General features: G+C 33.4%; 5 protein-coding genes and 2 non-coding genes across 33 annotated transcripts in view; 6 read left to right on the top strand and 1 right to left on the bottom strand.

The window, feature by feature from the left end:
- The window catches only part of LOC106663970 (ankyrin-3-like), a 137,592-nt gene extending 117,505 nt beyond the window's left edge, over positions 1-20,087 (top strand). For 13 of the 25 annotated variants that reach the window (XM_024227413.1, XM_014389234.2, XM_024227417.1 and 10 more), the window contains 8 exons: positions 3,215-3,271; positions 4,859-6,112; positions 6,370-7,224; positions 7,928-14,761; positions 14,885-14,938; positions 16,096-16,194; positions 16,753-16,807; positions 18,872-20,087. In XM_024227413.1, coding sequence (XP_024083181.1) covers positions 3,215-3,271; positions 4,859-6,112; positions 6,370-7,224; positions 7,928-14,761; positions 14,885-14,938; positions 16,096-16,194; positions 16,753-16,807; positions 18,872-18,908 — 9,245 coding nt within the window. In that variant the 3' untranslated portion in view covers positions 18,909-20,087. Of the gene's footprint in view, positions 1-3,214; positions 3,272-4,858; positions 6,113-6,369; positions 7,225-7,441; positions 7,634-7,927; positions 14,762-14,884; positions 14,939-16,095; positions 16,195-16,752; positions 16,808-18,871 lie in introns of all 25 variants that reach the window. The other 12 variants (XM_024227424.1, XM_024227420.1, XM_024227426.1 and 9 more) reach the window with 12 other exon arrangements.
- Positions 20,088-25,563: 5,476 nt separating this feature from the next.
- Positions 25,564-30,329, top strand: LOC106664046 (transcriptional activator hap3). Of its 3 annotated transcripts, XM_014389417.2 has the most exons (7): positions 25,564-25,769; positions 28,759-28,851; positions 28,920-29,062; positions 29,121-29,318; positions 29,382-29,445; positions 29,662-29,718; positions 29,913-30,004. In XM_014389417.2, the coding sequence occupies exons 2-6, from the start codon at positions 28,764-28,766 to the stop codon at positions 29,670-29,672; spliced, it is 504 nt and encodes a 167-aa protein (XP_014244903.1). In that variant the 5' UTR covers positions 25,564-25,769; positions 28,759-28,763; the 3' UTR covers positions 29,673-29,718; positions 29,913-30,004. The 3 variants fall into 3 exon arrangements, with proteins under 3 accessions (XP_014244903.1, XP_014244902.1, XP_024083212.1); XM_014389416.2 differs by lacking the exon at positions 29,662-29,718 and having other exon boundaries at positions 29,913-30,329; XM_024227444.1 differs by lacking the exons at positions 25,564-25,769; positions 29,662-29,718 and adding an exon at positions 25,799-25,817 and having other exon boundaries at positions 29,913-30,309.
- A 2,514-nt stretch (positions 30,330-32,843) lies between these two features.
- Positions 32,844-48,949, top strand: LOC106664017 (ubiquitin-conjugating enzyme E2-17 kDa). Its single transcript, XM_014389363.2, has 6 exons — positions 32,844-33,326; positions 45,875-45,938; positions 46,011-46,042; positions 46,113-46,190; positions 46,249-46,354; positions 47,374-48,949. Exons 1-6 carry the CDS (start codon positions 33,303-33,305, stop codon positions 47,511-47,513), a joined length of 444 nt encoding a protein of 147 aa, XP_014244849.1. The 5' UTR covers positions 32,844-33,302; the 3' UTR covers positions 47,514-48,949.
- Positions 48,950-51,602: 2,653 nt separating this feature from the next.
- Positions 51,603-51,744, top strand: LOC112127084. The gene has a single exon (XR_002910383.1). It is a non-coding gene; the product is annotated as a U4 spliceosomal RNA (small nuclear RNA).
- Positions 51,745-56,729: 4,985 nt separating this feature from the next.
- LOC106664019 (progestin and adipoQ receptor family member 3) lies at positions 56,730-105,601 on the top strand. The gene is made up of 7 exons (XM_014389365.2): positions 56,730-57,105; positions 98,739-98,908; positions 104,058-104,214; positions 104,282-104,434; positions 104,500-104,688; positions 104,761-104,851; positions 104,946-105,601. The coding sequence occupies exons 1-7, from the start codon at positions 57,022-57,024 to the stop codon at positions 105,083-105,085; spliced, it is 984 nt and encodes a 327-aa protein (XP_014244851.1). The 5' UTR covers positions 56,730-57,021; the 3' UTR covers positions 105,086-105,601.
- Trnae-cuc lies at positions 64,866-64,938 on the top strand. The gene has a single exon. It is a non-coding gene; the product is annotated as a tRNA-Glu (tRNA).
- LOC106664018 (dynein intermediate chain 2, ciliary-like) lies at positions 100,538-102,742 on the bottom strand. Its single transcript, XM_014389364.2, has one exon. It carries the CDS (start codon positions 102,641-102,643, stop codon positions 100,568-100,570), a length of 2,076 nt encoding a protein of 691 aa, XP_014244850.1. The 5' UTR covers positions 102,644-102,742; the 3' UTR covers positions 100,538-100,567.
- Positions 105,602-144,179: the final 38,578 nt, after the last annotated feature.

Genomic DNA, 144,179 nt, shown 5'->3' with positions numbered 1-144,179 from the left:
CTTGATGTGATGTCTATCAGGCCTTCTTCAAGGCAGAGGATGCCTTCAGAAGGAACCGAAGAAGATATCTCTTTTGAAGCAGGTAATCCAACCCCTTTGGACCAGTCACCTCAGGAAGCAACTGTTAACAGCATGCCGCTTCTATTGGAGGTATTAAAATATCCACATCAAACTTAGAAATCAACTGCATATATTGCATTTAGAAAACACTTTTTCAGATATATCAATTTCCTGTAGATGCATGTGGTAGCGAACTTAAAATCAATATTTTACATGCAAATATGCAATTTGTGTCAATTGTTTCTACTGCAATTATTGTATGTAAAATTTAACTAAATACTTTTTCATATAAAACAAAACGTACTACTATTGATGAGTAGTACATTATATTTTGTATTGCATAAAAAAAATTTTTTGTTATTAAGTTTCGGTTGCAATAGACATCACAGGAACACTAGAAATAGATTTTACCACCAGATTATTTAAAAATTATAACTATTAGCTTAATTCATACATATGTGAAACCCTTAAGTTATAATAAAATCAAATAATGGTTCATCAAGGTTTTTAAAAAAATTCTAATTTTTTATAATTATGTTCAAATTTAGCAATTTGTAATAACCAAAATAACTAATTATTTTATCATTGGCCAGTAAAAAGGGATGTAAATAAATAAAACAATTTCTTTATAGATTTTTTTTTTTTTTTTTTTTTTTTTAAGGCGTATCAAACAACAAAATGTCGAAATCTATACCTGAGATAAATGTAACATCATATGACTCCAACTCAGTAAATAATGATCCTTTATCTGATGTTCCGTCAGAAGGTGCCACTGACTGTGAATTTATTGACAGCTTTTTACAGAAAAAGAAAGATCAAGTTTATATGACAGATCTAGATTTGTCGAGTGATGAAGAAAACTCGACACAAGATTATCCAAAAGATGTTATAAATTCAATATTAGACATTGGCATGAATAGTGAGGAAGTATTGAATTCCGAAATGCCGAATAAGTCTCAAAGATCTGTGACATGTTCATTAGAAAGATTCAAGCCTCATGTTAAATATGATTTTAAGTATAGTAATGATGGAACAGACATCGAAGGCCATCTGATGTCAGAAGATGATGTTGAAGATGCACAACTCTTGAACGAATCAAATGAATACTATTGCTCTGATGACAACGCTTATGACATTTCAGTGTCAGAAAGAACTATTTCCCCGACAAAATATTCCCCTGTTGTGACTCCTGAGCCAAAGAACTATCAAACTGATAAAAATAAACACTCTGTCAATAAGCTGAAAGTCAATGGATTTGATGTAGACTACAAAACAGATACTGAAATATTATCTGATATTGAAAAAAATACAAATCGGTTCAAAAAATTTGGACATAATAAATTCTTAAATAGATCTTCTACTGACAGTGATGATTCAGATTCAATTTATAATCAAGCCAGATACAAATGGTCTTATAAAAAATTAAAAGACTTAGAACCATCACATAAAAACATTAAATCGCCGACGAATGTAAAAACAAAACAAGTCTTGGCTATCAAACCTCAGTCACAGCAAGAAGCCCCGACTGATACTGAATTTCTTGAAAGTGACTGTTCAAATTTTCCAAGCAGAAATGACAATCCGAGACAAATTGTAACTCAAAGAAACAAAAATTCCGGTAATTGTAAAAACCTAAGTTATTCTAAACCAAAGCTAAGAGGGCAAGGTGTACAAAACACAGATATTCATAAAAGAACTTGCAACTTTGGTAATAAATTTAAACGAGATGTTTTAAACATCCAAGCTGACACTCATGGCTATGCGACTGACATTGAGGCATTTGAAAGTGACGAAGATAATTTGGAGCAGGAACAGGAGTCCAAAGCAGTCGACTTCTTACCTGTCAGTAAATGCGAACTAGTTCTTAGCAATGAAAACAATAAATGTGGTGTATCTATGATTATGCCGATCAAAGAATCAGATAAATATAAAACACTAATGGTAGAGGAGTATGACTGTGGATACTCTGATGTCGAAGATCTTCCTGGATTTGAATTGGAAGATTATGTGCGATATCCGACTCCAGAGTTACCAAGAACAGAAAGTTCAGTAATAAAAAATCAAGAAAATCTTATTGACAACTCCAAACTTCAGATAAAAAATGAGGCAAAGGATCCACTTACAGACACTGAAGAAATTGATCTATCCAATCCTAAGCGTATGTTTAATATAAAACAAGGAGATAATCAAAATTTAAGTACCAAAATAAGTGACTGTGCAACTGATATTGAAGATTTGAATGAAAATGACATAGAATGTTTAAATAATGCACCTCAAACAATGACAAATCTACCTCCTACCACTGATATAGATGATTTTTCTGGTGACGAAACTGAAGATGATTGTTGGGGCAAACCCAGGTCACCAGAAATTTTGAACAGTAATACTTACGTTATGTCAAAAGAAGGTTTAAACCCGTTTTCAAAAATTGTAGAACAAAGTGTAAACAAAAAAATCCCAAGAGTTGTAGGAATATCGCCAAGTCCAATTCCCCATACCACAGATACTGAAGACATTATCTGCTCCCAAGACGATAATGTTGAGTCATACAATTCATCAGAGGATGAAAAACTAGAGGATCATAATTCAGTTATACACATAAAGCATACCAGAAAATTTGAAATGGAAGGTGAAGAATTGGCTTACATTAAAGGAAACACCTATCCGGAACCTTTAACCGATGTGGAGGAAATTTTAATAGCCGAAATGAAAGGAAATTCAAAATCCAGAACTCACTGCAAAAGATCTAATTTTGACGGATCATCCATTAAAATTTGCTTTACCGGTCCGAAAAGTTGTTCTTCGTATAAATGGAAGCCGAGATGTATGAAGAACCAAGGAAGAGGCGGTAAATTAAACTTTTACTGTGTACATTTGAACCCGTACAGTTGAAAATATTTCTTTTATATCATAATGTTCTAATTTTTTAGTTAGGTACCCAAGAAATTTTGAGTCTTCATACATTAGAATGAATGCAATTGACTTGTGCTTGTAGGTGCATTTTAAAATTACCTTTTTTTTATGCATATCCTTTATCTACCTTTACCTAGCTGCATTGAAGTACTATGAAAGCTTGTACTGTTGTTTATTATTTGTTTAGTCCTAGGAAATAATTGTTTTATTTGTTTTGGACTAATCAAAAGTATTATTTCAGGGGAGCGACACACAACAGAAACGACCAAAGAAGCAATAGATCCCAAAAAAATTCTTAGTAAGTTTTAAAAAATAAACCACAATTAAAAAGACACGCCATAAAAAATTTTATTTAATTTTCACAACTTCACTTATTGAATTACTCTGTCAACTTCATGGATTCTGTATTTTAAACTTATTTCTCACAAATTTTAATTTTCTACAAAATGATTAAAATTAGTTTTTAAGTACAGAATGTTTGAAGTAAATTAATATTTTAAATCTTATAAATGTCAGTATAATGTGGAGAAAAAAATATTTTTAAAATTAAAAGGGACCAATATTTTTTGAAATTTTAAAGCAAAGTTACAAAAGTACTTTTAAAATTACCCTACATTCTGATAAATTTACAGTTATAAATGTGATAAATCACCTATGATTCTTGTATTTTCCCACTGCTTGACAATCATAAGTAAATGTTTAATAAAAATTTAACATTTTTGTTTTAAATGGTTTAAATGATTGTGGGAATAGTAAATTTGCAACAGTAAATGGTAAAACGTTGGTTTTAAATAAGTGTAAGCCAGGAATCATGTGCATGAATATTTTTCTTGCTTCTAATCTACTTCATTAGCAGAACTTTTTTTGCTTGTTTAAATTTCCCAATTTTTTCATCAGAGATTTTAATTACTTTATTTAATTAAATGTGAACATTTTTCTATTTCTATTCATTTTCTCACTGCTTTTCATTTCATAGCTACTTCGTTTCATCGTTTGAATATTTTATACAATTGATGTCAGTTTGTATTCAATATTCTTTTCCATTTTCGTCACAATTTTCTTTTAAGTTCTGTGTTTTGTAGTTACTTTTTTTTTCATGCATTATCACTCAACTAAGTTGTTTTTTTCTATTTGTTAATCCACTCATAGTGCAAAACAAAATGCCTCAAAACAGACCACAAATAATTTAACAGATTATCTATTAAAATAAATGTGAGAAGAAAGAGGTTGTTTACTTGTGTGTATAACATGGATTTATGTATGATGTGTTGTTTCATCTTCTAGGTATTAAATTAATATTTGCTATTATATCTAACTTTTCAAGCACTGATTGCTTAAATGTGATTTATTTAAAAAAATGATTTAATGTGTAATACCTAGATTTTATATTCTTAACTGTTTTTTTCTGACTTTGAATCCCTATGTGAATGGCAAGTTAATTGTCTTTTAAAAACAAAATCTTCTATGCTCAAAATGTATACGAGATAAACTAAAAAATATATATATTAAACATGATATTTTGCATGACATTTTTTAGAGTTTCATTTTCAAAGTAGTTATAATAAAATGTGTGTAATAGTGACATCCCTTGCCTACTTCTTAGCTTTTGATAATATGCTATTTTTAACCCATTTCTTTTATTTATGTTTATTGATGTTATTCCTGGTTTATAATATATTTAAAATTAGTTTAAAATTTTAGGTAAGTTAAAATAATCAGGTTATAGAAAGTATCATTGTTGACAAAGACTTATGATAAAATCATATTCTTGTTGCTGGCAATCCTTTGAATATGAACTTTCAATAATAACTTTGTTTATTGATTAGATTAAATCTATCATTTATATCTTTTTCATAAAGATATATCATTGTTATTTCTTTTTAAGATATGGCTAGGAATCCGGATGAAATAATTAGTTGTCCCAAAGCGAGTTGTCAAAGTTCTTATGACAACCTTAATGGTATTTTATATACCGAACTTCAAGAAGAGTCAGTTTACCCACCGCAACTTGGTTATTCAGAGATCGAGAATGAATTAATCTTTCAAAACGAAGGTTCAGCAGAGTCGACGATTAGCCTGGCTTTTGACACAGGGACGGAAAGTTTCAGCGAACTTTTATTTTCGTTATCTGACTCGGAGACGGAATCTCCGGACGACTCCGTTTCTACAATTAAAGGCACCGAGACTTGTGGTATACTTTATAAAATGAGTGAGCAAATTGACAAAGTCCCGTTAATGCTTCATAAGCAGAAAAGCAATGACAGTGCCGATTCGATAGATTCTGACTTTTGTTTGAAATTGAGTTCAATCGACAGCCTTCAAAATTATCTCACAGCGAATGATCCATCTACAGACCAGGTAAAATCAGATACATCGCCAACTTACTCTTTTGAAAATTTGGAATTGAAAAAGTTAGAAGAGACAATTGATCATATGTTGAATGACATAAAAGTAGAAGAAGAATTGTTTTACACAAACTTTCCTCACTTGAGGAATCCAGAAGTCCAATCCATGGAGATTGAAGGTATAAAAGAAGTAAATGATTCAGAGGATGCAGTAGACTCTTTGAATGCGATTGAAAACCAAATTTCCAAACTTTTAAATGATGTCAATTCAGATCGGCAAAACCATCAATTGGTCAATGACTCACAGCAAGAAACAGATTTGGAAAATAAATGTTGGAATATGATAACCGCAAGGATTGGCAATGAGAGTCCAGTTACTGGTTTACATACTGTACAATTTAGAGAATCCAGTTGCACACCTTCTCCGGTCGAATCGTATAGTACAAGTGAAGATGAATATGAAGTTGAGAAACCTAAAGTTCAATTAGAAGTAGGACACAAAAGTGGAGGAGCAATAAGCATTCTGGTCAAAAGCAACCCTCTTGTGGTGAAAAAGAAGTCAAACATGTCATCTCAAAAGTTCAACCGATCGTTGCCAAGTCTACACCCATCTATACTGAGCCTGCCCTTAAGGGAACACAAATCAGTTGACAGTGTTTTTTCATGTGATAGCACGCCATTGGACTATAAGACAACCAGTATTGAATACATTGTACCATATCCTGGAATGGAGTTAGAAAGCTCTGGATATTGTTATTGGTCAATGCCAAATGAGCCAGAAGTTAGTGTGTATGGTAAGAAATATAAAAGTCACTGCATGGGTTTTTGTTTGTAAGTTTCTTTTTAGAGATAGAATTTTCTGTTAAAATACTAACTCAGTTTTAACACTAAAACTTTTAAAAAGCCACAGCAACAAGAATATGTTTGTCATATGCATTAAAAAAAATATGTGTTAAAAGGAAGTTGTACTCATTTTTAATATGATTGATATTCTTCAGCAATTAAAATTGCGATATTTGCCACAAATTTTGTATTTCCATCATTATTGCAGGGGAAGGAATCGAAGAAAAGACAATTTCAAAAGAAATCAAACAAGAAATTCTAACGAAAGATGCAGAAGATAAGAAAGAAACAAAACAGGATTCAGCTACAGATGTTTCAAAACACTTGACGGAAAAATTGCTTGCTTCTGAAAGACCAAAAGATGAAACTGTCAAAGAGGAAGTTGAAGAAAAATTTAAAAAAGATGCAAACTTTACTGATATGAGTGATCAAGATCTACTGATTGATGAGGGTGTTTCTGAAGATGTTGAAATTTCATTTAGTGTTGAGGAAGATGGTACAAGTGAAAAGTATGAATACAGTGATGACGACACTTCACCAACAAAACCGTATATTACAACTCCCACCCAAACCAGAAGGAATACAGGCATCGGTGGATCACAGCGTTTATCACAAGGAGAAAGACCTACTGTTAGAGTTGTCACTGATTTTTTGGTAGACGCGTATGAAAGTGACGAAGAAGAAAACTACATGGTGACAGAACCATACGAAAGACCACAGGAAGCAAAACGAAACATAAAAATCCGTTTCAGCCCTGATTTGTATGACGATGATGAAAAAAAACCTTCTATAGAAGAAGTTAAAGAAGCGGACAAATGTGAAGCAAGCAGAAATGTAGAAAAAGTAGAAAAGTGTTTTGAAAGGATGGCTTCTAAGACAAAAGAAGCTGATCCGAAAGAAAGCGTACACACCGAAGGAGAATTTGAGAAAATGGTTTCACAGTTGTCGTTAGAGGAAGTAGACCAAGCACTTCATCAATGGGAAGCAGGCGGACTGACACCTTCAGACATTGATTCTAAAGAAATTACTGTTAGTTCTGAAGAAATATCCCCATCTCAACAAGGTATTAAAGGTTTTATAAAAAAATAATTAGTTTATAATTTTTTTTATTGGTCAACATGAAAATATTAGTATTAATTTGATTTGCGAAATAAATAAAACAAATACTAGCCATTAAGTGAAGTGCTTGAAATTTGTTAGTGGTAATAGCAAAGTTATTTATTCATACGATGACTGTCAAATACTATTGATATTTTAAAAATTTATATTGTGTTGATTAGGCTTTTGTGACATCTTTAAACCAAATCTTTCAAGCATTCTCCCAACCACTCTTTTTATGGGGCCACCCATAACTCTAAGAAACTGCACCCTAGACCCAAATGCGAATTCAAATAATCCAATGAACTTTGCCCAAGCTAAATGTTCAAAACTCCAAATTATTCAAAGTTCAGATGAGAATAATTCACTTGAAGGTAATTCAAACGGGAAGAAAGCATTAACATTTACTGTTACTAATTAATATCAGTGTCAATCTAGAAATTAGGGGTAGGTCCTCTTGTTGAATAGATATCTACCATAGCATGTTTAATTTTGAAGTTAACTTGATAATAATAATGGTACTTTGAAAGTAAAATTTTGTTTAAAATAATTAAATTTTTCATTGGCTTTTATGCTTTTTAGTAACCTAATATAACAAGCTAATAATTTCACTAATAATTGACTAACTTATATTTGTTGTGTTTGTGTTTGCACTTGCGTATTTTTAGAAAGCAGCCATACACCGGAGAGAGAAGAGTCGGGAGAAATACCACCAATTCCTTCACCCCGAGTTCCTGTCAAACCCCAAGATTTTTCCACAACTCCAAAAAGCCCTAGCATAGAACTGAGTGAAAATGAAACGTATACAACAAAGAAAATGTTCTGGGAGCAAATATCTAGCGGCAGTACAGAAACTATGCCAGAAAAGGAAACACCACCTGTACCCAAACCTAGAAAAAGCTTAACGTCTAGCACAGTTTCATCAGATGTAATGAAAAGTGTTCAATCAAGCTATTCAGATGCTTCCGGAAAACTAGAAGCTTCAGATATAGATGAAGATAGTTTAAACGTCCAAAGTACCACAACTACTGAAAAAGTAGTTGCTGGATTTACTAAGGAACCCTCGCTAAGTCTGGAAGGTGATAATTCTGAAATAGAGTACATTAAAGCTCATGAATTAGAGGAATTAAGTTATGATAATGATGCGTTCAATTTGTGTGAAACTGATGAAGTTCAAGCTTTGCCAAAACACAGAAAACCAATTTATGAGAGATCAGTCTCTTTACCTTGTGATAGCTCAATAGAAAATAGCAACGTACGAGCAAAGAAACGGGTTTTTGAAGCACAAATCAAGAAGGAAATGGTGGTAGAACAATTAATGGCACAATTAGAAGAAGAATCATCCCCTGAACACAAATCCATTGAACAAAAAACAAAACCACCAACTCCAAATGCACAAGCTATGGTATCTCGACAGATTCATAGTGATATATTTAGCAATGAACTTGAAGAACAAATTGAATTTCACATACCAGAAAATAAAGAAATTGTAGAAAAGGTTGTTTCCAGCTCAATACAGAAAGTAGATGAAATGCATGATTCAAAAACCGAAATTAGTGCAATAGTAAAAGAACACAAAGAATCTTATGATTCTACTTTAAGTACAAATGTGCAAGAAGCCTTGCAATATAAAGCTGATGCTATTTCTAAGCCTTCAGATTCACTTGAAGTCCATGTTGATAAAAGTGAATTGGAAGACAGTGAAAAAGAAAAAGAAATAGACGAAGAGATAAAAACGATGAAAGGGCTGAAAGAGGCAGGAGTGCCGATGCCATCTGTGTCTGATAAAGAAAAATTTGGCTCACTCACTTCCAGCCAGGGAGAAAGTGAAGACACATTTTCTGAATCAGACGTGACACCAGAAGATGCGAGGTTCAAAGAAAATCAGGAAATTACTGATTGGGCATTGTCTGAAAAGAATGGAAAATTAAACTTAGATGCGGAAGACACAATAAAACAAAGGATTGTTTACACCCCTGAAGAACATATTCCGGACACAGTTTGGGAAGTTCCTGTTCAAGAAGAAGTGGAGGCAATGGAAGAAGAAACAGTTCAATTCCCAACTTCTGAAAGCAAAAGTGTGACTATTTCCAGCATTAAAGAAGTTGTGATGAGTGAATCTGAGGCTCGTAAAATAGCGGAAAATGTTGTAGATGAAATTGAATCCAAATTATTACATTGTGAAGGGGTCACAAAAACAATAAATGTTGAAGACGATTTCGAAATGGTAGAAAAACACTCAGAGATCAGGAGTTCTATAGACTTAAGTGAACCACTTTCAAGAAAAAGTGATCAGATTATGAAGTTGATGAGAACCGATACCACAACTTCCAGTATGGAGATAACTGATGAAGATTTAAGAAGTAGTGGGGTTGAAACAGACAACTCACCATTAGAGAGCCAAGCTGGGCGGTTAGAACCGCTGGATGAAGGAAATGACAGCAGTGATGATGTAGATAATCAAGAATTAGATCAAGAACCATTTGGAAAAGAAGTAGTTGAAAAGACACTTGCAGAAGTGAAACAGTCATTAGAAGCCGTCAAAGAGGAATTGATCGAGGAAAAGAAAAAGAAAAAAGACAGCATTACAAAAGAATCTCCTTCAGAATTTGAATTTAAATCTGTTTCACTGGAAAACACGTTTAATGAAACTATCCAGGAATGTCATCATGAAGAAATGTCATCCGTACAAACATACAAGCAATCATTTGAAACTCAAATAATTAATGAATCATTAATCAAAGACCTAGAATCTAGAACAGAAAAGGAATCTGAATCAACTAAAGATTTAGTGAAAGATAAAGAACAAGAATTCCTCTCCAAATCAGAGGAAGTAGCAGTTGAAAAGACAACACAGAAAACTTTACAAGAGGTTCAAAGCAATGTAGAGATGAAAGTTGAAGAAAGCGTAGTTACAGAAACTACAGAAAAATTATTACGAGATAATACAAAAATTAAGTTTACAGCAGATACTTTAGATTCGTCAGATTCTCCTGTTTCAGAAACAAAGCCAGAAGATCGAAGATCGCCTGTTCAAGATGAAGGTGGCTCTACCTCCTCATCATCAGAACAAAAATTTGGCTCTGATGGAGCTGAGATAGGTAGTTCATTTGTAACAAGAAAACACAAAAAAACACACGTTACTGTAAAACAAGATCAGAAATCTGATTGTGAACTTTATTCAAGTTCTGGTGAAAGTCATTATCAATCTTTTGAACAAACATCAGACAGCATAAAAACGCCTGGTAGTCGCCCACTGTCATCTGATATAGAGGGTTTGGTAGCAAATATGAGTGGTGCGACAGGTTCATCTGAATACGAGTCAGCAATATCCCATGAGATTTCTGGTCATTCTACAACAATAACTTCAAAAGAATATCACACTGCTGTCAGTTCTCTTAGTTCAAGAGATTCCATGAAATCACTCGACTCAGAAAGTTCAGGTAATTTAGCTAGTGTAGAAGTTTCAAGTGAAGCTTCAGAAACATTAGTACCATCGGCGATGGAACTTGAAAAAGATACAGATGGTGAAAGTGTTATGGCGAAAAGTGGTAAACAGTCTCATAAAGTCGAAGAACAAATAAAGATGCAAAGTTTTTCTGAATCAATTGAACAATCAGTTAGCTTTGATATATCAACAGAAGATTTATCTGAGGAAGAGGTGCCTGTTCTTGACCAAGAGTCATCAGCACGCATGAAAAGGTCACATGAAATGACATTCCAACCAGAACCAAGACCGATCATTGCAGAAACCGACATCAATAAAAGTCTTGAAGACAAATTTATGGCAAGTATTGAAGATGTCAGTAGCTTGGTAAGCAGTTTAGACACTACTGCATTAAACACAGTCGTGGAACTGTCAAAAACAGAATCTGCAAGAATGGATGGCTCAGGTACATCTGAACAATTAAGTTTAACTGTATCAGCTACCTCTGAGGCGTTCAGTATTTCAGATTCTAAAGAACAAGAAGAAGTGGATACTGTTGTGAGTAAAGTGGAATCAGTTTCTACCCAGTCTCCTTCCTTAAGGTCATCCGATCTGCTCGAATCTGTTACAATTACTACTTCTTCCGTTGTAGAACAAGGAGTACAAAGTGTTTGTACTCAAGTGACTTCAAAAACTACATCCCACAGCAATGGGCCTACACAAGTGGATTATGTTCCTGAATATGATGAAGGAGAACCTGAAGTGAAAAAAAGAGGTCATCGAAGGAATGGAAGCACAAGTTTTCGTCCATCAATGATACCTGTTTTTCACACCAGGCAAGTAGAAAAAAAGAAATCAGAAGATATTGCAGAAGATACTGCTGAAAGTGATAAATACAGTGAATCTTTGACTTTAAAAGAAGGCGCTCAAGAAGAAAAGAAGGATATTGATGAAGCAGAACGCCTAGAAGAAGAGTTTTACCAAACGGAAGCCGACCAAGGTTTACATCGAGATATAAGAGAAGGCAGAGTTGTTTTGGAAGACACTTACGTTCATGACGATATAAAAAGTTATGACTATGATATAAGCGCTTCTGTAAGCAAATCAAGACTTCCTTCAGCAGCTTTCTCAGACGATCATGCAGATTCAGAATTGGCAGAATTATTAAAACAATGCTCAACAGATATTATTACAGAAGATCCAATAGAAAGACCCAAAACACCTGAACCAATTGAAGAATGTGAAATCAAAGATGATACACCAGAATTCTCATCAGAAGCACAAGCCAGCGTGACAGAATTAGAAATGGAATACTCTGGTGCTTTCAGTAGAACAAGTGAATATGAAGCCCACATTAGTCCCATCCGAGAAAAAGGGATGATGCCATATGAATCTTTGGAACAAGTCGAGCATGAACAAGAATTAACAGAAGCTGAAGCTGCTTTCCACAGTGGACTACCCGATACCTCTTTGCCCAAAACTATTTTCGAAAAATCAATAGTTGAAAAACACGAACTTGAAACCCAAGAACTAAGCTTAAAAGAGGAACCAACTGATACAAAGTTGAGATCTTCTCCTGTACCTGGAATTACAATAACACAGCATGTAAGTCAAACGTTGAAAGATAGTTTTGATAATTTGGAAGGGCCTGTAACACCCTTACCTTCTAGTGCAATACCAGATAAAGAAAAGCAAGAAGTAAGTAGTGAGAAGTGTTTTACTTTTACAGAAGATAAATATCAAGAATTATTAGCAGATGAACCATTTCCATCAGAAGACACTAGTGCTGATTTGAGACAAGAATCAAAAGATGAATCTATGACTGATTCTCCAACTAGTGATTCTTTTGAAATTTTAGAAAAACCGGACATAGCAGATGAGTTTGTAATAATAGAAGAAGTTGCTAAAGAAGCCGAAGAACAAGACACAGAAGGAAAAGGGATATTAATTTCACAGGCAAGGCCAATTTCAAGGCCGTATAAACAGCCAGAAGAAGATGAAATTTTAGTTTCTCCACCGACTACCACGACAAAGCTCACTAAATTGAAGTATTACAGCGGTGGAAATGAAGAAGATATATTATTTGATTTTGATTCTGGAAGCCCTTCAAAGAAAGAAGTTTCAGAAGAGAAAGTTGAAGCATCATCAACTGAAAGTTCACCACCAGTGGCAGGAGAGCAAGATTTTAAACCCGAAGTCGAAGCTGGGAAAAAATGGATGGAAATGCAATTTCAAGGTGAGCCTGTAGCACCTATCTATGGCTATGACATAGAATTTGAAAGAGGACCTCTAGAAGATATCAAAGAGGAAGATATCAACGATTTAGAGAGCAGTAGTAAAATTGGAAGTATGGGAAGTCAAGTTAGTCATTCCATCGGAAGTTTTGGAAGTGTGAAAGCATCTTTAAGTAGCACTCCTGATTATGATGTTTTAGCAGGTCGCAAATTTTTTACACGGTCAGGTGAGCATGATGATGTCTCAATGAGTTCATTACAAGAATTTGAAAGATTAGAAAATCTTATAGCATTAGAATCGACTAAACACAGATCCCTTGGCTCACAGGATTCACTTACAAGTTCAAGCAATAGTAGAAAACACGGCAGAAGTGCAGGAGATGATATATCCCTTGCATCACTAAAAGAATTTGAAGGCCTAGAAAGCGCTTGCATCGCTGCAGAACATATTGAAAAAAAAGCAAAAGCCGAAGAAGAATCACTCCTATCGGAAATAGAAGAGGGGCATGAGAGTCAAACTTCAGAATCAGAAAGTTGCACAACTGTCTCTGCAGGTGGTATCAACAGGGCAGAATCGGATGAAGATGATTACGAAAGGCGAATGTTTGAAATTGATGAAATCATCAGGCAGGCACAAACAAATGTAGAACAGTTCATGGGCCAACAGAAAGATTTTACCGAGAGTGGGATAAAATGTGAGACATTGGGAAGAGCCGATTCAATAGAAGAAATATCTAAAGTACCAGAATTGGACCTAGATCAACCAGTTAGTTACAGTAGTGGTAAAAGCTATATACAGCACTGGGAAGACCTAGGTGAAGATCTTCTAACAAGTACAGATTCACTGGAAGTTAAAACACAAATATCAAAAACGAGTATCGCTGATCCATTTACAACTAGTACAGATTCCTTAGAATTAAAAATTTCACATGATGTAATGTCTATAAGCACTGACTCGATAGAAGCATCACAAAAAGACAAGAAAAAAGATATAATGACTGATTCTATTGAAATGGGAGATAAACGTGCTAATGTAACATCCACTGATTCGCTAGAAGGCAAAGTTACTCAAGCCAGTTCAATTGATGAAGATGAGCAACAAGGAGCAGGAGCAGATCAAAGCAGCTCCAGTGGCAAAGAAGGAGATTTAAGTTCTGGAAAAGAAGACAGTGTTGAAGGAGCAGTTGGCATGACGACTAATAGGATGCCACCTCCTAGAGCAGAATTTCTACTCGGAAGCACTGATTCTCTTGAACCAACTAGTTCTACAGCAACTCATGCCACTTATCATTATGAAACCGATTCCGTAATGTCTTCTAGCTTTACATCAGGAGATTCAACCACAATGGTTGATGACAACGAAGAAGATGCTGCACGGGCCAGCTATTGGTTCGACGAAGGAAAACCGTACGTCACAGAAGTAATTGAGCCCATTATAGGAGATGACGAATTTCCACAGATGATACATAGGACAGTCGAAATGCCTCCTGAAATCTGCAAGATAACATTTAAAGGAGAAGACGCCGAAAAGGGATTACGAGAATACATTGAAAAGTTCGATCCTGGTGAAGATGTTACAGAAACTCGAGAAGTCGATAAAGACGGTAATGTACATATAAAAAGGATTATTCAAAAAAGGGTAGTGATACGCCCTGAAGAATTAGGTGGGGATACGACCAATCTCACAGGATCAGATTTGCAAAAATATTTGCAATCATTAACTGATGCTCAAATTGGTTCTACCTCTCCTTTACTCGAAACTTTCCAAATTTCCTCCCCAATCGAGTCTCAGACTAGTATTACAACTATACAACGGACCACTACCTCTTCTCAAGTCAAAGGTAGTTTTTTCTTACTAACTACTAACTTATTCCCATAGTAGTCATACTTTTTTTTTATTTATTAACAACAATAACAAAAAATTTATTGGTAAACTGATGTTATATAAGAAATTATGTTTGTAGGAGAAACAGTAAAATGTGATCAGCAGCCTAAAGAAACGGAGATCCCTCACCGAGGTTAACATTTTTAGTTATAGTAAATGCCTTGTGCATGAAATATCCTGAATGTAGGCTAAAATAAAAAGAAATTTATCAAGACAAAAACATGACTAAGTGCATGCTTTAAAAATGACTAACTCAATTTAAAAAAAGCTTTCCTTGATTTCATTAATTAAATAACTAATTACTTGGTGCTTTGCTATAACATAGCACCAAGAAACTGTTAACAGTAATTTTCTACCCTTTCAAAACGAAAATCAACTATTTGTTTTACTTTAAAATAATTAAGAGCTGTGGCTATTTTCAATTTTGTCTCAACCCCTATCCTAAAAATCAAGTAGTCTGAACTAATCATAGGCTTTTGAAACACTGGATCTATCCATCATTTGAAAATATTAAAGAAAACACCATGTTTCATTAGTACCTGTGATAAAATTTTAAATGAAACAAGGATTATGTAGTCAAGCATGTGATGAGTATTAATTAAACACAACCGTACACGGTTGGTAAATTAGGCTTGGTGTGTATGGCTGATCGCGAACACTAAAAATCCAATTGCCCTCGCTTTACGTTTTGTTAAACGTACGAAGGGGAATTGGGTAAATAGCAAGGACTGTACTAATCTTACTACCGCTCAAGTTAGATGACTGTTAATTCAAATATATATGTGCACAGACAAATTGTTCAGTGGGTAAATTGTCCTTCTTCATGATTGTGTCCTTATTTGGCCAGCAAGTTGCTGAAAATTTGACTTTACAACAAATTAACAAATGAAAAGTACATAGTATTAGGTAAACTTAATAATGTGAATATGACCAAAGAATTTCATAAAAGTAATTTACTATTCTTTATAATGATGTTTAATATGTAGTTAGAATTTTGCAAAATAAACACAAAGAAAAATTTATTGCAGGTAACCTAAAAGTTTTTCTGTGTACCTTTATATTGTGCATTGTAAATAGTAGTTGCAAAGTAGTTAAATGTGAGGGTAGTTTTTAAATTTTAGTGCTTAATTGTCCATGTATTTAATATGTACTGTTAACAAATTATGATGTTGGCGTAATGAACTAGAGTATAAATTTGATTAGTACAGACCTTACGAGTAGCTATTGATTAACAGTAAAACAAATGCTTTTGTCTTTATATTGCAATATTTGCTTTTACGATTATGGCAGGCTCACGCCCACCTCTAAAATATGACATTAGTGTCGATGAAGATCCGGAATATGATCCGAGAGAACATGACTGGAGATTTAACCTGCATACACATTTAGGTTAGTTGGCTACTTTAATTAACATTCCCTAAAAAGTTTTCTTTATATTCTGTTTTCTATCCCTAACTCTTCTTTAACTTTTTCGCTTTCGTGTTTATTTAAAAATTTAGACATTTTTATATATATTTTTTACTTTCTAAGATTATAAAACAACACTTTTTCTCTTCCCTAGTGTTCTCCATGATGTTAAGAATATTTGTTATTTTAACTTGTTTTATATTTTTTCTCCAAATTTTAAAAGTATGACTTCTTTTTCTAAAACCGCCTGTCAAATTCAGTTTCTCTTTTTAGGAAATGGTAAAACAATTCATGTTATGATTCTCAGCAGTGGATAATAGTAAATCCTTAGCTGCTGTGAAAGCATGCTCCATTTGAAAAGATTTGGTGTTTAGTGAAAAAAGCATGAATAGATATGTGATATTAACATTAGTTTTGCTCTTGTGTGATTTTGAGGCATTCATTTGCTGAACTGAATTTTAGTTGATTTATAGATTCTGCACCAATAATATGACTAGTTTTTATAAATAAATATCCTTTTGCTATATATATTTTTTTTAGAGGGTGAAGAAGAGACTCAAGGTTTTGCTTCTGGATCTAGCGTTGGAGCTACCAGGTAAATTATTCAAACACAAAATACAGTTTTTGTACATAAGACCTGCAGACTACAGACTTTTAGTTGGTTGCTTATTCAACATTACGACTTTTGTGAGTGCCCATTCCCCGGGTGATTCTATCTGTCAAAACTAAACAGTCCTATAGGCTGCTCAGTTTCCCTTACCTTCCTTGGGCCTCCTCCCCTCACAGGGCAAGATCAAAGGAAGGTGTTAAGTACCCCAGGACCCAAAATTAGAAGCAAAACTAGATTAGAGGCCGAGGTCCGCCGGTATGGGGTCTCCGGGAGGTGGAGGGAAAAAAAAGGCTGCCCAGTTTAACCTAAAAGTTGCCCAACTATCAGCAAACTGTTTTTTCATTGTTTGTTGTTGTTCATCAAATTTTTGAGTGACATTCTACCAAAAAGTCGAAGCTCTGTACTATTATTTAAAAAATTGTATCTCGAGAAATATCGAGTTGTTCTATTGCTTGGAATTATCATCTTTGATTCTACGAGTGCTAATTGCAATACAATTAATTAAGGTTTTTAGTTGAGATAAAAAAGTCAATGGCACGAGCGGGATTCGAACCCACGATCTTCGGCTTGATACGCCGCAGATCTACCACTTGACCTATTAAGCGCAGCGGCGTATCAAGCCGAAGATCGTGGGTTCGAATCCCGCTCGTGCCATTGACTTTTTTATCTCAACTAAAAACCTTAATTAATTGTAATATATTAATTGGTCAAGTGGAACTCGAAATTAGTGAAGCTAATTATAATGCTAATAACCCATTTGTTTCCTTGTTTGGGTCTCCAGTGACCAGTCACCCTTTCTTCCACTAGAAGACTTAAAACAGAAATTGACCCTTCTTAATTTCTAAACCTAAAAAAGTAGTTTAGCACTTTCCTGGATTTCTCATTGTTTATTTCTTTCTTGCATTTCTGAATATTCTGTATCGTTCTGAAATGATGCTTTCAAGTCACAAAGGACATGTTTCTAATTTTCTGTCTCTTCATGACAACAGTCAGCTTCTGTTTCAGTTTTTTCCGTTTTTTTAGGTGAGCAGTAAAAAAATAATTCCTGGGGGATTGCAGTATCCGAATGGTCAGCGTGATAGAACTTTTAGACTCCGTGGGTTCAATTCCCACCATCGCCCCTGGTCCCTTTTTCATGCAAACCTTCTCCCCACCCAAAAAAAAAAGAAAAAAAAATATATATAGGGAACATACATATAAGATACAACGATTCTTGGCTAACATGGAAAGTTCATAAGGCCATTAAAAAAAAATCCAGTCATTCAAGAGGGCTTATGAACTTTGCACCAACCTTACAATACTTCTTTCATACTATTCTCAATTTAAAAGCCATGCACTGTGCCAGGAGTCAAACCCAGAACCCCTAACTTGGTAAATACAAGTTAAACGTCCTAACCACTCGGCCAGCTACTATTGTTTTTTTAATTCTCTACTGAGAGAGAGGTAAATTTTTTTTTTACTGGTTGGAATATTGAGGATACTTTGATTGTTTTGCACTCAGAGAATTCATACAGTATGTATTCATTTCTTTCTCCATTCAATCAGTTCCACTTTTATATTGCTTTAGAGTCTGCAATTTGTCATTCTGTTCCAAAGGAGGGCTGCTCGTGCTTTTCTTAGTTTGTTGCCTTCAATCCCCCCATGTCCTCGTACCCACATCATAATTGCTGATTATGTTAGGGATTCCCAGACCAGCTTTGAATTGAAGGTAAAGTATAAGGCCTTCAGTGCTGCTTGGCCGTCTGTACATGAAAGTAGCAGCGCTTTAGAGTCATGTAACCCCATGGCCAAATCTTACCTTGCTACTCACATCCATAGAAACTTATCGGCCCTTTAAATTGCCAGACAAAAATACTAAAAAAGCATGTTCCAGTTCAAATTTTAAAAGATTTTTTTAAATAGAAAAAATAGTTTAGTTTGCCTAGTGAGGTTGCAACCAAATCAGACTGTAGTGTGCGATGTCCCTAATCAGGACGAAGTGAACCACAATGTATTTTTGTCTGCTTTTTCTTATCTGCTTGCAGTAATTCTTTACTTTTTTTATTGCAGAGCTGGAAAACAAGGAGACAAAGCAGAAAAGAAGTAAAAAATAAAAACATTTTATTGAAGAGCTTGCCGAGAAGTGAATGCCTGACTGAATAGTTATGATCTTACGAATATTTGATTCACTCACACATATTTCTATTTTTGGGAGAAACCCAAAGTAAAAAAACACATTTAGTTTATTTAGGCATTGAACTTGAGCAAATAATGCTTCCCACAAAAAGCTGTTTAAAAAAATATATACAAATAGGGAGAGTTGATCAACTTTTAGCTTTATAGTTTGTATAACTTTCCAAGTGTAAATGTCCCAAAGATTTTTAATGGTACACACACATTTTAAAAAAATTGACAGTGTTTTTTTGGTAAGTGGAGCTCTAAACATTTTATAATAAAGTCTGAAATGTGCCGTTGCCTATAACACAGTTTATAGTGCCTATTATGGATACATAACGTGTGATTTAACATAAAAATCAAATTTTAAAAAATGCAATTCCTTCATACATTTGCATAAATATATAAATATGATTTTAACAGGCTAGAATATGAAAATTATTCATGCTCAGCAATGTACCACCATAAGTATTTTATATGTAGTGTTAAATGGAATTGTATGTGATAATACCAAAAATTGGATAACATGTCTAAGTTATGAAAAGGATAATGCAAAATGATAACAATAATTAAAACAAAAAACAACTGTTTTTATAATGTGTCTCTCTACAGCAGAACGAAAACAATAAAGCGATTGGAAATGGATATTTTTATGAATGATAAATTGCTAATTTTATATTATTATAAATATTTCATTATTGTTGTCAAGCTTCCTGAACTTATATGGAATACTAAAACTAATGTACTATAGCTTTTGCCTACAAATATTACTTATTACTTAAAAATTACAAGTTAAACGCTAAAAATATTCTAATCAGGGATTGGCAATATAAAGTTGTTGCATACAAGCTACCGTGCCACAGCAATACACTTGCTTAAAATTTGTACTTTAGATTAAAACTACAAGTCATACATAGAAAAAGAGTAATACTATTTATTTACCTCAAGCGAGTAAATACGGTAAATTCTTGATTGTGGATATTTAAATGGAATGGATGGGTTAAATTTTAACATTAAGTGTTTGAAAACTGTGTAAAATTGAGGTACAATGTCAATATTTCTACATGATTAAATGTAATATAATACCCAAATAAATACTTTGAATTTACAATATTTGTATTTTTATTTTTATTATCCAATACCCTTTTGGATAAGATGTTTGTTGGTTGGAGGAGATAAAGTGAGATATTCAAATATTGCTTTTTGGCAAAAAAATGGCCATTTTAAATTTCTTCTTTTTATTGTATTTGGATATACCGTGTTAATTAATACATTAAATTAATACACAATGTTATACTATTATCACTGTAATCTAACTTTCAAAACATATAAAGCCTTATACTATTTTCTTTTTTTCGGCACAGCCTCGATCAACATGCTATCTAGATTTCACGACCATTGTAGGAGTATGTGTTTATGGTAGAGGCAATTTAAAAATTCATGAATTGATGTAGCTTCATAATTGTTCAATTAATGCAAGTAAAAGTATGCCCGACCATATAATACACTTTCAACTTGCCTAGCTCTTATTTTGTACATGACCAAAATGCAAAAAATTACCAGAATAATTTTTACAAAAGGCTTCTGTAATTACATTAGTGGTGTAATAAAAAACAAAAAATGATCAAAAACAACGAAGAAACAAGTTCATTACAAGCAGACTTCAAGAAAGAATCACACAAAATAAATAGGAAAAAGTAATACCAATTTTTTTAATGAAAACAAATGCTATAAACTATAAGAAGAAGACGAATAGAACATTAAAAATCATTAGTAAATATTTTTCCCATATCCTTCCTAGCCCTCGGCCTTTAATGTTGAGGAATGGATTGAATGAATGAAAGCAGTATTTCCCTTTTTCTAGATCCCTTTATATATAATTTTTTTATATAGCTGGTCTGCTAATATAGGGCTGCCTAAGGAACAACAGTTGTTGTGGAGGGAAAATTTTTTTTCTAATTATAAATATTTTAAGTTTATATTTTATTCACTATTTTTCGTTGAATTGAAAGATGGCAAAAAGGAGGGAAAATTCAAAAGGTGGGGTTGAGATGGGAAGTCGGTGTCCGAGTGGATCGAGGTCATGATAGCTCAAGTGGTAGACTAGCGGCGTATCAAGCTGAAGGTCGTGGGTTCGAATTCCGCTTGTGACACTGACTTTTTTATGTCAACTTAAAAACCTTAATTAATCAAATTTATATTTAATATTTTTAAATATATTTATAAAGAAAAAGATTGCAAAGTACAAATTTTACAATACAAATATACATACAGAATTATGGGGGCTGCAGCAGTAAGGAGGCAGCTCCTTTTTCTTTTTTTCTTTGTTAAAATTTTGAGTATTAAAGAAGTTTTTAAAATTTAATTTTAAGGTTAACTCTTTTTCCAAAAAAATTGGTACGTAGAAATCATGGCGAAATATTTCTTACTCCCTCCCCTTGCCATTAATAGAGAACAAAGCTTAAAAACTTGGAGCTGTTTTCTTATTACACCTGCACTAAAAATAAAATAAAAAATTAATTTTCAATAAAATCATATATTCAGACAATTAAGCAAATTTATTTAGTCTTCCAACTCCTTTGACATGCTCAGTATCTGCTGGGAAATGAAATGTCCAATTTTATGTTAATGTAGTAGGGCATCTAAATTTTTCTGACATATTTTTTGACCAGAATCATTAAATTCTTGTATTTGGCAAATTTCAAAGCTAAAGTAAGAATGTTGGTGGAATTTCAGGGATTATTGGTGCTAGGTATCTGCAGGAGTTAATACAGACCAATAACTCGTGTAGAACTGCTTTGTATTTATTTATTTTATTTTTTAATGTGAGTATTTGAGAAAAAGAGCAAAGCATCTTTATTATAAAATAAATAAGTAAGTAAACTAGCAAGAAAAAAAACCTTATAAGAATAAGTATCCAACTCAACTCAAGCCAATATAAATGTAATATTAATAGAAAATAGAATATTTGGGTTTTCAATTAAACAAAAATTTAAAATGATAAAAAAACTAATACAAATTGATATGATTTACAATAATAATAATACATTTTACGGAATTAATCCAATTTACAAAAATGTTTAAATATACACATATAAAATAAATAAAATGTAACAATATAAAAGCAAAACTAAGAAAATAAGGGAAAAAATTATTTAAGTATTAAACAATATGTAAAGCAAGAAATAGCTTAAAAGAATGTTTCTTATAAATGTACCTAAAAAAGATCACATTTATCATTGTTATTGTAAATTTTTAAATTGTCATGTAAATTAATATATTTTAAAATATTATAAAAATAATATTAGAAAACAATTACATAAAAATATTTTGATCAAGTAAGTAAAAATAAGAATATTTTATGACTACTTAGTTAAATTATATTCTGTTATCTATGACTGTTATATTGAACGATGTTGGGTTTGTGGAATGTGCAGTCATACAGAAAACAGCATAGTGCTCAATTCTTTAATTTGCCAACGTTTCGAAAGGTTTTTTCATTCTTTTTCAAAGCAACGCTGGAAATAAAGCTACTTCGAATTTTTTTTACTTTTTTCCCGGTGTTAGCATTAAAACCGTAGTCGTAATTTGTTTCGAAGTGTTAGTTCTTCAATTTCTTTTTCATGCTGTAATGTAATTACGTGTCAAGGGCTTTAATTAGATGCACTTTTTAGTTGGAAATCCTTTTACTCCTTCCAGTCTGTCCGATTTCAACCTTGAATCAAGGTATTTGTACTCAGAAAACAAATACTTTGAGTCTAAAATTCTAGCATTTTATAAATTCATTTTTCACATCCTACGTGTAATTTAAACAATATTTATAAATCCCAGGCCCTGAAGATGATCTCAATAAAGATAGGAATGGGACAATAAAGAAAATGTTCTTTTCTAAAACTACTGCACACCATATAAAAAATATAGGTAAGTATAGGTATAAAAAATCAAGACAATCAAATTATAATATCAATGTCAAAAATTACAGCAGACATTAATAAGTAGAGTGAATTGTTTAAAGGAATTATATGATAAGAAACAATTCTATTGAGGGAATTTATTGGCCTTGTTCTTTAGTCTGTCAAGAGGAGTATTTTGTCCATATTTAACTGAAGCTTGAATAATATTCAATAAAAAAAAGTTCTATATGATCTAGATTCGACCTACAGTAATGCAATATTCACAAGTCGTGCGGGTTTAGTGTACTCTAAAAAAATAATGCTAATTATTCAGAAATCATGAGATGTGGTCTGGTGTGATGTAGGTTTCAGAAAAACATTTTCTTTATCGTGCCAACGTTTCGATCTTTATTGAGATCATCTTCAGGGCCTGGGATTTACAAACACTGTTTAAATTTAACAAATACATGTAGGATGTGGAAAAAAGTGAATTTATACATTGCAAAATATATTTTTTATATTCAATCAAAATATTTCAACTCACTCAAAGTGTTTGTTTTCTGCGAAATTGTGTCATTCTTGCGTGTCGTGTTGAGAGTGTCAGTGAGATTTTGCTGTTTTATGTTTATATACGTTGGATTTTGAAGGGGTGGGAAGTTGGTATAGAAAGACCTTTTTCTATAAGGTGTTGGCTTCTTTGAGATGAAAAATGCCGACGAAGGAAAAAAACGTTGGTAATGGTTCAGCCAGATTATCCTGTCAGGATTATATAGATGGGGATAAATAGGAAAAGGAAAGCTAAATTGTTGAAAAATTAGACTATGTAAAAATGTTTGATGTGTGGAATGTGATGAATGTTTTATATATTACATGTGTTTTGTGGGATGTGATGATATAGGTGTGTTATCTATATTGAATTTGATTAATGATATTGGCGTAGCCGCGACTGAGTTGACATGTATCTGTTCTGTAATTGATGCTGTGTTTATCTCTGTTGATGTAAACCATTTCTAAAAAGTTACGTTTATGTTTGTTTTGTTCTGTGCGTAATATTTTTAGATTGTTGAAGTCGAAATTGTGTTTGTGTTCAAAATGGTGGGTAACGAGTGCTGTAAGATTGTTTGATTGAATATAAAAAATATTTTTTGCATTGTATAAATTCACTTTTTTCCACATCCTGCATGTATTTGTTAAATTTAAACAATGTTTGTAAATCTGAATAATCATCGACTAACGGTCACTAATCACTACACAAAATAATGCTAATGTTTAAATTAAAGCAAGATTAACAAAAAATTAATATACAGGATAGATTATTATGCCTTATATAAATTACATATTATTATTATATAAGGATGCCAAATTAATAGTGTTTTCTAATTTTTTTTTTAACAAATCCCAATTTAAAATTTTAACAATCAGCTCTCTTTTAAGATATTGTGTTAATTGCAGATTTATAGATAATAAAATAAATAATGAATGTACTTATTGAACATAAATTCCTATTTATAGAATATTTCCAAAGAAAATGGTTCGCGAATTCAAGGATTTTTACAAGGCTTTTATGGCTTACAGTAACGCAATATTCACAAGTTGTGCGGGTTTAGTGTACTATAAAAAATAATTAATTATTTTTACGAGGGTTCACAACAGCAGAGGTCTCTCTCTCTCTCTCTCTCTCTCTCTCTCTCTCTCTCTCTCTCTCTCTCACATTATTCTCCTGCACCCAAGTATTCAGTCGTACTAATAGAAAACCAGTAAATATTTTATATATATTCTATCAGAAAAATTCCTCTATAATTCGGTACAACATTAGTATAACCCTCCTTATGTAAAGAGAAAATAGCGAAATTTTTAAAACCGGCTACGACATCAGCCGTTTCGTAAATATGATTATAAAATTTGAACAACCATTCTAAGAAATTACTGGAACTATTTTTAAAAAATTCATTCAAAGTCAAGCCCAGGTGCCACCCCCATATTTCACCCTATTTATTACCTCTTGCAATTCACTAAAACTAACTCTCTATCCAAAGAATGTTCCACAATTAAAGGCTCGGCATAAATAAACGGTTCACCACAAAATGGTGGATTTAACAAACAATACCCAAAAAACAAGTCTAAAATATGCATTGTTATATGATTTGCTGTAACTATCATAAACTTTCTTTTAGATTTTCCCAATTAAAAATTTATCCAGTTCTTTATCAGGTTTAGCGATTCTCATAAATCAAGGTAATCTTATTGTATTGCATAATGATAAAATTTATATACAGTAATTGCAAAAAATTTTTGACAAATAGAACTAGTTAGAACAAGCTACATTTAAACATGGACAATCTATAATATTTCAAATTAGAGTGGCAAATCTTAGTTTAAAATTTATCTTAAAAATCATTGAATATTTCAGTTTAGAAGTTTCATTATTAGAACACTTTTGTAAAGTTAAATTTGCTTTTTTAGATATATACAATTTCATTTTTTCAATTTTATAATGGGACTTTACTTTTTCTGTTGGTAATTAAGCTTTCAATTATTATATCGTTATTACTTTTAAATAAAATGATTTTCGTTTTCAAGCTGAATTGAATGTGATTATTAAAAGTTTAACTCATAAATTAATGCCAATCTTTTCAGTAAATTGATTATTATTGGTTCATTGAGATTGTGACTGTTACACCAGTAACAATAGTATAAGGTTAATAAGGTTGTAACCAATAAGGTTCGCCTGAACTACACGGCATACGGACCAGTCAGATTGGAGGAAGGGCCAAAGCGGATTTTTGTAATAATCCAAATTTTCACCAGTAATTTTAAACATATAGGCTTTTTTTAATTAAAACGAAAGGATCGAGGAAAACATTTTCGGAAAATCGAAGATTGAACTCGCTAGAAGAGCCGTAAGTGTGGCTTGCCTCTGCTTTACCTATTTCTATTGGGCTGTCGAAGTAAATACTTCATCAACAATAAATTAAGTAGAGTAAATTAATTGTTAATATAAGATTTGTTGGAATTTTACTACTGTGTAATGTAATACAGCATTCTCTTAGAACGATCGTGTAAAGTGTAATATCAGTAACCATCTCCACGGTTACTGATATTACACTTTACACGAACCCTCTCTGGGGCCTTGAAGTTTTTAATAAGCACATTATTTTCCTTTGTTTTATGAATAACTATTATATATTCATTAAAATTAAATCCACTATGCATATTTCGTTTGAAAGGAGTTCGTTTGAGAATTTATTATGTCATATCTTACTGTATAAAACTTAATTTGCTTTTGTCACGCGTAGGAATACAAAATTTTAAATATTGTTGGTTATAACCAGTTTCCTTAGGCCTCTTTCAGACGAGGTGACTAGTTGAACGGATGGGTGTCAAGGAGTGTAACGTGGTAGCAAAATGTTTGGGAGTCGCCCCTACCACTTTATACGCAGTCAACTCATCCGCCCAGGCGGGGCCAGCAGGCATAAGTGCCGCTCACGTTCAAAAGACACTGCTCAACATTCGTCTTCTCACCAGTTGCCTAGTTGAGTCAACTGAGTTCACCACGGAAAGCGTTACAATTGCTTCAATGTGGAGCAGTTCATTGAAGAAATTCGTATTAGTCCTGCGATATGGGGCATGAGGTGTGAGGAGTATAGTGACAAAATTAAAAGAAGCTTGGAGGGAGGTAGCACAACAGTTGTTGAGAGAAAGCGCCCGTTTTTCAATTTTATAACAACAGATAAACCACACTTTTCTTTACTGGGTTTCCTCCTTTTTTGTTTTTTTGCAGAAGAGCGAGTACAAGAAGTGCTCCTGCTTCCTCGAATTCTAACATGTACTGACCTCCCGTTGTGAAGAGTGATTCCACAAGTTGCCTGGTGTGAAACCGAGTCTTCACACGGCAGTAAAATAGTTGAATGTCAACTGGGCAACTTAGTTGAATCAACCTTGTATTCACTTTGATTTGAAACGGAAGGCTTAAATAATTTACTAGTGTTTTTGAGCATGAATTGACTGGGAAAAAATAAAAATGCCAACATTGTTCGATGACCATAAACTAAATATTTGCCTGTCCTTGCTGCAGTTTTTAAACAATAATTATCAAGTTTATTCTCTCTGTGAGTTCCATAATCGTAGTTTGCTTGCTATTAATTTTTAAACACGGAATTTGAGATAAAAAGGTCGATGGATTTCGGCTCAGGTGGTTAGACCGTAGGTGGTACATTTCCAAAGAAAGCGGGTTCAAATAATAAAAAAAAAGGACCATTTCATTTTAATTTCTGCATTTTTTCATGATGGAAATATTTATTAGCAGCTAGTAAACAAAATAAAGAAAGAAAAATATAATTTTCCCCCATAGGAGGAAAAAAATGGGGGAAGTGTAAAGTACACAATTAATAGCAATTTAGTAAGCTGCAGGCTTTAAACAAGTAATTTATTATTTTAGAAAGGCTTACCCATAATATGTTTTTAAATTTAGCTAAAAACTAATTACAATTAATAAATTAAAATATATTAGCAAATAATTTATTGAAACAGGTAAAAAGCTCAGCATATCAATACCAAAAAAAAGCAGACCTTAAGGAGAGTCGAAATATCCAAACTATCACACCAGAAAATAATGTGTAACAATTTTATTTTTTTTATTTGCTTCATGCGAGGCTGAAAATTGAAAATCCAGTTTGCACAGAACGTATTAAATTGACACAGCACACAGTTTAAAGGCTTCTAATATTTGCCACAGTTTGATTACTTATTATTTATTAAAACTGGGCTAATTAACTTAGTCCAAACATTAATTTTACATTGATTATGTACCACAAAATTAGATAAATTTAGGTTTATCCACTGGTCGTTGCAAGGTTCATGCGTACTTGTCCCACAACTGCAATAGAAACCGCATTCGATCTTCCACCTTATACGTTTATTTACACAAAGTAGCTTTCAACATCCAAACCCTGAGATACAAGGAAATAAAACCAAATATAAGGAGAAGCCATCATAAAATTATATAGAGAATTAAAATAAATGAGATGGCTATAACCCTTTGAACTGGTTCTTTCTTTCAAGGATCTTCAAATTTTTGGGCGGACTGGCAGCCATAAAGGCACTAAATGAGTACGCCTTTAGCCCCGAACTAGTCTGGGAATGCCTAAAGAATTCCAAAATTACCTATTGGCCATAGGAAAACACAAGGTTGTTGAAGTGGGTTCCAGGACAGAAAAGTATAGAAAAAACAAACAGGCGCCCAACTAGCAAAATAAGGAGAAGCAGCCCTCTCACCCATGGGACCAGAACTACAAATATACGCTCCAAATATTGCCAACATTTGGGCTGTGATACAGCTTGAAAAAGAAACATTTAAGCACTGAAGAAAAGCACAAGGTATGAGACAAGCTAACAGATTTATAAATCTATCAAAAAAGAAGGCAAAGGTATTCCTCCCTCGCTGCAGAGAAGATTTGAGGAAAACTATATGCATCTATGATTACTGCCATCATACCACTTAAATGGGCAAAGTAGAGAGCGAGAAGCCCTCTGTCAAAAAAACCAAACACATCTGCATTTTTTTTTTTTTTTTTTTACATCTGCATTTTTTTTTTTTTTTTTTTCAAATGTGAGGCTTTAAGACCTCACACCAACATTACAGCCACTTCAGTGAGGTAATTCTCACACCAAGAGAAGTTCGAAAAGAAGCAGAAAGTGCTTCGTTTTGTGGGAAAAAGTGCATTTGCCTCAGTATGCTTTTAATCATCAGGGTTCCCACAGTAGGCCTAAATCGTAGCAGCAGAGAAAAGTTTGAAATCCTAATTTATTTATTTTTTCAATAGTATTAACATATATTTGTACTTGTTTGAGGTGGGAATTATTAATCAAAACAAAACAAATATGTTTTAGACACAATGGAAAACACAGAAAGTGGAGACGAGTTGGGGACTGCAATTTTCCACGCAGACCCTCAAACTTTTCTAGTTCAAGAGGAGATGGACGGTCAGTATAATTAAATTTATCATGTCCTTTAATGAAAATAAGAAGAAACTCATTTTAATTATTTTTAGATGATCTGGAACTAGCAGGCGAAAATACTGATGACTCAAATCACGGTGATAAACCAAATATTGTCCTCAGGGAGCAAGATAGGTTTCTCCCCATAGCCAACGTGGCAAAAATAATGAAAAAAGCAATACCAGAGAGTGGAAAAGTATTATTATTTTTTACAAATTTTATGATGAAGAAATAATTAATTTTTTTGTTTTTAGATTGCCAAAGATGCCAGAGAATGTGTTCAAGAGTGCGTATCGGAATTTATAAGCTTCATAACGAGTGAAGCCAGCGATCGATGCCATATGGAAAAAAGAAAAACAATCAACGGTGAAGATATATTGTTCGCGATGAACACATTGGGATTTGATAATTACTTAGAGCCTCTTAAATTATACCTTCTTAAATACAGAGAGGTAATTGTGTTGTAAAAAAAAAATCCTCAGAGTTTAATAGTTACAAACCTTTTATATTTTTAGGCAATAAAGGGAGTTAAAGTGATTGTAGGAAATAATTTTGATGATGTTTGTGATGATGTATTAAGTAAGTATATTTTAATGTTTTTTTCTTTTTTCTTCTGTTACTAAAAAAAATTGATTAGGCCAAAATACCAAGTAATCAAACTTTGCTCTAATTAAAATTATTTTGCTTTAAATCATGGCTTGGTTTAAAAGTGAAGAGATCAGGTAAAAAATGAATATAAAGAAAAAGAAAATATTGATAAGTTCATAATTTTACCGAAATAAATAATATTTATAGGGCAAGGCTAGGTCCTTTGATTTGTTACTCAACCGGATTGGCTCAATTGTTTCACAGGTACTTTCAAGTAATTAGTTAACTAAAATTAAAAAGTAATCCCTGTTGAGCATAGCCTTATTGTGGAATGACTAACGTCAAAAGTCAGTATTAATAATTAACATATGAATATTACTATGTCTAATCTTTTTTTAAATAAATTTTTCATTAATCGAATGACTTTAAAAATTAAATTTTCTTGGTCGCAATTTCAGGTGGAACGGAGAAGATAATCCACGACACACAATCAGACAACCTGATCTATACCTTTCAGCCTCATTTTTCATCGTCTAAATTTTAAAACACCACTTTTGTATAATTATGTTGTAAAATATTTTCAAATATTATTTATTTTATATATTTAACGTATAAAATTGTCCTTTTGAGCACCAAAAATAATACATATTTTTTATAACAATAGTGGTACTCCGAGGATGTTATTAAACATTTTACTTTTTTTTTTTAATGAATGTACCAGTTGAAAGAAAAAAAAAAATAGAAGAAAAGTCATTATAACTACACCTAAGAATGTCAATAGTTTTAACAATATTCTAAATAAAATACTTCACTTCATGCTAATTGCACACTATGTTGATTGTGAATGGTTAAAAATAAAAATTTGTAGAGACAAATTGATCAATATGATTTGTTTTTTTAGTTGTACCATAATTCCTGAACAAAGATTTAGTATATAAGTAAAATAATTCCAAAAATGTATGTGCGTGTATGTCGTGGACGTGGGGTCGAACCACATTAAAATACTTTTTTCATATTATTATAAATTAAAATTCTATGGGATATGCTGGATTTTGAAAGAGAACCTGTAGCAAATACGAGTGTTCTGCATATTTGCATACCATATAAATTTCTTCTATATTGTAAACAAAATTATATTTACATATTCTCTTGTTTTATTATGCTTTAAAAAAAAATGTAAAACATTAAATTCACTAATTTCATGGTCCGCTTGACCAATTAATATATTACAATTAATTAAGGTTTTTAGTTGAGATAAAAAAGTCAATGGCACGAGCGGGATTCGAACCCACGATCTTTGGCTTGATACGCCGCTGCTCTACCACTTGAGCTAACGTGACCTCGATCCACTCGGACACCAACTTCCCATCTCAACCCCACCTTTTGAATTTTCCCTCCTTTTTGCCATTTTTCATTAATGCCATTAATTGGTCAAGTGGACCACGAAATTAGTGAATTTAAATGAAGTATACTTCACTAAAGCTCTCTGTGGTCATTTCATTTCTCGTCGAGAGTCCAATCCGATTACACGATAGTAGTGGAAACAAATAAAATAAAATAAAAGATGCATCAGTTTCCAAATAAGCAAATTATGATTTGTGGAACCAAATGCATCGGAAAAATGAAATAGTATACTTATTATCATAAATGACTAGGCATAGTTTTAATATGTATATTAAAACTCTAAGTTTACAAGTATTTAGAATGTTAAGCTTGCTGAAGACATTAATATCATCTGAGATTTTGAGAAGGGCTCTCTCACAATATAAAATTTAAAATTTATTGAAAATAGGAGAGCTGTTGATATGATGAGGTGATAGGCAATCTGTACTAATGGGTTTATTGGAAATTAATAAGGACTGGGATTTGTTAGGGTTTAAAATGAAGAGCACAGTTGAGCATAGAGATAGCACAGAGATGTTGCTTGTAGGACATTGAATGTAAAGCTGAATGTCATCAGCATAAAGATGAAATTGGGAGGAGTTGAGAACAAATGGAAGATCATTTAGAAACATGGAAAAGAGTAAAGATCCACGAATGGATCCTTGGAGTACACCAGTTTGAATTGAGATAGAAGAGGAGATAGAATTTAAAGCTTCAACTTTCTAAGTTCTGTCAGACAGATAGGAGGAAATGAGATTAATAAACAGTAGTAAGAAAAACCAAAAAGATCCGCCAGTTTCCAAATAAGCAAATTATGATTTACAGAACCAAATGCATTGGAAAACTGAAATAGTACACTTATCTACTGTGTACGCCAAAAAAGATGCATCACGGTTTCTAAATAAGAATATTTGCAGGGTGGATTGAGGAGGATGATGTTTTTATTTAGAGATAACTTATAAACTACTAGGTGAATATCATCTGAGATTTTGAGAAGGGCTGTCTCACAGCTGTAAAATTTATCAAAAATAGGGGAGTGGATATGAGGAGAGGATAGACAATCTGTTAATTGGAAATCAATAAGGACTGGGATTTGGAAGGGTTTAGAATTTGAGAAAACATCTACACAACATCGGCATATACAACGATGATCCCATGTGCAGATTATGTAATGAGAAGGAGGAAACAACCACCCATATCATCTTGGAATACGAAGCAATAGCTCAATGTAGATTTAACCAACCATATGAAAAACACTTAGGGAATCAAATTGTACCAGCAATGACTGCTCAATGATCTGAGGAGAGAACTAAGGAACTAGGAAGGTACAATAAGCCAGAAGGCTGCAGTGTCAGGGGAGCACAAATCCCCCTTCCTAGGATCCCTTTTTTTATCATACCATACCATACCATCCTTTTTTACCATACCATACCATCCTTTTTTACCATACCATACCATCCTGTTTTACCATACCATACCATCCTTTTTTACCATACCATACCATACCATCCTTTTTTACCATACCATACCATCCTGTTTTACCATACCATACCATCCTTTTTTACCATACCATACCATCCTTTTTTACCATACCATACCATAACGTTCAGCATAAAGAGCACGGTTGAGCAGAGAGACACCTTCAGAGATGTTGCTTGTAGGACACTGAATGTAAAGCCGAGTGCCATCAGCATAAAGATGAAATTGGGAGTAATTAAGAACTGATGGAAGATCTGAAAATATGGGAATTAGTAGTAGAATGTGGAATTAGCAGCAGTAGAAAAAAAGCCAAAAAAGATGTGTCACTGTTTCTAAGTAAGAATATTTGCAGGGTGGATTGAGGTGGAGGATGTTTTTATTTAGAGATAACTTATAAAATGAGTTTTATTGTCAAAAATTGAGTTTTTTCAGTTTGAACTGGTGACCCTCTATCGAACTGTTAGGTGTTCCCGACGCGGTCTCTAACTCGAAACGCGCGCCTGAAAACAAAAAAGTTGGCCCGAACATATGTTCGAATTCGACTTATAAATGCCATTAGTGCAAAAGTGTGATAATCCTCCCCGTTTAACCTTTCTAAATATAAATAAAAACAATAATAAAAATGGAAAATTCAAACGTTGAAAATTGCCGCCTCATTCGCAGGTGGCATTAGGCTCTCCCGTTCGGCGTTACCCCGTTCGATCACGTTCGTCTCCGCATCCGTGTATAAAGGACAGTTTCCGCGAGTGGGCCCGTCATGAAAATTATTTAAAGCTCCGAGCTTTAATTAAAATTAAATTCTCTCACCGGCCGGACCCACGACAGCCCGTGATAAGTCAATAATTATTAGGTCATCGGCTTAAATATTTAGCTGGATAAACCTCTATTCAAGACGCCATATTGAATTTCCCAATCGTCTATTTGATAGCGGTTTGGTTGCCCGTGTTAAGGTAGTGCTTTACTCTCAATATTATATATATCAGATAATGGCGTTAAAAAGAATTAATAAGGTGAGTCTTTTTTTATTTATAATTCATATTGTGTTATTTATAAAGGGTTCAAACGGCCTTAGGACCGTGTATTTCGGTTCGGTTCCGGCCAGTCGGCCTTCGCCACAACTCCAGCATAGCCTATTCGTCGTCGTTGAGGCCGTCTTCGGCCCGGTCCGAGGGCGTTCGACTCGTTTCAGGGTCGAAAAGACGTCCGAAGACGGATTCCGTCGGATCCCCGGCCCTCGTGCCACGTCCGTCGACGGCCTCGTGAAACTCGCCCTTATGCTAACGCATTGATCCGGACGTACGCGGGACACCCGGGACTCGGGGCGTCCGAGGGGCGGCTCGGAGACGTCGACCCGGGGTCCGGGGACGGCGTGTTAAAAATAGTGCCAGAAGGCGGAAAAGAATAAAAAGTAACCTTTCTTTGTTTGCTAATGATGCTTGTAAAACAGTGATTAAACACGGAACTCGAGGATTTTCCTCTGAACGTCCTTTTGGGCGGATCGCACTCGTTCACAGTGAGGTCCGCACGTCCAGACATGCTCGCCTCCCTGGACATTCTCCTCTGTAAAGCCCAAGTATCGAATTTCACGAGAGACCTTTTTTTTTCACTTTTCTACTCGAACCCTTCCGAACTTACAGTTTTTCCTCTTATCCTTAAAAAGAAATATCAAATTCGTTTCTCAAAAAATGTGCTAAATTTATCTTTCATTGATACTATAAGAGAAAAAAAACTCGAGAATTGGCCGACTTTCTTCATTTCCTTCCTGTTCCGAACAATTCCATTCAAATTATAAAAATCACAAAAGGATAAAAAAACAACTGAAGTGGATTTTATTTGCTGATGAAATAGCCCTTACATTTCCAAAGAATAAGGATTTTTTTAATATTTGGCCATTGAATATGTCAATTTATGCATGTGAAACCCAAAATAAACTCAATCAAAATTTACTTATTTTTACATATCATTAATAGTTTTTATTTTTTTTAAACAACAGGTTCAAGTCCATCTACTTTATTTTAATGAAACAAGTTCAAATCGTAAAGTTTTTTCCCATGGGTGTTCATTTTATACTAAAATCACTATTATTTCTTTAATTTTAATTTATATTTCAATGTACACTGGGAAATTCTTCTTACTCAGCACATTTTACAACTTTTGTTTTTATGATGCAACTATGTCATCCCTTACTTAAAGAAACTCAACAATGAATTTTTAATCTTAACTGACATTCTTAATTTTTTTTAAAAAAAATTTTATTTGGCCAAAATTTTACTGTTTTATACAACACTGAAGTTCGTCGACTTTACTTTAATGAAACAAATCCAAATCGTAAAATTTTTGCCCATGGGTGTCCATTTTATACCAACATCACTATTATTGCTTTAATTTTAATGTGTGGTGATTAGTGACCGTTAATCGATAATTATTCAGAAATCGTGAGATGCGATCTGGTGTAGACACAGTTCTTCTTATTCAGCATATTTTCCAATTTTTGTTTTTATGATACAACTGTCATCCCATACTTAAAGAATCACAACAAGAAATTTTAATCTTAACTGACATTCTTAATTTTTTTTTATTTGTCAAAAATTTTACTTTTATATACAACACTCTCAAGTTCGTCGACTTTATTTTAATGGATCAAGTCCAAATCGTGAAGATTTTCGCCATAAATAATAATGATTTAATTTTAATTTATATTTCCATGTAAACAGGGAGATTCTTCTTATTCAGCATATTTTATAACTTTTGTTTTTATGATACAACTATGTCATCCCATACTTAAAGAATCACAACAATGAACTTTTCATCTTAAGAGACATTCTTAATTTTTTTTTATTTGGCCAAATTTTTTCTTTTTTATACAATACTCAAGTTCGTCAACTTTATTTTAATGGATCAAGTCCAAATCGTGAAGATTTTCGCCATTGTTGCTCATTTTATTACAAAATCACTGTAATTTGTTGATTTTGAATTTAGATTTCAGTGTACACTGGGTGATTCTTCTTATTCTGCATATTTTCCAATTTTTGTTTTTATGATGCAACTATGTCATCCCATACTTAAAGAAACTCAACAATGAATTTTTAATCTTAACTGACATTCTTAATTTTTAAAATAAAATTTTTATTGGGCCAAACTTTTACTTTTACATACAACACTCTCAAGTTCGTCGACGTTATTTTAATAGAACAAGTCCAAATTGTGAAGTTTTTCCCCATGGTTGTTCATTTTATTACAAAATCACTGTAATTTGTTGATTTTGAATTTAGATTTCAGTTTACACTGGGTGATTCTTCTTATACTGCATATTTTACATTTTTTATTTTTATGATACAAATATGTCATCTCATACTTAAAGAAACTCAACATGAACTTTCCATCTTGAACATTCTTAATTTTTTTTTATTTGGCCAAAATTTTACTTTTATATACAACACTCTCAAGTTCGTCCACTTTACTTTAATGGAACAAGTCCAAATCGTAATGTTTTCCCATGGTTGTTCATTTTATTACAAAATCACTCTAATTCGTTGATTTTTAATTTAGATTTCAGTTTACACAAGGAGATTCTTCTTATTCTGCATATTTTCCAATTTTTATTTTTATGATACAACTATGTCATCCCATACTTAAAGAAACTCAACAATGAATTTTTAATCTTAACTGACATTCTTAATTTTTTTAAAATTTTTTTATTTGGCCAAAATTTTACTGTTTTATACAACACTGAAGTTCGTCGACTTTACTTTAATGGAACAAATCCAAATTGTAAAGTTTTTGCCCATGGGTGTCCATTTTATACTAACATCACTATTATTGCTTTAATTTTAATGTGTGGTGTTTAGTGACCATTAATCGATAATTATTCAGAAATCGTGAGATGCGGTTTGGTGTAGACACCAGACCGCATCTCATGATTTCTGAATAATTATTTAATTTTAATTTATATTTCGATGTACACAGGGAGATTCTTCTTATTCAGCATATTTTATAATTTTTGTTTTTATGATACAACTATGTCATCCCACACTTAAAGAATCTCAACAATGAATTTTTAATCTTAACTGACATTCTTAATTTTTTTTTTAAATTTTTTATTGTGCCAAACTTTTACTTTTACATACAACACTTTCAAGTTCGCCGACTTTATTTTAATGGCACAAGTACAAATCGTGAAGTTTTTCCCCATGGTTGTTCATTTTATTACAAAATCACTGTAATTCGTTGATTTTTATTTTAGATTTAAACATAAGCTGGGATATTCTTGTTATTCAGCATATTTTATAACTTTTGTTTTTATGCAACCACACCCATAGGTAAAGGGATGATAACAACTGTGGCATACCTTGCTAAAAAAAACAAACAAATTTTTATTATTATTTATTTATTATTTTTTATAAAATTATTTATTTGATCTGTTTTACTTTGTTTTGTACAACACTCAAGTTCGTCGACTTTATTTTAATGGAACAGGTCCAAATCGTAAAGTTTTCCCTCTGGTTGTTCTTTTTGTTTTTGAATTTTTATTTCAATGTTCATTTTGAGATTCTTATTCAGCATTTATTAATTAAAACTAAGATGCACTAGTATATACTTTAAAAATGTCCAATAGGAAATTGGAATAATTCAGACTTTTTTAAAACCAGCTCAAGAACAATGTATTAATCTTAAGGCAAGTTCTTTCTTTCTTTTTGTAAAATTTAGGCGATATTTTTTATCCCGCAGTTTCAGGTACATTTGATTATTTTGACTATTTTCAATCAAACAAGTCCAAATTTTAGTGTTTTTCTTCAATGATTGCCCATTTTATTACAAAATCACTAACTAGTCATCCTTAACTTCGCGAGACCTAAAACTTAACCGAAAACAGATCCCAAATTATTTTGTGTTTGCGGTAATCAGCCTTTTTACCCATTTAGTTTTATTGGAAATGAATTTGCGGCCACATGGTGCAATGTGGAGGTGTAATTTGATCGATTATTTTTAAAACCAGTCAAAATTAGTCAAATCACTGACTAATAATGTCATAACTTAATGTCAGACTTTACTAAAACCAGCTCAAGAACAATGCTTTAATCTTATTAAGTTTTTTTAAATTTAATTATTATTATTATTTTTTTTTTAATTTGGCCGTGTTTTTGCTCTTTTATCCAACACTCTCAAGTTCGTCTACTGCTTTAATGGAACAAGTTCAAATCGTAAAGTTTTCCCTCATGGGTATTCATTTTATTATAAAATCAATATTGTTTGTTTATTTTTAATGTAGATTTCAATGTACACTGGGAGATCTTATTATTTAGCATATTTTTATAACTATATTTTTATGGAAGCACACAGATGGGTTTGATCAAGCAATCGCTTACTAAAAAAACACATTTGATACAACTGTGGCATAACTTATTAAAAGAAGCTCAACAACAAAGTCTTAATCTATTTTTATTTAATTACTTTTTTTTTATATTTGGTCAATGTTTTTACATTTTTATCCATGTTCAAATCCATCGTTTGTTTTTAAATGAACAAGTCCAAATCTTAAAGTTTTACTCCATGGCTGTTCATTTTATTATAAAATCATTATTATTTATTTTTAATTTATATTCAATGTACACTGGGAGATTCTTCTTATTCAGCATATTTTATAACTATTCAGAAATCGTGAGATCTGAATCGCATCTCACGATTTCAGAATAATTATCGATTAACGGTCACTAATCACCACACAAATTTTATAACTTTTGTTTTTATACAAGCACACACATATGTAAAGGTACTTTTTTGTCATCCCTTACCAAAAGAAACTCAAAAACAGATTTCATCATAAGGCACATTCTTTATATTTTAAATTTTTTTATTTGGTCGACGTTTTACTTTTTTATACAATACTCTCAAGTTTGTTGACTTTTAATGGAACAAGTCCAAATTGTAAAACTTTCCCTCGTGGGTGTTTATTTTATATTTCAATGTGTGAGATTTTTATTCAGCATTTTATAATTACAACTATGATACACTAATATATATTTTTAAAAATGTCCAGTAGGAAATTTCAATAATGAAACCAGTTCAACAACAATGTATTAATCTTATCAAATGATTTGGGGTTTGCGGTAATCAGCCTTTTTTTTGTTCTCCATTTATTTTTATTGGAAATGAATTTTCAGTCACATGGTGCAATGTGGAGGTGTGATTTCATCGAATATTTTTAAACGAACCAGTCAAAATTGTAAGCCTTTTTCCTCATGGGTGTTCATTTTATTATAAAATCAGCTATCTTAACTATGTCAGCCCTTGCTAAAATTTAACCACAAACACGTCCAAAATTGATTATATTAGGGGGTTTTATTTGCGGTAAACAGTCATACTTTTTCTCCATTTATTTTATCAGAAGTTCATTTACAGCCAGATGGTCCAATGTGGAGGAGTAATTTCATCGATTATTTTTAAATGAGCAAGTCCAAATTGTAAGGGTTTTCCCCCATCGGTGTTCATTTTACTAGAAAGTCACTATTCTTTGTATAATAGATTTATAATTAGGTCGGGACTGAGAGATTCCAATTACAATTCAAATCCGAATTTTTAGGTTTCTCTCCCAATGGGTGTTCATTTTATTACAAAATCACTAGCTATCCTTAACTCTGCCTTCTTACTAAAACATAGCCAATATCAAGTTTCAAATTGATTAGATATCTATTCAGTTTTACACCACCATTTTGAAGATGTTAAATAACCCACATCCTTCCGGTTGATTTTATGAGTCAAGCACTTATGAACCATGACACCTAGGGCTCACAATTTGTACAGAATCATATTTTTAAAATTTGCATTTGGATTTTTACACTATGGTCAGACCTAACTAAAAAAAATCAATGTTTTAATTTTAAAGCATGTTATTTTCTTCATGTTTGAACGTTTAATAATTTGATTTATGTCAATTATGCATATGAAACCCAACTAAAATAAGCTCAATTACATTTCCTTATTTTTATATATCATTAATTATGCTTTTCTAATGATGAATATTCAAGTGTAAAGAAAACATGTAAAAATTCGCATTAATTATGTTTTCACTTTTTTTTAATTTAAGACTTTCAAGTTCAAGGATCATTTTTAACTAATAATAATAAACTATATAATGTTGAGTTTTACAATAATTGTAATAATCATGTATAATTTTTTTGTTTTTGTTGAGGTTTAGTTGACATTTCGGCTAACCAAGATCATCTTATTTTACTATGACTCATCAGAAATGGAGAAAAAAAAGGCTTAATTACTTCAAACAAAACCATCAATTCTAACCAGCTTAAGTTGAACAAAAGTTGAAAGCGATTTTAATCAGTTTTTGTTCATTCATACTTTAATTATTATGCAAAGTTCGGTTTAATTGAAAAATTTCTCTCGAGCGAGATTCGAACCCAGAACCTCCGGATCAGTACTCTGCTGATTCTCATTCAGAAGTGGTAGAAGCACTGGAGCGTAGGTCTTGTTGTTCGAGTCCCATTCGTGACCCTAATTTTTCAACACAACCGTACTTGATAATTAAAGTAATTACTTTGGTTAATTGGGCCAACTAAAAACATAGATTTTGTTCATACTTTTCAATAAAAATTGGTAAACTTTTCATTTGAAAACCATTAAATGTTCCTTCTTATTCATGGTTCTAAACTTATTAAATTTGTTTTTCTTATGAGCAACAGTCTGGCGATTTTCAATTTTTTGACAGAAATCAATATAATTTCTCTCACATTTTTATTTATACTCATCCATCATTAGGGCATCAGGTTCATCATGTGCACATTGACTAGTAATCGAAGGCAAAATGCAAACAAATTTTGCAATTGTGAATCCAGTAATATCCATTTTCTATCTTATCTAACAATGTGTTTTAGAAAAAAATTTAAAATGGTAACTTCATTAGTTTTTTCCCCCAAGGATCTAAAATAAATGGTCTAAACATTGTTTTAATGTCACAGTAATAAGACTTACCTATTTTCAAAAACTAGATTTTTTAAAAGATAAAATATGACACCAAGAACACGTAGATTATTTGCATATTTCAGGATATATTTCAATTCTAAGACAATTTCATATTTTCAACGTTCAAACAGAAATGAAAAATGTTTTGAAAGTTTTATCGCTTATGTTAGGAGGAGAATTAATGCCTAGGAGGCAATATACATCATAGTAAATGTACACAAAGTTCATTTTATTCTTTTTCTTTGTCTAGCCTATTTTTGCTTTTTGATCACAGTCATTTGTAATAATTAAGATGTTGCGGTTTTCTATGAAAGAAGGTATGTGGAGGAAAGTGGGATGTGAAGCTGTTTGATTGTTCAAACTAAAATTTCCTTGCTTTGACAAAATTGTAATACTTTCTTGCATATTGCAAGACAATGGTTCCTTTGAGAATCATCGTCACCAAATGAATCAAATAATAAGATAAAATATTTATTTAGAAATCGTGAGATGCGGTTTGGTGTGATGTAGGTTTCAGAAAAACATTTTCTTTATCGTGCCAACGTTTCGATCTTTATTGAGATCATCTTCAGGGCTCAAAGTGTTTGTCTTCGGTGTAATTGTGCCATTCTTGCGTGTCGTGTCGAGAGGCACTCTCAATAAGATAAAAATTAAAATGGTTAGAACTATGGTTAAAGAGGGGCGCCGGTGGCCGCAACGGTTTAGGCGTTGACACGGTGCTCATCACTGTAAGGTAAAGGACCTGGGTTCGAATCCAACGGCCCTGCAATATATATTATATTTAACCTCTGCTGTTATGAACCCTCGTAAAAACAAAAAACAAATAAAAAGGTTAAAATAAGACACATTCAATGGTTTGCAAACAAAAGTTGATACATTTTTTTTGAAACTTGTCAATAAAAGCTCTTTCAAGTCGCTTTCCACTTTTGTTAATCATCAAAAGTTGAATTGTGAGAACACGCCTTTGTTGGGATTTAGTCGACATTTCTATTCGGGGTTAACCAAGAAATCCCAGATACATTATGGTAGGGTTTTATCTGAAGTAATCAGTCTTAGTTTTTCTTCGTTCGTTTTTGTTGCAATCGGAGAAAAAAAAAGGTCCTAAACGGATCAGCCAAACAATCACTATTCTAACAAAGTTTTGATCCTTAAAAACCTTTTTTATTTATAAATAAACAAAAGAAAATTAACAAGAAATGTTTCATACTTTCAAAATCTTAAAAGTAACTGTTGGCAACTATGAAATATGGAGTGTGGGAAATGATTTCTATTCAAAATATTCACTCGTAATTTTTTTTTGCTTTATGGTCTCTGTATAAGCCACACTCATAAATTTCGACAGCATCTTTTTAATATGTATTTAATATGTAAATGTCTCATCGAAAATTTGACTATATGTGAAAACACAAGAATTAGCGCAATCACATTTTCTTTTTAATGGACATTTCAGTTAATCTCGGTTCAAATAAACAAGTCTAAAATTAATAGATATTATTCATGAATGATTATTTTATTTCTTAATAAAATACCAGCTAGGACAGGCAAAGTGGTAAGGCCTGCGCGGTGATGAAATTTCAGTTCAATACTTGATGTTCTACGTATTCTCATTTTAGTTTTGTCTCAGATCAGAAAAAAGTCCTGAATTTTCAAGGCTTAATGCTTTCTATTTAAAACGCCTTATTTTACTTTATTTTAGGAAATAATGGTAGGTATAAGGTAGATATAACTTGCTTAACATTATTTTTGTATTATTACGCAATAAAAAGGTCATTAATGGGAAAAACATGTCCATTTTGAACTTCATCAATACAAAATGGTTTCTCTTAATAAAAACAGTTGATAGATTTCCTAAGAAATTCTTATGTAACTCAGCCATAATCAGCTAATTTTCATTTAATATGATGATTAAAAAATATGCAGACATAAAGGTTTTGTCGTTTAAAATAGTTTTCTTCATTTATTCGTTGGCCGGATTAACTGAAAGGGATTTCTCAGTTTTCTATGTATGTGTATGTGAAATGCCGTGATTATTACGCGATAAATTTGGACTGTTTCAACTTTTGTTTTAAAATGAACTTCAATGAATGAATGCTGAAAGGATTTTGCCGTACTTTGTGCTAAATAGAGCAATTTTCCAGGGCCTATATTATACTTTAGTTGTTACATTCAGTCATATTTCAATAGAGTATTGATGGATTTTTTTTTCATTTAAAAGTTATACATAAATGAGAATAACAGATATTCCCCATGGAATCCATTGATTTATTTAAAAACTCTTCTTTCTATTCATTGTAAACCTTTCCTTTGACTATGTTGTTTTATTTGTTTTGCGAAAAATTATCTGTAATATTCGCTTAACATCTGTGATACATAGTTGTTAAATTAATTATTTTTTAAATTTGTTTTTATTCTGTTTAAATTATTTTTGTTTTACATTGGGGGGATCAATAATGACAAAGATTTTGTTATTTAATCTACTTGCTTTTTGTACATCCTGAATACAATACTTTCTAGGTTAAAATGGAGAACGATCTAACAAAAACGGGCCATTTAATTGCTGAGCTTTCATCGATTACATCACAATCATAACATTGTTTTTAATAAATATTTTAACGTTAAACCAGCAAAAGCTCGGAAATTAAACAATTTTTCTTTTGATAGACTTATCTTTTATCAACATTTATTCACATTTCAAATTGGGCGTGTGTATTCAACAAAGTCAAAGTCTGATGAAAGGATTTCCGATAAAAGTGTTTTTAAATTTCGTAAGACTGTAGGTTTTATATGTTAGTTTTCACTTCATGGCCGTAACTTAACTGAAATGGCTCCACGTTGCTTATTCTGTTTGATTACAGCTTGAAAAATGTCAATTGCACAATGAAATTTATAAATACTAAGGAAAAGGCTATTTGAATTCAGATAAGATCAGTAAATTTGCAGTACTTTCTATTTTTGAATTGTGAAATTTCTCCTTGGGAGGTCTTTCGGGATGATGATCTGTAGTTTAGTCATTTCAAGTCATTTTTGCCTGCCTATCCTGTCAGTCAGAAACCAACAAAGTGGCAACAAACAAACTACACGTTCTTTTTTGATCTGTGTCTGAGAAAATAAAACAGTATTTGTACTTGTTCTTCATGAAGTCATGACCATGTTTAAAAAAAAAATTAAATTATTTTATTTATTTACGAGGGTATGTCAAATATGGGGTTATATGAACCCCGCGGGGTGCTGGGGTTTTGAAAAAAAAAAAAAAAGTTTATAAATACATTGTTTGAATGCAGAGCCACAGGATTTGAACCTGGGACCTTTAACTTACAGTGACGAGCACCAAGTCAGCGCATAAACAGTTGCCACCACTGCCATTCATGACCATATTAAAAATTTATCTTTGAAATCTTGCTGAATAGAAAAAAAAAGTTGAACAACCTATTCCTCTACTAATGTCACTACAACTGCAATTTTAAAATAAAAACTTTGAACATTGTGTGTCTGGTTTTGAATCTGAGGCCCTGAATTCGAACCCAGAGTACTTACAAATGCGTTAAAAAAAACCAAAAAAAACAAACACAAGTTAGAGAGCGTCAAGCCTCTTGGTTATCTCAGACTACATGCTCATGAGTTCAAATATCATCGTACTGCCTGAAATTTCTCCCCCCCCCCGCTTCTGCATTTGGTTAATATGGAAATACAGGGCAATTAAAAAAAAGTCTTATTGCTCATTGTGTTAAATTCAACAGAAATAAAAAACAATGCACATAACATAAAAAATTAAATTGGATTGAGGTTGTTGACCAGTTTATCTTTCAAAATTCAGTTTTATTGTTAAAAAAATGTAGTGTGATCTCTGATTGTCCTGATCTATCTTTATGGTTTTGTCATATCTGACTGGATATACCAGCCAATGATGATAACAAAATGTTGAACTGCGTCACATGGTCAAGCTACATGCCCTTTACGGAATTTTACAAAAAAATATTTCCCTAAACTGTTTTGGTGCATAATTTTGGCTATACACTTTATTTATTTGTATTTGGTATTTGTTAAGCATTTGCGATTTCCTTTTGGAATCTGCAAGGTGATGAACCTGTAGTTCGGTTGTTTCCTAGTCTCTGATAAAAAAATTTCAAAAGACCAAATTACTTTTATAGGTACTAATATTACAGTTTCAAATGTCATAATCCTGAAAAAAAATGGAGACCATTTTGGGGTAATATATTTATTTCTTTTAAAATCCTGTGCTTTATTTAGTTCATACTTTGTTTCTACTAGAAAAAAGTAGTACTTTACAAACCTTTTACTTTAAATTAATCAATATTGTGTTGTAGAAGGCAAGTGCTACCATTATAGAAATAATAAAATAAAATAACAGTCTGATTTGAACTAATATAATGTTAATCTTTGCTTTAAAGTAATAAAGTAAATAATTCATAAGTAAATAGGACAAGTTAAATGTTTACGTTATCCAAAAATAAATAATTTCAAAGTTTTAGTTGTTTCTTTTCAAAGAGATTCCCATTTATCTATGAATAAATTAACTCATTTGATTTTTATTTTGCTATTAAGAAAAATAGTCACTTTTAAAAGTTCAATCAGAAGTCTTTGTAAATTTAGGTTTGAGTTTATTTTGAAAAGGTGCAAATTTTCTCGGTTTCAAGTCAGAATGCGCATGTTATTTTTTCCCTATTATTAGTTTATTATTCCTTTTGTTTGATTGTGACACACCGAATGAAATGATACCGTGAGCAAGGCCAGATGATTTAGTGAAGAAACGAAATGATAGCAGATGTTTTATGATACTCATTAGTGATTATTTCTTATTCAATGAATATTTAAAATGCTTAATTTTGTGTTCTAGCTGGCCAGCATTTTTTCATACTTAATTATTAACAATCAGAAAAAAACAATTGTGGTTGAAATTAATTTTACAAATACAAAACATTAACTTATTTATCTTGGTAAGATATATTTTATTCTCTTGTGATTTTTTTTATGGTATTTACGACTATATTGAAATAGTATTTTTAGGATATAAAGTTGCTTTATAATCTAGCTACGTAGCTTTTCTTTTAAATGTCAAAATATATTTATTTCTTTTCATAGTAAAATGGATTTTTTTAATTCAATATTTAATGCGTTAATCTACTTGGCTAGGTTTTCATTTTTCTGATAGGCGTTCGATTCGTATTTTCCATGCTGGAGGTTCTGGGTTCAAATCCCGGCATAGCACATTAAATTTTAATTGAGAATAATTAAAAATTTTGTAAGGTCTTGACCCTTTGTCCACGAAAAGCAATGTGTAGTTGGAAGTTAAGCCTTCCTGATAGACAAGAATTACTTTACTATAATTATAATAACTTTTAAAAGGCCAAGTGTATTAAAATTTATTCACTCAGTATGTTTTTATTGAAAATATACCTAATTGTATGTTGAACACAGACTTTTGTTTAAATTTTATTAAGAAGGATGTATTTGGTGATTTCTAAATTTTTACCCGATCTTTCCAGGCCGTTTGACGCTTTTTATTCTCCATAATTAATCAAATTGTTGACAATATAAATAATTTTTTGTTTTAAATGTTATTTAGGAACTTCAAGACCTTGGTAGAGATCCTCCCGCACAATGTTCCGCAGGTCCTGTTGGAGATGATTGTAGGCCTTATTTTTGTCATATGTTTTATATTTATTCAATTAAATTAGTAAATTTGTTAATTTTCTTTTCAGTATTCCACTGGCAAGCGACCATAATGGGGCCAGTAAGTTTCATTTTGTTTATATATTTTGAAAAATTAATGACAGTGTTTAATAATGGTTTAAACATTCTAGCCTGACAGTCCGTACCAAGGAGGAGTATTTTTCCTAACAATCCACTTTCCTACGGACTATCCCTTCAAACCACCTAAGGTGACTATTTTTCAACCACAACTTACACCCGTTTTGTTAATCAATTTTATTCCATTAGGTGGCATTTACTACAAGAATTTATCATCCAAACATAAATAGTAATGGTAGCATTTGTCTGGATATTTTAAGAGCCCAATGGTCTCCTGCACTTACCATATCTAAAGGTGAGGAATTTTTTTTCTCTAAATTGATATCAACAGTGTCTTTGTAGAATATTGTTAAGATTATTTTAAAGGTTGATGACGATGGCCTGGGGTCTTAAGGTAAAAGGCTGTCTTAACGTCGGTTGACTTTAGTTCACTCAAATCGGGGCAGTATTTTTTGTAGGAAAAGTGTTCCGACGTGAACAACATTCTCATCCGTCAGTACAAATGAAAAGAAGTAAGAAGAATACAAATTATTAAAACAAAAGAAAGAAAAAAAATTATAAAATCACCCTTAGATTATTCTTATAAACATTAACATGTTGATTGTGGAGCGTCAAACATCAAAACGTTTCCTGGGCCTGAATTAAGCGAAAGATTTTTAAATGCAAAAAAAAAATCGTCTCACGTATGCCGTGTTCTGCAGTCAACGTTAATGTTTTTTATTGTAACTCTAAACAGCAAACCTGTTGATTTTATTATAAAAATTTAAAAACAATTTAAACATAATTCTTCTGGCTTCAAGATATTTTTTTTTTTACATTTTATAAGTGATCAATGTCAAAATATTAAAAGAAAGATGGAAGAGATTTGTGTTCTTTTTAGTCAAGTCATTTTTTCAATGATTTTCTGAAATGTGGGATTTTTATTGCTAATTTCCCTTGCTTTTCTAACTCTTGAAATGAAAATAAATTTGCATATGGCTTAGTTTCTTGCAAATTTTGTTGTTGTGATTATGTTGTTAATTTATTTTCTACTGTGAATCATTTTGTTATAAAATATTCTAGGTATTCAATTTTTCTATGTATATATTTTAAATTGTTAATATGTTTCTAAATTATAAAAAAAAGAATTTTCAGGGGGTTGATTATTTATATTTTCTTTGGGCTCATTTTTTATTGTTAAATTATATTGAAATTGCAATATTTATAATGAAAATTATTTAATATTGATATCGCAAAGTTCGATTTCATTTTCAATATTGCATTTTGGATTCGTCGTCTTGTTTTTGTTATTTTCAATCTGTATTCTTTTTCCAGTGCTACTTTCAATTTGTTCTTTGTTGTGTGATCCAAACCCGGACGATCCGCTAGTCCCAGAAATTGCAAGGATATACAAGACAGATCGGGAGAAGTACAACGAACTTGCAAGGGAGTGGACACGAAAGTACGCTATGTGATGTGTGTGCCAACTGCCTACAACATCCTTCAGATTCAGCGGCACATACAAATCACATTCTCGTCACACTTCAAACACAGTGTTCAACCGTTTTTGTTACAAATATATATATTATATATACTTATATATTATATATATGGAAAACATCAATACCTTCAGCCGCACTATAAATTTTAAATGATATTTGGGGCTACACACATTTAAAGGTTAAGTGAAAATGGTTGTAGGCCTTAAATATAATCAATAGATGGAAATTTTACAAAACAAAAAAAAAAAAATTGACTCCGTTTTACAGTGCTATCGTATTTGTACTCATTTTTAACATAGATCGTTAAAGCAGCAAGTGTAAAAAAAAAGTTAATAATGTTTAGAGGGTTTTTGAATTTTCTGTAAATTTTATTTTTTTCGAATACCGTACTTTTCTGTTTTTACAGCTAATTTTTTTTTATATATATATTTTTAGTTCATTTTATTGTATTGGTTCATAACTAATTTAAATTGCTGGATAATTTATACGAAAATCCCTGAGGGGTTTACAGTTATTAGCTGTAACTGCTTAGCTATGTGCAGTTGTAGTTAACTGTAAAAATCTCGAGTGGCGTTTACCTTTTATTCAACCAACTTTTGAAAATCTTTAGTCTAAATTCCTATCAAGCTGTAATATTTTCTATGGATACAAAATATATTTTTTACCTGAACGTGTAGCAGGTTTTGTACAAAGTTGTTTTTCTTTTTTTTTCTTTCTTTTTTGTTTTCGGTTATTTACATTATTCAGAATCAGAAAGATTCTCTTACCTTTATATATACTATATATTCTAGCTTGTCAATTTATAAATAACATTTTCTTAACTTATCAACTTATATATCCTAGAAATCAATGAGAAAATCGCTTCTAGACAGTTCTTTTTTCCTTTTCCAAAATATTAAAAAGAAAAAGTGGCATCCTAAAATTTTCACTTGAGAAAGTGGAATTAAGTAGGTCGTGCAAATGTTAATTTATTTTTTTCCTTTAAGAAAAATATATATAAACCAATGTTTTGTATATTTTCATGCAAGTTGGTGACCAATTTATCCAATAAAACAGTGTTTCTCCAAATTTAAATAAAATGAACAAACTAAGGAAATTGAAAAGAAAAAAAATGTAAATTATTTAGAGACTCAATAAAGGAAATATTTGTTAAAACAATAACATCTGTTATCCAGGAGATATTATTTCAATTGTATTTTAGTGAAAGTGTTAATTATTATCCCTCGCCCCCCCCCTTTAAATTATGGCAGTGCTGTTAAACAGGTTTTGCCAAAGAAAAAAAGAAACGGCTGGAATGTAAAAGGGAAAAAGTTAGGAATGAGTATTTTAAGAACTTGAAACTCCCTATGATTTTATTTATGCTTGTAAGTTGTAAATTAAATTACATTTTCCATTACGATTTTGCACAATTGTGTTTTTTGTTATTCCATTTTAAATTTATATCACCCTATCCAATTTTTTTTTTTTATAATTTGATTTTATAATTAAAACTTTATTGGGCTGTGGTTTGGACAAATATTACATTGTCGATTTTGTATCTTGACTACCTCATAGACTTTTGGGTATTTGCCAAATCTTAATATAAACCCATTGGTAGGTAAATTAGGTTTTAGGCTTATTTCAGAGCCTGCTGTGTTTGTTAAAAATAGGTCAGGGACATTGATTAATAAAAAAAAAATTGACTAAATAAACCACAACCAATGGGTGTCTTTAAGGTCTCCCCTTTATTAAAAAAAAGTCCAATCTTATTTTAAGAACAAGTTGGAAGTTTAATTTTCAATTAAACTTAGAATTCCTTGTATAAAATTTTAAGTAAGTATGATTATAGTAAAAATAAAAATTTAAAAGGAAAGACATGTGATTGAACTTTGGGAGCCTTAGCCCTACATATAATTTTTAAGTGTAAGTATGTACATAAAAAAAACTATATTTGTCTGTCAAACACAAATATGTTCTTTTTTCTTCTGTTGTGAAAAATATTGTACTTAATTATATCTTAGGATTTGTTGAAATCTTCATTCTCTGTATATATTAAAAGTATTTAGATTATTTATTTTTTAATTAGTAATTAATGTGGAAAGAATGCATTCTGATAATACATCCTTCCAATTGTTTATTATATTCAATCTAATATTTAAAAAAAAAGAAGTTTGTCAGCACTCATGAAATTTAATGTTAGAAGCAGGAAACATGACACCGTAGCTCTTGTGGTTTAATGCACTATCATGGATATATGTTGATTTATTTTATTCGCCATGAAAAAAAGAAAATTTACTATAGTAGTAATATGTTATTGTATGTTAAAGAATAAGTTTAAAAAATATAATTTTTTTTTTATTTAAACAAAAACCTTGGTCAAATATATTTCTCATGGTTCTAATCACAAATAAGAGTTGTGGTGTTTAAAATTTAGTGTTGGTGAATGGTGGAATTTTAAGACTAATGACGATTTATATAGGATATAAGTGAAAAAATTATTTAAAGATTAGGGTGAATGTATTACTGTTGGAGGATAGTATTTTTATTATAAAGAATTATTTTAAAATAGCGTACCTCGTGTAAAATGAGTGTTATTGTCAAGCATCAGTAAAACGTTAAATTGAAAGTGTGGCTGTTTAGTTTTATTTTTGCGTAAGTATAAATAATGCTGCAAATATATAAATTGAGAATTATTTCGGTTTCGTCCTTTTTTTGACAGATATTTTTATATACAGGGTGTATCTGAATTTCCTAGATGTCGTAACTTTTCTTCCCCATTTTAAAAAATTAACTTGTAAATTATTTGTTATAATATAAGCATATTTGAGGGAACTGCAGTAGCCGAGTGGTTTGGACATCCAATTCTTATCGTGTCCTGGGTTTGAATACCGGCATAACCCATGGATTGTGAATAACATTGGGAAAATATTGTAAAGTAAGATTTGGCTCCTCAACCGTGCCAACCAGCAAGTAGTTGGACGTTAAGCCTTCCTGTACGATATGACAGGAATTAATTACTTTACTTTTTACTTTGTATGCATATTTGGTTACATAGTACAAAAAACATGAAATTTTGTGCTAGATGGATAATAATAAATTTATTTACAGTTGTATTTTCATATAAAAGGTTACAGTTGTAAAAAAAATATAAAAGGTTTCGCTCTCACCTAAATACTCTGACAAAAATTTTCATTGAAAAATAAACTTTAAAAGTTTGTGAGAAAAATAAAACGTCTTAAAATATTTAAATTAATCTTAAAGTATGCTTCATCCTCCTAATTTATACTTTTTTTTTTTATAATGAAGCGAGCTCATAGTACAATTTACACTATTTATATACTGATGAAGGCTGATCTCGCAAGATCATAAATATTTCTGTTAACCTGTACATGTAGTAGAAAACACATTAATAAAGTAGAAATGCACCTGCTATTCTTAAACATTTATGTGAACTCACTAATTTCGTGGTCCGCTTGACCAATTAATGTTTTACAATTAATTAAGGTTTTTAGTTGAGATCAAAAAGTAAATGGCACGAGCGGGATTCGAACCCACGATCTTCGGCTTGATACGCCGCTGCTCTACCACTTGAAAAACGGAGGGAAAATTCAAAAAGGTGGGGTTGAGATAGGAAGTTGGTGTCCGAGTGGATCGAGGTCACGATAGCTCAAGTGGGAGCAGCGGCGTATCAAGCCGAAGATCGTGGGTTCGAATCCCGCTCGTGGCATTGACTTTTTGATCTCAATTAAAAACCTTAATTTATGTGAACGTTGGAGTTTTAAACTGTTTTTTTTTTTAATTTTTTTTAAATTTATTTTTTTATTAAGTTATCTATAATAATATATATCCATAATCTATGAAATGCTNGTAGCGGTGTATCAACCCGAAGATCGTGGGTTCGAATCCCGCTCGTGGCATTGACTTTTTGATCTCAACTAAAAACCTTAATTTATGTGAATGTTGGAGTTTTAAACTGTTTTTTTTTTTTAATTTTTTTTAAATTTATTTTTTTATTAAGTTATCTATAATAATATATATCCATAATCTATGAAATGCTCTAATTGTTTTGTCACATACAAGGTTAGCCTTGTGCAGTGGCAATATCGTAATCAATGAAGTTCTACTGAGATGCGATTATTGCTAGTTGAAAATTATAACTGAATAGTTAGGTTGTACAAGGTTGAAAGTTAGCTTAGCCCCAAATATCTACACTTTTCCAGGGTATTTTAGTATTATTGACATTTAAAAAATATGAAATTGTGGTAACGTGATTATTCGACTTTGAACTGGGAAGGTATTATTCGGCAATTCAATCCGGCCCGGAGGACCAAAACACTCTGGCATAAAGTGGACTGTGTATTTTTAATATTTAAATTTTTTAATGACAAGTTCATCATCTCGTGGCGACATTCTTTCATGAAGTTTTTGTAAGGAAAGATCACGAGGGTAAAAATGTCAGGGAAGGACGCAAGATTCTTTTACCTCGACTTCGTATAAAAATGCCAACTCCCAGCTGAGTCCAAATGATATTAATTGAAGATATAATGATCGTCTAAATCCAGTGACAAAGGAGCAATCCAAAACTGAAAACTTCGACTGAGATAAAATCAACGTCCAATAGTTTAACAAATTTGGCTTTGCTGATGTTTGATTGTTACTTTTGAAAATATTTGAAGCATTGATAGATGACACTACACATCAATTCTGAATAAGGGCATGGAAAAAAATTGTGCCGTAGGCGTATTGCAAACCTGTAGATCATTGATATTTGTAAATGTTGAATAATGTTAGAGCAAGAACTGCACCTCGGGACACTCCTGCAATTGATTGACAATTGGAAATGTTGACAAATTTTTTATATTAAAATACCATTGTTCCACACAGTGCAGATATTTGGAAAGTGCCCATATGTAAGCATTGATAAAGTGAATTTTTAGATACATTTTTAATCAAATGATTGCAGATTCTATCTGAGCCAGGTGATTCAGTTCATTAAATTAAATATTAAAAAGGAGATGAATTTCCTGTTTGAACTTGAAACCAATAGAATAGATTAAGTACTAATTCAACATTAATAAAAGGGAGCCGAGTGGTTAGCATGAGAGACTCTCATGCCACGGTCGTGTGTTCGATTCCCACCGTCGCCTCTGGCCCTTATTTCCCGATAACCCCCAATTGAACAACATACATAAGAATTCGTCATGGCTAATATGCAAAGATCATAAGTTAAAAAAAAAAAATTAATAAGTATAAATACAACACCCTATGAATTTACTTATTTATTACTGATTGCATGTGCGATGAAATGTTGCAAATATACTTTTATTACCAGACTTTGTACTATCTGAAAATTGAAAATTTGTGTGATTTTGTGCGTGGTCGTTACTGGTTATTTTGGTCTGCCTTCAGGTCTTTTGAATAAGGTCTGGTTATTTTATGAAAACCCAGTGGCGGTAGGTAGACCAAAATGATCTGTAAAGACCAAATTTCAGGTTCACCACCCCGCAGTTTTGTTTGTTAAAAAAGAAGTGATCTAAAAAATTTAACTGGACTATTGTTATAAAATAGTGCTAATTTTAGCCTAGTAAATTTAACATTAAAAATTTTTAAGATGTCAAATTGACTATGCATAATGGGGAATGAATAAATTGCTGGAGGTCATGGTCTGGTAAAATTTAAATTTACAATGAAAACTAATTTATGCAGAAATTTAAATGCATTTAGAAAGGCTGTTTTCATTCTAAGATTAGTAAAACGCGAAAGATTTATTCGCTATGAAGGGAGACCAAAGTTTTAAGATTGCACAGTTTTAAAAAATGTAAATGCAAAATTATAAGATATCTTCTTGATCTCTGTGGGGTGATGAACTGTAGTTTGGTCGTTCACCCCGATCTGACTATTTTTGATGTTTTGTTCTGTTGTACTACAGATAAATTTAAATGTTGAAGTTTGCCAAGCTCTTGAGTTTTATCCTAAACGAGCCATTTTTACTAATTCAGGGTCTACTGTCCAGTTTTTCAAAAGTGCTTCATCCCTGTGAAAAATCATTGTAAACTGAGTTTGAGCCATAGAAATATTTTAGGGTATATTTTGGAAAGCACAAACTGTGCAATATGTATGTAAAATATTTATTATCTTTCTATCATAAAGTTAGTCGAGGTGAAGCAGCCGGTATAAATTTGTTTCATCTCAACTTGAACTCTATTTTAGAAAATGTAAAATTATATACATGAATTGTGAATAAGTAGGCTAGGGCTCCATTAAAGGAAATGTTCTTTACTATTTTTATTCAAAATCCAAAATCAATTCATTTACTAGTTTCAAAAATTCTTTTTTCAAAGATCTGCTTTAGGAATTGCAGACCAGCCAAAATTAGTTAAGCACTAGTAATCAACACATATTGGAATAATAATAGACAAATTATTGCTTATATTGTAAAAAAATATTGATTCCAAAATTGGAAACTGGGTTGAATTGAAAAGTAGAATTTGAGCTAAAATTTGAACCTAGGTACTTGTTATCATCGTAACCAATGTGTAGAGATTAGTGACCGTTAATCTATAGTTATTCAGATATCGTGAGACTCCCGACCGCATCTCACGATATCTGAATAATCGTAACCAATTTTTTCACTTTTCCATCTGACTGATGTTCTTTTCTACTTTTATTCTATTTTGACTCTTCCTTTTACATTTTCTTGCATTTTCTTTACTAATCTTGGTTTTTCTTAAACTTTTCAAGATCAATCTTTTTCTGATTTTTTTTTAAATACTGCTAACATCATACCTTTATCTTTTTGCAAAACTAGGGAGCTGTTCTACTAGGGAGAACCCAGAAGGCTATTATTTGAGTTTAAAGTCTGCCAGTGGTCCACTGACTTACTAGAATTTAGTAGACTTAATTACTTTTTCACTGTCATTTTGAAAATGTGAAAGATACAACCCTCCCCAGTTAATCTTCACAGTTAGAGTACGGACCAAGCTTTACCAAGCATACTTCAATTTTACCCAAAATGGCTACACTTATTCACCATTCATGCAGTTTATTATCTTCACAATATCGAAATTCAAATTTTTCTAGGAATTGAAAAAAGGCGATAGTTAATAAAAAAAACCTTTATTACTGTTATTATATTTTTGATAAAACGTGATTATTCATTTTTAAAATTAAGTAAAACATATGGGAAAATAAAGTTTTCTTATTTGAAATTGCATGAAATGACTTTTATTTTTAATAACAATTTTCTAGTCATAAGTTAATAAGTTTTTCAGAGCAAGAAGTACTGCAAAATTGTAATTCATGAATTTTATTTGTTGTGAAACATTTTAAATTGTTTTAATTATTATTTATGTATTTTTCAGAAAATTGATATGTAATTTTCTTTTTAAATTGTTATTATTAATTTATTAGTATTAATTTTTTTTGGGGGGGTGGGCGCAACAGTTTAGGCGTTAACATGGTAAGGTTCCGGGTTCGAATCCAGTGGCCCTGCATTCAAAAACCTCCACCCTGAAGGTTGAAATACCCTCGTAAAAAAAGAGAGAAAAAATAATTAATAACCTGACATACTTTCAAATGGGCTTTTTTTCCACAAACCCTAGCACCATGAGGGTTAATATGACTTGTGCTGTTTCAAACCCTCATTAAAAAAAAAAAAAAAAAAAAAATGTTATAGTTACTTAGTATAAAAAAAGTCAGCTGAGAAATTTAGTTTTGAAAATTAATTTTTGTTTTATTTTGTTTTCTAGGAACCACTGGCAACCAAATTTAAAAATTAAACAATATAAAATTTAAAAAATTAAATTATAGAGCATTTAAATAGATCATTTAACTGTTTATAAGTTGATAAAATGAAACTTTACGTGATTGTTTAGCTTTTCATTTATCGGTTTTGATTGTTTTTCTGTGATAACGTTAAAGAGGTCAGTTTTCTATGTTGGTCAACCGTTTGATTTTATAGTTTTCAACCTAATTATGAATATGTGATAAAGATTATTGTTGACAATTGAAAATTTATGTATAAAACAAAGGGCGTTACGATTTAAAGGAGCATTTCAACAGTGCTAAATTGTTAAGGTGTTCTAAATAAATTAAATTAAATAAATGTTAACATTAAAGGCTCAACCTTTTGAATGATTTAAAGGATTTACTCGGTCCCCAGTGTTTGTTTCGAAGAGCACTTTTCATTTTTCAGAAATTTCTTGGAATTTATAATGAGATTTGATTCTTTTCCCAAATTGTTCTACCATTGAATGTTGGCTGCTAGTGTTTGAATGAGAGTTGTGCGTGCAAGATTTTTTTTTTCAGGAATTTTTGTTATTTTTCATAGTTCAAAAGCTAAGAGTGGATTTATGACGTATACTGTATACAGTTTTAAAAAAAGTTGAATATCTGTGAAAGGGTTGAGAAATCAGACCATGGTTTATATAGTTTTTCTTCCATTTGGGGCATTGAGGGTGAAGTATACGCTGTATTTACGATTTTTTTTTTTAAATTATACAATAATTAAGCTATTAGATCATATGAAAATTAATTAAATTACAATTTTTAGAAAATTAAATACATAAATAAAAGAATCTTCTTCTCCTTGCAAGATTTCCTTTTTTTCAAGAATTTTTGAGGTTGTTGGAATGGAAAAATGAAATAGAAGAAAATACAAATTGCGGGGTAATAAACTAAAATGCCCAAAATCGCAATTTGAATAAGAAAGATAGCTAAAAAAAAACCTTACAAGCCTATGGTAAAAGTTTAAATTATGGAACAAAAATTTTAAATTCTAATTAAAGGACAGGAATAAATTTTATAATTTAAATTTTTTCTGCATACATTTGGTCTTCCAAATTAAGCATTTTAAAAGGATAAATTAAAGCTTGGGATGGCAGTAGGATAGATTATGAACGTTTGGAGTCAGAGCTTTATAGCACTTTACTGCTAACCTAAGATAGAAGGTTTAAATGTTAGGGCGTGAAATGACCATAGCCGTTAAACGCCCTTTAAAATTAATTATAATAATAAAAAGGAGGCCACTGAAAATTTGTGGCAGGTTTACTTTTATGCTTAAAAAAGTGAGGGGGGTTATGATTTATTTGCACGATACCAATAGCTAGTTGAATACATTATCAAACCAATAATGATACAGGGCACAGGTTGATATTCAAAATTGTAGTATTATTCAAATTCCAAGGTTCATCCCAACCGAAATGGCGTACCATCGCGCTAGAACGGTGGGCTATCGATTCGCTAAGGACAAAAACTCAGCAGTTCTCCCACTCCGCAGCGCCGTGCTGTAGTGCTGAAGACGGAATTGGGTAAGGACTAAGGCTCAGTCGGAATCTAGGACCCGAGTGGTTGATTTCAGGCCGGTCACGGTTCCGTCTCACGTGAGAAAAAAACAATTTCGTCCTCAGATTGCTGATTTATCCCCAGCCGAGGCAATTTTTGGATTTTCCCCCGTTTATTTTATACACTTTAGTGAGAGATTTTATTTACCTGCCAACATACAATGAAGCCTAAAGTCGGTAAAAACGAAAAACCAGACGTCGATTATCACCAACTGGATGACATTAACGAGGCGTCAGTACTGAAGGTAAGTGTCAAAAAATTATAAACGAACAATTATCTAATACACACTTAAATACTAATAAACAATACATAAAACTATTTTATGCATTAAATTAAATGAACTTAACAAAAATCAAATGCAATTAGATCGTTTTGTGCAAAAAAGTAACAATGAACCAAATTCTTTATACGAAATTTATTCTGAAAAACTTTCAACCGCTTTATCTAACAAAATAAATATAAATAAAACAATTATTAATAACAAAATAAATTTAAAAAATTACAATACAATAATTAAACTCTGTCAACAGTAAAACTATGAACAATCAAACTAGCATAGAAATAGTAGAAAAGCATTACTCAAATTAAACGTTACTTTAAAAAAACAAAATTTTATGCTTGGTTATCTATCATATGGTGAGAATTGTAATTAAAAAAAACAAATTGGCAAAAAGGTTTAAAAAATAAAGATAAAATATCACTTGGTGCAGTGACCCTGTCCAAATTGCAGAACAACGGTGCCAAAAAATTTTGGCAAATGCTTAGTCTAAGAAATGTTTTAATTGTTTATTTTTATATGTGTATGTACACGCGAGTGTGTTTATATTTATATACATTTTGACGTATGAATTCTGTGGAAATTTGGGAGTGAGGGTGAAAAATAGAACATTACAGCTCTCTCTCTCTCTCTTTCTCTCTCTCTTTTTTCTCTTTCTCTTTCTCTCTTTTGTCCTAGACTAAGACTTTTGACGTATTTATTTAAAATATATCCGAGACGGGCAAAAATACCGAGAAGAGAATGTAGACGATCAAACAGGTGCAGGTCCATCACATTGCAAACCACGCCGCGCTGTTTCACAAGATTAAGATTGATAGATTGATGAAATAGACCCACCTGAGTATGGCGAAATGCCGTCTGAATCACCAGATTTGATTACTTCTCAAACCGCAAGAAAATATTTCATTATCATTTATATTAAGAAGGTATGAACAAATCTCTCTCTCACTCTCTCTTAATATTTATTTTTATCTATCAATTTCTACGTCCTTCAATTATTATCTATTGAATCTTTTTTTTCACACATAAACTCTTTCTTTATCTCATGTTTTAGTTTTTAATTACGTCAAACACATAGTCATCTCTCTCTCTTTTTTTTCTGTTTATTAAGTTATCCATTTGTCGGTTTTCTTTCTTACTTGGTTCATATTTCTCTCACTGACACTCTTTTTTTCTCTTTCACACAAAGTTATATACATTCTTTCTTTTTCTTATTTTTTATTTCTCCCTCTCTATTTATCCATTTTTCTCTCTCACTCTCTTTATCTTTATCAATTTACCCAGTTTTTCTGTTTCCTACGTCCTTCATATCTATCCAGTAAATGTTTTTTTTCTATTTCACACATAAACTCTTTCTTTTTACATTTTTTACGTCAAACACATAGTCATCTTTCTCTTACTCATTCTCTCGCTCTCTCTTTTTTTTCTGTTTATTAAATTATCCAGTTTTGCTTTTCGTTCTTACTTGCTTCATATTTTTCTCACTGACACTTTTTTGATCTCTTTCACACAAAGACATATCCATTCTTTCGTTTTCTTAGCTTTTAATTCTCCCTCTCTATTTATACCTTTCTCTCTCTCTCTCTCTCTCTCTCTCTCTCTCTCTCTCTCTATCTATCTATCTATCTATCTATCTATCTATCTATCTATCTATCTATCTTTATCAATTTATCCAGTTTTTCTGTTTACTAGTCCTTCATATCTATCTAGGAAATCTTTTTTTTTTCTTTCACACAAAAACTCTTTCTTTTTCTAATATTTTAGTTCTTTACTTTTTAATTACGTCAAACACATACAGTCATCTTTCTCTCGCACGTTCTCTCCCTCTCTCTTTCTTTTTGTGTATTAAATGTATCCAGTTTTTGCTTTTCTTTCTTACTTGCTTCATATTTCTTTCCCTGAAACTCTCTTCATCTCGTGAACTAAAAGGCATATACATTCTTTATTTTTCTTATCTTTTAGTTAAGAAAAATAAAGAATGTATGTATAAGAAAAATAAATAATCTCTATTTATCCTTTTCTCTTTCTCTCTTTTTATTTATTTCTATTTCTCTTTCTCTCTTGGTATTTTTTTCTCTCTCTCTCTTGCTGTATTTATTTCTATTTGTCTCACTCTTTTTGTTTCTATTTATATTTCTCCCTCCCTCCTTCTCTCTCTCATTTTTATTTATATTTATCAATTAATCTAATTTTTGTTTCCTCTTGGTTCATATCTCTCTCACTGAAACTCTTTTCCTCTCTTTCGTACGAAGGCATATACACTCTTACTTTTTTATTTTTTAGCTCTCTCTCTCTCTCTCTCTCTCTCTCTCTCTCTCTCTCTCTCTCTCTCTCTTTCTCTCTTTCTTTCTGTTTATTAAGTTATCCAGTTTTTGTTTCTCTTTATAACTTGCTTCATAACTTTCTCCCTGTAACTCTTTTTATTTTTTTCTCATAACGAAACACGCACTCTTTCTTTTAGTCGTCTTTTATCTCTCTCTGTTTCTTTTTAGTTATCTACTTTTTGTTTTCCTTTCCTGCTTGCTTCATATCTCTCTCACTGAAACTTTTTTCTCTCTTTCGTACGAAGGCATATACACTCTTACTTTTTTATTTTTTTAGCTCTCTCTCTCTCTTTTTTTCTGTTTATTAAGTTATCCAGTTTTGTTTCTCTTTCCAACTTGCTTCATAACTCTCTCCATGTAACTCTTTTTTATTTTTTTTTTCTTATAACGAAACTCCCACTCTTTCTTTTTCTCATCTTTTATCTCTCTCTGTTTGTTTTTAGTTATCTACGTTTTGTCTTTCTTTCCTATTATCTCTCTCACTGAAACTATTTTCCTCTTTTTCATACGAAGGCAAGTTTTTTTTTTTTTAGTTTCACTTTCTCTCTCTCAATAATTGTAAAATACAACACTTTAACATGAGCACTGTATCAGTTTTGTTTCATTTCTTCAATAGAAGAAGAAGAATAAATATCTCAAAGGGTTAAACATTCAGTTGCTAATTGCTATAAATAAACTGCTAGTTTAAACATATATACACATGTGTATATAAGTTTAGCCAAGGACTATAGTTTACAGTTTGATAAACTCGACCTTTGGTAGAGTCAAAATTAAAATCTTCAAGGATTATTGCTTAATTAATAAAGTTATTATCAGCTAGTTGTTTCCACACACATCAGACACAGACATACAAGCACAGTTTTTTAATGTGTGGTGTTTAGTGACCGTTAATCGATAATTTTTGAGAAATCGTGAGATGCGGTCTGGTGTGATAGGTTTCAGAAAAACATTTTCTTTATCGTGCCAACGTTTCGATCTTTATTGAGATCATCTTCAGGGCTTTTCCATATCCTAAATGTATTTGTTAAATGTAAACAATGTTTGTAAATCCCAGGCCCTGAAGATGATCTCAATAAAGATCGAAACGTTGGCACGATAAAGAAAACGTTTTTCTGAAACCTATCACACCAGACCGCATCTCATGATTTCTGAATAATTACACAGTTTTTTAAGTTGCGTCTCAAGTTCAGTTATGTAATTTATGCAGGATAATTGAAATATAAACAAAATGTGTTTAAATCAGAACAAGAAGATTCTGTTGTGTTTTAATTATTTCTATTAGCAGTACTGCTAGTTTAATGACATACGATGTAGGAAAACAGTTACGTACATGGCCGAGTTTTTTTTATCTTGTTACGACTTATTTTCATAAGAACGTTGATTTTCGGGTTGAGAATGGAAAGCGTGACCTGATCATAACAGCCGGTGATGGTGGTGTTCATATGGAAATGGACATGGAATATTTTATCAAAATATTTTAGAATAGTTCACTTCAATTATAAAAAACCCTGAAACAGTGGGGAAAACCTTATGTATTTGGGAAATTTTTCTTTGGTTTGAGAATGCTGTTTCAACTTTGATGAAGTCGTTTAACTAGCTTTTTTTCTGGTATCCTGAGCGCTTCAGCTATATTCTAGTTCACTAGGGTTCGTTACGTTTCCACTTGCTTGCGTATTTCATTGGTCATTCAAGGTCTGTGTCCTGTTTGTTTAAATAACTCTTGTTATTACAATAATTTACGCTCGTGAGAAGGGAATCCTTTTGCTTTCACATCATCATTGTCAAATATTTATTTTCCACCCAAATCTACACATCGGACCTGATAGTCAAACTGGGTACTAATTAACAAATTGTCCGACCCCTCGTCCTTTTTTACTAACACCTGGAAATTTAACAAATACATGGTTAAGAAAATTGTCGAAAATATTTTGAAGTATTGGTGGTGTTTTTGTTTTCTTGGCTATTGCTTATTAGAGATCCATTATTTTTGGTTTTTAAACTCTTTAAAGAAAATTGCACGAGAGTCGATCCTTTCATTGTAGTTTAACGAGACCAAATTGGCGCAAATTGGAACAATCGATCGGCTCAATCCCGTGTGCATTAAACTATTTCCTACCTCTGTCGTGTTATGAGATTTAAATTTTGTAAAAAAATAAATTATGGTAATTTCTATGTCATAGATGAGGGCAAAACGTCCAATTGTCCGTGTCAAACCAATTTACAGTACTTTCTCAATATTATACGTAATCTTTATGTAAGGTATTGGTTGAGATAAAAAAGTCAGTGCCACGAGCGGGATTCGAACCCACGACCTTCGGCATGATACGCCGCTACTCTACCACTTGAGCTATCGTAACTTCGATCCACTCGCGACAGTGACTTTTTTATCTCAACCATTACCTTATATAAAGATTAATTAATTGAAAGAGGTTATTTGGTAAATCGGACCACGAAATCTAATGGATTTAACAAGCCAAATGAAGCATATCTTCACTAAAGCTCTCCATGGTCATTTCATTTGTCGCCAAGAATTAAATAAATTACGCGACATTGGAAAACTTGCAAAACGGAGGGAAAATTAAAAAAAGGTGGATTGAGATGGGAGGTTGGTGTCCGAATGGATGGAAGTTACGATAACTCAAGTGGTAGAGCAGGGACGTATTTAGCCGAAGGTCGTGGGTTCGAATCCCGCTAGTGATACTGACTTTTTTGTATCATCCAATACCTTACAGAAAGAGGAATTAATTGAAAGAGGTTGTTTGTTCAATCGGACCACGAAATTTAATGGATTCGAACTCAAGACCGCTAGCAAATACAAGACGGATTTAAATTTTGTATTAATTCCATAAACATGTAAAAAAAATTAAATAAAATCAAAACGAAATTGTTTCACTTTTTGTTTATTTATTTATATTTTTCAAAAAAAATTTTTTTTCTGACCTTAATAACTTAGGCTTTGCCTACTTTCACAGATTTCTTCCAAACGCGATCTAGTATTTCTAATATCTCTGTTTTCACTGAAGAAATATTTTAAATCCTACTTTTTCAACATTTAGAAATTCATTTTGATTAGAAATGTGCGGTGTTTAGTGGCCGTTACTTGATGATTATTCGGAGGTCGTGAGATGCTGTCTGGTGTGACGCAGGTTTTAGAAAAACATTTTCTTTATCGTGCCAACGTTTCGATCTTTATTGAGATCATCTTCAGGGCCTGGATTTATAAACGTTGTTTAAATTTTACAAATACATGTAGGATGTGAACAACAGAAAAAAATGAATTTATACAATGCTAGAAATTTTTTAGATACGAACAAAGTATTTGTACTCACTCAAATTTTTGATTAGTTTAATTTTAATTAATTTAAACAGCTTTGTCAATATTTCGTTTACTTTTTTATCCAAACTTGTTGAGAAAAATTGCTACAAAGGAATGGTATATTATTAAAAGGAAGATCCTGTTAGAATAATTTTTTAAAATTAATTTTAATTTAAAAAATAGACAAATGTGGTAACCTTTAAATCTCTTTGAATCTTGTTTAACCAAGCGAAAACAGTTCAAAAATATAAATTGTATAAATAGTTATGAATTAATTTTAAAAAGTTGGAGTTCCTCAAGGTTCAGTTTTGAGACCTATTCTTTTTTTACAATATATTAATGACTTCATTAAAATCCCTCATAAATCAAAAGCTTTTTGCTATGCAGATGTTGGATAACGTACGTTTGACTTGAAGTCCTATATAATAATATTTAACATGATTATAAGTTAATAAAAACGTAGTTTGTATTAAACTATTTGTCAATTAATATAAGTAAAACACATCTAATTCGTTTTTATATTAAAAATCCAAGTGTTCTACTTAAACAATTAATAACATTTTTGGGTTTTATCCAAATCCAACGTTATTACAATAATTAGAAAGTTTAATTTATTTTTATTTTAGCTTTTGTCAACAAGGTTTTGATTTTATGTCATTTTAAGTGAGAAAGATAAGGACGAAATCAACAAAAAAACCTCGAACGTTTTATTTAATTTATTAGCCATTACATGGGGCTCTAAATCCTTTTAGTGTTTCCTGTAGATTTTAAAGTAATCAAGGTTTTTGTGATGTTTAAATAATAATCAGAGGAGAAAATATTCGATATGCGAAAAATTTGTGGAAAACAGTTTTGTTTTTATTCAGAAATCGCGAGATGCGGTCTGGTGTGATGTAGGTTTCAGAAAAACATTTTCTTTATCGTGCCAACGTTTCGATCTTTATTGAGATCATCTTCAGGGCTCAAAGTGTTTGTCTTCTGTGTAATTGTGCCATTCTTGCGTGTCGTGTCGAGAGTGCCCAAGAATGGCACAATTACACAGAAGACAAACACTTTGAGCCCTGAAGATGATCTCAATAAAGATCGAAACGTTGGCACGATAAAGAAAATGTTTTTCTGAAACCTACATCACACCAGATCGCATCTCACGATTTCTGAATAATTATCGATTAACGGTCACTAATCACAACACATTTTTGTTTTTCACAAAAATTAGTATTTAGGGGTTTTGTGGAGTGCTGAAAACGAATATCAACTTTGTTTCTGCTTAAGTATTATAACCAACTTAGCTAGACAGTGTGGGTATCTTAGAATAAAAATGTAAAATTTTTGACCGACCACAGGCTGAAAAGAGAAAAAATAAGCGATCTAATGGTTGTAATATCGTGGAAACTAATGAAATCTAGAAAAGTTATGGATTTTAAGGTGGCACTCTGTGAAAAAAAGCCCAAGACTGATCGAGCCCAAAAATATCTATTTATTGTTTACTATAAAAATTCATATTTAAGGCTTTTAAGAGTACTCAAAATGAATCCAAATTGTATATCTTTTTCCCAATAAAATTGCTTTATTTTATTATCTTCTATACTGGAAGTGTTTTTTGGATTGGAACTTTTTATGTATCTAATCTTATTTCATACAATCTTACATATTATTTTCTTATCCTACGTAAAAAATCTGATTATGTAAACATATAAACATGCAAATACATGCACAACAAAGACAGAAATGCATAGTAAACAAAAATTAAATTACTTAAAATATTTTTTTTTTGTCTGGTTCATTGGCAAGAACGATGGAAGAAAGTTTCATAAAAGCGTTGATCCTATGTCCTTAGCCTTCCCATGCGAGTAAATATTGATACGAAAAAGTTTTAAAAAATATCTAAAGTCGAACGTTATTTTATTGTAATTAGTATCTTACAATTAATTAAGGTTTTCAGTTGCGATAAAAAAGTCAATGGCACGAGCGGGATTCGAACCCACGATCTTCGGCTTGATACGCCGCTGCTCTACCACTTGAGCTAACGTGACCTCGATCCACTCGGACACCAACTTCATACAACAACTTTTATGGAGTGGATCAAGGTCACGATAGCTCAAGTGGTAGAGCAGCGGCGTCTCAAGCCGAAGATCGTAGGTTCGAATCCCGCTCGTGCCATTGACTTTTTTATCTCAACTGAAAACCTTAATTAATTGTAAGATATGAATTGGTCAAGCGGACCACGAAACTAGTGAATTGTAATTAGTGCTCTCATGGATATAGTAAAAGCTACTTAGTAGTACTTAGATTTATTTAAAAAAGAGAATATAGCTTTTTGAAAAAAATAACTTTGGAAATATTGTGAATCTAAAAAGGGAATGATTTTGGAAAAAGATGAAAAAAGCATAATGGCATAAAATCTAAACCTTATTGTCATAGTATAGCAGAACTATTCAATTTTCAAAAGTTGTAATAAGCGTTTTATTTGGATAAAATCCAAAAGAGTTAAGAATTTTTAATTGATTCAACGGGCAACGCAGAAAAAAAATCCACTGGGGTACTGCACAGGGTTTTTGGTTGTTACAGAAAACTAATATCAAATTTGTTTTTTTGCTAAAATTGACCTTTGCAAAAGCACAAAAAGAATCAATCTCTGGCAGAACAAATTAGTATCAATTAAAATAAATTTTTTTGTTTAAAATATATCAAATTTTCAATTGTTATTTTTTTAATAACACAAAGAATAAAGTGGGTTGATTGAATTGTTACTCAAAAATATATTTTTTTATTTGTCGTAAAATAGGTTTTAAATAGTGCATAAAATAAATTTTAATATATTAAAAAAAATTTACGTACTCTGCTGGATGTGTCTTTTTTTGTAACTTTTTATATACCTAAACCCATTTAATATAATCCTGCATATTATTTTCTTATCATAAGTAGAAAAAAAATCGATTGATATATATATATATATATATATATATATATATATCTTAAAATACAAGCATAAGAAAGGAAGAAAACCACATTAAAAAAATATGTAAAGCGCTTAAATTTTTTTTTTCGGTATATATCATACGGCATCATCATTATTCCATAGGGTAAGAATACTTTGGCAAGTTATATATTTCCACCTAGTATCATCAAAAAATTTACATTAAAATCGTTGATATCACTTTCACAGCTTATACTTGTTAGTTTATAATTTAAAAAAAAATTGTTGATGTTTAGACGAGATTAAACGGACATGCGAAATAAAAGCAAGCAATAAAATTGCTGATCCTTGAATTTTCACTGATAATATTCAAGGCTTTTGTAAACAAAAGATTTGACTAGTTTATAACAAATAAAATTTATTGAAAATAATGAGACAAATATAATAATTTAGATGTATTTAACAAGTAATAAAATTTGTTAAAATCGAATTTATTATATGTAATATTTCTTCAAATCTTGTTAAATTACAAGTTTAAGATTTGACTGTCGGACCGGAGGATAAAAATGATGGCAACTCAGTTTTAAGGTTAAAAGGATTTGGATCTCTATGACCTTATGCATTGCGACCAACATTCGTCTATTGTGCGATATCCATTGTTATTTAGTGATCGTGGTTTTTGGTAGTGATGAGAAGGGCCGGTGTTATGGGTCGAAGTCGATGAGCCAGATGTTGATGCAGCAGGTGTCGGTAGCGAGAGGACTATTGCATCAGGTAGCCACGTCTGTAGAGAGTGCGTGAGATAGCAAGTTGTACCTCGTGATGACGGTTTGTTCCATTAATGAGAGTGGATTCGTCGACGAGTCTGAAATAAGTAGATCGTTGCTTTGCTATATACAGAGCTGCTGCAAGTACTAATTGGCTGATGTGTGGAAAGCGAGATCATAGTTGAAACAGTGGCACCTAGATAACTGGATTTCACCAGAAGGATCTAAGGCCCTTCGTTAAACTTAAGTTGTTTTATCAATTGCCTTTTCCTCTTTCAGGAGTAGTTTCTTCTTCCTGGCTGCTCAGGCTCGTGTTTTTTCCGTTCTGAGACTATATGCTTCCGGAGTCTGCAAGGTCCAGTCCGTAGTCCTTTCTTTGATCCTAGGTTTAGTAGTTCTGCCATTATGATCCTTTGATGAACTTTTTCGCCTGCTTCTGTTTTGGAATATTTTAATTGAATCAAGGACTTTTTTTCAACCCACTCTAAGTTGGATCTACTTTTTTGACAATTTGATATGTAGCAAAAGGGTTCAGGGCAGATGTCATCATCGAAATTGCCCCTCTGCCCTGTGAACTCTGGTATTGAAACGACGGAACAGTTTGTGGTTGTTCCCAATGTCTAAAAGGGCCTTGGTNGATGAGGTAGTCGTCTTTATGTCCTCTTAGCTGTCCGAATAGATTGCTATTCTTTTGTTGGTAAAACCCAGCTTTTTGGCCATAGGACAGTATTCAATAGCCACAGTACGTCTAAAAGGGCCTTGGTGCAATCCCAACGTCTCTGGACTTTACCATCGATGAGGTAGTCGCCTTTATGTCCTCTTAGCTGTCCGAATAGATTGCTATTCTTTTTTTGGTAAAACCCATCCTTTTGGCCCTGGTTCAGTGTCCATTAGCCAGTTCATCTGGCTGAAAGACCATGGCATATTGCACAAAGCTTATATGAATTCTAGTCATTGGTTTATTTCCATAGATACTAGCTCCTGACCTAGGTCTTACAGCCATCAGTATATCAGATATAATCATTTTCTTTCAATCTTCTCTCTAAGCCTTTTTTATTTGAAATTCCTTATTAATCTGAATTTGGGCATCCTTGAACCTTGTCCGCCAGAAGCTTGTCCCAAACGTCAATTTGCTTATTTTTATGCGGTTAGGTTACAGCTCTTGCTCTCCCTGGATGAAGATATGTAATGGTGGTACATTCGGGCATTTCCATGGCATCAGTGGGAGATCGTGGATAACTATTGTGTAGAAAAGTTCCAATAGTTTATTTGTATGCTAGATTAGCTCGATTATGTTAGAATAAAACAGAAGTAATGATCTTCGATGATAATTTCCCTGATATGGGCCACTTTCTTTTTTTAAATCACATTTTAATATCTTCCGTTTATTAAGAAAAATCGTTGGATTTGTTTGTTTTTCCTTCTGCGGACGGTAAAACCTTGAAGAAAAACCACAGGCGATTTCTCTTGCTCTTGAAACAATACACAACGCGACTTTTGTCTATTTGTGCTGAATAGAAAGCGCCTATGTTCCGGAGGTTCTGTTTAGGGCAACATTTTTATATAAGTCGTGCTGTCTCAGAAATTACATAAAATGCGTTGTGTGCCACCGGATCGTTAGATAATTTAGGTCAGGAAACCTGTATTGTAACAGTACTCGTGTTGTTAGGGTTGAACTGTCTCCCTTAGCACGCGAAATAATTTTTCTCATCCTCTTTACTTAAATATCTATGCTAATTTTCCGATAATTTAAGTATTTGTAATAATAATAAATTGGATTTTGTTAAAAATTATGTATAGGAAAAATTTGATGTTCTGGTCAAAAACTGATCTTCCTTTCTTTTCAATTTTTGTCTACAATTGTCAAATTTTCGAACTTTTTTTTAATTGTCAACAACTCACGGTTGTCTTGCGGACAATATTGACCCAAAATATATCGGTCAAGTTTAAGCAGGTTGACAATCCGGATGAAAGTCAAAGCACAGGCACATTGCCAAGGAAACTATGATCAGTGTTATCCCAAGAGCAATACAGCAACAAATTTACCCAAAATTCCCGTCTAATTAAAAGTTAGAAAACTGCACGTTTCATAAAAGAAAGTACGGCAGAATATAATTTAAAAACAGTCTTGAAACTACATAAATGCTTAAAAAATATCAGGTAATTTTTCCGCAATTGATTATTTATTCTCGATAGTGTAGGCTTTTATATCTAAAGTGTTTTTTAAAAATTTTTTAATAGGAAAACGAAACTTTTCCTCAAGTTAAACGAACAGAATCAATGTTAAAATCAATGAATCGGGAAGTAGAAACCGGAATTGCAGATTCTCGACTTGTGACCTTACAAGAAGGAAGGTCGTTCATTTTCTCGTTTCTCCCAAGTTTTTTCAAACGCTCACCACACAGACACGATAAACATAAATATTTAATTAAAACTGATTAAATAACCTCATCTAACTTGAGATTATTCTAACACGAAATCGCATTTTTCCTTTATTCCTGAAACAATTAAGAACAAATTTTATCCCATGTTTGAATAATTCCTGAATTTATTAAGTGCTAGCTTTTACCCCACCAGTAATCAAGGAATGACAAATTCCATTAAAACTATTTGAAAAAAGTCGAAGAACTACATTATGATTACATTTTTAATATTTACAATAATTACAATTAATTAAGGATTTTAATTGAGATGAAAAAAGCTAATGGCACGAGAGGGATTCGAACCCACGACCTTCGGCTTGATACGCCGCTGCTCTACCACCTGATCTATCGTGACCTCGATTCACTCGGACATCAACTTCGAATCCCTCTCGTGCCATTAGCTTTTTTTTCATCTCAACTAAAATCCTTAATTAATTGTAATGATTTAATTGGTCAAGCTGACCACGAAATTAGTGAATTTAATGAAATAAAAAATGAAGTACACTTCACTAAAGCTCTCCGTCGCCATTTCAATTGTCGTCGAGAATCCAAACCGATTACACGACATTTGAAAATTGGCAAAAGGAGGGAAAACTCATAAGGTAGGGTTGGGATAGGAAGTTGATGTCCGAGTGGATCGAGGTCACGATAGCTCAGGTCGTAGAGCAGCGGCGTATCAAGCCGAAGGTCGTGGGTTCGAATCCCTCTCGTGCCATTAGCTTTTTTTCATCTCAACTAAAATCCTTAATTAATTGTAATGATTTAATTGGTCAAGCGGACCACGAAATTAGTGAATTTACAATAATTTAAAATCTCAATGATTGAAAATATTATAGATAAATTCCACTGGAAGGAAAACTCCTATGAACCCATTATGGCTAAATTTGAAACGGCTAAATTTTAAAATTCAGTTAAATCATGACTTATAAATAAATTAGTGATTTTTGAACGATTTTGTCAAAATTTTGATTAAAGTTTGCTAAAGTCCAATAATTGTGCAAGATAATCTAACTTTTATTTATTTTTTAAACTTTTTATAGGGGCATCCGACAGCCTGGTCATTTCAGCGCCGAGCGCATGCGAAATATAACGACATTCAGTACGCATTCACACAAATAAATACATTCACACCTATATACATTACATACATTCTATTTAGTAAATGGAGTACTCAATTCTTCCATCGACCTGCAACTAATATGATTGGGGTAGATGGGGTGCTTTTATAAATATTTTGCCATCGACCCAAGTCACGTACGCAGCTCAAGGGTAAGGATGCTATTCCATCAGCCCCTCCCCATTCCCTCTAATAAATACACTCACTCATACACATATTTTGATTATAGTAAAAAATTTCCAATTCCTTCAAAAAGCGGTACAAGGGACCCTGAAACTTTCGTGTCCGAGAACCATTTTTAAATCCGGCGGCATGCCTACACGCTCTCTGTATGAAGCCAAGGCATGAAACGCCTCTATTATGAGGGACACATCGAGCAACCTTTCTCTGTATAAGGGGCACCTGCGCGGGCTTTGGCCCAAAAGCAGGTGCCCATGTGTCAACCACTATGGCTAATCCTCAATCGGGTGAGGGCCATCCCTCGTCTCTTGCTCAGGTTCTTTGAGGGCCATCTACTTGATCTTGATCATCTTGACTCGCATGAGCCTCTCCGACGACCCTGCACATCTTTCTTTTATCATGTTTTTCACTGCGTGTTTAGCGTCAGAGATATGATCGCGATGGTATGGTCTGCAGGATGGGACGTCCTCGCCGCCTCGTCCGCACGTTCGTTACCCTCTAGGCCGACGGGTCCGGGAACCCAGACAACAACCACCGTTTTTCCGAGAGCTCCGGCTCCGCTTTTTTCTCTAACAAAGGACGACGAGAGGGTCCACTCCCTAAAATAATCTAATTCTAATGACAAAAATATATTTTTTACAAGCCTTCATAAAACTGGTCATTGCGATGGTAGAGACGTAATAAAGATCATTCGCTATGGCTTGTAGATTGTCACTGCGGTTTTTGTTGAAAGATTTGCATGCCCAAATGTAGAGTCGTGTGTTGATTCCAGGCTGGTTTTGAGTCTAGAATCTCAAGTGTGCAGTCAGTTTTTAAGATGGGAATATTGTATAAGAGGTCTTTTCTTCGAAGAATGATTTTTCTTTAAGTTTTATACGACATTGTTTGGTCCTGCTGTTTGGAGGAATGTGCCTGGAGCTCCTCCGAAGAAATTGTGAGATCGGGATTAGGGGATAACACAGCTTTGCTGTGGGCAAAGGATGCATTGATGGTAGAGGGAATCAGGATATCTGCGATGTAGAGGAGTAAAGGATCGGTCCGAGTACGCTGCCCTGTGATACTCCCGCTCCCAGAGGACAATAGTCGGAGTAGGCGATCCTTTTACTATTGTGTTACAAATAAAATCGGACATATCTTAGTTGGTTTTTAACACTTTAACACATAGGATATATAACACATTCTTGTGCTAGGTTGGATATTATGTTTTCTGCAAGACAAATTGATATTTATGCAATTTCGAAAAATGGTCCTGGTCAGTCGAAGCGTAAAAGTCGAGAAGACAATTTATGCGCAGAAAATTAGCGCTGATTGTTATGATGCAAGGATGGTAGAGGGTAAAAACAGGACATCTGCGGTGTAGAGGAGTAAAGTATCGGTCCGAGTACGCTGCCCTGTGATACTCCCGCTCCCAGAGGACAATAGTCGGAGCAGGCGATCCTTTTAATAATGTGTTACAAATAAAATCGAACATATCTTATTTGGTTTTTAACACTTTAACACATAGGATATATAACACATTCCTGTGCTAGGTTGGATATTATGTTTTCTGCAAGATAAATTGATATTTATGCAATTTCGAAAAATGGTCCTGGTCAGTCGAAGCGTAAAAGTCGAGAAGACAATTTATGCGCAGAAAATTAGCGCTGATTATTATGATGAAAGGATGGTAGAGGGTGAAAACAGGATATCTGCGGTGTAGAGGAGTAAAGTATCGGTCCGAGTACGCTGCCCTGTGATACTCCCGCTCCCAGAGGACAATAGTCGGAGTAGGCGATCCTTTTAACTAATGTGTTACAAATAAAATCGAACATATCTTAGTTGGTTTTTAACACTTTAACACATAGGATATATAACACATTCTTGTGCTAGGTTGGATATTGCTTTCTGCAAGATAAACTGATGTTTATGCAATTTCTTTCGAAAAATGGTCCTGGTCAGTCGAAGCGTAAAAGTCGGGAAGACAATTTATGCGCATATAATCAGCGCTGATTATTTGTGTGACCTTTTTATGATAATATGACCAATAAAGACACAGAAGGCGTAATTTGGCTCCAATGGAAATACGTCCACATTTGCTGTAAATCTGCTCTAGTTGTGCTGTTAGAAAGGATATTGGGTAGTAATTAACGACGTTCCATCTGACATAATTTTTCTACTCTTCACTACAAAATTGAACGTAAAGTACACTTTTCCGGTACAGGCAATTTCGACACAAGGGTATTTCTAAACGGATAACCGGCCTTAATTGAAAGTTACCGGTTCGTTGACCAGGCTGACCAGCTAAGAGGGAAGGGGTCCCGCGGGAGAACAGCGGATTTCTGCTTTCAGGAATTGGCCCAAGGACCCTTGACTCAATACTTAAAGACTGCCGTATCCATCCGGCAGAACCCGGACTTTTTGTACGTGGATTGTTTACCACAATTTACGGATGTAATTTGCCTTGTCGTCTTTTTAAACTTTATTGAGCAATCCACAGTACAGTTTTGATCCTAAATAGCGGCGTTCCTTAATCCGTTTATTAATAAATTTAGTAACAATAGCTTGAAATAATTAATTATTTAACAGTAATGAATACGATTTTAGGATGGTACCTTTCAATTTTCTTTGTGATCTTGGAGTTGCTCATCTCTGGGAAATTTCTTACATCACTTGGTTCGGGTGTGACGTGATGGACCTGTGATGTCGTCTACAGGTGTCCTTGATGACCATTTTAACATTAGGAATGGAGCCCGAACCACCCCTGTTTGCCCTGTTATTCACGTGTTTGGCAAAATAAAAAACGAATTCTGTTCATTACCTGAAAACTAAATTGTTCCATTACTCGGTTCATTTAAAGAATAAACGTTTCACTTTCATTTTTCTGAAGAGAGATTTCCCCTAGTCAGCTTCAGGAAAAGTGTGTAACGTTGTATTGGTGAGGTGTAGTGAAAGCGGAGTCTGGGTCATTGTCATCCTTACAAAAGGACCAAAAGTCTTTCTGAACCGTCTCTCCACCACTTTCCAACCAGGCAGAACTTAAAGGAAAAAACTTAAATATCCTCATGTTACGAAGTTTAGAGGTCCAGACTGACCATTATTACTGATTACAATAATTTCCTTGTTTCCTTTTTTAAAAATTGTTACTTCTCCTTAGGCTAAAATTTCAAAATTAAATCCTTGTTTTTCCTACCCGTATAAATTTCGTTTAAAAGAATAGTTAAAATAGTAAAAAAAGCAATATATATAGCACATAAATACTAATTAAGCAGGACAAAGAAATAAAATAAAAATAAGATAAGATGTTCAAAAAAATCTCTTTTCGATCAGTAAATGTTCCGTAAATAAATAATTGATTTTATAAGCCCCAGTTTTTTTTATGGTTAATTGGTAAAAGCTCAATTTTGCCATAGTACAAAATGATTATTTAGAAATCGTGAGATGCGGTCTGGTGTGATGTAGGTTTCAGAAAAACATTTTCTTTATCGTGCCAACGTTTCGATCTTTATTGAGATCATCTTCAGGGCCTGGGATTTACAAACATCACACACACCTGACCGCATCTCACGATTTCTGAATAATCATCGACTAACGGTCACCAATCACCACACATTAGTACAAAATATTGCGAAGAGTCTGTGGTGTCCTTTGTGTCGTATCATCCTGTCTGTCTGGTTTCGCTTGTTTTATCGTAATACTATTCAAAAATTCTAGCCCAACAACAAAACAATTCTAGCCCCAAAAAGAAATGTTTTTCTTATATTTCAGTTTTTTATCTTGCTTGCTTTATCAGATTTAGACTGTGTTAAAGAGCACCTGCATGAAAAGCGATCCATGATCATCTTAGGTAGAAACCCCAAGGCCCATTATGCTGTGATGTTCCATTTCTCCTATCCTTTTGATCTGCCTGATTTCGCTTGTTTTGTCTATACATTGTTCATAAATAGACTATTCTAGCCCTAAAAAAATAATTAGTTATGTTTTAATTTGCATATATTTTTCCATAATCATCTTACTTTTTTACTTCACTACTTTCGTGGTCAGCTTGATCAATTAATATATGACAATTAATTTAGGTTTTTAGTTGAGATGAAAAAAAGCTAATGGCACGAGAGGCATCGAACCCACGACCTTCGGCTAGATACGCCGCTGCTCTCGATCCACTCGGACATCAACTCGATAGTTTAGGTGGTGGTAGAGCAGCGGCGTATCTAGCCGACGGTCGTGGGTTCGAATCCCTCTCGTGCCATTAGCGTTTTTTCATCTCAACTAAAAACCTAAATTAATTGTTACTTTTTTACCTTAACCTCTTCATCTTGAGTTAAAACTAAAGATAGAATCGTTAAAAGAATAGTTAAAACTGTGTAAAAAGCAATATATATATATATAAACTTACTAATCAAACAGGACAAAGAAATAAAATGAAAATAAGATAAAGCGTACAAATAAAGACAGCTGATCTCTTTTCGTTCAGTAAATGTTCCTTAAATAAATGAATAATTAATTTTATGAGCCTCAGGTTTTATTACGATCCATTGGCAAAAGCTGTTAAATTTTACCATAACACAAATATTGCGAAGGGTGTCCATTATCTCCTATCATCCTGGTCTGTCTGGTTTCGCTTGTTTTATCGTAATACTGTTCAAAAATTATAGCCAAACAACAAAACAATTCAGCCCCAAACAAAAATTAGTTATGTTTTTTTTTTATATTTTAGTTTTTCTTTATTTTGTCTATCTTACCTGACAAGTTAGACTAGAAAAACCACCTGCGTGAAAAAGCGATCCGTGATCACATAGGCCATCTCAAAATATTGCGGTGATGATCTTCTATCATCCTGGTTTCTGGTTTCGGCTGTTTTATCGTAATACTGTTCAAAAATAGACAACTCTAGCCACAAACAAAAATTAGTTATGTTTTCCTTATATTTTAGTTGTGTTTTTATTTAGCTGGCCTTACCTGACAAGTTAGACTAGAAAAACCACCTGCGTGAAAAAGTGATCCATGATCATCATAGGCCACCTCAAGGCCAATTATGCTGTTCACTGTCTGGAAGTAGATTTCATTGGAAAAAAAACAACGTTGAAACGGTGAATAAAAGGTATAAGAATATAAAAAACACTTTGTTGATACACCAATTCATCTAAATTTTGCCTTAGTATAAAAATATTACGGTGTGTTACATTGTCTTCTATCATTCTGGTCCGCTTGGTTTCGAAAGTTTTGTCTCAATATTAATTAAAAATAGACTATCATAGCCTAAAAACAATTAGATATGTTTATTTTTTATCTTCTGTGGAATTTTAATATTATAAGGATCTCCTGCGGGAAAAGCCGATCCACGACCATCTTACTTTTTGATCTTAAGTTGAAACCTCCAGGACTTACATTGACTTCGATCATAGAAACTTCCAGGATTTAGTTTGCCTTCTATCATCCTGGTCTGCGTGTGATTTCACTAGTTTTGTGTGACTGGACGGAAGAAAATACATTGCTTTTTGATCCACCAGTTTATATAAATTTTACCATGTTATAAAACACTGCTGATGTTTCATTGTCGCCTATCCTTCTGATCTGCCTGATTTCGCTTGTTTTGTCTGTAAACTGTTCACAAATAGACTATTCTAGCCCTAAAAAAAAATTGTTATGTTTTAATTTTCATATATAATTCCATAATCATCTTACTTTTTGACCGTAAGTGGAAACTTCAACTACTTGAATTGTCTCCTATCATCCTTTTATGGCTAGTTTCTCTAGTTTTGTCTCAAAATTTTCAAAATATTCAATAATTTTTTATTTTATTTTCCTTCTGGAAATAGGAGATATGGACATCAAACCTGTTCATCATGAGTTAAAACTTAAAAATAGATTTGATCATAAATCGATATAATGATATTTATTTTAATATTACGATTTTGTGGTAAGGAAAGAAAAATACTCTCAATCAGTTCCATTGTTAACATTTCGAAAATTCATCAGGAGTTTTAAATTATCAATAATAATTAAAAAGGCCTGGGTATGGCACAGTTTATAAACTTACCCTACTGGGTTTTTATGCCTTATAAGTAGTTAACTTAACCTTAAAAGTATTCAGCAGTTTTATGTTAGGAGCTTATTCTAAGGGAGAATTGTAGCGGGTGTCCTCAAGGCTACACGCTAGGTCGTGCACTATTTAAACCAATGTTTTTTCTTTTCTTTACTTCCCCTCGAACTGAATAATTTGATAAAGAAAACTTTCATCTTTAAGTGAATGATCATAGACTGGGTTGTAGAGAAAAAGGACTTCCTGGACTTAGAAATATTTATGTTAATTCGGGTAGCTTATGCCGATGATTCAGTAGTGTTTTGTAATGTAGTTTTTTCCCAGAATAACTCTTTACGTTTTCTTGTATATTATATTTTGAGCTTTATTTTTTATTCTTAAGCAAATATTTCCGATGTCAAAATTAGTAATGGACGGATTTTAAGGCCAAGGCAGGTTCAAATAATCACGGGTTGGTTTGTAAATCGAACTCTCGGGAGTTACGAGAACTTGAGCAGTTGCATAACTGCTGGAACATTGCTGGAATCAAAATGCCATTGTGTACGAATAAAGAGCAATTTAATATTGCATGGGCCAAGTCCTGCGTTAAATCGTCCTTGCCCTCGGCGTGGCGAAACCGTTAAATGTTAAGCGGTTCTCCTTTGAAAACATCCAAGGCTATTTAGACGTTTAATTATGTTCGAGTTCTAAATTATTACCTTCAATATTGACAACAAAATTTGAAATTTTATGCATAATTAATCCATTTAATCACCCTGGGATAAGTTTTTTTACTATCAAAACAACCATTACTGGCCCAGTTCTTATCAGTTATAATTAGACAACCCAACTTTAAAAGATAAATAAGCTATAAAACCTAATATATTATAATAATTTAGTATTTATTTAATAATTACTTAGTTGAATATTTCATTTATTTACACAAGACGAAAAAGGAAAGGAAAAATTAAATTAATAATTTCAAAAGATTCAAATTTTTGAAAAATTTTCCATTAAGAATTGCTTTGCTATTATTATTAATTCCGTTAGATTTCGTGGTCCGATTGACCAAAATAACCTCTTTGAATTAATTAATATTTATGTAAGGTATTGATTGAGATAAAAAAGTCAGTGTCATGAGCGGGATTCGAACCCACGTCCTTCGGCTCAATACAGCTGCTCTACCACTTGTGCTATCGTGACTTCGATTCACTCGAACACCAACTTCTCAACCCACCTTTGAATTTTCCCTCCTTTTGGCCATTTTTCAAATGTGTAATCGATTCGTTTCTCGGCGGCAAATGAAATGTCCACGGAGAGCTTTAGAGAAGATATATTTAATTTTGCTTATTAAATACATTAGATTTCGTGGTCCGATTGACCAAATAACCTCTTTCAATTAATTAATCTTTATGTAAGATATTGGTCGATATAAAAAAAGTCAGTGTCACGAGCGGGATTCGAACCCACGACCTTCGGCTCAATACGGCGCTGCTCTTCCACTTGAGCTACCGTGACTTCGATCCACTCGGACACCAACTTCCCATCTCAACCCCACCTTTGAATTTTCCCTCCTTTTGGCCATTTTTCAAATGTGTAATCGATTTGTTTCTCGGCGACAAATGACATGGCCACGGAGAGCTTTAGTGAAGATATACTTCCTTTGTTTTGAAAAAGTCAGTGTCATGAGCGGGATTCGAACCCACGTCCTTCGGCTCAATACGCCGCTGCTCTGCCACTTGAGCTATCGTGATTTCGATCCGCTCGGACACAATTATTATTAATATACATTTTATAAATACATTCTTATCATTATCCTTTAGGGCTTATTTTTCACTATTTGAGCTTATCAAAAGAACCATTGTTTCACCTGTTATCAGTCTGATTAGTCCAACTTTGAGAGAAATAAATAATAATCCTCAATCACAGTCGTTGTTTTTTTGTTTTGTTAAAAAAAATTGTACATGTCACAGTTGGTTTTTAACTCTTTAGAACGAAGGATTTACAACACTTTCATGTTTTATAGGCTGGATGTATTTTTTTCGTGATCCTCCGGGATAAGGAGGCCGTCGAGAAGAAAGTCGTGAAGATCATCGATATTTGACGTACTTCGACCTCGCGTTCCGTTCTTCGGTTTCATTTTGTCCAAACGACTTTCAAAACAAAACATTTATTACAGTTTGTTTTATCCATGTTAAAATTAAACAGATTCTTTGTTGGAAAGTTTTGGCTGACCTGATTTTTTCCATGTTCGTTATAGAGCCAAACAGAGTACATCGTCATGTTAGCTGATTTATATTATTTTCTTTTCATTAAATTTAGTTATTTCATTCAATTCATTACATGCAAATTAAAAGATCAGGATAAGGTTGAAGATGCTTACAATGTAAGTGAAAAGTTTTCCAAAAAAACTAATAAACAGTTGGAACTTCATTGATATTCAACCTTTGATTTAAAAAACGATCTTTTGATTTAAAAAAAAATCCTCTGTTGTTATTTGCTTATTAAAGTTTATTACGTTTTTTGTGCTTTAAGTCGGAAAAAACGGGTTGACAATGAGAAATTGGGTAGAGGCGAGCGCGTCGAGTTTTCACATCTGCGGGAGAAACAAGGTTTCTGGGCAAATTACTGCGGTTGGCTGTGAATCATTACTGACAAAAAAAAGTGTAAAAATAACAAAACAAAAAACATACAGCACAGTACGATGATTTATACAATAATAACTAGAGAAATTGCAATAATTATAAGAAAACTGAGAAAATTGAAGTTTAAGGTTCAAAACCAGGCATGTAATACAGTGATTTTTATTCTTTGCAATGTCAGTTTTTTTGTGAAATGAAAGTATAGTTAAGTTTAAAGGTCGTATTAAAAGCAAATGACACCGAGAAAGCTAAAAGAAAGTGCGTGATGATCTTGGAGACGTCGCCTCGTGAGAGTAAACTTTCAGAAAATATATTCCGCCCTTTTTTGGATCTTCTTGAATCATAATTAGATTTATATTGTATTGTTAGGCTATTAATTATTTTCGCGTTTCTCTTATCGACATATGGTCCAAATCCTGAGTCGACGGACAATATTGGTACGACTTTCTCTGAAATTTTTAAAAAATATTTTGTTGCTTTTAAAATTTCGGTTTTGAAGTGAATGCAAGGACTTTTTGTTGACTTTACCGACTTGCAGGATTTGGATCGGGGATGATCTTTATTCTGACAAATTTTGAAAAAACCCAGTCACTTTCTTAAAAATCTCATGACAAAAAAGGTTATTTTCTTATTATATCCTATCTATTTGATCTTGAAATTTGATGATTTGACGATAGAAATTTAAAAAAAATTCTTCTTAATTCTTCTAAATTTAAAACGAAAATGATACAAATAAAACAGATAAATAAATCTACCCCTTTTGCTGTCATCAATCTGACTGATCAATTTAACACAATAATTTTTTTTAAACAACCAGTAGAACCTGTTGATAGATCAGGATTGATCACAATGCTGACAGATGATATTTTTTCCTTTAAAAATTGTGAATTATTTTGCCTAGAGTACGTAGCTTTATTCTAATAAACCTTATCATCTTTTGAAAACACTTTTTTTGCTCTAATAAATTTTTTTTATCATGAGATTCAATGATTTGTTGTAAATATGATAGCCATGCCTTCTTTTTAGTAGCCGAAAATGAAAAGAACAACCAAGAAAAATCTTACATGAATTTTAGACAACTTCCGAAACTCGTAAAAATTTCTCTTTTAAGTGATTTTCCATTTTGTTTTTAAGGTTGCAATTAAACCAACAAGTCTCATAGGATTTTTAATTCTTTTTTCAATGGTACAATAAAATTTACAGAAGGATTTTATGGGATGCTTTATGGTATACAGTTGTGAAAGTTCGAAGTAACCTCAAAAATGAAACATCTCGAATACAATTGAGAACTATTGACTTCTTTTCACGAGACACCCTGTATATAAAAAATGGAATTTCGATTGTTCAGTTTTGTACCGTTTAAACTTTTATTTTTATATACGAACAAATTAAAAACTCTATCTAAAACTTCAAACTCTTATTATAGTTTTTTTTTTGATGCCTCAAAAATTGCAGCTTCCTTAATTTTTCAGCTTTCGGTTTTTTATAATATAATGCTATAGTCATTACATCCTTTATATTATATTTATTTTGTATAGAAATTAAAATGGATTTTTCTTAAGTCTTGTCATTATTTACTCCATGGTAAATGCAATTACGTACGAATTTGTTGTAATATACAAAATTTTTTCGGGAAATTTTATTTTTGGGTATTTGAATATTTCAGAAATTGACACTTCGCTAGTTATTTTCGGTCGTAATGTCAACGAGCTTTTGTCTCGTATTTAACTTTCACTTAATTAATTTTACATTTTGCAAGCTGATTTTTTTTACGGCAGTTTATTATCGACTGGATCATTCAAACTGATAAATATAAATTTTAAGAATATATTTATACATCTCTTTATTACCCTTGCGTTAGTAATTTATGGCTCTGGTGTTAGCAATTCATATTATTTAATAATTCGTCAGAAATATATATTTTTTAAATTGAGTATATTTATATAATTATGTATAAAAAATTCGGGAATAAGTCAAATTTGAAAGAAAGTTATTTATTTAAAAATCGTGAGATGGGGTCTGGTGTGATGTAGGTTTCAGAAAACCATTTTCTTTATCGTGCCAACGTTTCGATCTTTATTGAGATCATTCTCAACACGACACGCAAGAATGGCACAATTACACAGAAGACAAACACTTTGAGCCCTGAAGATGATCTCAATAAAGGTCGAAACGTTGGCACGANTACTTTTGTTTGTTATTTGGTTATTTTATCCATAAGTGACGAGGCCCTGAGGCTATCAATAAAATAAAGAAAAAATAATTCTTTACCTCCAATCCAAATCATTACAATTTTTCTGGAAAATCATTAAAATAAATTATGTTGTAAACAAATAAAAAAGGTAAAATTTCGTACAACTTCATAGGATCTGAAAATCATAGTCTTACAGATTTTTCAAAATTTACAATAAAATCGAGATAAAAATAAATTAATTCGGAATCGCGAGGTAGCAATTGTCTCACGGAATATCAACCTTCACCCAATTATTGGATGATTGGATGGATCAAAAAAAGTTTCCTTGGTCCGATTCGCGTTGAACTTGGCATCGAAATAAGCATTTTTTTTCTGGCCAAACATTGGACACGACCTGGAATCGACTTGGCGATTTTTATAGTCCATGGCGACCGGAGGAAAAGAAAGTTGAAACGCTCGTCACAATTTTTTTTCGTACCCAGAACTTTCAAATTTTTTGAATATTTCAATAAAAATAGGTTTAATTTTTAATGAAATAAAGAATTAGAATTTTTTCAATTCTAACAAATTGAGTTAGCCTATGTAGTTTTTTCTTTGTCGGAACAGAAGGTATTAACGTCTAAAAAATCATGGGCCATGCTGAGATTCGAACTTAGAACCACAATCGTGCCAAATAGTCAGACGCCCAATAATTAATCCACTGTGGTCCTCCGTTCACATTTCCCCAAAAAATTTAGATGACTGATAAAAAAAAAATTAAATTAAATTTTCTAACTAAAACTTTCCAGGATTTCGACGTTTTCGACAGTAAAGAGTAAATAAAGAGCTTACATTGCCCTTGTACTTGAGTAAACATTTACCTAAGTCAAGTTTTTCCTGTTCGTTCCTTTTATCCCAAATCTTATTCATCCGATTCTTTGATCTTGTTGCAAGAAAGGAAGCTTTTAGACTGGTTTAGGAAAGGGAAACAATGTCAATGAAATTCCTTATTTAAACGAGCCTCAACGACTTCCCGGTTCCCGGGTGAAAGAAACTTTCGGATATCAGCACTATACAAATCGTTTTGAAAAGACTCGTGAATTTTATTGAGTGAGTTTTCCTCTACCTGATAATACAGTGTTAATAAAGAAATAATTTGGTTCAAGAAATTGGTAATTTGGTACAAGAAAAGCCAGTTATTTTGCCTTGACTTGAATGCGTAGAATCTACTGAGATGGTTATATCAACCCTCGGGGTTTGCAGCGCCGCTGGATTCGAACCCGGGACCTTTACCTTACAGTGAGCGCCGTGTCAACGCCTGAACCGTTACGGCCATCGACGCCCCTGACACAATAATTCATGTTTTCTTACGACTTAAGACATATTACCTTTTTTTCGAAATCGACCAAATTTCAGCTCTTTCACCTTGTCATACAGGAAGCTTTTATTCTGTATCATTTAAGACAAACAATGCAAATAGAATTCCTTATTTATCAGGGCCTTCAAATCCCTTCCTAGACGTAACTTCCGCCAATTCTGAATAACAAGTGGACCAAAATCCATAAACAGTGAAAAGTGTTTTGTCTAAACAAAAGTGATTAACATAGAATGATTTCAAGGACGTCTATGTGAAGATTTTTATTTCTAATTGTATTAAAATATATTTGATGGACGTATTCATGAATTATTTATCAGCTCGTTTCGTCTTCCCTAACAATCGCGCACTCAAAAAGGCCAAAAGAATAAAATGATAATTTATTTGCTAGAGGTTAATCTAAAAAATCTAGACGTTCTTAGATAGCTCAGAAATTTCTAGAATGACTTGGATTCGCTTCTTTATTTCTTTATTTTTTCAAAAAGACGACGTCCCAAAGAGCCAGTTTTATTCAAAAATTCCGTCGTTTCTTCAGTACATTATTCAGTTCTTCAAGATGGCTGTTTTTGGTGATTTTTGTACATGTTTGTTGTACAACATTGTTGTTCAGTCTAGTTTTTTTTAAACATTCGTCCTTTTTAAAAGTCATTTGTACCTGTATAATCATAAATAAGAACAATTGAATACGGGCAAAGTTCAGTGAGAGCATTTTAACCCGCAGGAAGTGGGGTATCTTTACATGTTCATCCGGTTGAGTTTACTTTCACTTCTTGCCTCTGACCTCAAAACCGTTCCAATTATTGACTGAAAACTTATAAGGAAATAAAAAAATGTCCCTAAACGAAATCGTAATGGGGATAATGAAGACTACTTTCTCTTTTATTTCAAACTTTGAGAAGAATCTGGACAGTCCTTCGCCTCTTGAATTTCTTGCTGGTTTAAAAGCCAAATTTTTTATTACTGTGGTTTGATTTATTATTTAGTGCTTTTCGAACTTTGAGAAGTATCTGGAATGTCCTTTGTCTCTTGAATTTCAGTTTTGCTTAAAATCCAAAATTTTTATTACTGTCGTTGGATTTATTAATTAGTGCTATTTAGAACTTTAAAAAGAATCTGGAATGTCCTTTGACTGTTTAATTTCGGTCTGGCACAAAAGCCAAAATTTTTATTACTGTGGTTTCATTTATTATTTAGTGTTATTTCGAACTTTGAGAAGAATCTGGAAAGTCCTTTGCCTTTTGAATTTCAGGCTGGCTTAAAAGCCAAAAATTTTATTAGTGTGGTTGGATTTTTATTTAGTGCTATTTTGAACTTTGATAAGAACCTGGACAATCCTTTGCCTCTTTAATTCCTGTCTGAGTTAAAAGCCAAAAATTTTATTACTGTGGATGAATTTATGATTTAAGGCTAGGGAAAATCGACTAGTAAAAAACAATAATGACAATTACACTATTAATTAACAGGCATCGATTGGAATTTTTATAGATAGTAATCAAGATCATAAATTTTTGTAAATATCGATCATCAAGAAGTAAAACTTTGATGTTTCGATCCTATCGAACTTTAACAGAAAAACATCAATTTTTGATACTATCGAACTTTAACAGAAAAACATCGATGTTTCGATACTATAGAACTTTAACAGAAAAACGTCGATGTTTCGTTATTATCGAACTTTAACAGAAAAATGTCGATGTTTCGATACTATCGAACTTTAAAAGAAAAACATCGATGTTTCGATACTATCAAACTTTAACAGAAAAACATTGATGTTTCGATACTATCGAACTTTAACATAAAAACATCGATGTTTCGATACTATCGAACTTTAACGGAAAAACATCGATGTTTCGATACTATCGAACTTTAACAGAAAAACGTCTATGTTTTGATACTATCTAACTTTAACAAAAAAATTGTCGATGTTTCGTTACTATCGAACTTTAACAGACAAACAGCGATGTTTCGATACTATCGAACGTTAACAGAAAAACAGCGATGTTTCGATACTATCGAACTTTAAAAGAAAAACAGCGATGTTTCGATAGTATCGAACTTTAACAGAAAAACAGCGATGTTTCGATACTATCGAACTTTAACAGAAAAATAGCGATGTTTCGATACTATCGAACGTTAACAGAAAAACAGCGATGTTTCGATACTATCGAACTTCAATTCCGAATTGATGGAAGAATACTATCGATTATCACCAACTCAAAAATTAATACCAATGGGATCTCCATTATCTCCACTTTGCGCCGAAATATTCATGGATAACGTTGAAAAAATTCTTGTAAAATCAAAATTAATTAAATCTGTCCTTTTTTGGAAAGCTATAAAGACGATATTTTATATTGGTGGGGAACACTAGAGGATCTAGAAGAATTCCTGCAATTAATTCTTTACACCCTAGTATAAATTGCTGCTGGGTTCATTTGGCTCATAGACAGTTTGTTGAAACTCCCATTAACACATGCTAATTATAAAAAAATAATTATTAACAATTAAAACCTTGGATAAAAACCATGGATATCGAGAAATATTTATCGATAGGTGGCTAGTAAAACTAATAAAAAAAATAACTTGAAAAAAAACCAACAATCGTACTCAGCCACCCCACCAAAAATGAATTTTTAGGTTTTCGTCGCTTGCCACACTTTGGGTATTGCATGTTTGGCATAGGATTGCATAATATGAGAAAAAGTAGGTAAAATTCTTAAACGAGGAGGTTTTAGAGTAGCTGTTAGAGGTGCGTGTTCACTTAGAAACATCCTCTCACAATCAAAAGACAAGGTTGACAACTTTTCAAAAAACGGGGTTTACAAACATAATTGTAATGATAGCGATAAATATTTAGGACAAAGCGAGAGAGAAATTAAAACGAGAGTTAAATTACACTTGCTTAACCCGAACAATTTAAGGACCATCTAAATGAAACAAAACTCAATTTAAATTTAAAAACAACAGTGTCGAGAGATGTGTGGTGATTAGTGACCGTTAGTCGATGATTATTCAGAAATCGTGAGATGCGGTCTAGTGTGATGTAGGTTTCAAAAAAACACTCTCAACACGCCACGCAAGAATTTGCACAATTACACAGAAAACAAACACTTCGAGCTCTGAAGATGATCTCAATAAAGTTCGAAACGTTGGCACGATAAATAAAATGTTTTTCCGAAACCTACATCACACCAGACCGCATCTCACAATTTCTGAATAATAATAAGTGTCGAGAGTTCAATCTGATGATGAGCGTTTAATGCTCCGGATCGTTGAAACAACAAACCAGTGAGCCGATCATTTACAAAAAGTAAATCTACGATTTTACATACCCCACCTTCATCATTTCTTTAAAAACATCGATGTTTCGATACTATCGAACTAAGAAAAATTGTCTGTATGAGCTTTTCCTAGCTTCTCCTTGTTCTTGTTTCTAATGGAGGTAAATTTAATAGTGTGTATGTAAATTAATTTATTTTAAAAAATTCTCTCCAAACTGCTGACTATTTTTTATTAAGTCTAATTTGCTAATATTAAGATTGTTAAGTTTTGACAATTTTGATCTTATCCTGTGAACAATGAACTATAGGACCACATGATTAATTAGCTATATAAATTTTTGGTTTATTGCGAAGTTCTTTGTATCTGTGTTATTTTTTTTAATTGAAAATAACAGTGTTGAATAAAATATCGTCCTGTTCCATTTATCTTCGTCCTATGCTCGTTTCACTTTGGCGACTAGAAACGGATAGGAGAAAAAAATATATATGCCATCGGGTTACCGCTTACGTCCAAAAAACACGTACACGGAATAATTTTAAAGTATTATCAAAATGTTATCACCATTTATAATAGCGAATTTTTTTCATAGAACGTGATTCCGATAACGATTTTTTAATCTTGGTATTGAATAAAAAAAAAATCACGATCAATTCTATCGATTATAGAAACTGATAATGCTTCCAGATAAGCTTTTGTTTAGTTAAAACAAACAAAAATCAATATTGACAAATTAAATACCAGCATGAATCATAACTTATAGTTGGTTAAAACTTTTTTTTTAATCGAAAAATTATTTTTCGTCAACCAAGCTTTCGAATATTCGATTAATTAAGGTTTTTATTTGAGATAAAAAAGTCAGTGTCACGAGCGGGATTCGAACCGACGACCTTCGGCGTTTGAATATTTACGTTTACGAATGAAACGTACGACCGTATATTGTTTAATACCGTATGAAACCGATTCCTATGGTGCCAAATCACACGAATTGTTTTTATTAAATAAAATTGATGGACATCGAACTGCGGAAATGTGTTTAGAAACCTAATCGTGCGAGATGAAAAGTTTCACCTTCCTTCTTCCACCTTGTCCGGTATTCAAGGCACATTTCCTAGGTCGGATCTCTTTCTTGAATCCGAAAACGTCCCAATTCAGTATTTTTTTTTAAATTTTTAATGTTATTATTAACAAAAAAACTTTTTAAGCGATGGCAAGTAGCTGAGACGTTCGCGAAGAAGGAAGTGGTTGAACGTGTTTTGCAAACTGATCATCGACCTGAGAAGTACGAAAAGTCTTAAAAGAAAAAGTAAAAAAGACATAAAATTTCCAATATTAACTTTTATACACTTTGACCTTTGTAGATGAATTTTTTCTTTAGTTAGATCGCTATCTTATAAAATTTAAAAGCAAAATATCAAGAAGCAACAAGAAAAAATAGGTTCTTGCCTCTCCCTGCTTATAGACTCGATGACGCGCTATCCTCAACGTATAACCTCTTGGTTTATGCACAGATTTGTTTCAAATCCCATCCATTACAGATGATTGATCTCTTCTCGTATATCATAATGAGGTGATATTCAAAAGGGCAAGTGGTTCATCTAGAGGTCCGTGATGTTATAAGAAAATAAGGTTGGCATGTGCCACACCCTGTTTATTTCCCTGCTGTTTTTTTTTCTTCTTCCTCTGATCATAGTGAAATTCGATCGAAGCCCGAGCCAAAAAGACGTTCGCTGAAAACATAATTTTGTTCTTATATATGCATGTTAAACAGAGGATTAACAAGGGAAAATATAATTATATTATGAACTTTTATACATTTTGTATTCTGTAGATCTTCGCTTTATCCAGGCCAATAAATTATTTAGAAAAATGTTAAAAGCAAAATATATGGGAACCAACATGAAGAGAAGGTCCTTGCCTCTCCCAGCTTATAGACTCGATGTCGTGTTGTGTTCAGTGTTTAAACGTTTTACGCACTGATTCGTTTAAAAATTGCACCTATTTTGAACCAGTTGACTAGTGTCAACTAGCAAGTAAGAAAGGCTTCAAGATATCAAGCTTACTCCAAAAAGTTTGAGACTCTAATGAGGAAAATGATAAGAGTGGAACAAAGCTCCTTTTGCAATTTTCGCGGTACAAATCTAGGAAAATAATGATTTAACCGCCTTGCACTGCTTATAGGCTCGACATTTCCTGTCTACAGCATCGAATAGCAGCCCTGTAATTGTCAGTATAATTCCAGATGAAAATGGCCTTTATTCTAAGCTATTAGTTTTAACTACAAACCTGAATATTTGGCAATTGTTAAAGGTACAATTTTGAGAAATGGAAGGATTCAGCCTCTTGACCTACCCTGCTTATAGGCCAGACATCAACACGCCCTTTGACTAAGTATGTTTCTGTAATTGACGCAATTTTTTTACATACTACAGACCTAGTAAGAGTTATTTGGCTTAGCTTTAACAATTCCTTAAAAAGCTCGTACTTTTAAAGAAACGAAGTGCGACCTTTGTTAAGTACTCCTTTTTTGATGTTTTTTTTCTTCTTGCCCTTCTTATAGGCTCGACATTTCCTGTCTACAGCATCAAATAACAGCCCTGTAATTCATTACTTGTCAATTAATTTCAGATTAAAATGGCCTTTACTCTAAGCTATTAGTTTTAACTACAAACCTGAATATTTGACAAATGTTAAAGGTAAAATTTGAGAAATGGAAGGATTCAGCCTCTTAACCCACCCTGCTTATAGGCCAGACATCAACACGCCCTTTGACTATTAGTATGCTCCTCTCATTGGCAAATTTCTTTACCTACTTCAGACTAGTAAGAGTTATTTGGCTTAGTTATTAACAATTCCTTGAAAAGCTCGTAATATTGAGATGCGGTCTGGTGTGATGTAGGTTTCAGAAAAACATTTTCTTTATCACACTCGGGCACTCTCGACACGACACGCAAGAATGGCACAATTTCACAGAAGACAAACACTTTGAGCTCTGAAGATGATCTCAATAAAGATCGAAACGTTGGCACGATAAAGAAAATGTTTTTCTGAAACCTACATCACACCAGACCGCATCTCATGATTTCTGTATGTAACTTTTATACAGGCTGAAGAGAGAATAATACGGTTGTCTTGTTTCTGAATAAACCCCCTCAAAAAAATCCATACTTGATGGAAAATGTATAATACGTTTTCGTAAGCTTAAAACCAAATACAACCTATTGTAAAAGCAAAAAGGAAGATATAGTCTAAAATTGGTTTATGAGTTAATCAGCATAACAGGATATGATTAGATAAAAGACACTCTGAACGAAGATACAAATATTAAGGCAAACTTAATTTTAAGTATGGTTAAAAGACTAAGGGGAAAATATTTATTAAGGACTTTGAATGATTTTCCCTGGATTGTGTATGTTTTTTGGTCCTTGTGGAAAAATATAGTATCTTTTTATGCCTATATAGTTTAAATATAAGAAATTTTTGAATTAATTAGATCTGAAAGGGTGGCTAGATTGTTTCATCCGACTGGCAAGTGTCCTGTGTTAAAAATAAGTGAATCAACGACTTCCTTATTACCTTAGTGATGAAATCGCTACAGCAAACGACCTCCCCTGTTCCTTTGTCGAAGTAGGTGGGAAAAAGACAAGCCGGTTCTCTTAGGTTTGATTTTAACCTAAAGAATCGGGAATCTGATCGTTTTGTTACATCACGGCGTTATATAGCACACTTCCTCGACTTTCTAGGATAATCACCTAACGATTATGAGTTAAAGGAAAAGTTCTGAATCTTAGCCGTCAGGTGCGAATAGCCCGGCGGTTTTTATTTACCCAATTCAGGTTGTTTTCATGCATAATGTTTTTATACACGCAGAATTAGCCCAACAGGATACAATACGCACGATATTAATTTATTAATTTTACTGTTAGGTTTTCTCCAGGTCATAGCATTTAAAAGACACATGTTAACCAACGCTGGCATTCAATATGAAGCATTATAAATCAATTAGCGTTAATTTTATAATGTTAATGAAATAATTCCGTTTACAGGATGAAAACATTTGGAGCAAAAATGATAGGCAAAATTAAGTTAGATATGGTATGCCATGTGGTGGCGGATAAGCGTACTACAGAGGGAACATTAGCCTTAAGGCAAGCAGGGGGCGGTGTCCCAACTCAACACGTGCAGATTCTGCAAAGAAGCAAACACCAACACACCTACTAACAAACTGCGGTGCTACAGTTGCCCGAAGGAGGAAGTGCTTTGGGACATACAATCGTAGAAGAGATCCACTGAAACCGGGCCGACTAATCAAGTTCCTTGATGAACTAGGGAGTTACCGGTGTGCTTTAAGCACAGAACGGGGAAAATAACTCTTAAAGGGCCCAGTATAATACACACCCTGACTAATACCTCGAGAGAGTACTCCTATTGCGCCTGCAAGTAATCCTATCCGTAACCAACATTATTCCTGACCACCAGTTTGGCTTTTGTAATCATCACTCAACTTCATCTGGTGTAATGTCATCGCAACATACTGGCTTGTCAGTATGCTCCCGGTTCGACTCCGTAAGTCCAAATCGGCGAGATGAGGTTTTGAAAGCGGTTAGTTTAGTATGTATGCTTAGTGTTGATTTTGGTCCTTGTAGGTGTCTGCGTAGTCCATATCTTTTGTTAAATTCTTGTCTTGTTTCATCTTGTACGTGGGTTCTATACAAGTCTGCTAAGTAAAGACTTGGTTGGATGGTGGTATTATGAGGTTGTTTGTGGGCACTAGTGGGCAGGCCTACTCGTTGGTTTATTGTTGCTTCAACCTGATCACACCGAGTACACCTGTCGGTAATGACGTTCAGATGATCTTGGATTGCTTCTGTGGCTAGTTCTGTAGATCTTAGATATAGGATTGCGGTGACGTCCGTTAAGGTTATGAGTTGGAATGTGTATGTCAGATGTGTGTATACGTTGTAGAGAATTGGACGTAGGATACTTCCTTGTGGAACGCCAGCCTGGATTGGCGTGATGTGTGAAAAAGTCGATGCCGATTCTCGCTTTAAACTATCAATCCGAGAGGAAGAACATTGTGGTGGCCACATCACTGCCACTACCGCTTATGGAATGTTCTCGCCCTCCACTCTGCAGCCAATCAGTGTAGAGCCCTTCCTAATATAAGCAGGGGCACTACACCACTGAAACCAGTCAGCCCGACGAGTCCCACCTATGAACAATCGATGACAGCAGACTCGTCTCCTCAACGAGGTCTCACAAATCACTAATGAACACCACCGTCATCGACATCGACCACGTTACTCGCAGCATTAGCCTGATACTCGCCTTCTAAACACAGCCGACGTGGCTGCTGCTCTCTGCTAATTGCTGCACTCGAGTCTCTTCATCCTCTGTGGAGTAAACCGACTCACGGCCCTCGGACCTCAGCGAACGGTTTACTCGGTCATGGACCACCAACGGCACACACACATGGTCCCGGCCTCGATTCATCGTCTCGACCCTACGAAACATCACTGGCCCTTTTCAAGGCCACCAAAACTCCGTCATTAAAACATCATCATGAGATAGTACATGTGAGGGATATAACTTGTAAAAGTGCCCGCGGTGCTACACTCGATCGAATGCTTCCGTAACGTCTACAAAATAGGGCCGAGCTGTTGTTTTTTTACAGCCTAGAATATCGTGTCTACTGTTCTGAAGCACTGCTGAACAGTAATGGGGGGATCGGAATCCAATTGACGGTTTGGAATTAAGTTTTTAGAGTCGAATATGGAAATTAGTATTTTAAGAATATGTTCGAAGATTTAGGATAAAAAAGGAAGGAGGCTTGTTGGTCTACAAGGAGTACAAGGAGTTTGTGTGGTTTTTGTTTTGAGGTTATTAAAGATAGTTTCCTGTATCATCAATCAAATAAATTTGGATCATTTTGTTATACCAAGTGGCGGCGTATAAACGTACAGAGGGTACATGATTGAGACGCGTTACTTGGTCCGTACTCTTTCGCTGAGTTGTTTCGCTCAACGAGTTCTTCAGTGAGGATCTACTTTCCTGAAGTATCAATTTTAAAAATTAAACATATCAACATAAACACATCGCATCGTTTTTATTTGAACAATGAAAGTATGGAAACAAATATAATAAAACAAATTTTTTTCCAGATAAATTCGGTTTGATATGTCGGTGTGAATGATCTTTCAAGGAGATTCCCGAGATAGCAGTGCCTTTTAAAAGCCAAATAGGAAAAATCGCTTCGGGCTAAACCTGCAAAAATATTGTTATCGACTTAAAATAATATTTTTATTTTATTCATTAAATAATAATCGTTTATAGTTTTAAAGTTGATGATGGATGTTGGATCATAAGTCAAGCTGAACCGGCATAGGGTAGCTTATTGGGTCTTCGCGTGTTTGTTGAATTACTCAACGACATTGCGCCATCTTCAGTGAGGAACTGGACAAATACTTACTATTAATGAAAAAGAGTTCCTAATTTGCCTGGCAAAGCCGAAACGCGCTTGTCGATTCAGCATTGTTCATAAAGTGTCCAAAACAAGGACCCAATGTAGTTTATACAAAAAATTTGCTGTATACACTGAACCAGAAAATAATTCTTATTTATATAATCATGCTTAACTTTGCTATTTCCTTATTTGTTTCGGTTTTACATTTTTGTTTATTTTTCACTCTATGACATCTTTAACAGCACAGTACATGTAATGTTGTTTTCATATGAGACTGAGATTTCTTAAGGTGTTTCGTACCGTTTCAAAATTCTACGTTCAAACGAGCCTTTGAACTTGCGATTTTGTCGCGTTACGAATGCTTAATTATCCAACTACGGCGTCGGAATCTTTAAATAATTGTTACGAACTATTACCGGACACCTGTTTTCAACATTTGACCTTCTCCTGGTTTGCAATGAGAGCATTTTCGCCTGATTCGCCCTTGATTTTGTTTTCGAAGTCGGCTCCTTTTTGCAAACGAAAGTTCGTCTGATACGATTATATGATCATAATTGAATAATCAAACAGCGTTTATCGAACTTTTAATGACCCACTCCCATCTCTACAGATAAAACGACTTTCAGAATCCTATATAAGACTTATTAATTACTTAGTAGCACTTTCTAAATATAATGTATAGATAACTTTTTTTGTCCAAAGTGCTTTCTTACTATTACAATTATTTCTCATAAGAAATATTCACGTGATTCTTACACTTTATTGCTGTTTATTTTCTTTACATTAAATAAAAACTTTATAATGATGAAACGGGGAGTGATATTGGGCTGATTACAGTCATGAAATTATTGTTCAAATTAAAACCGAACAAAATGAGAACTTAAATAAACTTAACGAATTTAACCTTAAAGAAGTCAAGAATGAAAATAGACCTGAACAAGCTAGGATATAATTGTGAGATTTTCCATGATGCCCAGGGGTGATGAACCTCAAATTGTGGTCACTACCAATCATGTAGGTCTACCTATCCTCAGATGTCAACTATAATTCGTTATTGATTTTATTTTTAAAATCATTTTCTTTTTGCAAACGAGTGGTGCATAGGATAGATAAAATTATACGAACAAAATTGAATAATCAAACAGCGTTTATCAAATTTTTTATGACCCATTCCCCTCGCTCCGACTCCAGTCGATAAAAAAGCTTGCAGAATCCTACATAATACCTATTAATTAGTACTTTCTAAATATAATAGATAATTTTGTTTTGTTCAAAGTGGTTTCTTACTTTTATAATTATTTTTTATGACAAAATAAATATTCTTGTGATTCTTACACTTTATTGCTGTTTATTATCTTTACATTAAATAAAAACCTTTATAATGATGCAATGGCGAGCGGTGTCTGGCAGACTCCAGTCATGAAATTACTGCTAAAATTAAAACCAAAAAAATGAGAACATCAATATTTCCAAAAATCAAAATAAAATTGTAAGACAAGTTACATATAGATGTAAAAAGTGACTAATAATTAATATTTCCAAAAATCAAAATAAAATTGCAAGATAACTTACAGACAAGACAAGTTACATACAGATATAAAAATTTATAATGATGCAATGAAAAGTGATGTTTGACAAATTTTCATCATGAAATTAGTATTAACACCAAAACCAAACAAACAGAAAATGTTAATATTTAAAAAAAAAATTAAAAGACAATTGGAAGACAACCTTGTCTTAAGCTTCAGCATGCTTAAGACTCCTGATTCAGCTAGTAGTCTTAATACATAAAGAATTGATATGATCTACACAAAATAAGGCTGGATATAGCTTAAAGAAGTCAAGAATGAAAACAGACCTGATCAAGGTAGGATTTATTTATGAGAATTTCCATGATATCTAGAGATACTGAAACTCAAATTTGGTCACTACCAATCATTTAGGTCTGCCTAACCTCTATCGACGTTGATCAGATGTCAACCATCATTCGCTGTTGATTTTTTTCTAAATCGGCTTTTTTTAAGGAATCGAGTGGTGCGTAGGGCAGATAAAATTATACGATCATAATTGAATAATCAAACAGCATTTATGGAGCTTTTAATGACCCCTCCCCTCGCTACTGATAAAACAGCTTTCAGAATCCTCTATAAGACCCATTAATTAGTACTTTCTAAATATAACAGTTTTTTTCTTTTTTTCTCTTTAGTTTAAGTGATTTCTTACTTTTATAATTATTTCTCATAAGAAAAGGAATTTTCTCATTATTCTTACACTTTATTGCTGTTTATTACCTTTACATTAAATAAAAACTTTATTTTTGAGTGGTGTTTTGGCAGATTACAGTCATGAAATTACTGTTAAAATTAAAACCAAACAAAATGAGAACGTTAATATTTTCAAAAATCAAAATAAAATTGTAAGACAACTTACAGACAAAACAAGTTACATACAAATGTAAAAACACACACAAAAACATCTATAGATAAAATAATGTAAAAATGTAAAACCACCAAAACCAAACCAACACAGAATGTCAATATTAAAAAAACAAAAACAAAAAAAACATCTTAATGACTCACTTTAAATGGCCCATGTACTGATAAAATTGAAATTCAGCATGCAAAATGTTCAAAGTGCTTTCTCACTTCTTGATTAGTTCTCTTAAAAAATAATTTTTCTCAGAATTCTTAGACTTTATCGCTGGTTTTTATTTGTTTATTATTGTAGAAATAATCTGTACAATAGATGTTGGCATTGGTCTTAATACCCAAAATAAAATAAATACCATAAGTGAAAGCAGAATAACAAAAATGACAAATTTTCTAAATCGCGCATAATATAATAATAATATTAAACCCCTAACCTTCCTTAAAAATAATATATTTTGCCCAAGATAACAGGTTTCTCATTTTAACTTCCTTTTCTAATGCAGAAAAGCACGTAAGAAATTTTATTTATTACGTTCCTGGTTGTTTTTATCTGTGAGTGAAACCAAATCTGGAGGGTTTTTTAAATATTTACTACGATCAGAAATGTGGAATTCACATTCAAAAAGGAAGTGTCCTATTTATCTGTGTATCTAATTTTAGGTTTAAACAAAATTGACAATAGTGCTTGGGATGGAATTTATATTTTAAGCCTTTGAGCCCTTATAAGTTGGGGTTTTTACACTAAACATCTTGAGTTGTCCAAAGACACATATTTTATTAATGAAATTATTTTATAGGTCCTGGCCAAACCTGCTAATTTGTCTGAAAATAGGGTTGAATGAATTTGATTGAATTTAATGATTTTTCAATGTCACATGAAAGACTTTTCAAAAAAAAAAAAAATTAATTAGATTACCCATTTTACCCTTTAGAATATTGGCATCTTGTGCTTTCCATACATCTTTTGCTCCAATCATTAAAAGATTGTTCTTAAGAGAAACTGCCCAGTTGAAAGGAATGTTTTTGCATTCAGACAAAGTAACTAACCGGCAGTAAGGCTGCCTTCATGGAGTGAAAATAGTTTGTACACAAACTTTAATTTCCTGTTAAAAAATCGAGTTGTCAAGTGAAAATAACTTGTTTCTAAATGAATTTAATATCCTGGATTATTGAAAGTAACATGAAGGATACGCTTAAAATATTTTTGTTGCACTTTTTTTATTTCATTTCCAAAGTTTGTGCCCCATACCTGAGAACTATACAATAAAATTGAAACTCTCAAAGAATTGAAGGTTTTTATTAATTTTGAGTATTGCCAGATTACTTTTATTTAAAACATAGGTAGCTGCTTGATTAAATTTTCTGGAGGATGAGACCACTCAAATAAATATATGATTTAGAAACCGGTAATGCCACATTCTCAGAGTTAAAACTTTTGAGCCTCCTTATTTATCCTGATTTTTGAAATGGCACAATTGTTAGATATTGTAGATGATTAAATGATCTACAAAAAAAAAATTAAAGCTGGACATAGCTTTAAGAAGACGAGAATCAAAACAGACCTGTACAAGCTAGGATACAATTGTGAAATTTTTCCATGATATCCTGTGGTTATGAACCTGAAATTTGGTCGCTAACTTTCATTTATGTTAACCATCATTCGCTGTTGATTTTATTTTCTAAATCGGCTTTTTTTTGCAATCGATGACGGGGGCGATATGATTGAACTATCATGTATAAACAAACAGCGTTTATCGAATTACTCATCTTGTTACTGATAAAACAGCTTTCAGAATTTTGTATTAGACTCTTTAATTAATACTTTCTAAATATCTATCATGTATAGATAATTTTTTGTCAGAATATTTCTAACTTTTTTAATTAATACTCTTACAAAAAAAACTTTTCTCATGATTCTTATTGTTATTTATGAACTTTACATTACATACAGATGTAAAGACTTATAATGATGCGATGGAAAGTGATTTTTGACAGATTTTCTTCGTGAAACTAGTATTCACACCAAAGCCAAACAAATAAAGAATGTTAATAGTTAAAAAAAAATGAAAAGAGAATTGTGAGACAACCTTGTTTAAAGCCCCAACATACTTAAGACTCCTGATTCAGCTAGAGCTGTAGATTGGTGATCTACAAAAAATTAAGGATGGACTTAAAGAAGTCTTGAATGAAAACACACCTGTACAAAGTAGGATATAATTATGAGATTTTCCATGATATCTAGGGGTTTTGAACCTAAAATTGGGTCGCTACCAATCTTTTAGGTTTACCTATCCTTGCCGGGTTGATCTGTCAGATGTCAACCATCAGTCCCCTTGGTTTTATTTTCCAATTAGCTTCTTTCAGGAATCGAGTGGTGCATAGGGCAGATAAAATTATACAATCATAATTGAATAAGCAAACAGCATTTATAAAACGCTTAATGACTCACTTTAAATGGCATTTTAGTGATAAAATTGAAATTCAGAATGTATAACGACTCATTTGATAGCATAGATGAAATTTTTTTATAAGGATAGCGCAGTAGCAAATGGTTTTTTTTCAGATTTCAATTATGAAACTAGTATTAATAAAAACAAACAAATAGAATGGAAATATTGAAAAAAAATGAAAATTTTAAAAGAGACAGTCTTGTGTTAAGCTACAATATTTAATAAATAAGTTTATTTTATAGATGGTTAGATGTTTTATAACAAATTAAGGATGAACATAGCTTTATGAAGAAGGGAACAAAAACAAACTGTTACCAGTGTAATTACAATAGTAAAAAAGAGGTAAGACCAAAACAAATTTTATAGGAGGAGAACTCGCCTATTAAGAATGACTATTATAGGAAAGCGGCCATCAGGGTTCCAGTTAACGGGGTAGATTAACTGGGATGGTAGTGAATCTGGGCTGGGGTATGCAAAAAGGGATTGATAGAATTTTTAAAGCGGTTTTTGCTGCTTCTGGAACAGTGAGAATTATTAACATTTTAATGTAGAATAAGGTTTGATTGATGAATGGTTATCAATTTTTCTTAGGACTTTTGAACATTTTGGTAGCTGGAATGCTTAGTTGACCCCCCAAAATTTAATATCACAAGTCCACATAGGTTCGAGAATCATGGTTAAATCAATCTTTTGTAGTTTATTGGAAATTGGATCATCTATTATCATTGATCATAGTTTGTAGGTTTTGTTTAGTTCCTTCTATTTTATATTTTTCCTTCATTCTTGTGGGCTTTATTCTAAGTAAGTCATATGTCCCAGAGTGTTTGACAGGGGTACAGTAATTTGCCTGAGTGCGAAGTTTGGGAAGTTTCTCAATAGGTTCTTTATATGAGAAAAAAGTGTTCTATCATTAGTAAAAGTGGTGAGGATTGTTTCTGGGAAAATAGGAATGTAAGCAGTTTACATCATGAAAAATAGAAGTCCAAGAATGCTCCCTTGTGGGATGCCAGCTTGGTCAGGTTAGAAAGGGGATATCACTGTGCTCTGTCTGACTTTGAAATAATGGTCAAAAAGTTGCAATTTTAAGATTAGTTAGTAGGGACTATAATGCAGTCAGCTCCCATAAAATTCTCAATGGTGATGCCATTTACACAATCTCTGAAAGTAAACCATCTGCCATGCATGAAGCCTTGGCAACCTGACAGTTCTCAATCCTGATGAACTTTGATTTTCAACATTTTAATACTCATTTAGAGTTCAATAATGAAAATATAAAAATGATGTAAGAGTTTTTTTTTAATTTTGAAGGTAAAACTTATACATGGACAAAGGCAAACCTTGTTGTAAATTCACTAATTTCATGGTCCGCTTAACCAATTAATATATTACAATTAATTAAGGTTTTTAGTTGAGATAAAAAAGTCAATGGCACGAACGGGATTCGAACCCACGATCTTCGGCTTGATATGCCACTGCTCTACCACTTGAGCTATCGTGACCTCGATGCACTCAGACACCAACTTCCCATCTCAACCACACCTTTTGAATTTTCCCTCCTTTTTGCCATTTTTCAATTGTCTTAAATGTTTCTGTAGAATTGAGGACTGGCGGAGTAAAAACTATGTGCACATAACAAACTAGATTTATTTAAAAAATATCCATGATGATTTTAACCAATCATTTAATAGCACACATCTTTGACAAACCTGTAAATAATATTTATTAATTGTAATTCCTATTATTGCAGAATACCGAAGAAAAAAGCGAGAAGGAGAAGGAACTTATCGGACAAGATGTCATCACTGGCCAGCCCATCACTCTGCTCAATTTCCACGATGCGCCTACTTATCTTCAGTTCAACCCTTATATCCGGTCAGGATATAGAGGATATCTCTCGACTAAGATGTGCTTTGAGAGGTAATTAACACAAATTTTTTAAATTGTTTCAAACTTAAATTCACTAATTTCGTGGTCTGCTTGACCAATTAATATATTACAATTAATTAAGGCTTTTAGTTGAGATAAAAAAGTCAATGGCATGAGCAGGATTCGAACCCATGATCTTCAGCTAGATACGCCGCTGCTCTACCACTTGAGCTATCGTGACCTCGATCTACTGAGACACTAACTTCCCATCTCAATTCAAAAGGTGGGGTTGAGATGGGAAGTTAGTGTCTGAGTGGATCAAGGTCATGATAGCTCAAGTGGTAGAGCAGCGGCGTATCTAGCCGAAGATCGTGGGTTCGAATCCCGCTCGTGCCATTGACTTTTTTTATCTCAACTAAAAACCTTAATTAATTGTAGTTGTTTCAAACCTTTTGTGAATAGACAAATTGAAACTTGTTATACTTACAAATACAAATTTTTCTGGAAAACAATTATAAAATAATCACAAGGAAAAATAGGTTGTGAGATTTCTTTGTGTTGTCTTTGAGTAAATGAATTATTACTGATCATTTTGGTCTAACCATCCTCGCTGTGTTGGTCGTTGCATTTTGGCGTAGTGCCATATAAATTGTTGGATTTGTGTCCTCATGAAGATGGTGAAAGGTGTTCAACAAAGAATTGAGCTGTTCAGGCAAAATTCTGTACAAATGTACATAATCTGAAGTTACTTCATGCTAATCAAATATAAAAATTGCTTTTTAATAAAATTTTAAATACTAAGCATTACTTATACATACCAGTTCTTTGATCTTGTATCACCTATTTTTTTTTTTTTTTTTTTTTTTTGGCTTTGCCATTTCAGCATCCGCCTTGTATTACCTAAAACATTCTGAATCTGCTACAAGCCTTGTTATTGTGAGTTTTTCCGTTCTAATTGGACCTGTTAAACATTTAACGCTTTAGTATAAATTCTGAAGAAAACTTACAAAATTATACATACCTTCTTTGAAACATCAAAGGCTAAATTATTTTGCAATCATTAGTGTTATATTGAATAGAATACACAATTTAAAAAAAAAAACAACCACTATATTTTACGCACATGGAGTGAAAATATTTTGAAATAATTACTAACTTTGTTGAATATTTTTACTTGTTCAAATTTAGCGATTAATAAATACGGCAATGAGAATAATCAGCCCAGATAGCCTTTTGTTCTGTTATTAAGCAGGCTTATTAATTTTTGAGTAAACGATATTGAACAATCAAGCAAGTAAAAATATTTCAATTTTTTTGTGTGGTGATTAGTGACAGTTAATCGATATTTATTTAGAAATCATGAGATGCGGTCTGGTGTGATGTAGGTTTCAGACTGCATCTCACGATTTCTAAATAAATATTTCAATTATTAATTTTTTTCTGTGAATATTATCTATGTACTTTGATTCAATACATTTATTTAATACTTAACAGCTTTTTGTTAAATAGATTTTTTAAATACTTACAAATATACATTGCTGGAAAGAAAGTTATGAAATAAAGTCATTGCACAGATAATGATATAGTTACTTATTATTATAATCTTTGTAAAAATTAAGGTATGAAAAAAAAAACATTGTGACCACTCATAAAAACGGTAAAAAATTAAAATTGTAGTGCTATTATTAGGATAATACATAATTAAATTACTTACTTTGTATCCCCTACTAGGATAATTGCTAGCTTCTGGTTGAATTGAAGTCGTGTAGGGCTTGAGTGATCAAACAAGAATATGGTCTGTACACATACTGCATCAAATTTGTTAATATTCATGTCAAATATTTGAATATTGCCATCCGAAGTAATAGCTGCGAATATCGAACTCGAATAAGGCGACCATGTAACATCTCCGACCGCACATTCTAAATCATAAACTAGAAGTGGTTTGCTACGGTTCGACTCCCATATTTTTATAGTCCAGTCGTCGCTGCAAGACATGAATATGTCAGTGATGTACGTGTTAAAAGTAACACAATTCACGGCCATGTCATGTCCTAGATATTTAAACGTTGGTGTTGTGGCGTAGGACACATTGCACTGAAATATATCGCCTTCGGCAGATCCGACCAAAAAGGCTTCGTAGTTTTCAGGATGAAGGGTTAAACATTGGGCAGTGGCAGGGAGTGTCAATTTAACACCCATGATGTCATCTAAATGGTCATTGTCCAAATATAATGTAGTTATGTTAAAATGAAGTAAGCATGTTTCTACGATGATCCATTTTGTTACTTTCCCATCAAGCGCTACAGACAGGAAACTCAATTTTCCATCTCTTGGATCAGAACTCCATTGCACTTCCCAAACAGGTCCAACATGTTTGTTTTCAAGCGTGCTTGAAAAAACTGTTTCTTCTTCTATCAAATTGTGAACTGATACGGTACCGTCGTACAACCCTACAGCCATATAATTCGGTTTGGACTTGTTAAAGTTGACACACATAGCTCCGCTTCTTACTCTTATAACTGATTCAGGAAATGCAGGATTTTTTAATGAATAAACGCAAATCATACCAGTTTCGTATTTAGCACAGAATTTAAAAGATCCATAAGCAACGCAGAACATATCTTGATACTTGGGATGCCATGATATATATGTGACGGTCAACCCGACACTTTCTTCATAGGAAAACTCCCACAATGGTAAAACCGCCCCTTCTAAAATTCTGTATGTATCAGCCGGATCATCATAAAAGTGACAATCCAGTGCAAACTCTTCATACATGTACTGATTTACCATTCTTTCCATGAGTTGAGTCCCTTTGAGGAGACGCACAAATATTGATTCTGCTGGGGTCAAAACAACCTTAAGCTCTTTTTTTTCTTTCTTTTTTAAAACAAGTGCTTTTAGTTTTTTTGCTTTTTCTTTGACTTGTTGTTGTAAGTCATAATCGTATCCATAATAATCTGTCATGTTCCATTGCGTTACAATTCCCTTCATTGATATTCTGGTTGGAGCTTTTGTTTGTGTTGTTTTGTTTCTTGTTATTATTGGGGTTGTAAGTACTGCCCTTTCGTTAAAATTAAATTGATTCGGTAACTTTTTATCACCTGTGTCAAATTCTTCATAATCAAAAGTGTCTTTTTCTTCTTCTTCTACTTCTTCTTCCCTCATTTCCTCTTCTTCAATAATTTCTTCCTCTTCTGCTAATTCCTCTTCAAGTTTAGTATTGTCTTGCGAGGGAGGTAGAAATTTTAGAATGGACAGATTATCATCCTCATCTTCAGGTTCGACTATGAATTTTTCTGGCTCTAGCCTTCTTCTCTGCATAATTGCTTCTGGTGAATCATGGACGACAACATTCCCTTCTATCTCATATAGGAAAACTTCTGTTGCTTTTGTATCAGTTGGGACAAATTCTCCACTGCTGTATTCATACATAACATGGTGGATAACATGAAGGGGATCGGTTGGCGTCAATTCACGCTGGTAAATCATGGTAAGGTCAATTTCTTCTTTTTCCTGTGCTTTTTTATCTTTCTTACTTTTTTTCTTTTTCTTCACCAACCTTTCTTGAAACCTCTGTCTTTTTATAAATGAGTCGTCTTTACTTTTCTCTTGTTCCTCAAGTTGTTTATTTGCCTTTATTTCTTGTCTGAGGTATGTGTATGAATCAACCGATTCTACTGAGGGCGCACGAGTTATATCAAATTTCTCAGTCGTGACGTATAGTTTGTCAAATTCAGGGTTAACAACCCACAATGGGTGGGAGGCAGGATATTTAGACATTTTTGCTTGGTTGTTGAGCCAAAATTATTTTCTATTAGTTATAAATAAAGAACTTAAAAGTGTAAACTAAATACTTTCTAGTCTAATATTTTATTTTTATTTCCCTGGTAACAATTGCTTATTAGGTAATAAAACATATGTATATTAGTACTTACTTATCAACATTAAATAATTAACAATTAATTAAGGTTTTCAGTTGAGATAAAAAAGTCAATGGCACGAGCAGGATTCGAACGTGTGATCTTTGGCTTGACATGCCGCTGCTCTACCACTTGAGCTATCGTGACCTCGATCCACTCGGACACCAACTTCCCACATCAACCACACCTTTTGAATTTTCCCTCCTTTTTGCCATTTGTCAATCGAGGTCACGATTTTGTAACTTTTTATGTATCTCATCTTATTTAATACAATCTTACATATTATTTTCTTATCCTACATAAAAAATCAGATTATGTAAACGTATAAACATGCAAATACATGCACAACAAAGACAGAAATGCATAGTAAACAAAAATTAAATTACTTAAAATATATATATATTTTTTTGGCTGGTTCATTGGCAAGAACAATGGAAGAAAGTTTCATAAAAGCATTGATCCTAGCCTTCCCATGTGAGTAAATATTGATACAAAAAAGTTTTAAAAAATATCTAAAGTTGAACGTTATTTTATTGTAATTAGTATCTTACAATTAATTAAGGTTTTCAGTTGAAATAAAAAAGTCAATGGCACGAGTGGGATTTTCGAATCATCGGCTTGATACGCCGTGCTCTACCACTTGAGCTATCGTGACCTCGATCCACTCGGACACCAACTTCATACAACTTTTATGGAGTGGATCAAGGTCACGATAGCTCAAGTGGTAGAGCAGCGGCGTATCAAGCCGAAGATCGTGGGTTCGAATCCCGCTCGTGCCATTGACTTTTTTATCTCAACTTAAAACCTTAATTAATTGTAAGATATTAATTGGTCAAGCGGACCACGAAACTAGTGAATTTAATAAGTTTAAAATGAAGTATACTTCACTAAAGCTCTCTGTGGCCATTTCATTTGTCGCCGAGAATCAAATTGATTACACAACATTTGAAAAATGGCAAAAAGAAGAGAAAATTCTAAAGGTGTGGTTGAGATGGGAAGTTAGTATCTGAATGGATCGAGGTCACGATAGCTCAAGTGGTAGAGCAGCGGCGTATCTAGCCGAAGATCGTGGGTTCGAATCCCGCTCGTGCCATTGACTTTTTTTATCTCAACTGAAAACCTTAATTAATTGTAAGATATTAATTGGTCAAGCGGACCACGAAATTAGTGAATTAAATAATTTAATTAAAGTATTATCACTAATAATACTGTTTTGAAATATTGAGAAGAAATTGTTATGAAATTTATGTATAATATTAATAATTTTGTTGTAGCATGTTCTGGTTAACAAATGAGACTGTAAATATTTGGTCTCACATATTTGGATGGATGCTGTTTGTCGGTCTCACTCTTTATGATTTGTGCCTGCTCAACATCCATGCTTCACTGACTGATAAGTTTATCGTAGGCTTATTATTAGCATGTTTTCAGGTAAATAACAATGTAAACTTGATGAAATAATTGAAAAGTGATGCTTATAGTAATATTTATTTTACAGATATGTATGCTCATGTCTTCACTTTATCACATATTTTCGTGCAGAAGTGAAGAACACTTCAATGCTTTCCTGTCGTTTGATTTACTAGGGATTGCTCTGAGCATGCTAGGTATATACATGACTGGCGTTTATTATGCGTTTTGGTGTAATAAGGTAATCGCTGTTAATTTTTTTTAAAAATATTTAAAATAATTTTTTAAATATAATTTGTTTAATAGGGTTGGCAGTCATTTTATCTATCCACTGTGTTAGCCATATTTCTGGTCGCCATGGCATTGCAAGTGCCAAGATTTAATGTGGATTCAAGCATAAAAATCACCACTTTTGTATGCTGGGCGACGTACGGCGTCATACCTACCTTGCACTGGACGGTGATGATGGGAGGTCTTGAAAATCCTCTCGTTGCAGTGAGTTTTGTACAATTTAAAAATTCTTCTACATAAAAAAAACTATGTAACTATTTTTAAATATCTTTTCAGCTCTTGCTTCCCAGAGTTGTAATGATGTATGTGATTATCACAATCGCTTTTGTAATTTACATCACAAGAATTCCTGAGCGATTCTTTACAGGTATTTATTTTCTTTATATAATATTTTGTTCTACTTACATTCTAAAGTTTCAGTTATGTTCAATAAATTTGTAAAAAATATTTTCTGTTTGCAGGAAGAGTCGACTACATAGGATCGTCACATCAATGGTGGCATTTCTTTGTCGTCCTTGCGCTTTACTATTGGCACAACACTGGAATAAAATACATTGAATATAGAATGAACCACGGCTGTTTATTTGATTTTACTTCATGACAATCTGCTAAGGAAACATTAAATAAAATTAATATTTATAATCTGTTAGAATAGATCTCCATTATTCCAAATCTGCGCTGCAAATATTTATTTAAATTACAATTTATATGATCTAAAAATAAATTTATAAATCAATTACCGCCGTAAGAGCTGTAGGGGATGTAAAATATGTTCCAGAAAAGTGCCCTTATTATCAGTCAGAGTAGATTTAGATTGACTTTTTATTTCATTTGACTGGAGAGGCTTTCGTGTAATTGCCTTTTTACTACGATCAGCTCTCTCGTTCCAGTGAGCAAACTGTGATAAATCATGATATTTCTGGACAATTTTAGTTTGTTGTTTTTGATGGAAGCTCAACGAATAGTTATTAATTTTATCATTAACAACATTTAGAAAATTTGAAAGAAATCGATTAATTTCCTATCAAGCAAACATGGTTGAGGTTTTGCAATTTTTTTTTACTATGGAACATTTTTAAGAATCCATGTAATATTTATTAGGCAAAAATATTGCAATATCATGTATTAAGAGTTATATATAAATAATGTCATTTTTGCTTTATGCTTGTACAAATATTTATCAATGATTTGTGTTTTATAAAAAAAATATGTATATTTAACCAAGATTTTTCTGTTAAGTTATAGAAATAACATTAGTTAGTTTTATTTAATATTTTATTTAACAAAATAGAACTAGTATGAAATAAAATAAAAATAAAACTGGGCTTGCAGAGATTTGTAAATATTTATTAAAACGCTAATTCCATCAAAAACAACAATAAATATATTTTGATATGTATGTAATAAAAAACTTATTGAATATGAGCAGTAGTATATATTCATGAAAGAAAAGCATAAAAAAATTTATTATTATATAAATAGGAATTAAAAATAAAATACAATGTTTGTATCTAAAATAATTTATATGTTTCTTTTATAAATTATGTTGAATTTTTATTTTTATACTCTGCTATTTACAGTAAATACTGAAAGTTATGAATTAATATGAAAGTATAAAACACATCTAAGTTAACATTGAAGTTTCAGCGAAAAATGTCTTCCAATAAGTATTACAAAGTAGAAATAAATTTTGGTTATTTTATTTTCGTAGCTGTACTTAACTTTTCTACATGCCAGTTGAAAAGTGATTTATATTTTTTAATAAAAGTTGTAGTACAAAAGATCATTGTTTACGCTATCTTTTTAACAATAATTAAAATATGAAAGTAATGAGATAAGTAAATAAGCATATATACAATAGTTTCTTTTTATTTCATGTTAATGTAACCTCGATGAAATAAAATCTAATTGTGTAGATTGTTTTTAAGAAATGGTTTAAGGTCAGATGGTTGTGTATATGCTATCTTCACCTGTGGTGAATCTTGGTCGCATATCTGTGATATGAAGGGGTTTTGTTTTATTTTAATAATAAAAAAATCCTAAAAAAATTGTTTTATTTTAACTCCGTTTAAATCATAAAGCAATAACTTATGTTGGATGACCTTCTAGGGTCAGATCCTGTTGCCCTGGTGACTTGATCTTTTTGACTTCGATGGTACCCATGTCTTCACTTCAAACTAAGGATCTCCTCCTCTCAAACTATTTCCTGAATCTAAGATCCTACCTGATAATTACAGTCAACTTCCAAAAAAAGCAATAGTTTTCTTAAGCACACTCTATAACACAACCCTATAGAATAGAAGTTCTCTAATTTTCTGCCAATCCATAAACCCAATAAAATTCATCACCTTCCAAATTTCTATTGTCCTGTCAGTGTATTATCATTTTTTTGGAAAATCTTACAAAACCATTTAAAAACCAATCCTTCTCATTCTCAATTCTTTAATATTATCCTGGACCATACAACCCTCACTACTACTGGCAAACTCACTGCTGCAGTTGGAGAGGAGTGATATGATTATTAACCGGACATTGCATCTGAGAAAACACTACATAACAAAGGCATATGTAACGGCAATCCCATTTGCAAATTATGTAATGAGGAGGAAGAAACAGCCAACCATATCATCTTCGAAACCGAAGAAACAGCTCAATGGAGACATGACCTAGCATACAGAAGAAAACCTAGGGAACAAAATTGTGGTACCAACAGTCGATGACATAATAGTTCTGAGAAGAAGGATTGAGTTGATTTCACTGATCTGTACAATATGACAGAAGGCTGCAGTGCATGGGGAGTACAAACCCCGCTTCCTAGTATCCATCATCATCATCCTGGACCATCAATTTTGATATATTCTACTGAACAGTGTCATCATGTATTAGATACCATTGTATTCTCTCAAAAAGAAAGACTGCTGCTCAAGGGCCTTTATTGATGTGGAACCAGGCTTTTGATTGAATCTGGCATCAGGGTTTACACTGGACGCTGAAGAGCATCTTCTAGCAGTTTTGTTTGGATCCTTTCCTTTGAAAAGGGTGGACGCAGAAGATCCACAGGGTAGCGTCCTAGTTTTATTGTTAAAATCAGTATTCATGGCTGAGATCCACTCTCATTTCGATACTATAGGACATACATAAAACTGGTCCTAGTGCACTGCCTTATGGTACACCAGTATGTATGGACTAAGATATGATTCCATCGTACTACACTGAGAATGTCCAGGGTTGTAAAAATAAGCAATAATTCTGTACAGTGTGTCCAACAAATATTTCTTTACGTTCACCAAAAGCCATACACGGCAATAGCGTTTTTTGGTGTCCAGTATTTTGTTGACTACTTGAAAAAGTTAAGATTCAAATATTTAAATTAACAGAGGATGAGTTAATTTTATAATTACTGATTACTGATTTATAAAAGCTCAAATCTGCACATGTATATGAACTTGATTATTTAGAGACTGTGAGATGCAGTCTGGTGTGATGTGGGATTAAAAAACATTTTCTTTATTGTGCCAATATTTCAATCTTTATTGAGATCATCTTCAGGGCCTGGGAAGATGATCTCAATAAAGATCAAAACTAATCCATATTTGTTTAGTGGCCATAATTGACCATATTAATTATTCCAATTAATTATTCTTTTCATCTCAACCTGAAATTAAAATCCACATGAGGGTAAAATAAAATACAAGAAAATAGCTAAAACCAAGATGAACAGGAATGATCAAGCAGCAGAGAAAAATTCAACCTTTAATGAATCACCTAAAATATTATTATTATACAACATCTTAATAATTCAATATTTCAGGCTGAAAGTCGCAAAGATGAAATTCAAAAAATCAAATACCAGGAGATAATAAAACTGTTCATCAGTGCCGGTTATTTCCGTGCGGAAATTAAAGGGCTGAGTGAGTTTGACAAAGTTGTCAGAGGGATGACCTGGTGCATTGATGTATGTACGACTTGGATGTTAATCTCCTCTTCCAGGAGAATTCAACCATCGGTCAAAAAATGTAAAATGTTAACTAAGAGATTAAAATGAATGAATAATTTAACTTTTTTTTTTTTTCAGCACTTTAACCGAGAAAATAGTAGCTGTTTTACCAAAAATGAAATGCCCTTATACAATAGAACCTCATCAGATCCAGGGTTTAGACTTTATTCACATCCATCCTGTTATAGAAGTACGTTTCGTTTTTGGTACCTTTGTAAGCTTTGTCTTTCTAAACGATATCCTTGGTTTCAGAGGATGGTGAAAAAATCACTGGAAAACAGGGAAGAAAGAGGCGACTATATTAGACAGTATGCGGTTCATCAATTCAACATGCAGTACTGTTTCCCGAATGAAAGGCCAAATGAAAATTTCATTTTGAGATATATAAACAAAGCTAAATCGTCAAATGTAATTTATAGACTATAATAAATACTTTTTACTATTATCTTTTATACAAAACACTTTAGTTTATATTGAATTTATAAGAGTGAGGTCCTGCGAAATTAAATATGTCTAAACTAGATTTTTTACAAATTTATTTGTACTTAAAATTGGGCCAAGTGCGACCCAAACAGTGCATAACATAGTACAGTTTGGAGGGAGGGAAGCATTAGGGAATCCACGGTGCAGCGATGCTTTCAGAGATTTTTTCTTGGAGATTTCAATCTCAAGACTGAGAAGGTCATGGTAGGCTTTCCTATGTAGATGACCAATTCAAAACGTTGATTGAAAAAAATTCAAGTAAAGCAACATGGGAAATTGAGGAACAGCTTAGTGTCGACCACTCAACCGTTCTTCACCATCTGGAGCAAATTGGTAAAGTAAAGAAGCTCGACAAGTGGGTACTGCACGAACTAACCTAAGCTCAAAGAAATAGATGCTTTGAAGTTTGCACATCTTCATCACCAAAGTGATCCAATTTTAGATTGAATCATCACGTGCGATGAGAAATGGATTCTGTAATATCACAGGAGGCATACAGGTCAGGGCAAGGATGAAGCACCAAAACACTTCCCCGAACCAAAAGAGGTTATGGTGACTGTTTGGTGGTGTACTATTGGGGTTGTTCACTATAATTTCCTGAATCATGGTGAAACTATCACAGAAAAGAAATACTGACCCATGGGAAACTGCAACATCTTTGTCCATCATTGATAAACCGTACCGTAAGATCACAGGAGGCATACAGGTCAGGGCAAGGATGAAGTGCCAAAACACTTCCTCAAACCGAAAAAGGTTATGGTGACTGTTTGGTGATGTACTACTGAGGTTGTTCACTATAATTTCCTGAACCATGGTGAAACTATCACAGAAGAGAAATACTGACCCATGGGAAACTGCAACATCTTTGTCCATCATTGGTAAACCGTACCTTCTTCACGATAACACCAGGCCATATGTCACAATGCCAACCCTGCGGAAACTTAACAACGTAGGATATGAAACTTTATCGCACCCTTCATATTCACCCGAAATCTCGCCTACATACTTCCACTTTTTTATGCATTTTGATCATTTGATCACTTCTTGAGAGATAATATTTTTAGAAATGCCTTCCAAGTCTTTATAGTCGGAATAAAGATTTTTATACCAGTGGAATAAAAGCGCTTATTACACATTATCAAAGATGTATAGATTGTGATAAAAAATAAATTAAAAATAATTTTGACTTCATTTTGAAAAACTGCATTATTTTTGCATTAGTCAAATACAAGTAGTAAAATTTTTGCCGTACGGTCTTAACTTCCAACTACGCGTAGGGTACCACAACAGAACTACTTTACTACACACGTTTCCAAATTTAAGTCTAAATGTACTCCAAAATATTATAAATCAAATCCAAAAGAAGTAAAGGGCGTAAAACCTATTTCATTTAGAAAAAAGTCTTCATCTTGCCATTTCATGACTTTGAAGGAGCAAAAGTTTAGGCCGGTGGTTGTGCGTGTTTGCGTCGTTCGCCCCTACTTAAGAGGACTTGGAAGACCTTTGCTTTTAGATTTACTGTAAATTTCTCTTTAGGGTCGTATTATTTACGGAATTTTTTAAAATTTACAAATCCTATTTTTTACATTACAAAAGACCGCTAGAACATGGATTTTTTATAACAAAATTATAGCCAAAAATAACAGATTTTATTTTACATAGTTTTTTATTTAAAACTTTTTAAGATCAATTAGCTTAGTATTATTACTTTTTTTTAACGAGGGTTCGCATAAAAAACTCAATTTCTGCAAAATTAAGACATGATCATCAATAGTTCCATTTTTCAACTACAATTTTAATAGATTAGAACAAATCCTAGCTATCCAGCCTAAGATTTAGCGTAATTCGGTCGTTCACTATTTTATTGTCTTTATTATGTGTGTTTGTTTGATTTTTAAGTTCAATTTTTCTTTTTTTGTACTTTTTTATTAACTCAGGGCAGGATTTTACAAGTTCTGTATTGTTCTTCTTTTTTTTTTCTTTTGTCTGTGTTTAGTGTAGATATTTTGTCTAATTTTTCTGCTTTGGTTGTTCGCTTCATGTCTCTTTTGTATGTGCTTTGGTTTATTTTTCTTTCTTTGTGTGCTTTTGTATTGAGTTTATTATTATTATTATTATTTTTACGAGGCTTCGCAACAGCAGAGGTTGTGCCTTCGGGGTGCCGGTGTTTTTGAAAAAAAGCCCATTTGTAAGGGAAATAATGCAGGGCGCTGGATTCGAACCCGGGACCTTTACCTTACAGTGATGAACGCCGTGTCAACGCCTAAACCGTTGCGGCCGCCGACGCCCTCTGATCGTAACTATGGTTTAGCCATTGTGTTTTTCTGCTATCGTTGTTAGTGTAGCATTTCCACACCTAAGGTTATGCTGGGCATAGCTCGAGCATGAAAAAAATATTTCTGAGGACTTTGAATTGGGGGTAGTTTTGATTGTTGGAAGGTTTAGCGATATCTCATACTTATGTGTATGGTCAAGGTTTCTGTAGTGTCTTGCTGATTAATTTTGAACCATTTTCTTGATAATAATTTATATAGTAGTCAAAAGAGTCTGTTTAATTACTGTCTTTTTGTATATATCTTCTTTCTTTTATCTTAATACGTAAAAATTTACTTAATTTGAATGCGTTTTCAAAACCTGCGTTAATTTTGCAACAACTCAATATTAACATTTTTGTGATTTTCGTCTAAAATCTGATTAAAAAAAAAATACAATCGTAATTTCTCAACTTTAGCGTCATTGAAATACAAATCTGTTACTTATTTCACTAACTACATTAAATTTATCACAAGATAACAAAATTATCTTTGAAAAATTCGGCATCCGAATACACAGTATCTGCTAAAGGAATAACAAATGACAAAAACCACTTTTTTTAAAAATATTCAATTGTGGCTCATGCAATGACTTTTCCATCAAAATTTTCGGGGTTTTCACTAAAGTTGCTTCATTCTATAAATATTCCAAGGAAATATTCATCTTTACATTTTTTAGAATTATTTTATTGAAATTTTCTTTGCTAGGTTAAAAAACGTGATGTGGAACCCAAGAAGAGCATAAAGACAAGAACATCATACATGACATATTTCCAATAAAAACATTTATTAGTTGTTAAAAAAATTAAATACTTTATCTCATAAAGTGTACATAATTACAGAAAAATTGTAATAAATTTAAGTTTTTTCTTAAAATTAATTATTTCACCCTTCATGCAGTTTTGTAAAGGGTTGAAACGAATATATTTAATTTTTGTTTTTTTCTTAAAAATATGACATGTACGATATTGTTATCAAAGTGGCCAATTTAATGTAGTTTGTGAAAAAAGTATCAGATTTGAATTTCAATGGCGCTAAAGTTTGAGAAATTACGATTTTATTTTTTAAAAAATTCGATTTTCGACTAAAAATACAAAAATTTTAATATCCCAGGCCAAGATAGAAACTTCGTTTTGTGGCCCTGAACTTCGTTTTATTTAGAGAATCCCCCATGGCAGTATTGACCCCTGTATATACATATCTCATAATTTACGAATTTACGGGTTAACAGTTAAAAAGGTGATGTCTCCGCTAATTGACAGATTCGGCCATAATTTCTTGTAACTGTATGTTTTATAGTCGGTAATTCAATGGGAAGTTGTCAGAAAAAATTCCTCTCTTTCCTAAGTTTATGCTATTGGTGAGATTAAAAAGATGATGGGTGGTCATCACAAGTGGTCTGATAATACAATATCTCAGGAAAAAATCAAGATAAACTGCTCAAAAATGAATAGGGATATTGCCAATTGTGTGGTATTTACTTTCCCTATTTATTTTATTTTTTTTAATTAAAATTGCATTAAAATGTATCAGAAAGTATTATGATTTGCCGAAGGAAAATTTAAGTAAGGGATTTTTGACAAATAACAAAATAAAAGGTTTTAATTCTGTAATTTGGTTTTTTTGGATACAATAATTTTAGTAAAAAATTAATACCGTGTATAATGCCCTATGTTAACTAAAATCTTTGTCCTCCTGTCAGGCATACTGTTAGTAAGGTTTTCACTAATTTTATAAGGAATTTTACTCCTTAGATTTCATAATGCTGCAAGCAGTTGTTGCAGGTAACAGACTGCGGATGGTGATCAAAAATCCTTAACAGCAAACCGGTCTGGAGACAATGTGGGAAGGCAGGAAAGCAGATGGGAAATTTCTAGGTTTTCTAGACATTGATGAACAACTCTGCCTCTATGAGGTTTGGCATTGTCATCCAAAAAACGAACATCTTTGCCAATGAGATTTCTGGTTTGATGGATGCATTCCTCTATAATTTCTTGGACATAATGGACTGTGGGAGGTTGCCTTCAACAATATGGAGTCCAGTTGGTCCTAGGGTGTAAATCCCAGCCCAGACAATTACACCGCCTCATCCAAACTGCACGTAAGGGAGGACGAACTGGGGCATTGTACTCGGTAGACAATTCGGCACCTGCTATCACTATATAGACAGAAAAGGTACTCATCAGTAAACATAACAGCATTCCAATTGGTGTTCTCTTCTAGGCGCTCGCTGCACCATATTCTTATTCGGCTTAGGTAGTCCTTTGCGCGCGGCATACGGTTCGATGCTTAATGAGAACCCGACCACTCGGAATGGGCAAGCGGGGAGCGAGATTGTCTTGGCCCCTCGGGGCTGAGCAGCCTCTACACCAAAGCTGCGGCAGTAGCTTAGCACCCTTCTTTCGTATATGGAGGTGCGACAGCTCTTATCTTGAGAATCAATACGTCCGATAAGGCCGGGAGGTTAGGAAGATGTTGAAGATCCTCAGTCCTTTTAAGGACGACCGAGTATACGGGAAAGCAATGCACATATTCTCTTGAGTTGCTGGTGGCGGGCTGTTGCTGCAGGTCGTCTCAAAGGGGCACACGATATGAGGTCGATTACGAATCGAAGGCCTTGCCAAAGCATGTACTTCATTTAGGATCTGACGGGCACTATGGAAAGGGTTCGGACTTGCAGCAATGACAATATTTCTGTCCTCCTTTAAGGTCTCAATGTCCAGGAATCGGGTCAAAGCCCGTGAGACTACTCTGAGAAACGTCAACTGCCTCTGCGACATCCACTCGCCGGTGACCTCGTTGGCCCATACTCACAGTAATATTTCGAACTTCTGGCTCAAGATGATGCTTTTCCATGGTTAAATAAACTGGATTAAAACTGAGAAAAGACGAGAAAAGGTGTCTGTTTACAAAATGAATGGTCTCAAAGTAAAATATCTCAGGAAAGAGTCAAAATATAAACCTCATTCTGGTGACACTGTACAACGATTTACTTAGTGAAACCACCATGGCAGTATTGATTCCTGTATATACTTATCTCATAATTTAAGGGCTCACAGTTAAAAAGGTCACGTCTCCGCTAATTGACAGATTCCGCAAGTTTTTTTTACTGTATTTTTTAAAGCTGGTAATTCAATGAGAAATTGTCAGAAAAATATCCTCTCTTTCCTATGCTTATGCTAGTGGTGAGATTAAACGTGGTATGAATGTACATCTCAGGAATGAGTTAACATAGAAACCTCGTTCTGGTGGCAATGTACTACGTTTTATTATTGAATCCTCCAAGGCAGTATTGACCCCTGTATCTACATATCTCATAATTTAAGGGTCAGCAGTTAAAAAGGTCATGTCTCCGCTAATTGACATATTCGGCCATAATTTCTTGTAACTGTATTTTTTAAAGCTGGTAATTCAATGAGAAATTGTCAGAAAAATATCCTCTTTTTCCAACGCTTATGCTAGTGGTGAGATTAAACGTGGTATGAAAGTACATCTTAGGAATGAGCCAAAATAGAAACCTCGTTCTGGTGGCACTGTACTACGTTTTATTATTGAATCCACCATGGCAGTATTGACCTCTGTATATACATATCTCATAATTTAAGGGTCAGCAGTTAAAAAGGTCATGTCTCCGCTAATTGACATATTCGGCCATAATTTCTTGTAACTGTATGTTTTATAGTTGGTAATTCAATGGGAAATTGACAGAAAAAAAATCCTCTCTTTCCTATGCTTATGCTACTGGTGGGATTAAACGTGGTATGAAAGTACATCTCAGGAATGAGCCAAAATAGAAACCTCGTTCTGGTGGCACTGTACTACGTTTTATTATTGAATCCACCCAGGCAGTATTGACCCCTGTAGGTGATGTCTCCGCTAATTGACAGATTCGGCCATAATTTCTTGTAACTGTATGTTTTATAGTTGGTAATTCAATGGGAAATTGTCAGAAAAAAATCCTCTCTTTCCTATGCTTATGCTACTGGTGCGATTAAACGTGGTATGAATGTACATCTCAGGAATGAGTCAACATAGAAACCTCGTTCTGGTGGCCCTGTACTACGCTTTATTATTGAATCCACCAAGGGAATATTGACTACTGTGTATTTCTCTTAATTTATGGGTTAACAGTTAAAAAGATGTTGTCTTCGCTAATTGACAGATTCCGCAATAGTTTTTTTACTGTATTTTTTAAAGTTAGTCATTCAATGGGAGATTGTCAGAAAAAATTCTTCTCTTTCCTATGCTTATGCTACTGGTGAGATTAAAAAAGATCATGGTGAGATTAAACGTGGTCTGAAAATATATAAAGCTTCTTATGTCTCAATCTTCCTGAGATTTGTTGAGAACTTTTAATAGAATGGATATAGAATGTATGTATCATGAAGGGAATAATTTTGATCAATTTATTTATGTGTTTGAGAAGCGTAGTGAATGCTGTCTTTTCACACGTGACAGCCCAATAACAAGAGTAGGACATTTTTCCTGAGAAGGCGACAGAACCCAATCAACTTTTTGTCTGTCGGATTCTTCCTTCAGACAGAAAACACGGTCCTTTTTCCGACCGAGCGGATAAAAAATCAAAGACTGACAGGATAATCCGAGTAGCGTGATGCTTTCCGAAGGAAGTGAGACGTGTTCGTTGAAAATAAGGCATATTTCGCCTGAAGGGAATGGCCCTGCTCTGATGAGGACTACGATTTGAGAGGCTAGGCATGTACTTGTGCCCCTATCTAATTAGGAGCCCTCGCCGCATCTTGAAGGGGGGTTGGGTATCCATAGCGACGCCTCACCCCCACGGCAGGAGATCCAATCCATTTCCTAGAGGACGCCATTTTGGGTCACCCTCTCGCTCGCTCCCGAACTCCCTCTTTATCCCTCTTCCTATCCTCCTCTCTCTCTTACCGCCACTTACTTACCTCGTACCATCCGGCTCGCCCTTTCTCCACTCGGTCCACCTCGCACGACCACCCTCTCCCACCTAACAACCACCCTAACAACTCTAATTACATCATATTGATATAACTCTATAATATCTGGTCGAAGAGCGCATAAAGTTAATCCTTAAAACTTTTATAAACTCCATTAACCCTGAGCCGGGGATTCGAAAACGAGGTACAATCAATATAAAAGCTATATGAAAATATTATCTTACATTTTAACCCCTCTGCAGGTTCTCTAACCTGAAATTAAGCAGTTGAAATAACTTTGTCAAAGAAAATTTCGTTTATATTAATTTAAAATATTACATAAACTCAATTCTAGTAGATAATAGTAAGGCAAACCGACTATTGTCCGATGAAAGAGAGAGAGCGAGAGAGAGAGAAAGAGAGAGAGTGAGAGAGAGAGAGAGAGAGAGAGATTGTACTTTATTCTGAAACTAAATTTCTCTAAGAATAACAGAAACTTCACAAAATATTTTACAAATCTGGCACTTGAATTAATAACGGTTTCATGTTAACATCAACTAAAAAAGTTGTTATCTTGTTGAAAATTTAACGTAGTTTGCGAAATAAAGGTCAGATTTATATTTTAATGATGATAAAATTGAGATAGGATTTAAAAAAAAAACATAAAATCGTAGTACAGTGCCATCAGAACAACTTCTTGTATTTTTAGCCGAAAATCGAATTTTGTAAAACATAAAATCTTTTTCAAACTTTAGCGTCATTGAAATACAAATCTGACATTTATTTCACAAACTAAATTAAATTTGCCACTTTGAAAACGACATCGTACATTCATATTTTTAATAAAAACATTTATTACTTGGTAACAAAAATTAGATATTTAAGTTTCAACCTTTTAAAAAGCTGCCTGAAGGGTGGAATAGTTAATTTCAAGAAAACCGTAAAACGTAAATTTATTGTAATTTTTCTTTAATTATGAAAACTTTATGAGAAAAATATGCCTAATTTTTGTTACCAAATAATAAATGTTTTTTGCTCCTGTTCTTCTTGTGTTCGATATCACGGTTTTCAACCTAGCAAAGGAGATTTCGCTAAAAAAAGATTCTAAAAAATGCAAGAATGTGACGTTGGAATACGTATAGAATGAGGAACTTTGGTGAAATCCCCGAAAATTTTGATGGAAAAATCATTGCACGAGCCAAATTTCCAAAAAAAGATGGATTTCTAGAAATAATAAATGATGGAGTGTGTGTGGTGTTCAATCCTTTTTAAAAAGATAGTTCCTACTCACAGTAAGTTGTTTTGCAACGATCCGGATTTCGAGCCTTTTAGCTCATCATCAGGTTGAAGGACTTCTACAACCACGTCTCTCGACATGAATCGGCTCTCAAAGAATTCCTCCAACTAATTAATTCTCTAAATCGTAATATAAATTTTACATTGGAAATTGGCAAAGATGGTTGTTTGAACTTTTTAGACCTAAAACTGTCCATAATAAACAACCTAATAGAAATAGACGTATATAGAAAACCAACAACTACAGACACTATGATACTAGCGGATTCTTCCCACCCATGGTCCCAAAAGGCTGCTGGTTTCGTTTGGCTCATAGACCGGATGTTAAAACTTCCGCTAACACCTGATAACTATAAAAAGAATTAAAAACTTTTAAAACCTTAGCAATAAACGACGGGTATCAAGAAATATTTATTGATAGGTTGCTAGTTAAAAGAATAAAAAAATTAACTTTAAACGAATCAACAATAGGACTCAGCCACCCCATCACAAATTAATCATTAGGTTTCCGTTGTTTGCCTTGCATTGGTGAATTATCGGAAAAAGTAAAATTTTTAAACAAGAAGGTTTTAGAATAGCTTTTAGAAGTACGGGTTCACTTAAAAACATCCTCTCAAAACCTAAAGACAAAGTAGACAACGTAAAAAGCGGGGTTTACCAACTCAATTGTAATGATTGTGATATTAAATATATATGACAAAGCGGTAGAGAAATAAAAACAAGAGTAAAAGAACACTTGCCTAAATCGAGCAAATTTTCGGAATTTAAGGACCATCTAAAAGAAACAAAACATAATTTCAACTCAAATCTAAATACAAGAGTGTTGCATAGTTTCAACAAAGGGAAAGAATTAGATTGGTTTGAGAAATTTGAAATTAAAAAATGTAAAGTTAAACATGGTGATAAATGCATTGATAATATAACAGATTTTGATCTACCTCCCATTTTAAATATGTACATAAATAATATCAAACATCCAAATAATTAAACTGATTTATTTTAATTGTTATTATTTTTATAGTAATTTAATAATATTAAGTATTTACTAGTATAAAATTTATTTGCGTTATAATTTCCGCGTTTCGCACGTTCAAATTGAGCGCCATTAAAAAGATCAGCTGCTAATTGGAACACCGCGTTGGCGGAGGTATCAGCGGGTTCACTTTGGCAATTCATGTCGAGAGACGTGATTGTAGAAGTCCTTCAACCTGATGATGAGCTAAAAGCCTCGAAATCCGGATAGTTGCAAAACAACTTACTGTTAATAATAACTATCTTTTTAAAAAGGAAGTTGGATTTCTGTCATTTGTTTTTCTTTGAGCAACTACTGCGTATCGTAAGCGAGAATTTTTCAACGAAAACGTTATGTTGTTGAAAATTTAATGTAGTTTGCGAAATAAAGCCAGATTTGTATTTCAATGCTGGTAAAGTTGAGAAATTGCGATTTTATACGAAAAAATCTGATTTTAGAATAAAATTAGTAAAATGTTAATATCTCAGGGAAAAGTCAAGGTAAAAACCTCATTTTGTGGCACTGAACTACATTTTATTTAGTGAATTTACCGTGGCAGTATTGACATATAACTCTGTAACACCCGGTATACAGGATGGTCCAGCATAAACCCGAAAAAATTGAGTTACAGTATGTCCTAAATAGAGTAAAATTCAACCAACCGAACTGTCTTGATCTCAATCCAGTCAGAAGTTATAAATTTTTACTTTTTTTTCGAAAAATCACGACCTTAAGCAATAGATTGGCGTTTTTTCAAGCTCTATTATCTGTTCCAATTTTGAACCATATTTTTGAATTCTGCATTAAATGTCCTATAAAATGGAGCTATTTTTAATCTTATCAAAAGCCAATGTTTATTAATTTAGCCCAATATTTTTTTTACTACCTGTATTAATAAAATATACATTTTATTAAATTTAAAGTTATTTACATATTTACATTTATATACACACTGCATATCTTGTCTTGAGGGGAGTCGCCAGCCAATATTGGTCTCCCAGTAACCCAATACGAAGAATTTTAAATAAAGTAATAAATAAGTGTGTAAAGACGACAAAATGTTAAAACATAGACATAAAAAAACAAACAAAAAACTGAGTTCTAACTTAAAAAATGAGAAAATGGGAAATATGCATCAAGTGTCTGTTTTGACTGGATAAAAAAAGTATTCTTTCGTACTCATGTTAAATATAACAAAATACACACTTAAAGACGACAAAATGGTAAAACATAGCCATAAAAAAAACTGAGTTTTAACTTAAAAAATGTAAAAAATGAGAAATATGCATCAAGTGTCTTTTTGACTGGATAAAAAAAACGTATTTTTTCGTACTCCTGTTAAATATAACAAAATACACACTTAAAGAAGACAAAATGTTAAAAGATAGAAATTAAAAAAATAAAAAACTGTGAGTTCTAACATAAAAAGTGAGGAAAATGGGAAATATTCATCAAGTGCCTGCTTTGACTGGCTAAAAAACGTTTTTTTCGTACTCACATTAAATTTTTCTTTCAATTTTCTTGATTCTCTCCCCTGACAGAAATGTTACCCTTATTAATTACTTAAATACTTAATTTCACAAAGGTCAGTTATTACTGATGTAAAATTGACGTTTAATAGCTAAAAAATTGATTTTTCTTTTACAAACAGTTCAAAAAATTAGTCATTAAGATTTTGAAAGTTCTATTTAAACCTAATTAATTAGTGATTATTATTTTTATTGGTTTCATTTTTCTTATTAACATTTTTACATTAAATTTTAGATTGGATGGGATTTAAACCCACAGTCTGCAGAATTCCTTGGGAATTTGATCTTTCGAGTTTTTATCTCAAATTTCATGCGTATTAAATTATATAAATGCAAAAAAAAAAATTAAAAAAGTTGGACGTAAGAAAAATAATAAGTTGGGAACAGTAAAATATGGCAAGAATTCTGTCAACTTGCATACTTCAAAGCTGGACATTTTGAAATTTTTATTGAATTTTTTGAAACTTTTTGTTTTTTCTTATGCTTTACTTTCAGTTGTGTACTATTGTCCAATGGTTTTTACAAAAACTAGTCAGCTTAGAAAAACTTTTTTACTTGTAAGATTTTCCAATATTTTTTGTGTGTAAACGGTTAATTTATGTTAATATTCAAAATAATTAGTAATCATTGATTATAGAATATCCCGAATCAGCCATTTTGTTAAGAAGAGTGTTGACGAGCTGTTTGACCCTGTTTAATGAAGGTTCTTCGCCTATAAGCTTTCCCCTGTTACGAATCCTTCTTTTCGAGGGGAAGAATAACTTAAAGATCACCGCCTCCATAAACTTTCAACTTGTTCCAAACTCGACCCAATAAAAGGGATTTGGAAGAAGGAAACTCAGTTTCCCTTTTATTTGAAACTCTTCATCAGGGCCTCATAATTAAGGAAAGATATTCAAAAGGAGATACTTTCTTTACTCATTACCATATCGGACGTGACTCCTCTTAAATTAACTCCTTAAATAACAAATACTCCTTTTCTCTTTCCCCAAACGGATTTATCCTTGAGGATTATATTAATCAGCCGGCGGTGTAACATTTTGCACAAAACCGATTCGTTTCCTACCGTTTTTGCCTTATGCCCCTCATTTATTTAATTATCTTTGATTTTTGTCATAAATCTATTCGTAGCAACTTAACTGTTCATTTTTTCAAAAACGTTCACTTTAATTTTTATTTAGAAATCGTGAGATGTGGTCTGGTGTGGCGTAGATTTCAGAAAAACATTTTCTTTATCGTGCGAACGTTTCGATCTTCATTGAGATCATCTTCAGGGCTAAAAGTGTTTGTCTTCTGTGTAATTGTGTCATTATTGCGTGTCGTGTCGAGAGTGGTGCTAGTCGTTAATTTTTGTTTTAAAAAAACCCTAAATCTTTCAAAACTACTAAATTTAAAATTTGTAAGAAAACTAAATTTACATTCTCGTTGGAAAAATTCTCGATAGAGCTAATCAAATTTCGTAACACACTTCTTCGTTTAATAAGCTGTCTAGAGGTTTCTTTTTCTTTAATTACTGCAAACCAAAATGCATAAATTTTATTCTAAATATGTAAAACGTGATGACAATGTGAAAAAAGGGAAAATGGGTTTAATCTAGTATTTGAAATTTTTGTACTGGGAAAAATTTATTTCCCAACTTTAACTCAATCGGCGTAGGTTGCCGCAACTGTTTAGGCGTTGGCACGTCGTTCATCACTGTAAGGTAAAGGTCCCGGGTTCGAATCCAGCAGTCCTGCATTCGAACCCGACGTACTTACAACTGTTTTTTTTTCCAAAAACACCGGTAACCCGAGGGTTGATATAGCTTCTGCTGTTGCGAATCTTCGTAAAAAAATAATAGTAATAAAGTTGATACAAAAGCACACGAAGAAAAATAAATAAACCAAAACACATACAAAAGAAACATGAAGCGAACAACCAAAGCAGAAAAAAACGGACAAAATATCTACACTAAACACAGACAAAAGAAAAAAAAGAAGAACAATACAGAAGTTGTAAAACCCTGCCCTGACAATAAAAAAGTACAAAAAAACGAAAAATTCAACGTAAAAATAACATAAATAACACATAAAATAGAGACAATAAACATAGTGAACGACCGAATTAGCTAAATCTTAGGCTGGATAGCTAGGATTTGTTCTAATCTGTTAAAATTGTAGTTGAAAAATGGAACTGTTGATGATCATGTCTTAATTTTGCAGAAATTAAGCTCTTTTATGTACTTGTATGAGAGAGAAAAATTGATTTTATTAATGGCTGAAATACAAATTTTCTTGTAAAGCTACATGTATTTGACATAAAAAAATAAACTTTATATATCGTCACACTGGACAACAATAAATAAAGGAGTCATTTTTCGATGCGTAAATAAACTGTTGGCGCTGAGAGTTATTTTTGTTCATAAGTCGGAGGATAAAATCCTCTCGAGATGATTTGGCGGAGCCGTTGGGGGTTGTTGGGCGCGGGGGCGAACCCCACCTTAGAGGCGCTCCTACCAAATCAATATATAGACTATGGTGGGGGTAGGGCTAAGCCGTAAAGTCCGCCGACTTAGCGGTAAAGCCCTGGACTTCACCCGCAGGACCTCTTCAAATTTGTCCAAGTTAAGGAGCGCCCTTTCACTTTGTACCTATATACAGTGTCCTACTACTCTGCCACCTGCCTCCCTCTCGACCCTTTACAAACAGGGGTGGACGTCGAGTGGGGGTCCGCCGTCTATTTGGCTGACCCTTGAATCCCTGCAATCACTTTTAACCCTGGTCGGTGGCCTTGGCCAAATCACGATGTCCATCTCGAACGTTTAAATCTTATCTTTTCTAAAGAGACTCGGAAAAGATCGGCCCAAAACCATAAACTCAATTTAATTGCAAAGAAACTTTAAAACTTTTTGTATCCCTTGAACTTCAAATAAATATAAATGTATTTTTAATTAAGATGGATTTAAACAGAACTGACATACTTTTTTGTACTTTTGTATATTCGAGTTTTTAATCTGTTTTTTTTTTTTAGTAGAGTGTTTTTCTCAATTTATCCACCGTAAAAGTTGAAACATTTTTTACCTAGGGAACACAGGTACACAGTACATTGGCTGAAAATTCTTGCCAGATTTGACACCTAAAAGTGAAATAAACGAGTCGTCCGATGGTCGGTGGGGTGATGGAACTGTAATTTGTCGTTACTGGACATTTTGGCCTGCCTGTCCTTTCTGAGCTGCACTCTCAGTTGCATTTTGGCACCTTCAGTGATGCAGGCAAATCACAAAGGAAAGATAGGCACATGAAAGTTATTGGAAACAGCCAACAATCACGAAACCTCAACAATACAGACAGCTTGACACTACTCGACGTACAAATAGATCGAAAAATTACCATAATTGAAACCTTGAATACAAACAACACTAAAAAACATTGCACACAGCCTGTCAATTCTTTCTGATTCAACAGCTAAAAGTGAAGTAAATCGTGAGATATCTTCCTATGCCCTGTGAGTTGACGGAACTGTAACTTGGTCGTTACTGCACATTTTGGCCTGCCTGTCCTTGCTGAGCTGCACTGTCAGTTGCATTCTGGCATCTTCAGTGATGCAGGAAAATCACAAAGGAAAGATAGGCACATGAAAATCATTGGAAACAGCCAGCAATCACGAAATCTCAACAGTACCGACAGCATGACACTACTCGATGTAAAAAAAGATCGAATCGTTACTGAACTGCACTGTCAGTTGCGTTTTGGTATCTTCAGTGATGCAGGCAAATGAAAATGATTGGAAACAGCCAACAACCACGAACCCACACTACAGCAATCATGACATAACTCGACAAGGTTGAGAAATTCACATACTTGAACCCTTGAATATAAACGACACATTCAACACTAAAAAACATTGTACTGTTTGAAAATTCTTTGCAGATTCAACAGCTAAAAAAGAATGAAACCGTGGGATTTGCTCCAATGGCCTGTTGGGTGATGGGACTGTAATTTGGTCGTTACTGAGCATTTTGGCGTTCCTGTCCTAGCTGAGCTACACTGTCACATGCATTTTGGCATCTTGAGTGAAGCGCTAGTCAGAAAATAGGGAAGATAGGACATCAAAATGATTGAAAACTCCAAACAATCGCGAACCCTTTACACTACAGACAGCATGACACTATTCAACGTACAAAAAGGTTGAATAATTACTATACTCGAAACCTTGAATACCAACAACATATTTAACACTAAAAAACATTGTACTGTTTGAAAATTCTTGGCAGATTCAACAGCTAAAAGAGAATTAAACCGTTGGATTTGCTCCAATGCCCTGTTGGGTGATGGGACTGTCATTTGGTCATTATTGAGCATTTTGGCCTGCCTGTCCCCGCTGAGCTGCACTGTCACATGAGTTTTAACATCTTCAGTGATGCGTTAGAAAATAGCAAACATAGGCACATCAAAATCATCGGAAACAGCCAACAATCACGAAACCTCAGCAATATAAACAGCATGACACTACTCGTCGTACAAAAAGGTTGAAAAATTACCATACTCGAAACCTTGAATACAAACAACACATTTAACACTAAAAAACATTGTACACTGCTTGAAAATAATTCTTGTCAGATTCAATAACTAAAAGTGAATTAAACCGCGAAATTTCTTCCTATGGCCTGGGTGATGGGACTGTAATTTGGTCGTTGTTGGGCATTTTGGCCTGCTGTCCTCGCTGAGCTATACAGTCACATGCATTTTGGCATCTTCAGAGGTCCGTTCAGAAAATAGCAAAGATAGACACATCAGAATGATTGGAAACAGCAAACAATCACGAACCCTCAACAATACAGTCAGCATGACACTACTGGACGTACAAAAAGTTCGAAACTTAACATAATTGAAACCTTTAATATAAGCAACACATTAAACCCTAAAAAACATTGTACACTGCTTGAAAATTCTTGCCAGGTAGCTGAAAGTGAATTAAACCGTGAGATTTATTCCTATGGCCTGTGAGGTGACGGAACTGTAATTTGGTCGTTACTGAACATTTTGGCCTGCCTGTTCTCGTTGAGCTGCACTGTCAAATTCGTTTTGGCGTTTGGGCATCTTCAAAGATGCGTTATTCAGAAAATAGCAATGATAGGTACATCCAAATTATCGGAAACAGCCAACAATCACGAACCCTCAACAGTACAGAGAAGAATGAAGCTACACGACATAAAAACGAACGAAAAATTAACATACTCGAAAACATGAATAACATTCCCAGATCATTAATATATAAATCAAACGTATACGAATTCCAGAAGAGACAGACAATAAACTCATGTTTAAAAAACCAAAACTGGTAAACACATTGCTACAGTCAAAGAGGGTGGAATTCAAGAGAGAATTAGGAAAATAGAACAGTCAGTGGCGTCTGAGATACAACCGAAACAACATGAGTCTATTCAAAAATGAAGCAGTTGATGAGTTTTAGGTTATGGAACGTGGAGGAAGTTCCAACTACGAATGCGTAGCAACAGCTCAACGAAAACAACCTATGGTACATGACCAGGGAATAAGTCTGATATTAAAAGAAGGATCGAGTCAATTGAACTGAATTGATAAAGTAGAAAAAGCACAGAATGCCAAAACGCTTCATTGAGTGAGCAATAGCAAACCATCGCTTCCTTTTATTCTCCTCCTCTTCATCATCGTCAATTCTACAATTCTAAAAAATGTAATAGTTTGGCCATTACCGGTTCAAAACACTTGGCAATGTTGGAACTGAGTAGGTCTTGAAAGAAATTGAAATAATCTATTAAAAACACAATTATGTCAGTTTGTGGACACATTTAAGATTGTTTTTCTCTGATGATGACCTTAAAATAGGTCGAATTTTTAGCAGGAACAGTTGAATTTGCTTTTCATCAAGATCATACGGTGATGCAGATTATCCCCTAAATAAACTTAAGCATTTACCTTTGGAACAGGTTATTTTGACAAACAATACCTGGCGTACACTTACTCCCTGCCATGTACAAGTATTTTAGCATAGAAAAATTTACTTTGACAGAATCAACCAAGCTCTGTACTCCTGAACAGATTCTTGTGGACTGGAATTCTTTGCCACTTCTGGAAAGCTGGTTGAGAAACGCCCAGAAGTATTTTGCTTTGTACAAACATTTTCCAATTTTTGTCAAAAACTAACGGTTTGACGATTCACTTGCTCTCTCACTCTCACTCTCACTTCTCACTTCTCTCTCTCTCTCTCTCTCTCTCTCTCTCTCTCTCTCTCTCTCTCTCTTCAATTTCTCTTCACTCTCTTCCAATTCATAGAATTAAAACAAATTCCAATTCTTTCTTAAACACCAGCATGAAGATGTTTAATAATGATCCAAATAGTTTCAATCAATTATTCTTTTTATGTAAGGTCTTAGTTGAAATGAAAAAGTTAGTGTCACGAGCGGGATTCGAACCCACGACCTTCGGCTCGATTACTCAAGTGGTTAGAACATCGTCGTATTTAGCCTTACATCAAAAGAATAATTAATTGAAATAATTAATATGATATTACACCACTAAACATAAATGGTTCCAAACAGTATTTCCTCTGAGAGCATTTTCGTATTTTCAACAGAAAATGTCTAAAACATCTGATGAAAAATTATTAAAAACATCACAATATCATGGAAACATAAATTAATTAATGTACATATTATATTATGTGTTTTCTAAATAACTATAATAATAACGAAAATTAAAAACTAATTGGCTAATACATTTAAAGTCACGATTAACTATCAAAAATTCAAGTTTTTATTGTTTATCTTTTCTCTTTCTTTTGATTGTTATTCATTTTTTAACATAAATAAATTCATATTATCTTATAAATTCATAAACCACAAACACATTTATAACGTGAAATATTTACTAAAAAACATGTAAAACTTTTTTTTGGGGATTCTATTTGTAAAATAAATTGTAAAGACAAAAAGAACCTGCATAAATTGTATGTATAATGTACAACATAACTCTCATTAAATGGAAGAAAGGTCCAAGAAGGTAAAGTTTAATCAATCAATCAATTAATCAATTTCTCTTTAATTGAAAGAGAGCTCATAGTGAGATAAATTTAGGAGATTTTCATTCTCTCTCTCTCTCTCTCTCTCTCTCTCTCTCTCTTTCTCTTTCTCTCTCTCTAATTTTTAAGTCGTTGGATGTAAGAGTGGTAAAAGTTTTCCATATCACTCAACCAATCTCTTTTATATATCTATCTCTTTATCTCGCTCTCTTTCTCTTTTCTATAAGAAACGTCTTCAAATGCTGCCAAAAGGAAATAAAAAAGATAATTTTTAATGTTATATTTTGATATTACCAGGTCCACTTCTGTCTGAGGGATTAAAAGTTTCAAAGCAATACTCACAATTTATTTACTTTAGAAGAAAATTAAAAAGTGTGATGCTTTTTCCGCAACAGTCAAAGTTTTGATTAAAAAAAAAAGTGTCATCAAATATAACTTATAATAGATGCTTGAGGTATAAAGGTATTATAAGAGGAAAAATAGTATGTTGATTGGTCATTCCCACGACTATATTTTTCCCGTCCCCATTTTTTTAGAAAAAAAAACCATGGGGGTCTTTGTTGTGTCCTTCCCCTACCAGCTAAACAAAAAGAGTGATTTATACTGTGGACCCCCTTTGCACAGGACCCAAGAGCTTTACGAAGTTCAAGTAGCAAAAACATCTTCTCTCCCCCAACCCCGTCCGGGCTGGGACCTCCCCCGCCGCCCCCGTTTTCCACCCTGGCGGAGCACGAACCCGAGGGGGGCTATAAATTTCGCCGAGAAAGAGTAGGTGGGGTTTCGGTGCCCCAGAAATGATGTTCTGTTATTTCTGCGAGGAATTATGTGGTATTAGAGGGAGGAGGAGAGTGAGAGAGCCGGCTTTACATACAAATAGACCTCCATGCACTCACACGCGCCCGACTCGTCCGCACTACAGATTAGGCAGTACAACGCAGACTCCCATTATTTTAACCTTAACACAAAGGTACAATATAAACTAACAGTCAAAACTTAGTTTCTTTTCGACAGGATTGACAATACACTAATGTAATTATTATTAAAGTTCACCTTCTTTTTTTAAAGTGAAAGAAAATTGGAATGGCTATTCAAAACTGTACAATACCTTTTCATATTATTATAACTTAAATTTCGAATCCAGAACTAACAACGTGGCAACAGCCTCAAAACGGGCTGGTGGGTAATGGACGTGCGGACGAGGCGGCAAAGGCCGGGACGTCCTCCAGACCGGACCATCGCGACCAGGCCCTCTGACGCCAAGCTAGCAGTAAAGAACATAATAAAAGAAAGATGGCATCGTCAGTGGGCCGGGTCGTCCGAGAGGCTTTTACGCGTCAAGAGCACGATTCGTAGATGGCCCCTAAAGAACCTGAGCCGGAAACAAGGAATCGTCCATCCTTGCGCGATTAAGAATAGGCCATACACGGTTGACACACGGGCACCTGCTCTTGGGCCAAAGCCCGCACAGGTGCCCCTTATGCAGAGAAAGATGCTCGATGTGTCCCACATACTGGAAATATACCATGCCTTGGCTCCCTAAGGGAGCGTGTAGGCATGCCATCCAATCTGAAGATGGTACTCGAGCATTGCAGCGAGTTTCAGGGTTCCGCTTTTTAGGGTAAATTGGGTTTTTTTATTGTATATAATATGGCTTATCTGTTGTGTGTCTATGTTTTGTCTGAGTGCATGTATTTATTAGCGTGAATGGCAAGGGGTGGTTAGGGATGGTGTCCTAAATGTCAGAAGCCCCAGTTTAAAAAAAAAAAAAAAAAAAAAAAAAAAAAAACAGCCTCAAAAATCTTAACTTCAACTACGGTGGATATCGTTTACAACGTACATGTATGCTATCCGATATTGACCAATACGAGTGGATGTGTTTAGGAAGATGGGAGGGATAATAATCCAAACAGAATGTATTGAATGAAACAAAAAGTCTTCTTTAATTCTAACAAAATTCCTTTTACTTTCACATGCTTTCAGTTAGGTAGAGTATATTATCATAATTTGTTACGTATTTTCTACATTGGCAAAGAATCCAGTGATTTTCTTCTGAGATTTATTTTTACATTCTGTACAAAAGCTCTTCTCGATTGAAACACGACACGATCGAAAAAGCTTTTCTAACGGCTTGAAAAGTCTCTTTGGTGTGTGTATGGCCTGTGTTTCAAGCACGCCGCACACGCTTCAGCAGCAGAGTTGGAAAATCAGTACTTACAAGTACTAAGTACAAAGTACGAGTACAGTACTTGAAAAATAGTTGCAAGTACAATTACAAATACTGTACTTGGAATTGAAATAGAGTGAATAAGTTCAAGTACAAGTACATATAATTGAAATTACAAGTACAAGTCTAAGTACTTGTACTTATTTACTCAGGGTGCAATTACATGTACTTGTTAAGGTCAATTACTCAAATACTTGTACTTGTGGTTAGTAATTGTACTTTAAGTACAACGAGTACTTTCTTTTTTAGCAGCAACTTTACCAGTGTGGTGGATTTGTAGATAGTGCGCAAAAACTGTTTTTATGGGGTTTTTGCCTATATTTAGTCACATTTTGTTTGGATTATTTTGAAAGACATAAACTGCCCGCTGTTAAACCCGTACTTAGCAATCTGTGAATTTAATAGCTTGAATGTAATTCAAATTGAGGTAATAATATTGCGATATTAATAATTTACAATGACAACAGTTTCAACTACAACTACTTGTAAGGAAGTACAAGTACAAGTTTAAGTACAAGTAATTGTACTCAGGAACACACAAGTACAGGTACAAGTACTTGTAATTGTATTCAATGTTCACAAGTACAAACACAAGTACTTGTACTTGTACTACCCGTGTCAAGTACTTTACTTGTACTTGTTCTCGCTGGAAGTCAAATTGCAAGTACGTGTAAAAGTACTTGTATTTGCAATTACTTTGGAAGAACTTGAGACTTTTAAATAACTTCGTTGTCCCGCCCTTTCTTTCACTGACGTTCCTGAAATAATACATTCACACATTTACTCAAATAAGTAATGAAACACGACACGATCGAAAAAGCTTTTCTAACGGCTTGAAAAGTCTCGTTGGTGTGTGTATGGCCTGTGTTTCAAGCACGCCGTAATAAATTAATACTTGAAGGAAGTACTTAAGTACAATTGTACTTAGGTTCTCACAACTCTGTTCAGCAGTCGACGGAATTTTGCCGAAATCGCCCTCGCCGTCTGTTTTCGGGGATGCTGAGGGTTGCTCTTCGACGTCCTGGTTGTTCTGGATTATAGTTTCATCAGAGAATTCCTGACATGTAACGACATCCATGTCCACCTCAAGCAACTCGATGGGGTAATTAGCACTGATGACAGAGACGGCTTGTCTCAGCTCCGAGTATAGTCAATCTCTGAAGAAAACGGCTGATCAGTCGAATTCATCATGCCAGCAGTTCGGAAGCAGTTGGCTATAGTTTCTTTCCGCACTGAATCCCAGACATTCGAAACCGGGAGGATTGCATCTAGAATAGTCATTTTGGTATCATCTTTAATTTCATTTTTCTGTATTGGCTTGTACACCAATTCTCTCCGGAAAATAATCTTAAGACTTTGGATAACTCCTTGGTCCATTGGAGCTGGAATGGTATTGGTAAAACCAACTCACATGTCACGACATCCATGTCCACCTCAAGCAACTCGTCAATGGCGTAATTAGCACTGATGACGGAGACGACTTGTCTCAGCTCCGAGTACAAATAGTCAATCTGTGAAGACAACAGTTGAGCAGTGGAATTCATCAGGTCAGCAGTTGGCTAGTCTCATTCCGCACTGAATCCCAGACCTTCCAAACCGGCAGGATTGCATCAAGTAGTAATTTTGGTATCATCTTTAATTTCATTTTTCTGTATTGGCTTGTACACCAATTCTCTCCGGTGTACTCCTTCGTCCATTGGTTGGAGCACTGAAGAGGTATTGGTAAGAAAATCAATTTTATTGGGCATAGGTCATGAATATCGGGATTAACGGGGCAATCGTCTACCAGTAAGAGGATTTTCGTTTCCACCGTCTCCAAATGAAGGTGCCTCATGAACGAACGTTAATACTTCAGAAGGTTATCCTCATATCAAATGAACAAAAAGATCTATCGCCGTATCAAACCCCTCGATACAGTAGAACGTGGCGTTTCCTTTTAGCAGACCCTGATCCGTCTGTAACGTTCAGAAACGTCCAGGACCATCTCTCATGTTTGAAAAAAAGGATTCAAGAAATGGAGGGTCAGACTCAACGAATCCAAACGTCAACAAATAAACTTTACGGCATATACTTTCCAAGCAACCAATGTCGTCCACTATTTTGGCTGTAATCGACAAACTATATTAAATCACTATGTTTTTTTTAATGTTTAATATAGTTTTTAATATATGTTCACTAGTTTTCGTGGTCCGCTTGACCAATTAATATCTTTCAATCAATTAAGGTTTTTAGTTGAGATAAAAAAGTCAGTGTCACCTGCGGGATTCGAACCTAAGATCTTCGCCTAGATACACCGCTGCTCTACCACTTGTCCTATCGTGACCTCGATCCACTCGGACACTAACTTCCTATCTCAACCCCACCTTTTTGAATTTTCCCTCCTTTTTGCCATTTTTCTTTTTGTGTCGCCGAGAATCGAATAGATTACACGACATTTGAAAAATGGCAAAAAGGAGGGAAAATTCAAAAATGTAGACGTACTTTCTGCAAATAATGGAAGAGGTATGTTGAGGGATACCATATCTGTAGTTTTGAGGTAGGATCATTTTTCATAAATATAATTATTCAGAAATCGTGAGTTGCGGTCTGGTGTGATGTAGGTATCAGGAAACATTTTCTTTATCGTGCCAACGTTTCGATCTTTATTGAGATCATCTTCAGGGCCTGGGATTTACAAACATTGTTTACATTTAACAAATACATTTAGGATATGGAAAAGTGAATTTATACAATGCAAAATATATTTTTTATATTCAATCAAAGTATTTCTAAAATGTTTTTCTGAAACCTACATCACACCAGACCGCATCTCACGATTTCTGAATAATTATCGATTAACGGTCACTAATCACCACACATTTCATAAATATTACCATCTTTTAGAATATTTTCCATTTTGTTCTTAAAGAAAAACCTAGCTCATGTGATTATCCAAAAACTCGAAGGGAATAATTAACACAATTGTTTCTAATTTATTTTCATAAGAGGAACATAGAGTTTGATGTGTAAGCCTAAAAAACAAAAATAATGAATAATAAAAATAATAGCACAAATTTTAACAATTTTTATATTAGGACAATATTTTGGATTTAAATATTTAAAATTCGATTAATTATCCTCCCCTAAGCAGTCATATGTATTTTGAGAAGAAATTCCTTTTTTAAAGAGATTTAAGTAACAAAGCTGAAATAGAATTTTTATTCTGTTAAATAAATCTTAGTCTAAATCTTTTCTGAGTCGCCAGAGAAGAATGATTAAGCTGATGCATTGAGATCGAAGTGACTGTCCTAATGAATTTCCAGAGTAGATGGACTAGCGGAAAGAAGGAGACCTGGAAGGGGGTAGTTATTTTAAATAAATTAGGTCCTCGCCGCCCCCTGCGGTGGGGGTGTTACGTCAAGGGGACTTAGCCCTAAGTCCCCGGGGCTTACCCTCACAGTCATTTGATCCGTTTAAGAAAATTTGCGCTCCACACAAAGGGATTGGGAAGGGATTTGAGACCTGGATGGTGCGAGGGGGATGCTTTGGGTCCTCCTTGCGGCTCCCTCAGACCCTCACCCCCGTTCCCTCTTGTTCCATCTCGCTTTCCCTGATTATCTATCTCATTCTCTTTTTCATTTTCCTTCTCTCTCGCTCCTTTGAATCTTCTCCGCGCCCTCTCTCTTTCTTTCTGCCTTATATAAAGTGCCTTGTTCCCCACCCCTGGTTTGTCACAATTAGCCTGATTGCTTCATTCCAAATCCTCCTCCCTTCCTTATACAACCACGAACTTTATTCTTGAATTGAAATTCTTTTCTTTTTTCCATCGGTATGTGATTAAAACAGATCGTTTGTGTTTAAGTGTTCAATTATATTGTCTATACGGAACTTACTAAAGTTATAGCTTTTTTCCATCAAATTAACATTTTTAACTTCAAATTAATCCTTTTTAATGCCATATTAACCCCTTTTTTATATCTTTAAAAAAATTCTTATTTTTTGCGAATTAAAATAATGTAATACAATTATTATTAAAGTATAATAATAATTGACCATCCTGTAAGACAATTAATCACAAAGGGTTAATTTGAAGTTAAAAAAGGAATAATTTGACGTTAAAAAACTATATGAGCTTCCCATTTGGTAAAATTAATATGCTGGAAAGACTAAAATTTTGAATGAAAGGATTATGATAATTTCAGTGATTTTGATGTAATTACGTGTGGGAACCTGTAGGGAATCTTTCACAAATTTGATCAACTAGCTAAACCCCTTTGTTCTTTACTTTATTCTCACTCTTTTCCGAATTATTTACACTCTTTTTCAACATAAATTTCCTCGTTCGAAAATTAAATACATCGTTTTTCTTAATCAAATTTACCCTACGCAAAAATCACAGTTTTTCAAATTAAATCCCATATTTTCCGGAATCAAATTAACTTTGTGCAACTTAAATTCACTCGTTATCTAATTAAGTTCACTATTGTGCAGATTAAGTTAATTTTTTGCTACTTAAATTCACTCTTTGCAAATGAAATTAACACTTTTGCAGATTAAGTTAACCTTTTTCTAAACAATTTCATTTTTAGGTTATTTAAATTTACTCTTTGCAAATCAAATTGGCATTTTCGCAGATTAAATTCACTTTTTTCCTAATCAATTTAATGTTTTGACTACTTAAATTCACTCTGCAAATCAAATTCGCCCTAACCCCAAATGAATTCACTCTTTTCCAAATCAAATTCACTTTTTGGAACTTAAATTCACTCGTAAGCAAATAAATTCACACTTTTACAGATTAAATTGACTTTTTTCATTTTTAGGTCACTTAAATTCACGCTTTGCAAATCAAATTCACATTTTTTCAGATTAAATTCATNTCCGAATCAAATTAACTTTTTGCAATTTAAATTCACTCGTTAGCGAATCAAATTAACTTTTTGCAATTTAAATTCACTCGTTAGCGAATCAAATTAACTTTTTGCAATTTAAATTCACTCGTTAGCAAATCAAATTAACTTTTTGCAATTTAAATTCACTCGTTAGCAAATCAAATTCACTTTTTCCTAAACAATTTCATTTTTAGGACACTTATATTCACTCTTTGAAAATCACTTTAAATTCACATTTTTGCAGTTTATATTCATTTTTTGTAATAAATTTAATTTTTTCCTACTTAACGTGTTTCTTTGCAAATCTAATTCACAATTTTGTAAATTAAACTCAGTTTTTCCTAAACAGTTTTATCTTTAGATTACTTAAATTGCAAAACAAATTGACATTTGCGCAGATTAATTTCACTCTTTTTCTAATCATTTAATTTAACTTTGTAAACGAAATGCGTCCTTTTCCAAATTGAATTCGTTCTTTTTCAAATCAATTTCACGTTTTTTTTCCAATTAAATTTCATAATTTGCAAATTAAATCCACTCTTTTCCTCTAAATCAAATTCACTTTATGCAATCGAAGTTTTTTCCCCTATTTTCTAAATTAATACACTTTGCATTGTAAATTCACTCGTTTGCAAATCAAATTCACATTTTTCCAAATAAAATGCGCTTGTCGGACATCAAATTCATCCGTTTCCAAATGAAATTCTAAACCAAGTACACGGTTTTCCAAATTAAATTCACTTCTTTTCAAATCGAATTAACTTTTTGCAACCTTTTTTTTTACAATCCAAAATGGTATTATGCAATGAATTGTCTAAAATACAAGATTATATATCAATTTTTTTTACTATGGTTCGCAACATCAGAGGTCATATCAACCCTCATGGTGCCGGTGTTTTTGAAAAAAAAGCAGTATCCAACATATCCCTGTATTCGATCCCAGGACCTTTACCTTACAGTAATGACCGCCGAATCAACGCCTTAATCAACGCCTCATTATTGTTTTATATTTAATTAGTCTAGTTTCTTATCATAAAATTTTTCCCAGTATTATTGTTTCACTGTGATATTTCTACAGAAGGGCGTCTGAAATCAGCTAAGGGATAACATATCGGATCCATTTCTGGCAAACCAATCGGAAATAATTTAAGTTACAGCTCATGAATTTGCTTCTTCTCCTCAGCTGCAATTTGACAGTGAACGCTGTGAACACAACAACAACAAATACTTATTTAAAATCGCTAAATACAGCGAATTTTAAGAGTCGAGACATTAGAAGCAAATCTAAGGAAAATAAAGCTCACGTTTATCTTCCTCCCGGCCATTTTGCCCCAACATTGCCTTTTACAGAATTGCTCCGAAGCTGAACGGTCTGATCTCGTTTGAGCGCCCGACTGCTCGCCCTTTTCTTTCCATTAGAGGCCTGGCTAATTGTGTGTGCGACTTGTTGAATATATATGTAGTATGGAAGCGAGAGCGATGTCTTGGAAAAGGGCCACCACTAAGCCACGGTTAATGAAGCTCTCCCCAAATCCTCGGAAACAGATGAGGCCGCTCCGACGCCCTCCTCCGACGCCGTCCCCGCTCAAGGCACCCCCATTTTATGCTCCAAATCATCGTTTATATTGCATAATGACCCCCACTTTCCTAATGGATCTGCAAACTTCAACAATTGTTTAACCCTCCCCTAGCGTCATCATTCACCCACCCCCCTACGTTCATTATCTTATATACCAAACCTACCCTTTCCAAAGAGACCCAGGAATTTACCAAAACAATAGTGGTTTATTTGGATATGTTTTAACAAAACGAACACGTACCGAAATGATGAATGATAGAACTACAAACAAAAATTATTTCTTGTAGTCTCCTTGGCTTGGTCGCATTTACAAAGGACTGCTTTCGAGAGCGCCAGCAGACTCCTGAGGTTCAAACAAATAAAGCAAGATTTAAAGAGAAGCAATCTCAAAATTCTCTACAGGATTAAAATAAATTTAATGGCTAGAACAGTCCCGTCAGAATGATTGGAAGACTCAACTTTGACAGACCCTTGATTACAGAGGTCTTTGAAAGAAAGGCAACCCCAAATTTTGGGGGTTAATATGGTACCCTGATAGATAAAAATGAAAAAAAAAAGGAGTAGTTACAGGGGTATAGGGGCAGAATTAACAACAACAATTAACAGTTAACCTGGAATTAACAACCTGACAAACACCCCTTTCGACTTTTCCATCATCCAAGAAGAGGTCCATGCTATCCAACTCTGTGCATGATATCCTTAAAGTTGTTCCGATGATCTCGGATTCAGGGAGTCATAAAGACACTAAATGCTCCGACCCAGTCTAGCAGTGACTAAATTTCCTAATGGATGCTAATTTCTAATTAACCCGAGGAAGATTCCGTACTCAGGGTAGCGTGCACGAGGTCTGGTGTGCAAATGTAATTATTAGCGCGAATTTAAGGACTTTTTCAATTCGTGTGATGAATATCGATTCTATGGATATTGTGATTATAATTTATTAGCATGAATAGAAGGGCTTATCCCTGATTACTCCGTTGCATAATATTTTTTTGGATAATGGTTATTGGAGGAGGTACCCCCTGAGCACTTCAGCTGTACAGCTTGTTGTACTTTATTCCTGGTTCCATTTTTTTTGAGCTCGCAATGAATTGAGCTCCCGGTGTGCCAGTGTCCTTCCATCGAAGAAACTCATTTTTGAAGGGGGTTGGGACCAAATTCAGGGTCGCTGAGATCCAATTCCGTCCCAGACCTTCCATAGATGAGTGCCGTGTCAATTTCTTTCAATTGCGGCCACCGGCCCCCTTGGGCGTCAGAAAAAAAGTCTAGAAGCGACGATGGGGATCGAACCCATGACCGCGTGATCTGCTAGCCGAGAGTCTGACGCCTTAACCACTCGGCTACTTCGGCCCCGTTGGGGTTATATGAATGTAATTTATTAGCGCGAATGGAGAGGCTAATCCTAATGATCCCGAGGAATATTCGATACTCTGAGGTAGTGTGCTTTATCCTCAACTAGCCTAAGGAATATCTATTTTCTGGGGCAGTGCGAAGTCTGGAGTGCGTGATTACAATGTATAAGCATGAATGGAACGGCTTATCCCGATTACTCCGATCTAGTGATCTAGGTTGTGTTAAAGAAGTGTGTTGGGTGGATGTAATTTATTAGCGTGATTAGAATGGCATCTTCCCCAATTACCTGTAAGAAAATCGAGTCCACTGGAACAGTGGGAATGAAATTTATTAGCGCGAATAAAAGTTGTTAAAATTGTTTAGATCTACATAATCTTGGTTTCAGGGAGCTATAAAAGCACTAAATACGTTTTTTACGTTCAAATCATTCTAGAGTTTCTAAATTTCTTAACGGCCCTAGGAAAAGACAAGGGTTAGGTATGATCTGGGACAAGTACGTCTAGAAAGAAACGAATAGCTTGACCAAATAGCTAAAAAATGGCCTCTAACCCATGAACCAGAACCATACTAGGCGAACCAGAGAGTTTACTAAAGATGGAGCAGGACAAATGGCCTGAAAAAGAAAAAGTTAAGCACTGCACAAACGCACCAGATTAGAGATTCATAATTCTATTGTAAAAGAAAGGACTTCTCTCTCTCTCTCTCTCTCTCTCTCTCTCTCTCTCTCTCTCTCTTCTCTCATAAGGCAAGATTTGAGAAAAATTATAGGCTTTTTAACTTAACCGCCTGAGGAAGCTGTGCAAAGCCTAGACAACAACTGCTGACTCTTTTCAGAAAAAGTAGAAACATCGGCACATATTTTTGCAAATGTGAGATATTGGACCGTATACATTTCAGTAACTAAGGTAATGCTATTCTTAAACCAATATAAGCGAAGAAGAACCAGTGAGAGTGCTTAATTTTGTGAGAAAAAGTGCACTTTCCACGGTATGAACATACTACTTATAAACATAGGAGTTCATAGATCTGTAAAGCTCTCAATGGAAAACAGGTTGTAATCTTTACTTGACTCCAATAATATTTAAATTGAAGAACAGCAATAATAATAATAACAACCAGGGGTTTGATTGATTGAATATAACAAGGAAGATACATCGGATAAGCCGGTTTGAAATGGTTTGAAAAATGCAAAAATTCGATACGAACGGCTAAGGAAAGTCATGGCAACCATCTGTACAAAACGAGACTCTACGAGACACAATTGAATACCGATATAAAAAGCACTAGTCAACTGTGAAACGAAGAGATTTGTCACAGCCAACTGTAAATCGCAACTTAGGTAAGTTCACACAACTTCACCTCCATTCCCTTTGAATTTATTTTGTAAACATACGTGCCGCTCCTTCTAAATCAAACTGATGAACATAAAATAAGTATAACAAATTTTAAAAAAATGGTGAACACATAGAAAATTTTTTTCAATAAAATATCCTGCTGCGCACTTTACGACAAAGTTACAAGTTTTCGAATTGGATAGAATCAAGCATACCGCTCCCAAATTATTCTGTGAAAGTTTTTACTTTGTTGCTTCATATTGCCACTAAACAATGGCCTTAATTAAAAAACTGGGATGTAAAAGGCAAAATAGATAACATTAGAATGAACTAACGAAATCTAAGTGTGGTACGTCGGGAGTAACTCTCCTATAGATGACCCTAATTTAGCTATGTTTTTGCAGATCATTTGACGACAGTCTAATATTAATTTAACGTCTTGAACCAACATACATGTTTAAAATGAACTTACTGAAAGAACAGATTTACAATGTTAAAAAGACTCATGGCAACTTGACATAATCTGGCAGAAATGATGAAGGTGTGAATATGTAGATTCACTTTTTGTAAATGAAGGTTCCACTCATATATACTCACTTAGTTGTTTACAACGATCTGGATTTCGCGCAGTAAATGCACAACAGGTTGAAAGAGTTTTATAGCATCAACTGTGCACCTGACTAAAAGACACTATTCTCATCGCTCCAATCTTGACCGGCGGACTGGTAGTCCACACTTAGCTCTACCAGACCAGAATCTATGGCAGTCACATCTTTGCCAGATCGCTGTGGACTACTGCAAAGACCAAGAAAGAAATTTTGACGACAGTGGTCAAGAGGATTCCTGATCATTCTGCAGAACCGATCTAAATGGTGCTTACCTTAATCTCATTTCCTAAAAGACGCACTGGTGTTGGTAAAATATCTTTCTACCTTAAAATGGCGCCTGGAAAGACTTCACCTTGTATAGAAGAAAGACCCCGAAATATCCAAGAGCAGCTGATTTACAGGAATGCCTAAGACACTTTATTCAACGCTTCAAACTTGACCTACGGACAGAAAGCCAACATTTAGCTCTACAAGAACAAAGACTTTTCGCTAGATCGCTGTAGGTGCAAAGACAGGAATTTGGATAACAGAGGTCACATTCTTTAAGCTTTTTATACTTCTTCCACAAGAGCCGCTGACCTACCCAGATGAGCAAAGGGCGCTTTTCTCCTAGCTCCAATCTTGACCACCTTTGGCAGTACTTACCTTTACAAATTCCAAACTAACTAATCCTGCCCACAATAGTTACCAATCATGTCTAATAATAATCTAAACATACCGTACCAAACTAACCTGACCCAGTCCCACTACCATATGAAACAAACCTCACCAAGACTGGCTTTTGTGGCGTTGCTGCAATTGGAGATGGCCAAACTCACAGGAGTGGTAGGACTACTAACCGGTCACTGGCATCTGAGAAAACATCTACACAACGATGATGCCATTTGCAGATTATGTAATGAGGAGGAGGAAACAGCCACCCATTTCATCTTGGAATGCGAAGCAACAGCTCAATGGAGATTTAACCTAACACAAGGAAAAAAACTTAGGGAATCAAATTGCACCAGCGACAGTCAATGACTTGATACTTCTAAGGAGAAGGATTGAGTCTATTGCACTGAACTAAGGATCTAGGAAGGTACAATAAGCCAAAAGGCTGCAGTGCCTGGGGAGCGCAAACATCGCTTCCTAGAATTATTTTTACCACACCATACCCACTACCACAGATATTTATCTAGCTCTCTTTTTCTATTTTATTAAACATTCCAATACGAATCTTCCTTGTAGTTGTACGCAGTAATGGCCAAAATAAATAAAAAATTCATTTATTTTGGTGGTTGGAAGCAATTAGTATGTTATATGTTCTGCAGGTGATGATCCTAGGGTGTATTTGATCGTGGACTATCACCCTAATTTGACATGTAGAACTAGCAAAAGAAGGTAAGCCAGTATGATTCGGAAAGATCAACGTTGATTTTTAATAATTTTAAAAAGTGATAGCATTCCTTAATAGATAGATGAAATTCCAAAATCAGTTTTCCCCTTTTGTTAAGCCATTCGTACGTTTCGATGTTTACCAACGAAATCGTTATTAAATTGTCTCAGCATCAAACAGTGATAACCAATTCCGTCGTTGTTGTTGTGTAATGAGGGAGGAGTGAGGGCTGGGAGATGGATGGGAGATACGAGATAATCCTGAGCGGTCCGCATGATGGGACCAGTTGTATGACGCAATCATGCGCGTGCCATAGGGCTGTTGTTTGTACTCGCTCTCGCTTATCGTCCGGCACAATACGCACTTGGGCATTAATCCACTAACAACATCCGACGTATTGATCAGGCTCATCTCTGTCACCACTTTCTTCCACTTCATGTCTCGTTAACATAGAATTATATCGAAAGATCTCGCCTTCGGGTAAACAATTAGGAGATTGTGGACGTCCTAAGGCCTAGAGGATCCAGGCAGTTTTTATTTGTTCAGATATCTTTATACCTCATACCTGAGAGGTATTAATGTAAACGAAAAGTCAAACAATCAAAACTTGCATTATATCAGGTGAAAAAATCCTTGCCAGTAAGTTTCTAGGCGCACAGCTTAGTTGACTATTTANAATTTGCCCATGTTTGTGATGAAAATGACTACTAATCAATGAAGCGGTTTTGTGAATTAAAATGAGAGGCAGAGAAAGTTAAGCAATAGCGACGGAGATAGAGATAGAGAGAGAGAGAGAGAGAGAGAGAGAGAGCCCGTAAAAATGTCCAGAAACTAGAATGAGAGAGAGGAGAGAGAGCAAAAGAGAGGGATATATATATATAAATAATTTAAATCGCCCATTTACCCGTTATATACAATACAGGGCCTCCTTTGTAGATGGCCTGGCTGAATTTCTCTTGACCCAATGACGCTATCAAAAAAATAAAAAGTATCGTTTAATATTTTTTAATCTAATTTCAGCTTTTTACCTTTTTTGGAGGAAAATTATGCAGGGTATCTCAAGTATTTCTACTCACTCAAAGTGTACTTTGATTGAATATAAAAAATATATGGCACGAGCGGGATTCGAACCCACGATCTTCGGCTTGATACGCCGCTGCTCTACCACTTAAGCTATCGTGACCTCGATCCACTCGGACACCAACTTCCCATCTCAACCCCACCTTTTGAATTTTCCCTCCTTTTTGCCATTTTTCAAGTATCGTGTAATCGGAGTGTATTCTCGACGACAAATGAAATGGCCACGGAGAGCTTCAGTGAAGTATACTTCATTTTAAATCATTAAATTCACTAATTTCGTGGTCCGCTGGACCAATTACTATATTACAATTAATTAAGGTTCTTTCTTGTTTTCAGTGATAAAAACGAAAATCTCCAGAACACAGAAGTTAGCAAAAACTCTGTGTTTGTGTTTAGAAGAAGTGTGAAACTCGTACACATCGTTTAAGTTTGTCACAATATAGAATCAGTGTATTGCCTCGCCCTGTTTATATCCCTGGCGGCGCCTTATCTGATTATAGATTTGCCAGGTCAATGCCACTTGAAAATTAGGACAATTGCGACAGTAGTCACAATCCAAAAGAAAAGAAGTTAAGGATTAATTCTGTAACGCTTTCTGTTCAACAGTGTTTTGTAGAATTTTAGAAGCGAAAAAGCCTTATTTTATAAACAAGAAATTATTACAATTAAAAGTCCTGATTTACAACACACCGAAATAAAAAAAAATCTTTTTGTCATATTTGTAGATTTTCATAAAGCTATCGACAGTGTAGATTACGAAATACTATGGAAAAAGCTTCTTGGAAAAGGTAAAAAAAAAATAGATGAAGGAATCGATGTGACAACAGAGGGAGTGCTTCAGGGGGAATCTTTACACCCTCTTATGTTCATTATGTTCTCATCAGATTTCATTCGTTTCTGTAAAGAATTCAACATTGACGGGTTAAGACTTTCTATGTACCTTCTTTGCTTAATGTTTGCGTCGATGTTGTCTTCTTCACCGACTTGCTCAAAAAACCCTCAAGCTTCCAAGAATATTGCAGATTGTTCCTACTCACGGTGGAAAGAAAAAAACTCAAGTTTTCAACAATAAGATAGGTGTAAACAACTCAGGGGATCTCTTTAATAATTAAATAAGCAAACAGTTAGTTATGTGAACCTTTTCGATGAATAGATGGTTCGACTACATCAAGCATTTGGTCCGATAAAGGAAATTTTGTTGAAGTGTAGAAGCACATCTATAGAAACAAAGTTTAAGCTATTTGAGCCGATAACAGCCGCTAACACCCTTCATCCATTTGACGTTTGGAAAATTGGCCACCTTGATGACTTAGTAATGAGTGTTTAACGAAACACTTTTTTTTCCTGCCTAATACACCGGGTCACTATATCATGATGGAAACGAGGTGGTAATCAGCCAAATTGATGGTGGCCAAAGCTGTTGAAATGATGGTTGTCTGTTCCTATAGGTCCTGAAGGTGCTTTAGATGGAATATGAATAATCTTGAGTAACTGCTGAGGTGGAACAATCCACTGAATTGGTTCTGTCATTGGTATATATTGCTATCCTCAGTTGGGATGGATTTCAAATCGCTCAATAGTAGGTACGAATTTTTAAAAAAATTAATTAATTAATTTTTTTATTTGGATACCAGCGACTGGAGGAGTTCCCTCCTGAGCACTGCAGCTGAGCTGTACAGCTTTATCCCTGGCTCCATATTTTGGGGGAGGGCTCGCAACACAAATGTGAACTTGAGCCCCCGTTGTACCGGTGTTCTTCCATCGAAGAAACTCATTTTTGAAGGGGGTTGGGACCAAATTCAGGGTCGCTGAGATCCGATCCCGCCCCTTCCATTGATGAGTGCCGTGTCAATTTCTTTCAATTGCGGCCACCGGTCCCCTTAGGCGTCAGAAAAAGTCCAGAGGCAACGGTGGGGATCGAACCCACGACCGCGGGATCTACTAGCCGAGAGTCTGACGCCTTAACCACCGCGGCCCCCCCAGGTACGTCTTAGAAAATGCCATCCCCAAAATTTTGGAAAGATGGGAGAACCACCTTCTTTCCGAGGACATCGAAAGGTTTCTAATTTTCGTCTCAATGTTCTTTTCAGAAAAATATGTTTCCAATGTTCCCAGCTGTATTTATCAATTCAAAAAATGCCAATTCAAACACAAAGAGTCCTCGTGCAACACAGATTATCAAACGTTTTGCTATGGAATAAAATAAATAGTAGATGGGGGACAATTTTTGACATTTAAAAACCGGAGGATCTATAGTTTACACCAGAATCCTAAATAGTACCTTATTTTTGAAAAAAAAAATCAATACGGGTCATAAACAGCAGAATTAGGGATTGACTATAACAAATAAATGACTGGAATGTTTCCTCACCCTGCTTATAACCCTGCCGTTGCACCATTTCACTATATTCTTTCCCCGTCAATGGCATTTTATTTTAAATTTGTATCACCATCAAAATACTTCAATTTGACAAAGAATCTTTTTATATTTAACAATATACCTAGCCTGAAATTGAAAGAGTAAGCGTCTTGCCCCTCCCTACTTATAACCCAAATGTCAATCCACCGTTCTATTGACAATTTTTTTTAATATTAACAAAAAGTGATTGTAGATAAGGAGCAAAATATGTTAAGTTGATAGATAAAAAAAAGTTTTAACCATAAACAATGAGTACCTCAAGTCAAACTGGCATT

This window comes from Cimex lectularius, unplaced genomic scaffold (assembly GCF_000648675.2).
Source record: "Cimex lectularius strain Harlan isolate CLEC.00 unplaced genomic scaffold, Clec_2.1 scaffold86, whole genome shotgun sequence".
NCBI classification, from domain to species: domain Eukaryota; kingdom Metazoa; phylum Arthropoda; class Insecta; order Hemiptera; family Cimicidae; genus Cimex; species Cimex lectularius.
Note: the sequence above shows the minus strand (reverse complement) of the source record. Positions and strands in the feature narration are given on the sequence as shown.

Coding starts and splice junctions, on each gene's coding strand:
- LOC106664046 (XM_014389416.2), top strand. CDS start 28,764: ATGGAAAACACAGAAAGTGGAGACGAGTTGGGGACTGCAATTTTCCAC. Junction 29,063..29,120: donor CAATACCAGAGAGTGGAAAA/GTATTATTATTT, acceptor TTTTGTTTTTAG/ATTGCCAAAGATGCCAGAGA. Junction 29,319..29,381: donor ACCTTCTTAAATACAGAGAG/GTAATTGTGTTG, acceptor TTATATTTTTAG/GCAATAAAGGGAGTTAAAGT.
- LOC106664017 (XM_014389363.2), top strand. CDS start 33,303: ATGGCGTTAAAAAGAATTAATAAG. Junction 46,043..46,112: donor AAGCGACCATAATGGGGCCA/GTAAGTTTCATT, acceptor TAAACATTCTAG/CCTGACAGTCCGTACCAAGG. Junction 46,355..47,373: donor TGCACTTACCATATCTAAAG/GTGAGGAATTTT, acceptor TTCTTTTTCCAG/TGCTACTTTCAATTTGTTCT.
- LOC106664019 (XM_014389365.2), top strand. CDS start 57,022: ATGAAGCCTAAAGTCGGTAAAAACGAAAAACCAGACGTCGATTATCAC. Junction 57,106..98,738: donor ACGAGGCGTCAGTACTGAAG/GTAAGTGTCAAA, acceptor CTATTATTGCAG/AATACCGAAGAAAAAAGCGA. Junction 104,852..104,945: donor TCCTGAGCGATTCTTTACAG/GTATTTATTTTC, acceptor TTCTGTTTGCAG/GAAGAGTCGACTACATAGGA.
- LOC106664018 (XM_014389364.2), bottom strand. CDS start 102,643: ATGTCTAAATATCCTGCCTCCCACCCATTGTGGGTTGTTAACCCTGAA.